General features: G+C 39.4%; 1 protein-coding gene across 11 annotated transcripts; it reads left to right on the forward strand.

The window, feature by feature from the left end:
- Positions 1–18,164: 18,164 nt before the first annotated feature.
- IGF1 (insulin like growth factor 1) lies at positions 18,165–119,966 on the forward strand. Of its 11 annotated transcripts, none has more exons than XM_045587587.1 (6): positions 18,165–18,382; positions 27,577–27,647; positions 53,334–53,490; positions 99,268–99,449; positions 100,935–100,986; positions 113,731–119,966. In XM_045587587.1, exons 3-6 carry the CDS (start codon positions 53,349–53,351, stop codon positions 113,754–113,756), a joined length of 402 nt encoding a protein of 133 aa, XP_045443543.1. In that variant the 5' UTR covers positions 18,165–18,382; positions 27,577–27,647; positions 53,334–53,348; the 3' UTR covers positions 113,757–119,966. The 11 variants fall into 11 exon arrangements, with proteins under 11 accessions (XP_045443543.1, XP_045443545.1, XP_045443544.1 ...); XM_045587588.1 differs by lacking the exon at positions 27,577–27,647 and adding an exon at positions 35,207–35,263 and having other exon boundaries at positions 18,166–18,382; XM_045587589.1 differs by lacking the exon at positions 27,577–27,647.
- Positions 119,967–144,179: the final 24,213 nt, after the last annotated feature.

The following is a 144,179-nucleotide window of genomic DNA, read 5'->3' on the forward strand; positions in this document are numbered from 1 at the left end:
AAATTATTGAAATTCTGCAGTTTTCACATTAAGTCGGGATAGCTGGTACTTCTTTTTAAAACAAAAATGGACTCTGAAAATACTGAACTTATATTCCCAAATGGAAACCCTGGAGCTGAGTGGTGGTGCCCCCTTCAGTTGTCCTCTGGTTTCCCACAGAACCCAAAGCCTCTAACTCCCTAAAATCCAGTTATGGCACTGATGTCAGGTATCACTGAAATTCTGATATCATTTCCTTACTGTAGAGTTAGAGGAAAATAACTACTTTATAGACTCATGTTTTGTGTAGGGAAATGAAATATAGACAAAAGGGCATTTTTTGCTTTAAGAAAAGTAGAAGTGAGGACATTTCCTTATGGGAATGAAAAATATTCCTAAATGTCTAATATGCTAATGACATATGCCTGGGTCTAAGAGTATAACTTAAGAGTAGGGTTGTCAGATAAAATATAGGACATGAGTTAAATTTTAATCTCAGATAAATAATGAGTTTTATTTTAGTGTATGTCCCAAATATTGCATGGGACATTCCTATGCTAAATCAATTAATCAATCAATCATGGTTTTTCTAAATTTAAATGTAATTGGGCATCCTGAGTTTGGAGAATTTTTGTTTGCTTATGTGTTTGTTAAATTTAGCCACCCTACTTTGGAAGCTATTAAAAAACAAATCTCTGTCCTCATTCATTTAAAAAATATATAAATGAGTTCATATTTTCTAAGAACATAACAATAGAGGAGAGTCTCTTGGTTATAGGTAAAAGTCTCTCCAATAAATCACAGGAGTAGAAAAAGAAATGGAGAAAAGAAAAAAGTGGAGAATCTGTAACTTAAAAGAAATTGAATCTCTCTTCTTAATCAATAACATATCAATCATTTGTAAACTTATGCAAACTTTGTTTGGTCCTATTTCTTGAATTCATTCATTCAACAAACAGGAATAAACTTGGCATGGGGACTCAAGTTTCCTCTGAGGAGTGACAAATGATGAATACATACTATTCAATATATAACACGGTTCTGTCTTTTTTTTTCTCCCTCAAATGTTTCTTCCAAGTTTGAAGAATGCCTCAGTGCTCAAAGGGTCTAGAATTCTCTGCTGACCTTTTCCTAGACTTTTCCTTCCCACCACAAAACAAATACAAACATAGTTCCTTGAGAAGACTCGTGTTGGCTCTTGGACAGGAGTGGGTTTGGATGGGTTGTGTGGTGTGAGCTGCAAAAGATGAGAAATGAGCATACTGGCGTGATCCCCTATTAGTGAGGAAAATTCTAAGAAACTGTTTCCAAAGCAAGGCAGTAAGAGGATTTCCCCCCCTCTATTAGACTTATATAACTTGTAAACTAACAGGCTGCCATTTTAGAATAGCTGGTATTGGCATGCTGTTATTGTGAAAATTACACGAAACTATTCTTTTTAGAAAAATATTACCTCAGGTTTTAGGTTAAAGCTTGATGCCAATGGGTTTACACAATTATCACCTTTTTTCTTAGAATTAAGGGCAAAAACCTCAAAACATGCCACAGCAGAAAAGCTATTTCTGTCACTGGCTAACAATTGAAGGACATCCATAAACCTTTGGAAATTAATACCATGATTATCTATATTTTACAAGTAAAGAAACTAAGACTCAAAAAGGATAAGTAACTTGGCCAAAGCCAGTCTTCTGTAGATGAGGATTGGGATAGAATTCCAAGGTCTTCACTCTTTCCTCTACTTAACTTTTTTGTGGTCTGTGATATCCACCATGTCTTTTGTTGTCCCCAACTAATAACCTACTGAATACTGGATAGAAAGTGGTGCCCTTTATTGAGGCATCTGGTGGCAAAGAGTGCAGAATTCTCTGGTTACCCACTTCAATGCTTTTCTTAAGGAGTCTTCCCATTCTCTCACTCAGTTCTCACCTCTTTCCAGCTTCATTTTCAGATGGCCATTCTTCATGTGGCAGCAAAATGGTTGCTGTCGGCCCTAAACCTACTGTGTCCTTACAGTGTCTGTCTCCAAGAGAAAGAGCAAACATCTTTATTGATAATGTCAATAAAAAAATCCAGTGGAGATTTCTGACTGGTTTGGCTTAGGTCAGCATCTCTGAATGGAATCAATTTCAGTCCCACATTGTCCAGTGGCAGTCACAAATAAGAAGCCTCAAACAACCATCATTTCATAATAGATATTCTCAAAGATATTCTTATTTCTCAATTAACTAGAATCTAAGAACAAGAAATTGTTCAATGTCACCTTTGGAAATTAAAGGAGAGATAGTGTATTCTTAAAACAAGACTAGGTTTAAGGACCCATCCCATGAAGAATAGCCTCACTGACTCAGCTCCAATGTCACCTTCTCAACTTTTCAAGGTCTCCTCAGTTTATCTTGATGTTTCTTCTTCATCTTTGCCACTCCTAAAGAGCACAGCATAGTAATTTGGGTGCATCAGGTACTCCAAAAAGATTGGCTGAATTGCCCTTGTGAATGCAGGAGGCAGTTGGGGGAAAGTGAAGAAGAGAGGACAGAATAATAGAATAGGAGAGGAGAGAGGCACTAGGAAGGGAAAGGAGAAAGAGAAAAGGAAGGAGAAAGGGAATACAATACCGTGTTCAGAGACTGTACCCAGTAGTCAAATATCCTGATGTTCAAATCCCACACTGCCATTATCTTGAGAAAATGGACAAGATTTTAAAGATTCTGTGCCTCAGTTTCATCATAGAATATAACAATACTTTTCTTACTGAAGTCTTAGAAAAATTCTAAGCAATTATAGTTGTAAAAATCTTTAGCTCAGTCAGTTCCTGGTACACAATATTCATTTAATGATAACTTCTAATGTTATCCTTACTTTATGCCCAATGTTACTGTATGGAGGTTGGAATATAGGGAAGGACAAAATGGGGCCTCCCAGAGCCTCAGATGGCTCTCAGAGGCCATGAACAGTTCCCTGAAGAGGTTCAAAATACGTTCTGGAAAAAAAAATCTGCAACCAAAAAACTCAGACCATTTCTATAACCCAATCCAAACCAAACCTTCTTGAAGGTCAAAACGTGTTCTGAGGTTTCATTCTACTATTTTTCACTTATACAGTCTTCGGCCCTGCCAGAGCTGAGCTAGGATTTGAGCTCAATGTAGCCAAATACCACAAGGGGGGTGGGTACAAAAGTCCTTTGCCCTGAATATATTTCCAACTCAACAGAGAACTAAGAGTCCTGGAAAGCTCCAGTCCTGAGACCCCAGAAGCCACCTCTTCAAGTATTTTCAGAGTGTCATCCTGTGGGCATTGGGTATGACCACAGCCCCCAACTTGTTCTGTTGCCTTCATGACCACAGATGCATAAAGGGGTGCTGGCAGTTTTTGAGTTCTGGCGACCCATCCACAAGCTTTGGTGAGAAAGGAAGGCTGCCAGAGAGGGATAAACTGACTGATTTTTCCAGAAAGTATCTTCCCTCCAATAAGGCTAATGTGAATGTAGTCATAGAGCTAAATCATGCCTGCTTTCTTTGTGGAAAAGAATTCCCCAGTATTTAGTACACTGCATGTCTACTAAGTTGCTTCTTGCAAAAATATAGAAAGAAGTATGGAAGATAAGATGCGATGTGTTCATTTAAGAAACCAAGTAAGACAATTGCTTATAGAGAGGGAGGGGACAGAAGAGGAATAGTAAGGGAGGGAGGGAAAGAAAAGAATGACAGAGAACAGAACACTAACATCTGTTGAGTTGAAATGAAATACAGTGTGTTGTCTTTTAACACTTAGTACTTTCTTTCTTTTTTTAAAATATATTTTATTGATTTTACACAGAAAGGAATTGAGAGGGATAGAGAGTTAGAAACGTTGATGAGAGAGAAACATCGACCAGCTGCCTCTTGCACACACCCCACTGGGGATGTGCCCGCAACCAAGGTACGTGCCCTTCACCGGAATCGAACCTGGGACCTTTCAGTCAGCAGACCGACGCTCTATCCACTGAGCCAAACCGGTTTAGGCAATACTTTGTACTTTCCAATGACTACCCCACAGATTTTGCTGTAAATGTAGAGAGTATTATAGAAAGAATGGGTTCTAGAAAACAGCCTTTCTACACTTAAGATTAAAGAAAGAAAAGATTACCTGAAATACAGGAATCTCTTACAAAGATGTGTAATAGCCATTGATTCTGCCAAAGCTTATATCACTGATAAAACTATGTGTATGAGTGTGCGAGTGTGTGTACGTGTGTGTGTGTGTGTGTGTGTGTGTGAGAGAGAGAGAGAGAGAGAGAGAGATAACATTTTTTTGAATTCTACTATTTATTGACAGTGATTTTGGGAAAGCTATTTAACCTCACTTTGCTCATCTGAAAAATGGACATAAACTAGAATCAACTAATAAAGATAAAAGGTGACCAGATACGTAATGAACATGGTGCCAGGGACATCATATCATTTAATAAATAACCGTAAGAGTAAAATTATTAACAATCTTGGTATATTGGGATAACACTCTACCATTTGAACTACCTGGCCAGGGCCCAATTCCAGCTCCAAACAATATGTGTACCTTCCTACTCCAACTTCTCTACTTGCTCTGAGCCAAATGTCTTTCCCACTAACAGAGAAGAAAGAGAAGACAAAAACTGCACACTCTTACCCTTTCCCATTTTCCTCTTTCTTCAACACCTATATACATATAGGCACACCCCTGACCAAGTGCGGTGATTTCAAGAAACATTTATTCCATGTCTGTGCTAAGTACTGGAATCAAAAGCATGAGGAAGGTCTCTAGTGATGCAGGATTAGGACAAGAGCATGCCAGTCATGGTCCATAGATGTGATTTGCAGAGTCACCTGAAAGGTTTGGATAAACACACATCAAAGGTATATGCTTCCCAAAATTAAAAGCAGGGTCTATAACAGAATAAGTTGTCCCCAAAGAAAGTATACACACACTTTGAATAAGTGTGTTGATTAAAACATATTTCATTTACAAAACTGAGCTATCAGCTATTAAAGTGTATATTCATTTTAGGGGGGGACACCCTATATTTGTACATTCATGTTTCTAGAAGCATTATGCACAATACCCAAGAGGGAGAAACGACTTAAGTGTACATTGATAGATGATGAATGAATAAACACAATGTAATACACACATGCACATATGTGTGTGTGTGGAATATTATTCAACCTTAAAAAGGAGGGAACTTCTGACAGATGCTACAGCATGGTTGAACTTGAAGACATTATGCTAAGTGAAATAAGCCAGTCACAAAAAGAAAATATTACATGATTCTAATTATATGAGGTACTTAGAGCCATCAAATGTATAGAGCTAGAGAATAGAATGGTTGGCTGCCAGGGGCTCAGAGTAGAAGGGATAGATTTTTTAATGTATACAGTGTCAATTTTCTAAGATGAAAATAGTTCTGGAGATTGGTTGTATAACAATATGAACATACTTATCATTCCTGGGCTGTACACCAAGAATGGTTGAGTGGTAATAATTTATGTTATGTGTACATTTTACCACTATTATGTTCCATAGAGACCTAGAGTAGTGCTTAGCAGATAATGATTTCTCCATGAATGTAATTTTCCTCCCATCATCCTATTTACCGAAGTGCTATTCCAATCTTCACTAATTCCAGATTCCTAGCCCTCTTCTCCTCTTTAGGCTAAATGACTTTTGCTAATACTTTTTAAGGACTTTTATAAAATTTCTCAATCTCCTATCCAACTCCCACAACTACAAATAGAGTCATTTGTCTAAATATTCTTGTCTTCTTCCCTTCTGTTTTAAAAGGAAAAATGTCTTTTAAGGCTAATCCTTCCACCTGTCCTTTGTTTTCCCTGCTTTTGTTCTACTGGGACACTTATAGCCATCAACCATGCCCCTCATCTTCCTACCCCTTAAACCTTTCTCCTCTGATTCCCTCATCTCAAAAAAGAAACACATTCTTTAAAAACAAAACAAAACAAAACAAAACAAAACAAAACAAAACAATGGAGCCAACAAAATGCCTCCTCTCCACCCTCCATCTCTGTGTGGTTCCTGCTCTAACTCTCTCCTTCTCTTCTCAGGCAAGTTCTTGGAAATCTAGGCCACCCCTTGCTGATTTCTTTTCCTCACCCACAGAAACCTGGCTTCCAGCCTCCTCTCTCCTCACTCTGTTGTTGTCAAGGTCATGTTGACCTCTGCAGTTACAGATCCAATGGAATCTCCACATGCCTAGCCCTATTAGACAGTGGTAATGAATGCACTTGGCACTCCTCCTTGAAACTTCCTCTTCCATTGAATCCATCCCTATTTCCAACCATCTCCCACATATATCTGCTCAGTTGTCCCATGATAATTTCAAAATCTCTGTCCAAACGGAACTCTTTGTCACTTCCTCCAAACTGAACTATCCTCTTTTATTTCTTATCCTTGATAAAGGCTCCTCCATTCATCTGCCTACCAAAACCAAAAACTTAAAAGTCATCCTCAGTGTTTCTTTCTTTCTTCTCCATATTCAATTGATATATGAATTGATATATAGATATTCCTTTAACAGTTTTGGGATTCATCTCAGTCATTTTTTTTTTTTTTTTACTATTGCTGCTTTTTTTTCTTCTTCAGAAAATTATAACACTCATGTAGCTTATTTCAATGGTCTCCTGAGTGGTGGAAACATCTTCAGTCACTTCTACTCCAAGGCATAACAATCTGCCTTGGAGTAGAAGGCAATATAGCACAGTGGTTAATCAACAGACAGCCTCTGTTGAAATTTAGGCTGAGCCCTTTCCCACCTGTATAATACTGAGCAAGTTGTCTTCTCTGTGCCTGTTTCCTCAATTGTAAAGTGGGGATGCTAACAAAGGTAAACTTCCTTTTAGAATTCTTGTGATAGAAAATGACTTTAAAGTACTTAGAATAGAGCCGGGCAAAGAGTAAATGTTCGTTAGCTATTAGTTATTAGTTATTGTTTTATTATTATTTACTACTAAAGGCCTGGTGTATGAATTTCTGCATGGATGGGGTCTGGCTGCCTGCCCTGATGAAGGCTGATCAGCATTGGGCTAATGTGTGGGAGGGGCTGTGGGAGGTTGGGGGCCAATCAGTGGCCCAATCGGGCCAGTTGGCCATTACAGTATGTGTTATAGTGACAGGTTTTTCCAGTCATTTCAGTCATTCCAGTCATTCCATTGTTGTGGTTGCTTGGCTTTTATATATATAGATTATTACACTTTAACTATTAGTTAAGTCACTACCTCATTTTTAAGTGAATTGATTCTACAACATGGCAGACAAGGTGGTTAGATTCCCTACATGCTCCTTCATTTCCATCTTTTATGGCTCACACTTCACACAAATTTTCACTCCAGTCTTATAGTCCAAACCATGTACTCTTAAATTCCTGGGACACTGTACATTATTTCCCCATGCCTGACATGCTCTAATGCTTCTTAAGCACCATAAAACTCCTATTTACCCTTCAAATCCCCTATGCTGTCTGTGAAATCAGGTTATTTTATACTACCTCCAATTAAAAAATTCACAGATTCCTATATATTACTTTTATAACTTGCAGATACTTACATGTAAATATACATACATAATGCTATATTGAATTTGTATACCTGCATGTCTATCACTCCTTCTAGAATGTAAGTTCTCAAAGATAGAAATTATTTTAGTTACCTCCAAGTAGACAGACCTGGCATATAATATGCCCTTATAATATTGACATTTTAATTCCTGTGTGTTTTATAATTTAAAAAATTACATTTGTAGCAGAATGTCTCCAGAGATGTTCATAATAAATTTCTTCCCTCACTGCATGTGTATGCTGCTTTGTCTGGAGAATTTTTCCTCTCCTCTTAAATTTAAGCTGTCTTTGTTTCTGCTTTAACCAAAAGGATGTGGTTCAAGTCACATTTTGAAACTTTCAAGCCTAGATCTTAAGAAAGCTAGCAGCTTCTGCTTTCCCCTTTTACAAACCAGCCCAACCACTCTGAGACCATAATGCTAAAGGGAACAAGGGACACCATCCAGGGAAAAACCCAACCATGCTTCAGAGCCAGTCTGCTCCCTCCTGTAGGTAAGTTAACCGACTGGCCTGGTTTCCCTGGACATTTCTTGATGTTAGCACTAAAAAGGCTCATATCCCAGGAATGCCCTCAGTCCTAGGAAAGCCAGGACAGTTCATGCCCCTGGCCCTGCATGCTACCACTCTTAATCTACTCTCCTGAATCTCTGTTACCCCCAGAGTTCTCTAGGTTGGAAAAAGACATTTATTACCTCCAAGATCAGTTTCCTCATAGTTCAAAGAATCATTCTCTCTTTTATTTCCCATCTCCAATCATGCCTAGCCACATGGTTCAGTAGAGCTTGCCAAAGGTTATACAATGAACCCAACTAATACAATGAAGACTATTCCAAAGTTATGTAACAAAAACTCCCTCTAATTATTCAATTCCCAGTGAAATGAAAGCCTGGAAGTTAAACCCCAAACGAAGTCCCTTTTTAAAGCTCAAAGTACAAAAAGTTAAATACATAAAATCAAAAATCCTCTCCTCTCCAGTTTCTGTCTCTGCTCAGTCTCAGCCAGATGGCATTTGGGTTCCTTCCACATCTCCTGCACCATCTTCCTCAAGAATGAACAAAGCTGCCGAAACCAGTTTGGCTCAGTGGATAGAGCATCGGCCTGCGGACTGAAAGGTCCCTGGTTCAATTCCGGTCAAAGGCATGTACCTTGGTTGTGGGCACATCCCAAGTTGGAGGTGTGCAAGAGGCAGCTGATCGATGTTTCTCATCGATGTTTCTAGCTCTCTATCCCTCTCTCTTCTCTGTAAAAAAAAAAAAAAATCAATAAAATATATTAACAACAACAAAAAAGAATGAACAAAACTCCTCTGCCTCCTAAGGTGCACAACTTCAGCTCCACAAGCAAATCTCAGATTTGCAGCTCCTCTTGCCTAGCACATGGTCTTCTCAGCATAGGTAACTTGGACCTACAATGTTGTTGCAAACCATGAACCATCACAGAAACATGGTGCAACATAGGGGTGGAGAGAAAAAAGAAATGGCTGAAGAAAGAACTTAAAAGGTAGTTTTTTCATCCAACTCAAGGAGAGATGGAAGGAATTCTAGCGGGGGACTTATCTTAGTTTGTGATTTCCAATTCCAATGTCCAGGTAAGAAGATTTCATTCATTTCCTGTTCTAGGGGTCCATCAAATACCTCCTTATATTAGGACTCATTTCTGTGAAATTCTGTTGCCTGTAGTCAGAGGATTTTGACTAAAACACCATTGCTAAGAAATTACTTATTAGGGAAAGGACTTTTTCTCCACCAAAGAGCTCATCCATTGGTTCCCTGAATTATCATCTTACACAGGTCAAAGAAGCTATAAATACAGCACTCATTAAGTACAAAGTGAAAATGAGCTCTGAGAATGTAATTGACTAGATAAGAAGCATGAACAGATTTTTTTTTTAAATTTTAATGATTAAATTGCATTTTTAATCATTTATCAACTTTTTAAAATATTAACACTGTGGGATCTATAACAGCATTTCTATTTTAGGGGGATGTTTCTACAGATATATATAATGGCATGATTTAAGATTTATGGAATTCCAGAATGCTCAGAAATATTTTCTGCTCAGAAATATAGCCCTTATTATGGTTCCCCAACTGCACACATGTGAAGTAGATAAATACACAACAAATGGATCGAAGGACATTAGATGTCTTTTCAAAATAAAATAAAGCCCTGGATGCTTTGAGATTGACACAGAAGAGAGATTCTCTATCTTTATGTGGGAGTAGGAGAGTTGGATCTTATAACCTGGATGCTTGTCCCTCAAATTTTCCATCCCCATGAACATCTCTCACTAAGAACAATTAGCACTATTGTGCAAGCCTAAGGAAGTGGACAGGGGTGCTTCTCTCCTGTTTCCCTTCCTGGTCCAAGTGTGGATACATGAGCCTTTTCTTAGTATGTACTACAGCTTGAGACCAAGCTGGAATGTTTAAACAAGACTTAGGAATGATAAAAGGAAAAAAATGCAGATGTAAGATGAAATCATCCCTATCCCTTTGTTCTAGGAGAAATTGTTTTAAACCATCTCCTATACCACTGCCATCACCAATTACCATAGCCTAGGGGAGCCAGGAAACTTGCCAGGACCCTACAGCCTCAGGTCATTTCTTCCTTGATTGTCTTCCAGACAATACACAGAAATCAGCATCTATTTCATTCCTAAAAGAGCATTGTGCACACATGTACACTCACACATACACACAAAACAGCACCACACAATCTAGGCTACCAAAGATTCTACATAGAAGCCCAGAAGAAACAATGATTTACAATATATCACCTACCAAGCAAGTGGAAAATCCCTTCTTGAACATTTGTTATCCCAAAGTCCCCTACCATATGGGGCCAGTAGGCATTTCTCTCATCTTTCTCTCTCTCTCTCTCTCTCTCTCTCTCTCATCATTATGCATTGCTATGCCTAGTCTTCTCCACTGATCTCCCATCTTTCCTCTTGTGGTTTGTCAACCCTTTGTTCCAAATGGAACCATAAGAAAAGTTCCTTCACTTGCCTTATGCATAACAGTTTGCCAACTATCCTCTGCTATTGAAACATACCCTTGGGATCTAAACCTCCAACCTTAGAAATGTGTCAAAGAAATTTTTCCACATAGGTACAGTGCATTTCTAAGAAAAAATCTGCTTAATAATACTTTATCTTTCTTTGTACAGAAATTAAACCCAGAGAATAATATAAAATTAGAGAATCCACTTTACTCATATTACTTGCCTTCAATGCCCCTAGATCTTATCCGGCCCAAACTTTAGACCTGCCTTAATGTGGTGGATGTCACTGCCATCCAGTTCTTTGAAATGTAGACCCAAAAGACCACACCCAGGACAGTTTTTTAGTATCTGGTTTTCTATCTGATGCTTCATCTATTATTCACTTGATTGACTCAGGAAAATTCTCCTTTTTGAGCAATCCATGCTTTTTCAAGTGGGCATAATTTTATCAGTAGATTACACATGGTCACTTGGTACTGACAGCATTAGGGCCAGCTTCACAGGCATGTGAACTGTGCAGTCACACAAGGCCTCACGCTTGATTTAATGGTCTGCAGTTACCATCTTAAAATTCTTGATTGTCATTGAACAGAGACTCTTCCTCACATTTTCATTTTTCACTGGGTCCCACATATTGTTTAGAAGGTTTTCACCAATATTTTTATAAGGTACACACAGAAAGAACAGAGGTTGGTCTTTTCTTTCTAATGGCCTAAGTAACAAAGGCAGAAATGATGAAAGAAATCATTACATACAAAGCTTCTTGATCAAAGGAGAAAATGGAATCCCAGAGATTCTACTTGGGAAGTTAGTTATCCCAAGATTCATTGGTGGGATCCCTACTTCTATACACAACTCCATGGGGCATCAACTCTTAGAGCTGCAGAAGTCACCATCTACCCTAGTTGCTATGGAAATAGTGGTCCCTACAGATGTGTTACACAGCGACTCAGAACTCCATCTCCAAACCAGCACTATCTCCCTCTCCTATCATCCTAGCTCCAGGGCACATCCCACCTTTCAAAGTTTTTGTTCTCTTTTCTGTGTCCACTTAGCAACATGCACTTGAGCAAGGAAAAGGCAGCATTGTTAGAGGGCAGATAGAGGAACAGGTACCCAGAGAACCAAGGATGATTCTAAAGGAAGGAAGAAACCAGAAGTTCATTAAGAAAAGGAGGCCCAGAGAACAACTTTTGTTATAAATTAAATTTCATAATGCTGGCAGGGAGATGAAAACATTAGAAAGGCAAAGCTGGAGTGGGTGGCTGACAGCTGTAGGCAGCTGGAGTGGAGAGAAAGAAAAGGGAGACCATGAATGCACAGCAGTGGGAAAAGGACTTGGAAATAATGAATATGAAACCTGACTGAGGAGCGAGGTGACACAATTAGGGACATACAATGGACCAATAACACAGTTACTTAGTGCTTTTATTCTCTGATAAAGGAGTTTTAATTTGCTACTAATAATCTTGATGTACTAACATGTGCTGCCTGAGGAATGGAACAAACTGTTCAAAACTCAAGGGCATTTGAGCCAAGTTTTGAGGATTCTCCAAATAGGGCATAACTGAGTCTACCTCTGGCAGGAGGTCTGATTGCCCCACCTCAGAGAATAATCCTCCTGTATCCATGTGTAGTCATTATTTGGCTCCTGTGGATGCCTCTGGTGTTTGGGAATTCTCTTTCTGTTGGGAGATTAAAAGAAAATTGTTTAAATTTACAAACTACAACCCAGATTAAAGCTCAGCCCCAGGGGGTAGTAGCAGATGGGAAATATGAATTTAGTGAAAAAGCATCTGAACATTTGGAGTAAATTTGAAAACAGAACCATCTGTTAAATAATCGGATCCAGTAGACTCCACACTTTGTACCACCAGCTGCTGTCAAGTAGGAGATTATGAAACCTTGTAATAAATGCTCCACTAAGCCTGTCTTCTTGTTTCCGGGTTAAATTGGGGCAGAGCCCAAGGCTGTGGGGATGAAATGCTTTTATATAAGCATGTTTTCCAGGTGTATGTCTTTATTTCAATCTGGTCATCCACTGTGGATGTAGAGGTTCCCTCAAGCTCGATGTGTGAGGCTGGAATAGAGGAATAAGAAGCAAGCTCTACAGCAGCTCTGTCCCTTATTTAGTGTAAATTCTGACTTCCTCTCTCATCTCCCCTGGTGTTTCTCCAGTCATCTTCCCTTCTCTGCTCTTCCATGGCCCAACATGGTGGGTTAATTTCTGAAATGACCTGGCAAGAGAAATAAGGGCCAGGATTGAAATGGATGTAAGGGTCAACATTTGGGGGGCTCTTTTCTTCTCTTCTGGCTTTACCCACAGAAATGAAGGGGGATTGTCAAGGCAGAAGGGTAGTCAATAATAATGCCTATGAAAAGACAAGAGGGAACATCCTTCCCATTTCTACCACAACTTTTCTTTCTTTGGTCCATGTCCAGCTCCCAAAACTCTTGTTCTGAGCAGGTATTGCTCACTGTGATGACTGAACTATTCTGGGTGTGGCAAAATAAAAGGTTTCTGTTTACTGCCACCTCACAAGAGAACTCAGACCTGTGAGAATCTGGAGCCAAGAGTTTGAGTCAAGACTGTCCTTATATCTGGCTAGCACCTGAGAGTCTTTTTCACCTGCTCTCTTTCTTCCATTACCTACATCTAACCTAGCAACAAGTTCTTTTGCTTCTGTCCTCCAAACTTTTCCCAAACTTCTTTCCATCCCTCTCCTTACCTCTGTCCTGGAAGCCTGCCTCCTACTGGTCTTAGTCTGCCAACTCTTGCTCTACCTCAATCCTACATCCAGCCAGCAAGCTTAACTCAAATGATGTTGTCCTCCTGCTTCCAATTCTCCAGTGGCTTCTATTGTACCTAAAATAAAGTTAAACTCCACCATGCCCTATATGATCCTGTGTACATGATATGATCACTTCAGCTTCACTTAACATCATTCTTCCCCCTACTCACAACACTGCAGCAATTCCAGTCTTCTCGTTTCTTAGATAGGGTAGATTGGGTCTCAACTAAGGGTCTTTGCACTGGTCATCTCTATGTTCAGAATCTTTTCCTTCTGGGTGTTCCCATAGCTTTCTCCCTCTTGCTCCCCTATGTTAAGTAACTGCCACTTCCTAGTCCCCAAATTAACTCTCTCCTCAGCACTTAGATTGCTTCCTTCACAATACTTAATACAATCTAAAAATAGGTAGCTTGTTTTATTGTTTGTTTACTTATTTATCACCTGTCTTTTCTCACCAGAATACAACCTCATTAAAGCCTGGGAATGTTTCTGAACTGTTCACTCCTGTGCCCTGGCCAGTGCTTGAACATGCTTGTGAAATGAATGAATAAAGACACTTAATACATTCTCTCTTTTAAAGACTCTCATATTCAGTGATTTCAGAGTATCCTTTGAAAATTCAGGCCTATAATTGCATTTGTTTATCAATGGTAATGATATGCATGGGTGATATACATATTATGTAGAATGATACACATACTTTGCAGAGCCCATTTCTCCCATTGCATGTAAGTATAATCACAGCAAACCCCTATGTTTGTGAAATGCCAAACGATTCCAAAGTACATCCTCACTACAACTTCCTTCATCTTTTTCACAGCAGCACTCTGAAGTCTTACCATTTCACCAGTGGGGAAATTGAAGCCTAGTGACACTAGATGACCTCCCACAATGGTTCAGAGATAGGTAGGGAGCTTCTGCACATGTGTTCTGATTTCCCACTCAGGCAGGCTGCCTTTCATGATCTCATCTGACGTTCAAAAACTTCCTGAGAGGACAGAAGGACAAGACAGTAATCCCTGTGACATTCCAGTGAAGCATTCACATGACACATGTGATGTCAACCCTGGCTGAAGAACCCGTTATGCACAGATCAAAATTGGAATCAGGATTACACAAGTAGCAGGGCAAGCTCTTCCAAGTTATTATGTGTGTGAAGCCCAGGCAAAATATGAATCCATGCTTTCTCCAGCACCACCTACCCCATGCCAAAGTCATAACCTTCAGATCTAGCTCATTCCTCTCTGTGTTACCACCACTCACCCACCTATCCACTAAGTCACCACGTAGGATGGATTCTCCCACCAACCCATCCTCATCTCCTCTTGCACCACTATTCATTCCTTAGTTGTGAGTCAGTCTGACCATATTAAAATCCCTGCTCTACACTTATTAAGTGGTATGTGGCCTTGGCAAGTTATCTCAGTTGTCTATGCTTCAGTTTCCTAATCTGTAAATAGAGGTAATAAGAACTGATATCACAGGAATATTATGAGGATAAAATTTTCTGGTATCTATAAAGAAATACTTGAAGTAACCGGCTTTGAGAAGTTAATTATTCCTTGATGCTAAACACACACACACATACACACACACACACACACACACACACACACACATTTAAAAAAATAATAAATTTTATTGATTCTTTACAGAGGAAAGGAGAGGGATAGAGAGTTAGAAACACTGATGAGAGAGAAACATCAATTTAGCTGCCTCTTGCACACTTCCTACTGGGATGTGCCCGCAACCAAGGTGCATGCCCTTGACTGGAATCGAACCTGGGATCCTTCAGTCCGCAGGCCAATGCTCTATCCACTTAGCCAAATTTATTAGGGCCACACACACACTTTTTAATGAATAAAAATTAAAGCTTCTCAGGGAAAGAAACAAAAATAGAGGATAGTTATAGACACATAAAGGGACCGTAACAATTAAAAGGTCACTCATTAATTTCAAAAAAGAGAACTTAAAAGGGGATTTCATTACATTTTGAAGGGAAGGGAAATGAGGAAAATTGATTGGGCTGTGGCATTGTGTGTGTGTTTGTGTGTGTTTTGAGAGGAAGGAAGGTGGATAAACTGTCAAGCCCAGCAAAACCTCATCCAACAATGGAGTAGCCCTGCTGACTAGCACTTTGATATCCTGTAAGTTTATAACTACAGGAAAGCGGCAATAAGTTGAAGTCCTTCCTTCTTTTCTTCCTTCCTTCCACAAATATTGATTGAGTTTCTGCTATACAGCCAGTACTATACTAAGCACTGTTAAAACAAAGATGATAAAATCTAGTCTTTGCACGCAGGAGATCCACATATCTGCTGAGAAGACAGATGTGTTAATAAGCAACCAGTCCCAAACATCGCAGCTACAAAAGGAAGTACAAACTACAGTGCATGGTGATGAATTTTATTTAGGGGTAGCTAGAGCACAGGATTTCAGTAAGGAAGGCTTCTCAGTGGGAGTGACAACTACCTTGGGCTTTGAAGGTTTCATGGGAGCATGCCATCAAATGAGGACAGGCATGAAGAACAAAGTAGGTGGGATAACAATATCAGATATCAAGCTATATTACAAAGCCACTGTTCTCAAAACTGCCTGGTACAAGCACAAAAAACAGACATATAGACCAATGGAACAGAACAGGGAAGCCAGAAATCCACCAAAGCTATTATGCTTAATTAATATTTGACAAAAGAGGTAAGAGCATACAATGGAGCTAAGCCAGTCTCCTCAATAAATGGTGCTGGAAAATTAGACAAATACATGCAAAAAAATGAAACTAGGCCATCAACTTATGTCATCCTCTAAACAATAAAGAATTTAAATTAAAAAAATATATGGACAGGCATGTCCAACAGCTCTACCATGTTTGTTTACACACTCATGAGGTCAGCCCTGACCAGATCTAGGAGGGAGACAAATGCCCTTTGACAGTTAAAACATGCAAAGAAAGCACACAAACGAAATGGCAGTACATTGGATATTAAGCAAGCAAAAAAATTTAAAAAATCAATTAATCAATCAATTAGAGTAGCAGAAAGTTAAGAGGATTCTCCAAACCTTTTGTTTTCCAAATGAGAAGGGGATTGATTAAGAGAAGGCATTAGAACCAATTCAGGGATTCTCCCTAAATCACTCTGCCCCTTTCGGACCACCTTATCTCTCCAGGCTCTGCAGTCAGCCCACATCTCTGCAGTAGAAGACAAGTGTACAGTCTCCAACAGCAGGGAGTTCAAGTTCAAGGCTTCCCTGCTTCCTTGCTGGGTGACTCTAGCCAAACTACCTGTATTCTGTGAATCCCAGTTTCCTCCTTGATAAAATGAGAGTGAGGACGTTACTGACCCACCTTGCAAGATTTCTGTGAGCAAAGCAGGTAGTAGTGTGTGTGAGGCCGCTCTTGCACTTCATAGGTGTTGTTTGAAAAAAAAAAAGAGAAAGAGAGAGAGAGAGAGAGAGAGAGCGAGAGAGAGAGAGAGAGAGAGAGAGAGAGAAATCAAATCTGTATTCACACTGCAAACCAGCAAGCAGGAGTGAAGGCCCCTGCTGCCACAGGAAGCTAACAAGCCCAGGCTCTTCCACTGAAAGATTTATCACCCAGAATGCCCCTCGGGAGGCGCTTGCCCAGTCCCTCAGCCCACGCATGCTCCTCACGCCCACGTGTACTACCGTGGCCAGGTGGTCAAGCTGCCCTGCCCTGAACGCATCTGCCCAGGATCACAGAGATGTCAGGGGAAGCCGCTCTGACTAGGTCGCAGGCGCAACCTGACATTGGAGTTTTCTCTCCCAGGCCAGGGAGGACACATGTGGAATGAATTAACGTGGCCACCTGAGGAAAGCAACTGCAAATGAATTTCAGTGGGCTGGCTCCCAGAAGGAGTGGGGAGAGCCTCGGCACCTCCAGGCTGCTCACACCCCCAAAGAGTGGACCCTCAACCAGCCCTCAGGCCTAGAGAGGTGGGGTTTGAACCCAGGCAGTCTGGCTCATGACTCAGGAACTAATGGTGCCACGAGAGATGGATAATAGTGAGCAAGACAGACACAGGACCTCATGGGGAGAGCAGCTTCATGCTTGCAGGTGAGGAATAGTGGGGAGCCAGGCCAGAGGGGAAATCAAAGCCCTACAGTTAGTTCATCCTGATAGTCCCGACAAAGTTAAGCTGGGAGACTGTGTACCTGTGTACTGTGGCTTTAAGTGCTCCGCTACACCTGGGAAGGATTCTTTTCCTCCCACCCTTGACTTCAGTTAAGTCTTTGTCCCCACAAGTGAAGCAGTTTGCTTCTTTGCAGCCACACGTTCCCCAGGGATAATAGAACTGAGTCCTGGATTTGCTGTTGCTTCTTCCCTGTCCCATCAGCCAAAGTGTCCCTTCTTCCATTGGCTGTCCTGACCTGGGGTCATTCTCCATGATGGCATTTCATGCCTGGACAGGTGACGCCCAGTTTGAAAAGTTCGGTCTGCCGGACAGATGTCACTGGGTGCTCACACCTGCCTGATGCAGGGCATCCTCTCCTCTTAAGGGACATAGCAAAGGGGCTAGTTAAGGAGAGAGGAGCATGCAAAGCAGGATGCCATGTACCTGAGAAGGTCCTTGAAGTGGAAAGTTCTCTCCTCCTTGGGAGAAATGTTTGTCTAAGACAGGCTTCAGGGGGGAGGTGGGAAAGTTAAAAGGAAAGTTAAATACAACCAGCACTGAAGTGGAGTCTTGGATAACCGTTATACATTCCAGTGTGGTTATTACCTCTACTCCCATCTGAGTTCCACAACCCTCTTCCCTGCCATAGCATGTTATAGCATTTTCCTGGCTCCAGCCAGAGCCCTCTGAAGGTGATGCTTTGAAGCGAGGCTGTCTTCGTGAGCTTGTCTCTGTGATGGATAGCTGCCATTATTCATCCTCCCCCAGGAGCCTGCACATCTGGGCACACCGAATCTGGTTGTGAGATCAGAATGGGAAAAGAAACTGCCAGCTAAGGGACATTGTGATAAGTGGAACACGAAAGCACCCGTTCTAAGGGGCAGCCATAGGGTGGGGTAAGTTCTCCCAGATACAATCTTCATAGGACCCCAGCGACTGTCAATGGTATATTTTCAGTCACATGGGGCTGTCTTTCTTCCTTTCCCCCCCCCCTTTTAATTGTTGAAAATACACATAACATGGCGTTTACCACTTGAACCTTTTTAAGTGAATAGTTCAATGGCATTAAGTACATTTACATTATTGTGAATCCATCACCACCATCCATCTCCAGAACTTCATCTTCTCAGACTGAAATTTCATACCCATTAAATACTAACTCTCTATTGCCCCTCCCCTCAGCCCCTGGAAATCACCATTCTAACTTCTGTCTCTATGAATTTGACTACTCTAGAATCATACAATATTTGGTCTGTTGTGTGTGTGGCTTATTTAATTTAACATGATGTCTTTAAGGTTTATCTATGATGTAATGTGAATCAGAATTTCCTTCCTTTGCAAGACTGGGTAACGTTTCATTTTGTTTATCCACATTTTGTTTATCCATTCATCTGATGACAGATACTTAGGTTGCTTCTTCCTTTTGACTATGAATATGAGTGTACAAATATCTCTTCAAGACCTTGATTTTAATTATTTTGGTTATATACCTAGAAGTGGGGTTATTGGATTATATGGCATTTCCCTTCCTCTCTCCCCTACCTTTACCCTCTACATATGTAGTCCCTGTGAACTATCCAGTATGTAGCTTTCCACAATATTCTCCATGCTTATGTGATCATATCAATAAATACACGTTCATATTGCATATGGAAAAGTAAAAGCCTTTATAAAAATGGGAAGTTATAGATGCTTTTCTGAATTTTGGCTTTGTCACTCAACTTTCCTCATGGAATTGCCTCCAAATCAATTGGCAAACTCTAAGTCAATCTCTATAATGGCTTACTCCATGGTTTGCCTGAGCTGTAATTTATTCAACCGCCCCCACTTGGTGAGCGTTTGGTTTTTCTGTGCTCATGTGGACTGAGTACCGACCATGGACTGTGATTCAGCTACTCAACACCTCCAGAGGTGCCTTTCTCACTCAAAATGAGATCTAGGGGCCTTACCATGGCCTGAACCATGAGGCCCTTTGATGATCCCTTTCCCTTTCCTTCCCCACCATCCTGTGCCTCACTCTGCTCCAGCCATACTGACCTTCTTGTTGCTCCTCAAACCTGCCCCTTCCCAGGCCTGACCCACTTCACACAGGCAGTTCTATGCTTTTCCCAGCAAACTTGTACCTGATATGTACCCTAAACCACTACCCCTCCTTTTGCTCTTCATCAATCACATTAGTCAGTTCTGTGTTCCCTGGGCACCTTGCCTTTGTCCTTAATTCGCCTTTCCTGCAGGTGTCCCCACCTCTGAGGTTCCCAAAATTGTAACCATCTCTCACCAGAAGCGATAAGGAGACTGAGACCAGTCGAAGTGGAAATCAAAATGTGTCCCACAGAAGGACCAGAAGTAGAGGACAGAGCCAGAAACTAAAAAAACAGTTGTTAGCCTCTCCACCTCTTTCTCTGTAAAATGGAGCTCTGGTCCTGGTTAGTCTAATGGCACCCATAGGGACCCTATTACCAATGTTTGAAACATTTTCTTAGCCACTCTGGTTCTTATGAGTAAAATAAAGATTATTGGACCAGATGCTCTGGAAGGTGTTTTTCAGCTGTAACACTTAGGATTTTACATTTCAATTCAGCCAAACTAACTGCTCCCACCCCCAAAGTCCTTTTCTCCATTTTTTTGCACATATAAAATGCTATCTTATGTTATCTAATGTAAACCCCTCCACCTCCTCCCTCTTCCTCACCTTCTCCCCTCGATGGCAGAATTTGCCACCTTTGATGCATTCATATTTCCCATGATCAGGAGAACCTCTCTTTTCCAAGTCTCATACTGCCATGTGGAGAGGCCTCCTAAATGATCACTCCTGGTCTCTCTAGGTGCCTCCAGTCATTTCTCCTTGGGGATAGATGACTAGCCTGATTGGTGTTTGGGAGAAGGAACACTGTATTGGTGCTCTGCCCTTTCTGAGTGGTTCTTTCTTGTGACCCTTCTGCAAAGGACACATTTGACCTTTCCTCTGCCATGATCTGGCCCTGTGGGAGAGGCTTGCCACTGCCAGTATCACTTAAGATTAAGTTTGGCTGAAAATGGCAGAAAACCCAAAATAACTGAAGTTTAAGTCAAATAGAAGTTTATCCTTTAAAAAATATATTTTATTGATTTTTAACAGAGAGAAAGGGAGAGAGATAGAGAGCTAGAAATGTCAATGAGAGAGAAACATCGACCAGCTGCCTCTTGCACACCCCCTACCGGGGATGTGCCCGCAACCAAGGTACATGCCTTTGACAGGAATCGAACCTGGGACCTTTCAGTCCGCAGGCCGACGCTCTACCACTGAGCCAAACCGGCTTTGGCGAAGTTTATCCTTTATAATATATAAATGTAATCAGCATTAAGCAGTTCAGACCAAGTTACTACTGAATTACCATGTTTGTTTTTTTACAAAAATTACAACTATTTTACATGTGTTATTTTACACATTAGATATATATATACATTAGACACCTATTTTATGTGAGATATTAGCAAAGCTGCCTCTCACTTTTGTTTAAGGGCACATGTTTGGGAGAGACAAAAAGCATTTGAATAAGTAAAAGTTCTCTTATTCACAGAATGATTAATTTCATGTCACACACAGACACTTCCTTTTTGACTCATACAGGCTTTGTAAGACATAATTATTGATTCTATTTTGGCATCGCTATTCACTGCCTTTTCCTTACCTCTCCGCATTAATAACCAGTTTTTCCTCTTTATTATTTAGTATCCAACCAAAGATAACTGCTCATGTATATTTCCAAAGCTTAAAAATATTGGATTCTTATCAACAGAAATTAAGCCTGCTGCTACAACTAGGCACTGAGCTAGATCAGGGGAGAGAATGGAATATAAGAGTGGGTCCTGCTGAAACCGGTTTGGCTCAGTGGTAGAGCATCGGTCTGCGGACTGAAAGGTCCCGGGTTCGATTCCGGTCAAGGGCATGTACTTTGGTTTGCGGGCACATCATCCCCGGTAGGGGGGTGCAAGAGGCAACTGGTTGATGTTTCTCTCTCATCGACGTTTCTAGCTCTCTATCTCTCTCCCTTTCTCTCTATAAAAAATCAATAAAATATATTTTTTTTTAAAAAGGGTGGGTCCTGCCCCAGTTCTCTCCTGCTGAAAATGTAAACATTTTATTCCATTGCTAGTGAGATCCCTTCCGGGAGAAGTTTGTATTTTAACACAAAATAATTACTATCACCGACTCTACAGATAACAAACTGCCTTCGGCTACACTGAGCTCACTGAAGTTGCAGCCTCAACAGAGGTCTCCATCTTTAACCACACTTAACAGACCAGGAAACTGAGGCTTGAGTCAAAAAAGCTAGCTCCCACATTACTTTAAATGTCAACATCAAAACTGTCTTTAAAAGTCCCACTCCATACATTTCTTAATTCTCGAAATCTTCCCTGAAGGTCAGAATAAAAATGTAAGGGGTGTTTTCAAAGAGAAGTGCCTGAATTTCCAGCCTCAGACTCATCTTGGGTGCCTGTCTAACAGGTACACTCCTGGGTCCCATCTCAGGCCCACTGAGTCAGAATGCCAGGAGGGTCCAGTCAAGTGGCAGGTGAACAACTCCTCCCCATTCCCCAGTTCTTCCTTAGCCCACTGTAGTTTTTGGTCTTACTGGCGGAGAAGATCTTCCACCAGGCATTAAAGGAAGGGTAGAACATTCCAGGCTGGGAGAAGTATACTGACCAAATATTGGAGTTGTGGACATTCATGACAAACTCAGAATCCACAGCAGACCAAAGTGACCCATTGCTTCAGTGTCTGGATGATGTCATAGAGTCATAGACTAAGCACTGAGTCAAAATTCTTGAAGGGAGGGTCTGAAATGCTTTCAGTGTCCTCCGTGCCACCTGAGACTCTGCACCACCTTTAGCCTCTTCAATCAGCAACAGCTGGAGGGTCAAAAGTCTGCCTCTTGAAACCAGGAACACTTCATTTAAATCCAGACACATTCTGCTGCTGGCTGCAAAGATCCACTTTCTTCTGGGAGTCCCCCCCCCCCCCACACTAAATTACAGTGAGGTCCTAGACAAACTGTGTATAGCATTAAACAGAATACGTACTGAACTAGAAGTCAGGGGACTCGGGTTCAAATCCTGTCTCAGCCATTGTACTCATCATATCTCTTTGCAGGTTACTGAGCTATCATAAGCTAACAGAGGGTTTTATTGTAAAGACACAGAGTTTCTCGTAGATTTCTAAAGACATATATTATTCTTCTTTACCTCTCCTGACACGTCTGTTTTCTTTCCTTTGCCAGAGTAGTTTTTTCTGCTGCCCTGTTTATGGGATAGAACATAGTTCCTACTCTTCTCCCAATAATAGCTGTAACACAAACTGTTCACTTACTGAGGTCAGGCATTATTCTAAGCTGTCTGTAAATATTACTTTATTTAATCATCACAAAAATTCCTTTGAATAGATATGTCATGATTACCCCTGTATACAGATAAAATAACTAAGACACCCAGAAGTTAAGTAACTTGCAAGGACACACAGCTTCTTTTGTCCTTAACTCCAGCCAAGCTGAACTAAGAGCCAGTAGATTTATGTCCTGCCTTGCATTCTTTCATGCCACATACAAAGGGTTATTGGCTGTCTCTCCATCTGTTTTCATATTTCCAAGTAGAACCAGATTGCCCTAGCATGACTGAGGCCAGTGCTCACAGCAGTGGTGGCCTTGAGAAGCCCCCGTGCTTCCTACACAGGTTCCCTCCATGCCTATTAACCCAACCAAGTTATTCTCCCCAAGTCCCTTCTAATCGTTGGGTCTTAGGTTCTTCTACCATACAATGAAAGCAATGATCCTGCTCAGAACATGTGCTATGAAACATAGGTTTCATGAGATGTTATGCACATAAAGAGTTGTGTGGGCCAATGGGAAATGCTCTTTACTTGATCCCCCTTCTCGGACACTCACAATGAATGCTCGTGTACTAAAGACTCTGAAAAGCCTGTTGGTGGAGATAACGGCTAACCATTAACACAGCATTTCCCAATTATATTTGACTATAGAAACTCTTTCCCATCCTCATTGTAAACATGGATCCTCCTGCTCTACAGTATCCATGGAAAAGTTCAAATTAAATCCAAAGTACACCATACTGGTCCTCACCTTCTGTCTCCTCTCAATAGCATATGACACTGCTGAGCAAGCCCTCCCTCTCAGCATGGCCCACCTCCCCCGCCATGGTTTAAAGAACACACCCCTCCCCCTGAGTCCTTCCTACTCCTCTGCTCCTCCCAAGACCTGTGGGTTTCTATCCTGTGTCAGTGTCCATCCCTCACAGTGAGCACTTTGATTATTACTACCCACAGGACCAATTACTATCTCCTTTGAACATCCTACGTGTAGCTCTTTCTGCTCACTTGACATTTCTACTTGGATAACTCATACTTTACTCTAAGAGGAGGGAAGGAAGACTACATTTTCACCAAATTAAAGAATAATTTGTGGGCCACTCCACATTTTCTGTTCCTCTTAGATATACCTCAGATATATTCAGAACATGACAAATGGCAGACAATTTATCTTACTAAGATGATGACAGATGCATTTGTGACCCCATCAACCTGGCCTTCTGTTTGTCTTTATTGCTTCAGTCCTGAACAGCTGCTCCTTTCCCTGCTCTTGACATGCTGGCCTTTCAGAACCATCTACCCACCACCACCACCATCATCATCACCCATCACAGCCCCAGCCGCTATAGTAACGTGCCATGACCATTAAGCACCATCTTTAGGACAAACTAGTCTAAATTGCTAGGTTTTGTCTTAAGGCAGCATTTGAATGATGTCAGCAATAGCTAGGATGACTGAGTGCTTGTGACAACCAACTCTTAGCACTTGACATTCCTCTCATTGAATCTTCACAGCCACTCCTAGATGCTGGCACTGTTATTAACCCTATTTTCCAGATGAGGTAACAGGCCACAGAAAGGTTAACTAATTTGCCAAGTCCACACAGCTGGTAGACGAAGCCCTTTTTTCTGGATCATAGAAAACGGCAGATGAAGTCCCCATGAGTTCGTTTGTTTTCATTAAATTGGTCTTTTCTAAAACTTTCCATTAAAAATAAGAGATACACAAGAAAATCTAACCAAACAGTGTGGAGAGTACCAAATAAAAACAGAAGTCTCCTTTGCCTGCCTGTCTCTTTCTGCAGCTCTCTGCCAGGGTAAAAGCTGCTGAAAGTTTCTGGAAGGTTTTTCTGCAGACATTTGCAGACATATGCAATAAAGCAATTCTTCCTTTTAAATAATAATTTCCTACCCATTTCAGAACAGCACTCTAGACACACACCATCCTTTGCCTTTTCCCTGTCTTGTCTGCCTCCTCTTGCCCCATGCCCACAGGTGGGGGGGGGGGGGGGGAGGCAGAAACTACCCTCTGCCAAGATCAGCACAGTGAAGTCATCTGAGCACAATGACCATCAGGATCACGGGATAAGAGGATGAAAGCTCAGTCACCAGCATCTCGTGATGAAAGGAAAAAAAAATTTTAAAAATCCTAAAAAGCAGAAGTTTCCTAAACAGTCTTCCGCAGCCCTGTTGGGCTGCTCTCCCTCACATCTGAGTTGTCACCCTAAGTCTGCAGACTCTGCCTAGTTGCTGAAATGTCAGGGTGAGCCCTAGCAGGACAGTTAAACTAACACCTGAGGTCACTGGGATGGAAAGATATTCCCAAGGGTCTGTGCTCACCTGGAGATCCCAAAGTGACAAGTGGCAGCAGTCCCAAGTGTGAGCTTGGGGTTCCACCCTTTGTTCTACTTTCACTACTGTCTGCTTGTGTTGTTGTTATTGTTGTTGAAGTTGAAGTTGAAGTTGAAAAGCTGCTCTCACAGAAAGGCTCTATGAAATAACCCTTCAAACAGGGCTTTCCTATGCATTCTCTTCTGAATGCTTGCTCTGTCGGAAAGGGGCACAGATTTCCCAGCCTCTAACCCAGGCTCACTCTCCTCTCCCTTGCATTTCTCAATAGCTTTGGCCTAAGTATTAGTGAGTAACAAACATGTACTCCTTTGAAAATCAAATGGAAATTGGGCAGTAGAAAGTGGACCCCTGTAAGGCCCAATCAATGCTGTTCAAGTCTGAGAAAGATATGCGGCTGAAGCTCAGGTCCATGGGGCAAGAGCTCCAAGCCCACACCTGGAGGATTCCATGACATTGGTGACTTGTGGTGACTTGACAGTGACTTTGAGAGGTGCCCTGCTTCCTCAGGAAGTCTTGACCAGCTGAATTAAAACAAAAATAAATCAAGCTGCTTCATTATTTTTACATGCCACGAACCTGTAATCCACCCTTTAGACTCTGTGATTCAGGACACTCCTTCCAGATAAGGTGTAAAATATGATTGAATTGTGTTTTAAACAAGCACTCTTTCTCTTTAGATGTTCATCACCTCCACCTTGAGGCAATTTGCCTCTATGGCCATAGTTCACCATCATACTGGGATGCCCAGTTTCATTTGCATTTCAAACAAAAACAGAATATTTTTAGTATAAGTCTATTCTAAGCAATATTTGTCCATATTTACCTGAAATTCAAACTGAACTGGGCACCTTGCATTTTATTTGCCATTTTTATGGCAGCCCTGCTCATCTCTGCCACTTACTCTGCTTGGCTTTCAAAAAAGAAAAAGATGGGCACTCTCAGCAGATGAGTGGATTAAAAAACTTTGGAATAGTGTGCTGCTGTAAAAAGGAAGGAACTCCTACCATTTTCAACAGCATGTATGGAGCTGGAGAACATTTTGCTAAGTGAAATAAGTCAGTCAGAGAAAGATAAATATCACATGCTCTCACTCATTTGTGGATTATAATGAACAACATATACCAATGAACAAAAATAGAGACAGAAGTATCAGTCAGATGCTCAAACCTCAGATGGAAGGCAAGGGAGGACAGGGCTAAGGGGGAGAGATCAACCAAAGGACTTGTATGCATGCATATAAGCTTAACCAGTGGATACAGACACCAGAGGGTGAGGGTATGAGTCAGGGGAATAGGGTGATAATGACACATTTGTAATACCTTAATCAATAAAGGGGGGAAGAATAAATGTTGACCTTACTCTCAAAATAAAAAAGAAAAAAGAAAAAAAAATGGGCACTCCCACCCCCTCCACTTAAAGCTTAGGATTGTGTATTCTATTTCTCCATAGAAGAGTTACCTGCAATGAAAGCTTAGAGCATTTGTTTTTGTCAGTCTGTTTGAAGTGACTGCCTGGTGAATATTCTCTCCAAATTCCAGGGGACAGGGGTAAGGGAAGAAAAATATGTGTAGTTGTTTACCCTCCACAGTTAACTAATTCAGAATAAGGATCCCATTTCTTTCTTGAATTGCTATGCAAGTCTCAACATATCAGAGTGAAACAGTTAAATACCAACAGCCACATACGGAAATTGCAATTGGCTGCTTATTATTTCTTGTTCATAGAAGAACCATATCTTATATTGTCAATTTGATTGAAAGCTTCAACTTCAAAATAAGAATCTTGTCCAAGGGGCTTTCATTTTCCCTTTGATAAACAGGCATAATCCACTTTTCTTTAATGTTATTCCAATGAGTGCTGTGTTACAATGGGGTTTTTGTCATGCCCCCAACACATTTTGAAACTGTTCTTATCTTTCCAGGCTCTTGCTAAAAGCCACCATAATATTCTCTTGGGCATAACTGTGCCCACTCTAGCACAGGCTCAAGAATAAAATTTATAGCCTTTGAAAGTTGCATCTCCTGAGTGGGAGGGAGAAAAGATAGCATATAAATTATTTCCCATAAAAGGCTTTATCAAATGATTGAAACCCAACATACTAGGCAACTAGTTCCAGATTCATTTTCAATCCATATTTTGTGAGCACCAGCTAGGTACTGGGTGGCTTACAGACCAGTGGTTCTTAACCTTGACTGTGTATTAGAATCACTCAGGGAGCTTTATAAAAGCATTGCTCTCTGGGGCCCACCTTCATATTCAGGCTCAATTGGTTTGGGGAAGGGGCTGAGCATTCATGTCTTTGAAAGCTCCCCAATGGTTCTAAGCTGGAGGCAGCAGTGAGGAACACTGATAGATACAATTTTATTTATTCTTCCAGCAGGAGGATGGTATATAACTAATGAGGAACTCTGCTCGATGTAAAGCAACCTTCATGACCTCCTCCTAAATGTGAGGCCTGTTTCATGCTCAGTTTCATACCCTGACAGCTCAAAATACCAGAGGGCTGCTGGGATGTCTTTCTTTTTAAATCGAGTCCTTTAAAAAAGAGTATAAATGCTCAGAGCATCTCAAAAAATGAAATTCTACATATCAAAAATGATAGATGTATTCAACTTAATATTATCAAGTATTCAATGTACCCTGAAGTGAAGGAACAGTATAATAAACCCCCATAGCCTATCATTCAACTTCAACAATTATATGCATTTTCCAAGCCCTGTTTCCTTTCTATCCTCCTGGGGTTTGGTTTAGTTTTACTTGGTCATTTTCTAGCAAACCTGGTCATCATATTATTCATGCTCCAACATGTATATCTAGCACCTGGGGACCTCTTTTTATTGTATAAAATAAAAATAACAGAAAATCTACTATCTTAACCTTTTCTAAGTGTGCAGTTTAGTGGCATTAATTACTTTCACATCGTTGTGTGACCATCATCATCATTGGTCTCTAGTCCTTTTTTCATCTTCCCAAGTGGAAATTCTGTCCTCATTAAATAATAACCCTTCCTTCCCCTCCTCCCAACCCCAGACAACCACCATTCTACTTACTGTCTCTGTGGATTTGACTACTCTAGCTGTATATGTGGGATCCTACAGTTCTTGTTTTTGTGTGTTGCCTTAATTCATGTAGCATCTCTTCTCCCACACAGGCTTCCTTTTCATCCATGTTGTAGCATGAAATACTTGAAGATGTTTTTCTATAAAATCCAATGGAATTTTATTGATATCACAGGATATTATTGTCTTTCCTTTAAGTGTCTCCTCATCTAAACCCTTGCATTGATTTTGTAAGGAAAACAGGTCGTTGTCCTAGAGTATTGCCCACATTAGATCTGGCTGGTTGAATTCTCACTCCCTGGAAAGCTTTCCATCCCATTATTTCCTGAAAGCTGATGTGTAGATTTAGAGTAGGGGTGTCGAACTCAATCAGAGAAGGGGCCAAAATCTAAAATCCAGCCTAAATCGCGGGCCGAATGGTTTACTGAACAGTCATAAACTGTCATTGTGATGGAAACGCAGCGGAGTGCAGTGATGACAGCGCGGTGCGGGCCACATTGCAAGGCCTGGCGGGACGGATTTGGCCCGCAGGCCTTGTGTTTGACACATGTGGTGTAGATGTTTGGTGCAGTGGGTCTGAGTCAGGTGGCATGCAGACTGCACTTTGAGAAAGGCTCTTATCCACTGAAGCTGGGTCAGAAATGGTAATACAGCTTCTGCTTAGTTATTTAGGGATGCTCATCCTTAGAATCAAGCCAGCGTGCTGGAGGAACCCAAACTTCTGTGTGGAAAGGTCCATGTGGAAATTGCCAGCCATGTATATGGGTCCTCTTAGAAGTGGATCTTCTAACCTCAAATTAGCTGCTACAGGTTACCCTAGGTAGAGCAAATATGAGCTTTCCCTGCTGAATCTTACCCAAATTGCAGATTTGTGTTATAAATAAACTGAGACCTGGTGCATGGATTTGTGCAATGGTGGGGTCCCTCAGCCTGGCCTGTGGAGATCACGTGGAAACCAACTCTGACATCTCCTGAGAAGTCCCAGATTGTGAAAGGTGTTTCTCGGGTGATGCACCCTAAAACTGTGCTTCCTCTGGTTCTGGGTGCATCACCTGAGAACTGCCGCTGCCAAGTGACCACAGCTCAGCAACTCCTGCATTGAGGGTCTGTCCCCTGATGGCCAGTGTGTGTCATAGGTACTGGTTGGTTGGCCAGTTTCTTAGGCTTAGATAGATAGATAGATAGATAGATAGCTATAGATAGCTATAGATATATATAGATATAGATAAAGATATAGATATATATAGATAGATATATATAGATATATATAGATATAGATAGATAGATAGATAGATAGATAGATATAGATATATATATAGATATATATAGATAGATATAGATAGATATATATAGATGATTGGTTTTTTTTAAGTTTGGGGGTGTATTGTCATATTACTGGAACACTTAGCAAATGTGATGCTCACATTTGAACACAAGCTTTCAATCTCCAGGGGCTATATATGGAGTTGCTATGGAACACTGCACTGCCCAGATTTTCCCCTTAGGGTCTAGAAGGCATACTCATTCAAATGCTAAAAATATTGCCCACCAACAGCTCTAAGCTCTCAGGCCTCTAAAGCAATTGCCTGTGGCTGAAAAGAACCACTTTGCCCAAGGTCATGACTCCCTTCAGGGCAACCTGCATCCAATATCTGGTTGATGCAAGGATATAAAAGCTCAGCCTTCTTACCCCAACTGGGGCCAATTCTGAAGGGCTATCCTAGCTTCAGAAGGCTTATGGGGTCAGCTAAGGCCTTGTTGCTACTATATTAACTTCTCTTTTTCCCCAATCCATTCTTTCACTTCCTCCATGGGTGCTGATCCTGAGAGACTATCCCCAAAGCCTTCTACATGGGCATCTCCATTTCAGAATAATTTGTTGGGGGGAACCCAACCTATAATAATCCAACTTAAGTTAAAATGAGATGACTACACAGGTGGTAAGCCAGAGGCATGCAAGCAGAGGCACTTGGTGGGAATAGGATAGAGGGAAGTTGATCTATATAAACAACTTCTATTGAATGCTTACTGCATGGGTTATAAAGATAAGAGACTGTCTTTACCTAAGAAAGTTTACCATCTAATAAAGGACATAGGTAAGGAAACATGAATTTCAATACAATGTAATAAGTACTACAATAGAGAGGGATTCTAAAAGGGCCATGAGAACCCACAGAGTCAGAAAAGGTATCCCTGAGCTTGGAAATATTGGAGAACATGAGCAGCATTTGGGGATTCACAGGCACGACTCAAAAATACAAAGAATGAGAAATGGTAAGTGATGTAGCTAGAAAAGATGGCATGGGCTGGACCATGAAAGGCTCTGAGTACTCTGATTAGTGATTGTATTTTACTTTATAGGAAAATATGGTTCCATTGAAGGAGTTCAGACTATCAGAGTTATACCCACATTTTGGAAAGATCACTATGGCCACACTTTGGAAAATGATTTTAAAAGTGACAAGACTGGAGAGAGGGAGACCCTTTAAGGTTCATTGTTGCAATGATCTCAATTATAATTTATGATCTATTATTATTATTATTATTATTATTATTATTATTCAATGGTGCCAATTAAGAGAAATGGGAATTCTGTACCTTCCCCTTCTCTCCAACTCCCTGGCAAAGACTGAACCATTTAGTCTGGGCATTCTATGCTAAATGTGGCTGCCTGTGTTGATAAAATTGAGCAATTAGCTGATTAATCCTCTCCATGGGGAGGCTGAGAAAGCAGAAGGAACAGCAGTAGTTTACCAGTTTCATAAGGACAAATGAGTTCCTCTCTCCCCCAGCACTATAGAAAAAGCACCAGTTCCTCAAAATGAAGATCTATATTAATTAGACCCTTCTGTGACATGCCACTGCCCAGCCAAGTGTTGAGACATTCTGACACCTGCTCAAGAGTGTCTTGACTACTTGAGAAACTTTCCTCAAGGAAGAGAACATTTCTGTTGGTGATGTATCAAGAGCATTTAGGCCAACTGCTGCCAGAACTTGTTGCTTGTGTTTGTCTTAAAATTATTCATCAGCTACCATTTCTCTGGTACCAGGAAAGCAGGGACCTATAAAAAATGCAACAGGGAATGAAGCCTGGAGGAGGTGATTTTCCTGATTGGTTTGGAATAGAATAATCTCAAATTAGTACATCTAAGAGCTCCAGAGGTTGGCTGGAATCATTAGCGATTAAATTCCCTTGGGATTAGAAGGTGGGAAAGGAGGTAGGGGAAGAAATTTCTATTTTGTTTTATTAAATACAATTTACACACACACAAACACACACACACACACACACACACACACACACGCAATTACTAATTAAAAATAGGATTTACATAAACATATTTTAAAATTAGGCAGGTCAACTGATTACAGCAACAAAAATATGTTTCCTCTCACCTTGTCTGCCTTTTTTTCTCATTCCCAATTTTCTTTATATATATATATATATATATATATATATATATATATATATATATATAGTAGCAAACTACTCGGAGCTTTATGTGTCTTTCTTTTTTAAACAATAACATATGTTAGACATCTTTCTGTAACAGTACAAATAGAATCTTACTTATTTAGCAGCCACATAAGATTTTGATATATGATTGTGCCATAATTTACTTAACAAGCATCCTGATAGATTTTGAGATTGTGTTCAAAATTATGCTACTATAAATAATTCTGCATAAATATCCTTGTGTGTATATGAGTGTTTGTACAAATATGTGCATTTATCAAGTGTGAAAATTTGTACAAGGATAATTTCTGCACAGAAGATATATACATTAGACTTTTTGAAAGATACTAACAAATAGGCCCTGGAGCTTTGCTCTTGACACTCCACCATATCCCTTCCTCAGTCATTCATGGCTTCCTAGAGCAAGCACCTGGCCCTTTTCACCTGAGGGATTCCTCTGGCTCTAAGAGCATGTTTTGTTCACTCAAGGGTAGGCGGAACATGGTGGGAAGTGAACACATCCGAGTACAGTACTCAGTCAATAATAAATAAGAGTTGATTTAAAAATGGCCCACTTTCTTCATCTTTCAGCAGGTGACAACTCTGACCATCAACAGTGGAATTCCACATCAATAGAATTGAGCCTGAGCTGTCCCCAATGTAACCATCTCATTAATGTACCCTTTTATTGTCTTCCTCCCCTTCCTTCCCTCACTTCCACATCCCTTACCAATACCCCAGGGATTATCTCCAAAATGAACTAGTTGCCCTCAAATCTTTGTCTCAGGGTTGACTTATGAGGAAGATCAATTAAAAGGTACCCTCCATCACAGCTGTAATTTTTTGCTCTTCCATCAGCAATGTCTGTTCCCATCCCAAACTCATGGTCAATTTTATGGTCTATTTATTCATTTATTCATTTGTTCATTCATTCACTAGATACTTGTTGAGAATTTTCTCTGTGTCAGACTACTTGCTGGCCCCTGGATTCAATACTGAACACAGGAGATCAAACAAACTAGCTCCATTACCTGTAATCCTCCTCCTTCAAGTTGATACCTACACTTCTAAAAAATCTAAATCCAATATTATTCCACAGTTGGACCAAAGCAATGAAAATGCACACCTTTGACTATAGCAATACATGAGTGGGAGATTACAATAATCTAATCGGCAGCAACTACACTGGTTATCAAACCCCTCCCAGGTTTGCTAAGGGATGGGGTTGAAGAGATCAGAGATGTCAGACCTTTGAAGAAGGTCAGGGGGACCCAGGACAGGAGATATTCTTCAGAGATTTGACATGTTGATCTAGACTAAGGTCTAGTTCAGGACAAAAAGAAACTGTACTCAGAAATATTTTCATAAGACTACAAATGGTCTACTTTCATGATTTATGGACATGTTTTTTGTTTTTCAGGCTGCCTGTTTTCATAGTAAAGACCTTTATTCCCGGAGCACTAATTAATGGAGGTATTATTGTTTTTAAAAGAACAAGAAGGAAATTCACTCCTATCCTGGATAAATTCCACAGTCTGCTTTCTCTGCTCCTCAACCAGGACTGCCAAGCTTTGCTGGGAAGAAGTCCCTCCATTCTATAATCACGAACTCCAACCACTGCAGGGCTCTTGATGTTTTGTATAAAACTTGTGATTGTCTCCCATTCTTCTCAGCAACTTTTTCAAACTTTCTTCTTTCTCTTTAAATGTCTTGTTCTCATATTAAACTCTTTAAATATGCCCAAATCTCTCCTATCTTTAAATAAAAAAGCTTTCTCCATCAATCTTTCTAACTGGCTCCCTCATTCATTTCTTTTGATAATTTAGCTCCTTGATAGAAGCATCTATTTGCACTGCCTCCACTTGTTCTCCCAATCATTCATACTTCCCTGCATTTTCTACTCACCACAACACAAATACTGGTTTTCTTTCCCACATTTTCAAACTAAAAAAAAAAAAAAAAATTAAATCTCACCTATTTTTTTTAAAAAAATTAAATCTCTCCTTATTCAAAATCTCTATAGCAGTTATTCTCAGAGGTGGTCCCTAAATTAGCAAAATATTTTCAAAATGCCTGTTTCTCACTTCACCTCAACTAATTGTCTCTAGAGAGTTAATGTGGAGGAACAAAGACTGCAGTTGCAACTTTTCCTCATCAAATCATAAAAATCAGATAAATACTAATATTTGAGGTCTTTTTAAATTACAGCTAGTAAGTATGACAGGAAGATCAATGTGATTATTTATGATTTAAATAAAATTTCAGAATCTGAAATTTGGGGGGGGGGTAGTTACTTTTTTTAGATTTGGTGCCCACGGTAGATTAATAACAGGGATGGTAAATTTTACTGTAAGTGATACTTTCTAGGCTCTGCAGTCATTCATGTTAGCTGGCTTATTTCTTAAGGCTTAGATAAATTTGGGAATACCCAGGTCAGTTTGAAACAGGTCACCTTGACCTTGGTTCAGTTTTCCAATCAAAGAGAGGCCATCAGAAAATGCTGTATGTTGATAACACAAAGTAGCTTTCAAATTGAAGAACTTTATAGGTTACTGATTTATGCTAAATATATACAAACATCTTTATACTAATAACATCTGCTCTATTAGCACATTTTGTTTGCTCAATTTCTGACGTAGGTATTGAAATTCCAATTTTATAAGTAGTTTCTCAGAGAATGAATAACTTGTCCAAGGTTGTTAAAGCAGTCAGTGATATAGTTGGGATTAAAATTTTAGTCTGTCTCAATTTGGGGTTGTAGCTAGGAAAGTTCAGAGAGAATGAATAACTTGCTTAAGACCATAAAAGTATTCAGAGATACTTCTGGGATTTAAACCCAGGTCTTGCCTCAACTTCTGTAACTCATTTTGGAAGACAGTTATTTATTCTTTCCCTCGTGATGCTTCTATTCCCCTACTTGGACCATTTTTAAGCTTAGCCCACCCACCCCAAAATCTGTTTCTAAACTTTCTTTTTTTAAAGTGTTGTCTCTCTTTTCAGAGGTACACAAATCTAGCAGAAATCTTTTTCACACACAGTGTGTTCAAGAAGCCAGTGTGTTTAAGAAGCCACGCTATTTATCATTTTTTTCTTACACAAAACATCACATTTGTGAACATATGTAACAAAAAAAAAAATGCATTTCTTCCTTCTTGTCTCTTGCCCAGTTGGGATCATTGTACCTCATCCAACATCAGTTCTTCCTTTCTCCATTTCAATGAGGTATCAAATGGGATGGCTTCTAAGGTCCCTTTTGATCTGAATATCCCATGCTTCTACCAATGCTGTTGTCTTGAAACATGGTATATCAAGTACTGGTAGCAGTTATATGTTTTTGTTGCCCCTCCATGCTTACCCTCAGTAAAAATATACAATAGTAACTCTTTTAAACGTTGGATTTGCATTTCTGTAGTTTCTTCTATGATATCAAGTAATAAAGTTTGATCATGAGGAGAGAAGATAGTAATGGTTTTCTGTATTTGCCATCCCAGATTCCAAGTACTCAGTGGTAAGGTGAATAGATGACACTGATTGGCTTCTGAAGATAGGTATATATTTATCAATTGTTCATGTTCTTCATCTAGATGTCTACAGATTGACTGTTTTAGAAACTATCTTTGCAATTTATCAGTTGAGCTTTGTCTACTTCACTTGCTGATTTACCATGATTTTTCTCAAATCAGTATCTACCTACATCTAACATAATTTTGGTATGGTTCTATGAGATAGATTAAATTATTCCTTGCCAATAGACCAAAATTATTATAGTTATAATTCAACTATGTAAGTAGCAGTATCTTATTTGCCAATGATTTGTGTCACAAAGAATCTACTTCAAGAAATCAGAGTTGCACAAAGAAATTGAGGCCTTGGGATATTAACACACTTGCTAGACTGTTGGCTAGGAAGTCACACTACAGTACACCAGTCCTTTACTTTTACACACACACACACCCTTTTTTTTTTTTTTTTTTTTACAAATTTTTTAAGAGGCCCTTTTCCCCCCTGTTGGAATCAGACATTTAGAAATATTTAGCAGTGATTTCCCCTGCTCCCCATTTAATTTAATATTTTTAAATTAAAACAAAACAATGCTTATAACAAAAGGAAAAAGTGAGATAGCAGCTCCATAGTGAAATAGAATGAAGATGAAAGGAGGGCCAGCTTACTTATGCGCTAATAAGACTGATGCAGGAGAAAGACCTAACTGAGAACACAGGAAAAATGAAAGAATTTCTGGAGTGAGATCCTTGAAAAGGCAAGGGAGGGTACAATTGGCCTAACTAGATTGGTCTCAACTATTAGCACAGACCTTTATGTCTGCTAATAATAAAGAAAAACGTATATGTGGTGATAAAAAACATGGTAGGAGGAGCTTGCAGAGTCTCTTACTAGCTAATCTTTGATGACATAGGAAGTAAGGTCTTCAACTAAGGATGGAGATGGTGGTATAGGTGGCAGAGAACTTGACAACAGAGAAGAGAAAATCTGAAGCAGCCATCTATAAGAAAAGGTGAATGAATAGACAAGGGAAATGAAGTATGATTGTCAGGCAAGGTCAAGGACCCATTCTTCCCTCTCTGCCCACATAGCAATGAACACATAATAATAATCAAACAATTTAAAAATTGATCATGTGTTCAATTTTTTACTTGATAGTTATAGCTTCTCTCTATTTTTGTGGGTTTACTGTCTCTTAAACAAGATAGCAAGCACCTTAAGGTAGCAGATCATGTCTTGTATTTCTTTGTGTCACTACGGTTCCTACCAAAGAAACTGGGAAGACAGCAGAGTTTTATGAATACTCACTACATTCAATTAGAACCATGATGCTACCTATCCAGAATCAGAAACTGACCTGGTATGTATGGCAGAGCTCACAAGCTTGACACACAAAGAGGATGTGGGTCAGGGTGGTTGACTTAGAGCTCCTTGGACTTTTTAGCTTGGAGATTTTGGCTTGGAAGTTGTGGTTAGAAGGGCACCAATGGAGATACAAATATCTACACTGGAGAGTTGTCTGTTCTGTGCAGACTTTACACTATCGAGGTCACGTTAGAAGACTTCATTATGCTCATAATAACGTTTCCAGGCAGGTGTGATGAAACCTTATCTGGTCCATGGCAAGTAGAGTAAAATTTTTATCTGAAGCATTTAGATGAGTCAACTGAGATTTATTCTTAATCCATTTGCTTGCTCATTTTTCAAGAACATTTGGGTATTTGTTTCCTACCTCTATGTTTTCAATTTATAGGAACTTCAATTTCAAATGAGAACATTTGATTCAGCTTTTAGTACTAAGATTTTCTTCTTCTTTTTTGCCAGCTAAGAGGTTGGAGGCAACTTGAGATTTTAGTGTTTTATTATTGCTTCTTTAGACCATGATGACTATAACAGGTCATTTTTACAAGTTCAATTTTTAAGAACTACTTCTAGATTTTTATATGTCTAATCTTATTTCAACTTTAAAGTATCTATCATCCTTCAAGTCTAGCCTATTCTCTTCCTACATTAAACATTTTTTTTTACTTTGCATCCATGTTGTTTAGTCCATAGTGAGTGTCCACAGCACATTTTCTCTTTGTGTTTCTAGGCCTCTTTTCAAAGTGGGTCAGTGCCACAATCAAGTCATCCCGATGCTGGGTATAAGGATACATGTAGAAAAAGACAGATTGTATTTCCAGTTCTTAGCATGTTGTATATTATGTTCAATGACTTCAATGACTATTTTATGGATGAAGGAATCAATAAATATATGAATACATGTCTACATATGCACATAAGTGCAGGCACACAAGGGAAGAAGGCACAAACAAAGCAATAGGAGAGATCACAAGGAAAAGTCATCTCTTCTAGCTGGTGCATGGAGAGGGGCTCAGAAGAGATGGCAGGAGGTTTGAGGAACTGGAAAATGTGCTGAAATCTTCAGCCGAAAGGGCTGGGGTTGAGGTGGAGGTGAAGCTACATTAGCAGAAGCTAAAGGTACAAACAGGGGAAAGCATGTCTAGAGTACACTTGGTAGTCCACTTTGACCAGAGGGGCAGATGAATTTATGTAAGATGAGGTACATTTGTTTGCAAAGATCAGTTCAGGCTGAATTGTAAGGGGCTTGGGTTTGATTGATTCCATAATAACATCAACGCAATGTTGGTGTGATTCAATACAGTACACTCCAGGATAAAGAACATTGTGAAGCAGTTATCTACAGTCTAAATGTCTAAGTACTTTTTAAAAAGTCTAATACATTCCAATGAGAAGACTCTAGAAATTGCTTTGAACTAAGTCCTTTTGGAGGATATTTTAAAATGTAAGCAACATACAAGTAAAAGCATTTTTTCTGATTATGGAGGACATTGAACCATCTGAGTTTCCAAAGGTCAGTTACTCAGGGATACAGTTGATCTGATCTATATTTGCATTTAGGCTCAGTGAAGGCTCAGTTTGACAGTAGAAATGAAGTTGAACTGGGAGAGACCTCAGTTCAAGGTCCTAAAGGATTGCCTTTGCTTGCTCTTTCTTTCTTCCCCGTGTTTTTTTTTTTTGTTTGTTTGTTTGTTTTTGTTTTTTTTACACATTTGTTTTGTTTTGCACACATACACTTACTTCATTGGAAATATGGGATTTAGCATTATAATTCCAAATATATTGGATTCCCAGTGTGTCTGCCTTCAAGGACTAAAATCAGACTTCCTGGGCAAGGAGAAAGCCTCCCTTCTGCTTTCAGTGTGCGATTGGGACATAATGAACATCTGGAATGTATACTCGGCTTCTTCACATTGTGACTGATAGACTTAATCCCATTGCATTCTTCCAAGACTATAAAAACTTGTTAACACGGTTACATCACACATTTTATCTGGTTTGCATAAGGCATGATTTTTGCCACATGATATTTATTTAAGAAAGTAAATAGCAGTCCCATTCAAAGTGATGCTGTACCTCAGGGCACTCACGTCAGTTCAGCCCTGGCACTTCTTGCCATTTTCTGGACTTAACCTAATTGCTAGTCACTGAGCTGTGTAAACGTATTTTCCAGGCAGCATAGTTCAGTCCTCCCAAGAGAAGAATGTTTCCTCTAGTTTGGGATGACCCCAGCTTCATTGTGTGTGGTTGCACTGCCCCAGTGGATGAGATGCACCTTCCAGTCATGTGTCTCAGAAGTGGCTTTCTGTTTACAAAGGATATCCCTCTTGTGTAGAATCAGACAGCCCTGAGTTTGGTGTACTTGGGACATGGTTGCCAATGGAATTTTTCAAAGGACTCAATGAAAATCCTGTGGAACTGTTATTTGTAAACTGCAGAAATGCAAATTTATCCCCACCAGTGCTAAATGCTAACAATTGCTACTGCCTGGTTATTCCTGACTACACGTAGCATCTGTTCTTGGTTCCTCTCTCCCACTGAAAATGTATTATTCCCCAGGAGTTTTGGGTTTTATGTTTTGTCTGTTTTATGTTTGGGTCTCAAGAGTTGGTTGGGTTTGGATCGCAAGAGTCCTTTGCCCCACTGAGACTGTCCACAGAGGCAACACATAGCAAATTGTCTGTGGTTTGATGACACTTGCTTTATCTGCAAAAGCCACAAAAATGAGTGGGTTGAGAAAGTCCAGATGTTGGAAGGCATGACCTAGATAGCCTCCTGGGAAAAACAGATGCCCTCACTCAGAAGCCCCAGCCTCTCTCCAAATTTTGCAAATGCTACAATTGCCTCTGGAAGTCTCTTGCTTTCCAAAGCAATGGAGTCAGTTTAACAACCTTGGCACCTGGCAGAGCCGCTAGCCAGTCCAGGATGTGGGATTGCTACCTTGATGGGAACCCAACTGGGAAGGAGCCTGCCAGTTGGATTGGCAGTGCTCTAGCCCCAGCAGGATCCAAATCTTAAGTCACCATTTTCCTTGGGAAGAATCAGGGATGTAAAGCCAGAGAGCAGTTGATTAAAGGGAATGAGTTCAGTTAGTATTCATTAGCCAGAGAAAGAGGGGAAAGAAAGGGGGGTAAAAAAGAACATAAAGGCTAACTGGGAACAAAAGCCAGAATTCTAGCCACTGAGCCCATAACCTGGGCAAACCATCCTACCTTAAATTGCAAAAAGTTCAGCAAGCTTTTAGGAACTGTCTCTAATACATCATGAGCCATTTGGAAATGGCCAGATAAGAAAAGCAATAGCTTTTTGAGAAGCCACAAGTGTCCTGTTGACAGGGATTTCCTAAGTTATACATCTCACAACAACCTATAGATGCTTCCCTAACCTTCGAAAGTATAAATGCCAGAGATTGAGTTTGCCCCAGCCTCTAGGACTCCAAGAAGTAGAGCATAAATTGTCATTAAGTGGGACATGTGTTTAGGCCCTTGTCTCATCAGAACAAAATTTGTTCAAATCAGAGTGGGATTCAGTAGATTGATGTTTGGCAGTGTAACTTGCTCTACTTCAGAGACCCATATCTAAAGCTCCAGAAAGACTACACCCCAAGTAACCTAACCTCTGATTGTACTATAACTAGATGAGTCCAAGTAGCTTCCTGTTTGAGGCAGGCTTTGCCTGAGCTTCTGGTTGGGACTCCAACTTCTGGAGAGTAATTGTCTATTGCTACAGCTTTGGTGGTTTGTTTTGTCTTATTAGAGGCAATCTAGTACAGTGAAAAATCTGTAGGCACTTGTTTTCTTCTCTATGTATTCTGAGAGTAGCTCAGGCTGGAAGTGGTAAGGATGAAGACCAGTAAGCATAATCTTTCATTGCTAGTTTTCCCTAAGATGCTCCAACAGGGCTATAACCAGACTATATGCTAAGAGTTTATCTCTAAACTTTTCAGACTGCCTATTTTGGAAATGACTATTACAATTATTTTAAACTCATATTTAGAATTAATTACTTCTTGATTGAGCACGAATGAAAGTATAGCATCATATTGTGCAGCATGGAGGGGGCACTTATACCACAAAATAATTTAAGAGAGCATCCATCTAATAAGAATTTGTAAACCTTAGAGTGTTGTATCAAGATTAACCTGAATTTGAAACCTGGCGCTGTCATTTACTACCTGTGGGACATTAGGCAAACCACTTAACTTTTTAGCTCAATTTTCTCTTTGTTCATTTTGAAAATATTTTTGAGAATCTGTTATATTCTATGAACTGAATGGAGCATTTTGAAATGAAAGTGGAAGAAGAATATTTCATTGAGGCAGGTGAGAATTAAGCAGGATAATGATCATAAAATGAAATAAAAGATTAAATATAATTGATACTCAAGAATGCTATTGGTTATGTCATTATTAATTAGCAAATATTAATTGAAAACATATTAGAAATGTAGCACTATGCTGGGACTAAGGATATACTGAACAATAACAATAACAAGAAACCAGGATGACCATCAGAAAGAGAGGAGGCCGCTGAGGAAGGGAATGTTTTGAATGGCAAGAGAAACTAAGCACAGATGTTTATGTGTATGATTGTGTGCATGTGTTTGAGTCATATGAATTATGAATGTGAGAGAGAGAGTGTGTGTGTGTGTGTGTGTGTGTGTGTGTTTGTGTGTGATGCACACTTATTGGTGGTAGGAAAATATAAAACACTTGATTTTCTTGTCATCAGTGAGCAGCATCTTGTAAACTATTAATGGTATAATTAAGGCAAGTGTCCTGTGACTTTTTTTTTTTTTGGGGGGGGGGGGGGAAAGATCAGAGAACAGTAAGTAGAAGAGCCAAAAGTTTAAGAAAAATGTATGGAAGGAAAACATTGGAAATATAACCTATTAACTTGACTTTTCTGCAACTGGGTAAAAACTATTATTATTGTTCAGTTTTAGTGAGTGTCCTTTATGAGAGCCACTGGTGTGTTAGTTAATTAATTGTGTCAACCTGGTTAGGCCATACTATCCAGATATTTGATAAAACATTCTAGATGTTTCTGTGAGAGTATTTTTTAGAAAAACATTAACATTCAAATCAGTAGACCTTGAGTGAAGCAGATTACTTTCTCCATAAAGTGGATTGACTTCATCCAATCAGTTGAAGGCTTTAATAGAAAAAGACTGGCCTCCCCAGAAGAAAAGGAAGTTTTGTCAGCAGTTGATTTTGGACTCAAGTTGTAACTTTTTCCTGAGACTTCAGCCTGCCCTTCAGATTTTGAACTTGCCAAGTCTCCTTAATAACATAAGTCAGTTTCTTAAAATAAATAGATAAATGATAGATCAGATAGATGATAGATAGATAGATAGATAGATAGATAGATAGATAGATAATTGACCCAGTTGGTTCTGTTTCTCTGGATAACCCTGATGGGTTTAAATACTTGTTTTGAGCCTTGAAAGAAGTTGAGGCCTCCACCAAGGTGTGAAAAGGAGAAAAGTGTGTTTTAGGTTCACCTGAATGCCTGCAAAGTATGCATGGCACACCTTTAGTCCATGCTCAAGGGTCTATGCTGGGTGGAGGATGAGGTACAGTCTCTATGGGTGTATGCTTACCAGATGGATCATTAACAAGGGCACCCCTAGATTCTGTATCTTCTCTTCAATTGATCACTCAAACTTCTGTTTGTGCAGGAAACACTACCAAGAAGTATGAAATGTTCCCAGCAGCTACTCTTAAGAATCAAAGCTGCCTGGTCAGCATGGCTAAGTCACAGTTTAATTCCCGGTCAGGGATATGCCCGGGTAGGCTGAATCTCCAGAATGGGACATGCAGGAAGCAGCTGATCAATGATTCTCTTTCATCATTGAAGTTTCTATCTCACGTTCTCTCTCTCCCTTTCTCTCTGAAATCAATAAAAATAAAAGCATCATCCAGATGTTTAGCTTGATTGAAGCTGACAGTGAATAAATCCAGTACCTACTGGTTACCCATTAAAAAAAAAAAGAATTGAAGCCAGAGTTTCTGTGCCCTGCTTTCAGAAAGCACAGGGAAAGCTCCTTAAGTGACCCACATGAAGAGTAAAGTGTCTAATGAACCAGGTTTTCTAGGAAGTTCAGAGTCCACCAGAAACAAGACCTTTTTGCCTGAACCCTTACATCAGAAAAATCCTTATCAAGAGTTACCTTTATTCCCCCATTAAAACCTACTTACCAAGGCATAAAGTCTATAATTAAATCTTTCAAAATGGAACCTCTGGCATGAGAATTGGGTGATCAATCTACACTGCAGTTCTTCTTACCCAGGACTGTAAGATGACCAGAGTCTCTTGTTGCGTATTTACCACAAGGCTCTAGGCCATTCCCAGAGTTAATCACAGATTCAGTTACATACGAAGCTTTGTACACAGGGGAATCATTAGGGAGTTAAGACTGGCTTCCAGCCTTGTAGCTATGTAAACTCTACTGATGGGAAGAGGAGAATACAGGGCTTCAACAGTGCAGGGGTCTGAGAGCGTGGCTACAGCGTCAGCTCCTATAATAGATTACCAAACACTGGAAACCTCATCCCTAAGTAACTTTGTCCATGCTGTTACCTCTGCCTGGAATAGCCTTTACTATTCCTGTCCATCTTGGAAGTAAACTCATGCCTCTATACTTAACTCAAATGTTATTCACTTTACCAAGCTTTTTTCAACATCTCCCAACTCTGAAAGGCTGGTGTGAAAAATGTGAGCCTACAGGATCTCTGAATTATCAAGAAATATAATTAATTTGTTTATGTGGTGGCATTTTTTGTGGCTTGGATCTTTGTTCCCTGCTTTTTCATTGTGGTATTTCCCCCTTTATGTATGACATATTATGCTGCAGTAATCACAAACACCTGACATTCAAACGCCAATCGTACACATTTCATCATAACTGTCAGCCACTTGTAATAGTACTTATTTACTTTAAACTATTTTTCTTACATTTTTAAGACTTGGATACATATATTTTCAAAACTTTAAAGTTTCTATTTCAAAACAGCATTACATGCCCTAAGTAGAATGTATTCTTAAAAACAAAAAACAGTACTGTTGAGTTCTGCATAAAATATTGCCTGTTAAGCCTTTGGGCTTAAGGTGTCTTTGTTTGGTTGGTTGGTAATTGGTTTGCTGTTGTCTAACAAGGAAGATTAGCAAGTGTTAGGCATGGAACCTAGGCTAGTACCTGAGAATATCTTCTTGGTAAATTCAGAACAGAAAGTTCATTAAAAATGGAACCACTTCCTCACGTATGTGGTTCTTAGATGGCTAGATGGCGTGTCTTTGACTACTTGAGTTTTAGCACACATAAATACTGATGTGGTGGAACATGTTGAACAGACAAGGGTTTAGGATCCATCCCTGGGCACCTACATTTGTTTCATTTTAAATAAGTCCCTTTTCTGTCTACCCTTGCTGGCCACTCCCTCACTTTTCTTATTTTTCCTTTTTAGGAATTGGTCATTTCACTCTCAGAGAGTTTATTTTTTTTATGTTAAATATTTTACTTTTATCATCATCATCAATTTTCCAGACTCTGATTCGATCAACACTGTGCTTTGAGCCCATACCAGGAGTTAAATGGGGGGAATCCTGCTGTGAAGAATACATCTGTGTCCTCGCGAAGTTGATGATCTGTCTTTCTCCCCTTAGCACTTTCCCTCTCTTTAAAACACAGCTTATTTATTTTAAAATGATTCATAAAACTAAAGATCAGTGAAATTTAAAATATATTTTAATCCAGAGCTTTTCAAAAAGCCCACTCTCCTAGAAAGGCCACATCAATGGTTAAGATTACAGTAGCAGTTTCCCCTCAGCCCACTAGAGGGCGCGCACATTTTTTTTATTCCAAAAGAAATCACTTCGTGGGTAACAGCCTGTAAAGTTCAAAGGTTGTGTCTCCTTTCCCCATTTTTCTACTCAACTTGGGACAATTATGGTGAATCCTCGGATCCTCTCACTCCACCAAGCCATCCTCGCCCCATGCAGTGATTCCTCATCTGCCTTTTCGACAAATTCTTTTGCTGCTCCCAATCCACAGCAGTTCTGCTTCTGCCTGCTTTCAGCATCTGCCCTTTTGACATTTTAGAAGAAATAAGATCCACGTTTGATGTTGAAAAGGACACATTGATTTCCTTAGTGAGAGGATTTTCCCTAGTTGTGGGGAAATGCTCCTGTAAGGATTTAAAGCAACTTCTTTGAGCTACATATGATCTTTCTGAGGAATAACAGAGCCCCTTCTGAGCAAGTCTTTGGAGCTGACATTAGTCCCTTTGTTTGTCAGCACGGTGTGTTTTCTGAGGTCCAGCCTTTTCCTCTGAGTTTTACATTCTGAATTGACAAGCTCATGATCCTAAACTTTGGAGAATATTCTTCCAGACCAACCCTCCCCACAAACCATGATCCAGGACACACATCCAATAGTTTCCCCAAGTTCTTTGCCTGGTGGGTGGCCCTAGAACCTTAGACCTCACCCTTTATTTGCTTCCAAAGTCCTCCTGCCTCCAAATATCCCTTCTGAGCTTTTCTTTGGAGTCAGCAAAAACATTAATAAAATAACTTGGAAATATGCCCTATTGCACATGGATATGAAATTACCTTTTGGGATCAGCTCCTCTGCAGTTGGCATGGAGAAGGCTGGCAAGATGGTTCGAATGGAGTGGGGACTGGGCCATGCTGATCCCTTTTCTGTGACTCCCACTCTCAGCCTGTGCTTTAAGAAGATGAACAGCTTTGTGTTTTTAAAGGGAGGCATCAGGAATCTTCTGAGGCAGCAGCTTACTGCAAATACGCTACTCAAGAGGTAGGCTTTAGGGTAGAGTGTGTATACCCCCTAAGCATTATACACCTAAAAGGTGAAACTTGAATCTGAATTTCTGGGAGTGTGAGTTCTCATGATGAGCACATTTGTGCCCTTAGCTATTTTGTTGGCATACAATTCCCATAGCTGCCAGCTTGTCCCAGGCAGGAGACTACACAGCCCTTCAGTCATTGTAGAGTGAGCCCATATGTTCTCTCCAGTGAAGCTCCAGGACCTGAACTCATCCTAGAGATTAGATTTACTCTCACCTCAGACTCTCTAGTAAGAGGTGCCTTCAATTGCTCAGCCATTAAAAAGTAGTCATGTGGCGTATTTATTACCCTTTCCCTTTCATGTTGGCTCTGGAATTAGCAGAGAATATGGCCATTTCTCTTGGAAATCGCTGCCCAGTTCTTTGGTTGGCTCATCCTACCCAGACATGTAGACCATTCCCCACACTGAAATATACAACAAACACTTTGGGAAATTGCTTTCCCTGTTGGAAACTGGGAGCTCATAGTGGAGTGTTTCCACAGCACAGCTGATGATAATTACGACTGATTAAAATTTCAGTTTTATTTGTGACATAAAAACTGGGACATAAATTAAAACTCAATTATCCTTTAAGGATAATTGGGGTTACAAAACCAAGAGACTGGGAGTCGGTAGGTGGATATCACAGGAGCGCAGTCTGGTGGAGTAGTATGTGTCCGCTCTCCCGAAGCAGCCTTTCACAGGCCATGGTTGCCCAGGGAACACCAGGGTATGTCAGTCCAGGTTCCAGCCTTGGAGAGATGCAGTGAGCCCGTAGGACAGTGGTTGGAAAATGGCGACTCGCGAGCCACATGTGGCTCTTTGGCTCCTTGAGTGTGGCTCTTCCACAAAATACCATGGCCTGGGTGAGTCTATTTTGAAGAAGTGGCATTAGAAGTTTAACTTTTAAAAAATTTGGCTCTCAAGAGAAATCTGTCATTGTACTTGTTGATATTTGGCTTTGTTGAACAATGAGTTTGCCGACCACTGCCCTAGGACATCCTGGGACAATTCAAATATGCTAGCCAAAACTGGTTTGGCTCAGTGGATAGAGCATCGGCCTGCGGACTGAAAGGTCCCAGGTTCGATTCCAGTCAAGGGCATGTACCTTAGTTGCGGGCACATCCCCGGTGGGGTGTGTGCAGGAGGCAGCTGATCAATGTTTCTAACTCTCTATCTCTCTAACTCTCCCTTTTTCTCTGTAAAAAAAAAAAAAAAATCAATAAAATATATTTTTTAAAAATAAATAAAATATGCTAAAGCTGCAATAAAATATGAAAGCCCTGGCCTTCATCTGAAAAGGTGCCTGGTGATGGAGCAAGGAGCTCAGAGACAAGACTCCAGCCAGTACCTGACGGCAATTTTTTCCTCCTGGAAGAGAGATACCACTCTTTGGTTATATGAACTCATCCTCAAAGTCTGAGAGGAGAACAGACTTTGTTTTCCCCAAAGGGGGTGATCTGCAAAAGCTGCAGAGAAAGAGAGACTTTGGGTACATTGAGTCATAAATGCATGAAGAGGATATCATTAAAGGAAGTATTGCCTTTTCCTTAAGGTACAGGAATTGCCCGCACATCTGCAGATGCCTACCTGGCCATCTCTTGATGATGCATAGTTGTATTCTCTTCAGGTCAAATCATATCCACTAAAACTTCCCAACCTTAACCCAAAGCCTCCCAGGATCCATCCTTCTCTCCATTCTGAACTTTCAACCAGGTTTCAGTTCCCCGTCTTTCTAGAGAATATTCACATCCCCCACAGTGTGCACTGTTCATATTTTTAAAAGAGAGGATACCCACCACATGACTGTGATGATCAAATTTCCTCTTTGTCTGTGCCACTCAGCCGAGAGCCCTGTGGTGCCTCGACCATGGTGCATGTAGTTGGGCACATAGTAGGCACTCACTATATGAGGCTGGCTTTGTGCACCATTAAAACGGCATTCAATTCAAATAATTTCTAACTTTTCTTCCTGGAAGGTGGACCTCGCCGCAAATTTTTAACTACACAGAAGAAGGATCAAACTGAACCCTCTTCTGAAACCAGCCAGGTTTGCACTGACACCTGCAAACAACTTTCTGTCCACAGGGCAGCATGACGTTCCAGACCACGGTTTCCAGCAGACCTTTGCTGTCAGCGGACAATCACAAGAGGGAAACGCAGGGTCCAGGTTATGCCCACCATCCCAGGAAGCCATGCCTGGCTGGCCATGTAGGGAAACTGGTATATCTTATCTGGACTTTCACAACTCTATTTCATAATCCACTTTCTTATCTACAACCACACAAAACCAGAAAGAAATTGGTACAGACCCTATTGACAAGCGATCAGAACTTTATTCTTAATGGCAAAGGCAATCGTTCATTATAAATAGCAAAACAGCTGGCTTAGGCCATATTGCCAGCCATCCAGTGGAGAGATTTGAATGACATCAAAACCTTTGAGAGGGCATTGCTAGCCAGCTGGTGTTATTTAGAACACACAAACACTGGAGAAAGAAAACGCACGCGCACAAACACACACACAGAGAGAGAGAGAGAGAGAGAGAGAGAGAGAGAGAGAGAGAGAGAGAGAGAGAGAGAGTTTAGAGTTATGCAGATAAATATGAACAATGGGAAAATAGCTTGCCCTTTCCCCTTGGGGGTGGGCGGGGGGGAGAGGGGGAATGATAGGTAGCCTAGTAGAAGAAGGAAGAAAAAAAGATTTTATTTTTTCAATTGGCTTTACAGCTCAGCAAAGTCTTTGCCCTGTCGCGGGCAAAAAGCATGAACCAGTGTGTCGTCTAAAGGGAGCCAATTGCACTGCTGCCTGCCCCTTTTCTAGGTTCTGGGAAATGAGATCATTTCTCTGGCTTGGCAAGTAGGACAAGGGGTCACCCCAGTGCCGTCTTCCAACTGAGTCCACCTTAGTCATTTCAGGGTTAAAATTGTAGGATTGCTTGGGGTATCTTGGCTTTGCTTTTTTATTTTGCGTTTGCTCTAGAATGTAAAATTGCTTGCCCACATACCCTCCTTTACTGATAAGGTGTATGAACAGATGTGTGTCTTCATGCCCAAGAGAAAGTTAATCAGAGGACAGATTCTCATCTCCTATAGTAGCATCAATATTTTTAATATCTGCTCACCCTGTCACCAACACACCTTCTTTTAAGAGAAGAAAAAAAAATGCTTCCGTGCTCTAGTTTTAAAATGCAAAGGTATGATGTTATTTGTCACCCTGCCCAAAAAAGTCCTTACTCGATAACTTTGCCAGAAGAGGGAGAGAGAGAGAAGGCAAATGTTCCCCCAGCTGTTTCCTGTCTACAGTGTCTGTGTTTTGTAGATAAATGTGAGGATTTTCTCTAAATCCCTCTTCTGTTTGCTAAATCTCACTGTCACTGCTAAATTCAGAGCAGATAGAGCCTGCGCAATGGAATAAAGTCCTCAAAATTGAAATGTGACATTGCTCTCAACATCTCCCATCTCTCTGGATTTCTTCTTGCCTCATTATTCCTGCTAACCAATTCATTTCCAGACTTTGCACTTCACAAGCAATGGGAAAAGTCAGCAGTCTTCCAACCAAATTATTTAAGTGCTGCTTTTGTGATTCCTTGAAGGTAAATATTTCTTACTCTTTGAAGCCATTGGGGGGATTTGCTTTCATGTGTGTGCTGTTTTGCTTCTGCCTAGAAATGTTATTCACTTTAGAATTTTCATTGTTTCGGAACTGGGAGTTATTTATAAATTGCTGAATGTGCAATTCTGTGGAATTTGAAAAGATAGCTCCGGGAGATAGATGTCTTTACACAGAGATATGTATGAGTAGAAATTATTGCCAGGTGTTTATACTAAATCCTTCACTTTGCAGGGGGTCCGTGGTGTCTTTAGAGAAGATTCCTTTAAATCCTGTCTATGGTTAAGGGCTATAGAGAGGGGATATGAACTTGGGATTTTTAAAAATTTTTTTTTGCAGGTGCAGATGTTTAATTTAAAAAAATTGTTATCCTGTGTGTGTGTGTGTGTGTGTGTGTGTGTAACCTGTCAGGATTTTTATTACATGGCATACCACATACAGAGGATTATATTTTAGATGATATTAAAGCTTTTAAATATGATCTTTGGAGCTAAGGTCCCGGAACTCTCTGCACTTCTGCCCAGAAGGTCCAAATTAGAGAGGAGTTTCATTTGCTCTTGAAAAAGAACTTGACAACTCTTGCTGACCTTGTGTACTCGCATAATTTAAACAAATGCATACTGTATATGGGAAGCAAAAACTTTCTAGTAACTGTTGGTCAAAGTTTTCTAGTTTAAAGAGGACTTTCTTGGGTGAAGTTTGGGCTTGTGGGGGTGTGTGCTGTAAAACTCTGATCTTACACTCAATGCTACAAAGTCTCTTTAGGTCAATTTGGCTGCCACCGTCCGAGCAGCGACTTCTCGTTTCCAATCACTGGCCCCAGTTCAAATTTCCCTTCTCAGCAAAATGATATCCTTCAAGACTTGTGTTTTTCCAATTTGCAAGCACTTTTAAGCTGCTGTCACTGGTTCCCCGATGAAATTGCCTGAGGTCTCAATTCATAAAATGTCCCTGCCCCTGAGTACAACATTCATTTGCTGCTTTCAAATACTCCACTGCTGGGATTTTTCTGAGTAAGTGGCTTAGGAGTTAAGGATCCATCCTTGTCCGGGCACCTGCTTCTGCTACCCTTGAGATGCCAAGACCCAGGCTGGCTACTTTGCTTTTAAAGAGAAATCAAGTCAACATGCATATATGCTATGTGGTCTGACAGCTGGGGGATTTGTCTCCCTCAAAGAGGCCGTTGAGTGTTATGTCTGCCTTAATTATGGAAAGCTGTCTCCAAATGAACTTTCCATGCTGTGTATGCTGAACTTTTCTAAAGCAGAGCTAGCAATAAGTTGTCCCTTTTTCCTGCATTGGGGGCAGGAAGTGGTTTGAGGGAGGTGAGTGGTCTTTCGGATGTAATTCAGGGAGTAAAGATGTCTTATCTGGAGGCAGAATTCACAAGGTGATAGATTGTACTCTGAGTCTCAAGACATTTTCCAAGTGTTTGAGTCAGAGGGAAGAGGGTAAGGGAGAGGGCTGGAGCCTGGGTCACTGGGTGGGGTACAATGGAAATGGGTATCTTGATTGAAGGGAAAAGATTGACTCAAATCCAAGTTGTATAATTTGCTCATTGTTTGAATGGACAAAAGGCAGTTTACCCAGACTCATAGCATACCTGCTTGGGTGTCCAAATGTAACTAGATGCTTTCACAAACCCCACCCACCAAGCAGCACATGCTTTTAAGTCCTCAGTTTTCTATTCACATCAGCCTCATAATACCCACTCTGACCTGCTGTAAAAGATCTGGAACACACAAAAATGGTTACACCTACAGTGAGTATTTTCTTATGACTATTGCCCTTGACTTCTGCTGGGCATTTTCATTGTAGCCCAGGCATCTGGAATCAATTAATATTCCATTGATTTAAGATAAAAAGAAAAGTCTTTTAAATTTTGGATTTGTGGGGGATTTTTTAGAGTGTTCTGAAATTTTTTTCTTCCTCTTTTTTTCTCTTCTTTTTCTGGTTCTTCCTTTTCTTTCTCTCTATCATATTTTTCCTCTCTCTCTCTCCATTTCTTTTGTGTTTGGAAGGAATTGATGAACATGTAAGGCCACTTGTTTCAAACTTTTAACTCCTAAATAGGTTAATTGTTTCCTGTTTTGGGGCACATAATGTGATAAATTCTTTGGTTCTTTGTGGGTGTACTGAACTGTTTGGTGAGCTAAAGGAGCATGCATTAAAGGTTCTGTCTTATCCTAGAACTGTACATGCTGACATTTATCTGACAATATAATTAAGCAAAAGAAAAAAAGCTGTAGAAAAATATTAAATTCTTAAATGCTAGAGATTTATATGTATTGCTGGGCTTAAATGTGTTATACCAGAAATAACTATTTAAAATATAGTTTTGAATTCTAACTGATGTTATCAATTCACTAAGGCTGTATGTTGATTACCTTTCCCCCCTGGATTGCATGACAACTGAAGAACTCAAAGGCATCTATATTTGCTACTGCTTGGCTTTGAGCATTATTGTGGAGAAATAAGATTGATAGCATAAGGATACATCTTAGAACTGACCCATGGTCAGAGTGTGGGTATATTCTGTAAGATCAATTACAAATAACTCTTTTGAAAGGGCACTGAAGTGCAGTTGGGTTGGTTTTGTTGAGGTTTCCACTGGAAATATTGAAGGGGAAGAGCCCCACCAATTATTTTATAACTAAGGAAAATGAGGATTGGTTGATGATTGATTCTAGCCGTCTCAGTGGTTTGGGCTTTGTGGGGTTGAGGGGTTTCCATAAGACTCCAATAGAGTCCTATGGAGAAAATGGAAGAAATGTTCAATTGTGTTGTGCTTTTACCTCCTCTTCTATTTATGATGGTTTGCAAATAGAAGGTGTTTTTTTGTATTCAACTGTTTAACCAGAGTCCAGGGTTTAAGCCTCCTCTCCCCCAATTTCTGAGCTGAAGGTTTGGCTACCAACATGGAAATCTTAATTGAAAGGATGGGGCACACTTTGCCACTGATATAGAAGCATTAAGTGGAGAGTGCATGGAGAGCAAGGAGTGGGGCAGAGAATCAATGACTTGAGTCTGTTTCTCCAAAAGTTATGGGGTTAAATGGACCTTCCCCTACCAGGAAGTTCCAAAGAGGCTCCTATTATCCTGATAATATCCAGGCTATCTCTGTGACCTTTAACGGGGTCATTCACTTAACCTCTTCTGATGACTCTTCCAATGCTGTTGGAAGTAGAATGCATCTAGGAACAGGGAAGCTGCTCGAGCAGGGAGCCTTCCTGGAAGAAACCACAGCTCTGTGCCACCAGTAGCAATGAGGAAACATTTAGTGATCACCTTAGCCTTGTTTCTTCTACTGAGAGTGAGGATGGAGCTGCGAGCCACAGGAATTACACCTCTGGCAGGGCTGCCATCTGGCTGGCTGTCATTGTGAAGTGAAGCCAACCAGGGGTTCTTCAATATATTTTGCTATAAAATGGATCCAGTGTCACCTAAGTCCCTCCAAGAGGTAAAGTCAGAATTCTTGGGTCTTAAAAAAAAAGGTTTTTGTAGGTTTTGAGCCTAGTGCCCTGTTCATGAACGGCATTCTCTACACACATGTTGATGTGATATTGAGCTTGACACAAAGGGATTTAGAATGCAGAAAGACTAGGGTCTACTTAGCAAGAGTCAATTTCATTACTAAATTCTCACATTTTTTCTTGTTTCTGTTTTTTTTATATTTCCACTGTGGTTGTGTTAACTTCTGTAGTTTATCCCCTAGGTAAGAAATAAGAAATCTCCCAGGTAAGAAATCTCTCTCTCTCTCTTTTCCTCTCTCCCTCCCTCCCTCAATCTTAAGTGACAAAAAAAAAAATCTCTATAATGCTATAGAGTATTTTTAAAAGTCCTTTTTTAGCCACAGTAAGTTCTTTTTAATCAGTAGCTACAGAAGGATGTTCTGGTTAATTTAATATTTTGGTCAATAATGAATGCATATGCCATCTATGGATGGCCTGCCTTTAGAGGATGTAAATTAATAAAAGATATTTGGCACCAAATCTGGACTGAGCACAATTTAACTTTTGATAATTCAAAAGGTTGAGGAACCCATAAAGAAGGGGTCCAGGGAGGACTTCTCCAAAGTTTCCTAGTAGCAAGGGGATTACACACAGGTCATTTGGTGTCCAGATGTGCTCACCCCAGGCCACCCTGTGGTCTGTTGTGTTGTGCACGCTTCTGTGCAGAGTGGTTCTGATTCATGACAGTAATGGAATGTAGGGGGGGTAGTCAGGGCACCAGTGTCCCCCCCAGTCCTCTTGCAAAAATCCAGGAGGAAACATGACCCTCCTTCTGTTTCCTCGGCAGGTAAAGGTGCCCATCATGTCATCCTCCCATCTCTTCTACCTGGCCCTGTGCTTGCTCACCTTCACCAGCTCTGCCACAGCTGCACCGGAGACACTCTGCGGGGCTGAGCTGGTGGACGCTCTTCAGTTCGTGTGTGGAGACAGGGGCTTTTATTTCAGTAAGTAGCCCTCCCTCTCTCAGCTCTGTGGATTTACAACCGCAGAGTGTGTGTGAATAACATAATGACTGCCGGTGGCTGGCAGCCACCCTCTCAGCCTGCGATTCCTCACCTTAAAGTAAGCCTAGTGTTTCAGTGGGGCCGTGGCAGGTTTTGTAGATTTCAGATGGAATTTTCCTCCTTAGCAGTTTGCCTTTTAACCATTTCCTGATGGGCACTCGGGCAACTATTATGCTCTTCCTCACCATTCCCACTCCCTTCAGTGAAGGGAGGGGACAGAATGACCCTCAGGGATTGAGGTTTTTGTTCTCCACACCCTTGTGTGCACATGGAAACATATAGAAACATGTGAACCTGTTTGAAGTGCCAAGTAATTTGGAGTAAAATAATAAGGTGGACTTGGGGGGAAAATTAAGAGAGCACATCCCATATGTCTCCATGCTATATGAAATCGCCAGGAACAGAGAGAAGCTGAACTTCCCTCAAAGGCACGTTTGCAAACGCACAGGCTCTCTTAAATGCGAACAGAAATGCCAGGTTCATTTGCCCTCTACACAAATTGATCTTGAGCTTTTATTTACTGCCTTCCTTTGGCGCAGCCTTTTTCTGAGGCTCTCCAGTGAGATCACCATCTGGAAAGGGGTTCCTGACAAGTGTGGGGTTACTTATTCCACACGGAGGTCTCAGGTGATTAAAAAGTCGACAGTCAATAAAAAGTAGATGGCCAAGTCAATGGTTGCAAACAATAAGCATAAACAAAAGTTGGTGCTGCCTGAGGAAACTCATCACTTAGAGAATCAGTGCCAGAAGATTGTACATTACAGAACAGTGAAATCTGATGCCAGATGTTCATTCTGTACAATTTTTTTTGGAATTTCGGAGCGTTCCAGAAAACTGATGCTCAGGTCCTCAGTGAGCATGAATCATTCTTAGAGCTTCATATCACTCAAGTGTAGACAGCTTACCTCAGTCACACACTAAGTTTTGAATAGCACCCGGGTTGACTCACACATTTCAAGTCTTTCTCATCTTCTTCCCAGGGAAGCTGGTGGGTGTGGGGAAGGTGTATAGGAGGAGCACTGGGATAGGAGTCCGTGTACAGGGTTCTGGGGTGGGTGGAGGGATGGAAAGGAAGAGGCTAAAAGGAGGACTGATTATCTGTACACATTGTGGATTTGGCAAGAAATAGAATTTAAACAACTAATGACAGAGAACAAGATGTGCTTTCTACTATTTGAAAGGGCAAAATCCCACTCTGTTTCCAGCCAATGATTTAATTGAGCTAATTTATCTATTTTTCTGACAATAAAGTGATTTTTGTCTAGCTCCTGATTGTAGTGCAGATGAATGAGTTCACCAGGTGGGTTCTTATCAAGTAGCAGGCTTGTTTTACAAAAGGCAAATGTGTCGCATCAACTTCCCTCAGCAATGGGTTGTCATTAATCTTTACTGTGCTGCTACTGGTCTACATGAAAAACGATTAAGTAGTCCTCACTTACTATGCCCAAGAGGATTTCTCTCGCCTTGATAATCCATTTGTGTAGTTTCCTTTGATCCAGTTCACCAGGTGATTACCAAGTCCACAAGTGCCTTCTGTTATGTACCAGGTTGAAGTGTCCTGTCAACGTGATATGCTCCAGGATTTCCATGCATAGTACATGGAAACTGGATCCTCCAGTGATGATGATGACGGTAAAAGTGAGAATGGAAAGAATGATTTCATTCCAAGTAACCCCATGGTACATATATATGTTCACATTGACACTTAAGAGTATTGAACAACTATGATTGTAACCAATTTCAATGCACTGAAAGGATTCTTTTATTACTACTATAATAATCAAGTTTAAGCAAATGCTTTGAAATTGAAAGGGGCACATTTATCTATGGCAACTCTTGATGTTTAAGAGTATGACTTTGAAAGGGAAGGTGTTTTATAAATTGTGTATTATTATGGTCAGTATTGTCATTGAGAGTCTATGTTACATAAGTTCTGTTTTATACAATTCTGTGGCTTATGTAAATCCTTTACCTGATGTAGACCCTCATGCACAAAAGTATTCTTATTAAATTTCTACTCAACTGAATAATCCTGTTTACCCAAGAGAAGTTAGCCCATTTAAATCCTTTAACTCAAAATATTGATGGGACATCTGCTCTGTGTAAGACCCTATTCCAGTCATCAATGAGACCTAGAAACAAATGAGAGAGAGTGACTTTGCCTTAAAAAAATTTACAGTCTAGTATCTAGTTGGGAGGTTTAAAAAATGCACATAAGTATTATCAAGTGTCATAAGAGAAAAACAACCATGAGAGATTAGATTATAGTCATTTATACTTTTCCTGAATATTTTGTCCCATTTTTGAAATCATCTAACCAGGATATACCCTCTCAATGGGCTTCTTGATGTGAAATGCTATATCTATTTACCATTAAATCCCAGTACCTCAGTCAATGCTTGGCTACTATAGTAGTGGTTCATATTTGTTGCATTGACAGGATTGAACTGAATTGAATCTAGTTGAATAAAATGGAATTACTTGTTTGAGATCTTAGTCTTCAACACCAATTAGGTGTATCAAGTACTTTGGACATTTCCCACCAGCTCATATTTATGCAGCTATTTGATAAAACTGTGTTACTTTTTTTTAAGTGAATGTAATATATACTAACAAACATATGGCTGCATTCTAGTTATCCTTCAAGCTACAATGATGGTCTATTTTGTGTCTGAGCCAATTATTCTTACAGGTATTAACTGTTGTCAACAAATTTTATTTAGTTTCCTGTTTGTCCCCTGAGATTTACTGTGTCTGGAAAAGTTAGCTCTAAGCATTTACAATCTTTGAAATCTTTTTAGAACAAATTTGTCATTTCCACCTCCATCCCCTGTCAATTGACTCTTACTATATTTTTACTCTTATTTTCAAAGTTTTATTGTGGCTGTGTCTTATCTTGTACTTTAAGCTGCTTACAAACCCATTTTGAAAGTATGGATTTTTTATTTTTTAGTAGTGGAAGGCAGTTTTTTTTATCTTAGTATGAAATTCAAACACCTGAAAATTCAAACTGCCTCCATATCTATCTTTTTGTTGGGCCAGAATGCTTAACGAGAAAAGAATTTTTTTCAACCTTATTAGAAACACAATTGAATACAATTTTCTGTCATACTAATTTTGTATAGATTGACCCAGTGTTGTGAATGAGCTCATATTTCTCTACAAGCCCCAGTCCCACTAGAGCAATGTGATAAACAACTGTCTAGATTATCTTTTTTTGTAAGCAACTTCCCAGCTAAATGAAACACTTCCTCTATAATTAATGCAGCTTCCCCAGACATTTTCTGAAATGAATATTCCAATGAAGAGCTAATTGCTGATTCTTCCCTATGCATCACAGTAAGAGAGTGTATCCGCCAGTCTTGTGTGCTCATAATCCTATGAGAAAAATGGTGGCTTCATAGAGGTGGCACGTTGAAAAACAACTAGTTGTTATCTTACCAGATGGATGGAGCTTTCACAGAGGGTGGTTTGTTATAACCTCGTTTTGTGTGGAACTGCAAGAGGAAAAGAGCTTCCAGTGAAATAGGAAACATTAAGTTTACTATAGATATAAGTTTTTGGGAGCCATTAACCATTTTAACATGTGCTTCAAGGGCTTGTGGAATTTCTCTCCTTGGAGAGACTTAGAAAAATATTGATGGACAACCAACCATCTTGGATGGTTTCAATTAAGAGCAGCTAAAAGAAAGTGAGTTTCTGGGGTCCTTTTTAGTTTTAAGAGTCTATAAACAACCCCTTAAATAAATCGTATATGCTTTACCTCAGCAGTCTGGGGAAAAAAAAAGAGAAGTAAATCAATTAGAAAAGTAAGTTGGTTACCCTTTCAAATCTTTCAGATTTATAGCTTTTATAAAATGTACTTCCAATGCATAGTTATTAAGAACAGATCTGAATAAACAAATGGCATTCTTTGTGTGTTGAAACATACTGTTTGTATAGAATTCAAGTCAAACTTTGCCATGAATTTCATTGTTATTGATTGAAAGAACCTTCCTCCATCTAGGTTATTATGATTAACTCAAGCTTCTTTCATTTGAAATGTGCTCAGAAAACTGCTCCCAGACCTGCCCCTCATAAGCTGTAAGACTTTGGCAAACACTTAAACTTCTTGGGCTGAAATGTCCTTGCCTATAAAACAAGGAGATTTTGTTAAAGTGAATGACCTCTTCTAACTTTAACAAACTCATAGTCTAGGTTGTAATTAAGAAAGATTTGGCACTACTCAAGAAAGGTGGACCTTGGGTTTCAGTAGTGACCAGAGAATCTTTCATCTCCTTTATATTCTTTAGATTCTGTTTGTTCCCTAAAATAGAAGATGATACCCACTTAAAGAAAGAGGGACCACTTCCTTTGTTTTGTTTTGTTTAAGTTGGTTTTCAACCTCTCAGAGAATATACACAGATCATCTGGTCAAAGGAACACATACCTCATGAAAGTAGATTGCCACTTTCTTTTGCTAGGAAGGACCAACAGACAGGTCTCATGTACATGTTCTCAGTCTCTTGGACATGATGGGGTCAAGTGAGGTCAGATTTTAGCTGCCCTTTATTAAATTAGAGGGGGGAAATAAGAATCTGGAGCTTTCTAAACCTTGACCAAAAGTTTTTCCCCAGCCTATTGATGCTGCCTTTCCAATTAAAGAAGAGATGGTAAATTTGGGTCATTCAAAGATATAGTCACCCAATTTACTTAGCATTGCTTGAGTGGGTCTGAGTTTATGCTGTGCCTTGGCATTTTTGGGCTTGGTACCTCTCAGACCACCAGCCATGCATTTGTATGACAGCTGGTCAAAGTTAGGAGGACAGTCATTGGCTATGGAAAAACTCTTTTCTTTGAAACTGACTGGCATATGTAGGGTTTGATCTTAATTCCCTGGCCTTGTCATTAGTGCCACTAAGCTAATAAGCCACAGATATTCTAAAAGAAAGACAATGTTTTTATATTGACCCTAAGTAGTTGCTACTACTCTTTAAATATATCTAGCGACATATTTAAGGACCAAAGAACCACTATGAAAGTGATGGTTTCTATGCAAAATTAGAAAATAATTTCCATTTTTATTCAATGCTTTCAAGACCATTTCATCCCTGATGGAAAATTATAAGAAGCAAAAGAGTTAAGGGTCCAACACCAGGTATATGGTCTCTTTTTCCAAGAATCCAGGGTTTGAACACCACCTCTGTAGCTTACTTGGGAATGACCCTGAACAAATTACTTAACCTCTTTGTTCCTCAATTTCCTCATCTATGAAATGGGACCTGCCTCATAGAACTGGTGTAAGGTTTTAAAAATTAATACATTAGAATATATTAACTTGGAATGTTTCCTGGCACATGGTAAACACCATACACATGATACTTATTTATTCTGTTCTAGGATTAGTTGCAGAGTCTGTTGCAAAGGCTGGGGTATCTAAACAGCCAATTTATTATTTTCCGGCGTATAAGACGAGGCTTTTTACTAGAACACAGTGTAGATTCGGGTAAAGAACATGTACACTGTGTTCTAGTAAAAAGCCTGCTCAGATTGGCCAGAGTCAGAGAGGTGGTATAAGACAACCCCCTAATTTTACCCCCTAAAACATAGGTTTAGGCCTATATTCGCTGTATAAGACTACCCCCCACTTCCGAGGCAACACCAGTTCTTTTTTTAATAGACTGCCTCTCTGTGTTCTAGTAAAAAGCCTGCTCAGATTGGCCAGAGTCAGAGAGGCAGTCTATTGAAAAAAGAACTGGTGTTGCCTCGGAAGTGGGGGGTAGTCTTATACAGCGAATATAGGCCTAAACCTATGTTTTAGGGGGTAAAATTAGGGGGTTGTCTTATACACAGGAAAATACGGTATGCACTTATTTTCTTTCCATAGGCACAGCTTCTAAAATCTGTTATTAGCAGAAACAGTTATATAGTAAGGTCACTAACAGAGAGTGTCTTACGCTTGACTACTATAGTTACTTTTTCAAAATTCTGTAATATCTCTCATCTTATCTATACCTCAGTCTTGGAAGGCAAGAATTGTTGCTTCATTGGATAAATGAGAAGTACAGACACTGAGATTTTATCATTTACCTCACTGGAATCAAAGCTAAGGTCTCTTGTCTCCAAAAGTCATGTTCATCTGGCCATTCACATTGTATAGAGGCCCAAAGTGTTGTAGCAAAGGGAGATGCTTCCAAAAGCCCATTCCTCTTTTGACAAATAAGGAACAGGAACCTCTGGGTGACTAGTTGACTTGGAACACTTTTTTGAAAGGAGGCATGAGGGATATACCCATGTAATTTCACCTTCTAGACAATTTTAGGATTTGACAGAATTTTCTCAAGGTGCATGAAAAAAGTCTTCTTTGATGAAAGGCTGCCATTGTTCAAGAACCTTCCCAGACTGGATTCTTGGACTCCATTCAGACAGAACACTATACTTCACGTATAGGTACCAGATTATGCAATATGATCTGGGGGAGTCCCTCCTCAGGCCAATTTCAAGTTTTCCTCTTCCTCTGCCAGCAACCTCAACTTTTCATTTCCTGCAATTATTAATTCTTTTGATTCTTCTCAAAGACCTATTGGAGAAGAGCTGATTATTTGGACTGAGGACCTTTCTCAGGGTGCCATGAGAGAGGGGGTATGGGAGAGTTGGTCTTGATAGTGTTCCTGGCAGAAAGAGACTTCCCCAATTTAACTATGACATGAGTAGCGGGAGCAGCCAAGTTGGATACAGGTATCACCCAACCAGTTGTTTGGGGACCATGATATTGGGATGTCTCATATCTTCAGTGGCTGGTAGGTTAGACATTTTGAATCCAAAGGAGAGTTTGGGTGTTCTTAAAATCCTCTGTGTCTTTGTAGACCTTGTCCAGACATCATACACCATTCCAGCATTCCTCGAGGCCTCAGAGGAGAGCCGACTTCCTCCCGCTACCAGCCTTTTTCTGATTTCACAGCTCATACAAAGAATCAGACACACTAAAAACAGGCACAAGATCTTCCAGGGAGATTTCTCATTGTTCTTGACAACAATAGATTTCAAAGCTTCTGTTCTTTTATGCAGCCAGGCATCTTTAACAACCGTGGTGGTAAAAAAAAAAAAAAATCGGTTTGCGCTGAGCTGCTGCCCTGGCCAAGTTCCATCTTACACCTCTGGGTGAGACATCAGCAGGCTCTGACATCATAAAGCATTACTTTCGGTTGCCTGGAAAGTTCAAATCCTCAGGCCTTATTAGCTGTTAGATGAAGGAGATGACAACCCAGCATTTTGTTTGTCTTAATCTATCTGCAAAATCATGTTTAAAACATAGCAAAAAGCTGTTATTTGACGTGCAGTTCCTTAACTGCAGTAAGCTGTATGCCTATTTAATGCATTGTTTAGTCTCACATTGGCTAAAGTCACTTAAAGAAGCACTTGGCAAGCTCTGGCTTTTCATTCTTGGCATAGCTGCCCCTCTTACTTTTTCACTGAACCCTGAATACCGAGAAATACCCTTCACTTACTTTGCATCTGGCATATTGCTTTATGTAATGGGCCAGAACTTTTGCACATGGCCCTATGCATCTGTCCTAGGGTAATTGATGGCTTTGCAATATTTGATCAGCAGCCGCATGGACACAAAGAGAAATTGTGCAACCAGAGGAAACCACACAGTCTTTTAAATTAAAATATTTTACATTAAACACTCAGCCATTCTGCAGGGATAAGAGTTTATGTGCTCCCCCCCAAAAAAAGTGCATGGTAAAGACCCTGGGAATACACCCAAGAACTTGATCATTGATTAAGTATATATCTCAATAATATCTCGCTCTTACAACTACCTCATTCTTCAAAGGAAGTAAACTGGAAAACTGCTACAAGCTTGAAAGCCCTTGAAAAATAATCTAGTCAAACACCAAGAATGAAACACAGAGAGAAATGACATATTCAGGGCACTGCTAACTAGTGGTAGAGGCAGAAGGAGATATTGGCATTTCTATTTTCTGATTCCAATGCAGTGTTCTGCCTTTAGTAGCAATGAACCCTGCCTATGTCAAAGTCATCTGATACAGTAAAATGATCAGAAGAGACCTCCACTCAAGTTCATCCAAATGAATATAAGTCTTGGTGGCTCTCTCATTCCAATAAACTCACCTAAGACTTCTGTTATCACTTTTGTTCTGTGCTATAGAAATTTGCACAACCTGAAGTGACTCCCTACCTGTTTCCTACACTGTGTTCAAAGCCCTCAGCTGTGCTTCCAGCCTTCCAAGTCCACTTCGGGTCATAACTTGGAGTGTTACTATATATTATAATTCTCTGGCTCTGATTATTCTCTCCAGTGTCAACTTGGGTAAAACTGCTTTGGAATGACTTAGCAAAGCTGTGCTCCTGGAAAATCTGAAACAATCTGACCAGTTGTTGGATCAGCTTTTTTTTTCTGGAGATTTCTCCGATGGCCCCAAGCCAAAAAAAAAAAAAAAAAAAAAAATTACACCTGATTTTTTATTTTTTATTTTTTTGCAGTCTTCAAAGCAAAAAAAAAAAAAAAAAAAAAAGAATCTCTTTGGACTTTCTTCTTTCATCCATGATCTTTGTGAGGCAGTAGAAAGGCTGTTGGAGGGGTCTTTTGAAACTTTGCAAATTTGTTAGTCACAGAGTCCGATCTGTGAGTATTGCTGGGAAGATGGTACCACCTCTGTGCCATTTACCCTGATGAAATGGGTCTTTCATCAGAGGGAAGTGATTAAGAAAGTCTGCCCTGAGCCAATTCACATGCAGCCAATTCCTGATTATCTTTGAAACTGGGGAAAGGAGCACCGAGAGTTAGAACTCTGGATTTAAAAGATTTGGGGACACTATTGATTTCAGCCCCCTCACTTCTTCCTCCCTGTCCCCAGCCTCAGCCTCTTTGTGAGACCAAATAGCAGGCTTTTAAATCCTACTTCATTTTCCAACTCCTCCATTCACCTCCCCCAGCAGTGTTGTGAGCAACAGAATTTCTCAACCTCAATATTATTGACATTTGAAGGCAGATCATTTCTGTTGGGGGAGGGAGTTGTCCTGTGCTTTTTGGAAATTTAGCACCATACTTGGCTTCTACCCTCTAGATGCCAGTTGTCCTCTCCTCCCAGTCAAGACAATAAAAAAAAAAAAATGCCTTCAGGCTTCAGACATTGCCACATGTCCCTGGGTCCACTGAGAACTACTGGACTAGAGAAGTCTCTGGAAATGAAGTAACTAGGGATATGAAAAGCCATGAGTGACTCAACAACAGAAAGGAATGATCCATCTCTGGTTCATTAGGAGACTGTGGGCCATTGCCCAGAGTAAGCAATGATAAGAGTGTAGTTTTGAAAGCTCTCCTCTGAAAAAAACAAAAAGCTCTTCCTATAGGCTAAGTAAAAGGTGCTTGACGGCCCTCCCTTTCGCCTTACAGCCATGAAACTCATTTAAGTTGGTAACAGGAGTAAAGGGAGACAGAAAGGGTACAGAGCAGAGCTATGTGCTTAGAAGTTTGTGACCATCTGGAACAAATTAAAGAGAAGCTAGTTATCTTTGTGACCTAAGTGTTTGTGGCCATTCTCTTCTTGGTCATAAAATCAACTCTCATTTCCTCATAAGTGAAGAAGCCTGGTTGAGAGACAGTGGCCACAATTTTTCTCTTCTCTTCTTGTGTTTTTCCTATCTCCGTATTGCCACAGTCATTTTATTGCCCATAAGCAGTCCCATCAGAAAGCAGAAAGAGAAGATCAAAATATTAACTTGGAAATCATAAGTTCCATGTTGGGCCTCACCCAGCTCCCATACTTAACAGCTTTATGACCTTGGGGAGGTCACTTAATATCCTTGGACCTTATATACCTCAATACTAAAATAGGTGTAAAAATATTGCACCTTGGACTGAACTATAGAAGGGTTTGGGAAATTAAAAGGACCATCCATATGTGTCCCTACTGATGGACTGAATCAAATATTTTGCCATGTTCCTCTAATCACCATCCATAAATTAATTTGGTGGTCTGGCTTCAACCATTAATAACATTGACCCATTAGCTCAATGGCTCTGCAATTATTGCAATCTAGAAAAGTTAATTTGGCAGTGTATCTTCTCAATTTTATTAATGAAAAAGAAAAGCATGTTGGTATTCTCCTATTCATGTATCACTTTGCATTTAGATGACCCAAGCGTTAATTAGTGGATCTTCAGAATGCTCACTCAGTATCACTGCTTATGTCCTCTTTGAAGGAGAAAAAGAGATGGGGCCTATCAGTTTTCCACACTGAGTGGGCTTGCTTAAGAAGTTTGTCTCCATGAGGTGGTTAGCTAGTCACTGAAGCATCATACACGTAGGCAAAAGATTTCTATTCTCCCATGTAAGCGCTCCGTGATTTCTGCTTAACCACAGAAAGCAGTGTTCAGCAGGAAAATGTACTCACTAATCAGAAAAGTATCTTTGCACTCTCAGGTTGCCCATCTAAACTGCTTCCTTATCACAGCCTGACTTAGATAAATTGAATTTTTTTGTTTAAGCATGGTTTTGATAAAATCAACATTGTGAGTTTTATCAGCACATGAACCAATGACTTTATCCCTGAAGCTTCACATCTAATGGTTTCCAAAGACACACATCTGGCATAACTAAGACACTTCTGAGCCACACAATCAAATACCAGTTACCACTGGTGGGAATTCTCATCCTTTCATTTTGAGCTCTTTCAGAAAAAGAAAGTAAGTTTTAAAAATTGTTTCTGACCTCCCTCGCATCCAGTGGTGGGCACTTAATAAAATTTCTTGACTTGATGTTGGAAAAGTTATTCCAAAAACTATTTTCATCTACCAGTCTCCAGAATATACCCCATGACTTTCCATTTGCTGCTGCCACCACTGTGGATCTGAGACTGAAGGTATAGATTTTAAGTCTATTTGATTTGAGTGTCAGCTCTTGAAACTCCTTCATGGTTGCCCCAGTGAAACTTCTAGATCAACAATAAGCTAATTCTAGTCAACAGGGAGTTTTCAAGGGCTACCATAGGAGGCCTCACAAATAGGTTCCACCAATGAAAATGGTTATGAAATCAGAGCCTCCACTCAATTCCTTCATCTGAGGCATTCATATGAAAAGAAATAGGGGTAGTGAATGGAAGATACTCAACAAATGGTACTACATTGCAGGCAAATAAGTCCCAAGGAAGGTATAACAGGTAGAGCACCTGCCCTCAGAGAACACTATGAAAATTGCTCTATTTGCCAAAGCATAATTGAAGAATTGGAGAGCTAGAAAGAACCATATAGAGTAATCTGGTCCAGTGTTCTCACTTCCCAGATGAAGGAAGCAACGTCCAGAAAAAAACATGATGTGCAATGAAGTCACAAAACATGCTGCTGGGAAAGCCAGGGCCACAATTCAGTCACCTCATTCTCAGTGAGATAGAATGCACAGTGGGTCACTTTCAACTGAACCTTGAAACTTACATGAAGGTAGTACTAGCAACCACAGAGTGACTGCTATATCACAGTCTCTGGTGTAATCCATCAGGGTAGTTTTTGAAAGCTCAAGCCCGTAACCATTTCTAAAAACTTTTTTTTTTTCCAATTTCTACCAATGGAATAACATCATCAAGTTCAAATCTGAGCAACCTGACTATAGGGCTATGGATTTTCATAGACCTTAGTAGTTTGATGGATTGGAAGTTTTATAAAAAAAAGTAATGAGCTAATATTTTTAGAGGTAATTTTAATTTGAAGTTATGTTAGCTTGGTTGACACGTTTATGCATTTTGTATTGCATATTAAGTCAGATGCTGCACAAAACAAAAGAAACTGTTGAAACATTACTTCTGTCTCCACATATTCCTGACTTGCTAATCTTCCATGAAGGTCTTCCATGAAGAAGCTTAAATTTTCCTACGTATTTTGAGTTTTATGTTTCTTTCCATTAAAGTTTCCAGCCGTTCATAGACATATTTAGCTTGGCAGAAGGTAGTGGTGACTCATAGAAAGAAGACATTTGAAAGCAAAGCTACTGAAAATAGATATAATTTCTTTTGGGGGGTAATTTGGGAGCAAGAGATTGATAATTTGTCTAATTTTCCCTGGTTTCATCAGCTGCCATACTGCCAAATATTTGTTCCATATGGATGCCTTGTTATTTCTAAAACATATAACACATTTCAGCTGCAATTACATATAATATAGTCAAAGGGTGAGACTAGTATTGGCTCATTTTCTCATTGTTTTTGGCTGGACACCCTTAATCAATGGGTATGAGTGAAAATACAGGATCATATTGAAGCCATTTTCAGCATGTTCCTTTCTGTAGATCCAGTTTTTTCACTGTGAGTTTGTCAAGCACAGCAAATGTTCCCCATTACAGGGAAGGTTATGTTTTTGGCAGAGTCTTGACTGCCAGTTAATTGCATTCATCTTATAACTCCATTCTCAGTTTGATGTAATGATGTTTTTTGCTCTCCATAGATATTTGAGGAGCCCTGGTCTAGGGAATCTCGGGAAATAACAGGTACCTGTTGATTGGTGACTTCACCCATTAAGAGAGAGAACACAAAATAGTCAGGGTTGAATTTTCATTGAAGACTTGGAAAATGTTGTTGGGGTCAAATGTGCTTGTGGTCATTAACAATATGTAAGCTGACTCAACTACATCAAGTCCCAATTCTCTCAAGTTGGTGGAGCCTGTCATCAGAAGAAATATAGAATTGCTCCAAGGATATCCCCATGGCCTGACCTTCTGTGAACTGAAAATCTGAACTCCTAATTGCTATGGCTGCAATTTCCAAACCCATCTCTGGGGCCAGAAACTATGATCCAGTCTTAAGATCTTGCCAGTTTTTTTTTTTTTTTTTCAATCGTTACGTTTTTATTTTTTTAAGAATAGCCTAGCAGGAGTTCTTAAAATTATTTTTTCTAATTGTACCAAGAGGACAAATGTGTGTTTTACTCATGTCAAATTGCTTCCTTTTCATGCCCAGCCAGGTTCTAATATTATTTCTTATGACTCTGAGTTGGTATAGTTTCATTAGGGTTGCTATTGGGATTTAAAAGAAATGGTTTTAAGCTAAGTCAAGGAGATTTCTGTCACCGAGTGGAAGTGGAAGGTTAAATTTGAAACTGTTTTTCAAAGAGACAGCTGACTCCTTAGGTGACAGCTTTCACTAGGCCTGTTCTGGAACTCAGCACGCTCCCCAGCCTGAGCCTGTTAATGAAGGTCAAGTTACCTTCAAGACAGGGCTTCAGAAAAACATTCTCCCACAGCAGGACAGGTAAGAGGGATAGAGGTCCAGTTGTAATTCTATTCTTAGAATGACTTAAAAAAAAAAAAAAAAAAAAAAAAAAAAAGGAAGGACTTTGAACTTGTGAATTAAGGAATCCTGAGTTTTCTCTGTGCTTTACTACTAAATAACTTGATAAATTTGGTGAGTGGTCCCATAGGTCTTAAAACCTGTGTCCATTGGAACAATTATATTCAGGTAAAATAAGACATTCCACTTCTTTTTATAATTTTCTAGGGGGAAATAAATACATCACAGGTATACTTTTTACTCTTTTCCACATATGTTTTCTTAAACTTAAATACCTGCCACTTCTTGATGGTATTCAGCTTTAGGATAAGGTGATATTGGACTTAGCTTGCAATTATATATTTAATTTGTTTGAATTTAATCTATAGCATTTTAATACAATAATATCCCTGACTCCTTAGCACTCTACCCATTGAAAGAATGTTAAGATAAAACCATTTTAGAACTAATGTTTATGTTTGTTGCATAGAAATCTCTAAAATCCTTTAAGAAATACAGATGGATATGTAGCTTATTGTATGTTCTTTTATTAGCATTCTTCTTTCATTACCTTTGCTTAGTGCTTTAGTACCATGTATGGAAGTAAAATTATAGCACTAACCAGTTTAATTATAGCATCACCAGCTAGGTACCTGCTCTGTGTTAAGCAATGCAAGGGAGGATGAAGACATGTCTTCACAGAGGTTTCATGACAGCAGGTGAGGACACATTAAACATCAATCATACAGCCCAAGCTTGAGTCAGACAGACATACTTACCCCTATATTATTCCAGTCCATGCCATTCACCGAGTGCCTCCAGTGAAAAAAATAAGTAAAGCATAACCTTATCTTCTTGGAGTTAATACTCCAGAACAGATGTCACAAAGTGAGGCCAGGCGTTACTCCCAGCCCACCTGAATCTAGACCACAAACATGTTTTGTTTGGTCCACTCAATATATTTTTTAAATCTTGGAATATAAAAAAAATCAAGAGATTTTAAATAGAAACAATATTAATAACTTCTCTTAAAAAATTGGGTGATCTAGCATTACTGGCCAGAATTCCTGAGTGGCAGGATTATGTGCTCCTCAAGCTCACCACAGTGCCTTCTAGGTTTGCTTTATTCATCTGTATACCCATCTGGTCTAAGCATAGATTAACTCATGCTAACCCTGTCCCAGATATACACGATCTTGCTGGATATTAACAATATACCTTTCTCTATTATTCAGTTCAACACTTATGAATTGCTTTTGTATATCACGCAGGCACTAGACTAGCCACTACTCTACTGTGTCATATGAACAAGACACAAAATTTATCTTTAAGGAATTTCATAGCTCTCCTCAAACAAGTGTACAGCTGAGATAGAATTTCAAAGACAATCAAGTCCTCATAGGGAGCGAAGAACCCAACTCTGGAAAACCAAAGATTCAATAATTTAGAGATGATCAAAAGCTTATTTCTTCAAGAGCAAGTGGAGTTTTTGTCCAATGACCTTGCAAAGCAGGAAAGGTCATGTTCCCAGCCAATGCAATGGACAAGTTACACAATCACTCGGGGTGGTTAGGATACTGGAGACCATCAAACCTCACTTTTCAAACACAGCGAGTTGTAGCATTGTGGTTTGTCTTGCACCAAAATCCAAAACAGCTGTAACAAGTTCACTAGATTACACGTGTTCCTCCTTCCATTCTCATCACTAATAAGTCCTCCTCATTACTCACTAAAACTATTGCAACAGCCTCCTCAGTAATTGCTCTGTGTTCAATACTGCTTGACACCAGCCATCCTTCCCATGAGATTAATCTTTCTAAAGCACAGTTCTAATCACTTTATCCCTTTTCTAAACAATTTCCAGTGACCATCCACAGCTAAGTAAATTGAATCCAAACTCCCCAATTTGATGTTAAGGCATTTATATAAGTCCTCTATCTAACTTTCCAATTGTATTTCTTCATGTTTCCCTTTAGCAAAATTCACCAAATGGCAGTATGTAACTCGTATCTAATCTGTAGAAGTATTTTGTTTGGCAAAAATAGGGTTTTTCTAAAACTTTGAATTACCTATAAATATTTTCTAAAGTATCCTCCCCTCTAGATTGACACATGCTTTCTGCTTTACTGAAATCCCCACCACTCTCTATTAACTTACTCTGGCCCACTTGACTTCTTTATATAATTTGCTAAGTTCTGACATGCATTTGAGTTTGTAAATGCCCCTTACATGGTCCAACAGCCAGCCTAGATGACTTACTACCATATGTTTTATTTTCCTGAACTTTCCTTCTGTTCTTCTTTCAAATGTCACCTTCTCTGTAAAATCTCCTACGAGGGGTCAACTTTCTTTCCTCTGAGTAGCAATTGTATTATTTTCACAACACTTATCTCCTATTCTATTTTGATTTTTTGGTGAGTGTTCATACTCTCTACCATCTGGTTGACTCTCAGCTCCTGGACGATGAGGACTGCTTTATTCATCTCTGTACTATCCCACAAATTCCCCATACACAGTACCATCAGTGTGTACATGGAATTAATTGCTGCCCATTTTTCTTAGGCTGTCCAGGCCTAGATTAGTTCTGTGTATCCACAAGAAGGCAAGACCTCATTTGAAATGCAGACATGACTGAGTCTGAAGGCCCCCCGGGGACTTTTAGGCATCTCAAGTAGGGAGTGAGAAATGCCCTTTCTTAAGGAAACTTCTGAGGGAATTTAGGCAAACAGAACATGATCCTTCTCCTTGGGAGCTGGCTGTGATCTTCTGATTAATTTACTATTGCATGTCTCACGAGGAACATCAGCAAACCCTTCCATATGTCAACAAGTATCAGAATAACAGGAGTCAGTTCATTCCTGGGGGCCCTGCTGAAATAGTGAGCTGAGCCAGGTGGAGCTCCAGTGCCCTGGAAAGAGTGAAACAGAAAGAGCTCTGCACACTGCATTCAAAAGTGTCCATTTCCCAAGGTACCAAATGCCTGGAAAAGAGCTCTCACTCCTGTGTGCCCTGGCAGAAGCACTACCAACAACTTACAAGGCTATGGAGTTAAAACTCAGTGGTTCCAAAATTTGGATGCAACTAAATGGATTTTGATTTAAAAAAAACACACACATAAAACAGTTGTTAAATATGGGCTAAAATGAATAAAGTCACTCTTCTAAAATGTAATTAAATTCAGGAGCATTTTATGGACTCCTTTGTACACAGGATATGAAGTGAGGAGACCTGAACACCCTAAAGCTTTGTGCGTTATAATCCGGGTGACTTTGAGCAATTTTCTTGCTTATAAAATGGGTACAACAGCCCTTCCCTGCACCCTTCATAGGTGTTAGCTGTTCTATTACCTTGGGATTTCCTGGTTGGAAGGTCTTAAAGAGAACCTGACAGGGAAGGTCTTAGAGATAAAGGATCCCATGAGTATCAAGTGAGATAATACCTATGGAGTCATCACAAAATTCTCAGGGAATCAACGTCAGCTACAGGTTTCTAGAGATAATTTGAGGTTGTTTGAATTGAAGGGCACTAGGGCAGGGTGCATTCTGAAGTTGCAAGTAGGTTAGCCAAGATGGCATTCATACATCTTCCTGCAGAGATCAGGGGACTGCCATTACTTTTGGGGTCAGGTATGTTTCCTGTGAAAGCAAAATTAAAGTTGCTATACATTGAGCAGTGCTTCCCTAGTACACCATCCTCAAGGAAGGATAAGAGGTTAATTAAATGCAGCTCTCGGGCAACAGAAATGATCAAGTCTGCCCCTAGAATACTGTTGCTTCAAAAGTAGGCGTTTGTTTCAGGGAAAGTCTCCCACAGAGAAACATGGAACACCAAAGAGAACTAAAAATAAAACTATAATTTATGTCAATTATAAATAAATGTATTCCCTCTTGATTAGATTAATGCTAGCTGAAAGTCTGTAGTTGAATAGAAATGAGGAAAAAAAAAACTCCTGACAAAATATTGTTATGGGTTAACCGCTAGAATTGACACCTTTTCCTCCATGAGGTGTTTTCTCTGATTTTGAGTTTAGAATTCAGTTTCTAGTCTTTGAAGTACATTTGTTCATACTTCATCAGGATTTGGAAAGCCTAGGTCCCAACACATAAAGAAATATATTGAACCATTTTAGAGATACAAAATTCTTAGAACTGTTGGACAGGTTTCTGTGCATTACCTCTCTCTTCCAAATGCCATTGCTCAACAGCCAGCTCCCATCTGAAGGCTGACCTCATGCTGTTGTGCAACTCACAGCCATCAAATGTCACTTTGCCATGGCACTGGCTGTGCATTCGACTACTAAGAAGCTGAGCAGCTTTAGGTTTTGAGTCAAAAGTTCTGAGCAGGCTCGTTCCAGTGAAACCTGAACCGTTGGTACTTCTAAAAAGTCAAGATACATTTGGATCTTGCAAATAGAGAATGTCAGAGCCAATATTTTCCCCTTTAATTAAAACTCAGGAATGGCACTGTGGGTGGCTGGCTGGGGCCAGGTTCTCCCTTCCTTTCCTACCCTTCCCCCATGCTCCCAGCTCAGATTCTCCAGGCTTAAGAGCTGAGTGGGAAAGAAGTCTGTTTAGTCCCAAACTTTCCTGCCAAGTACTGCATCAAGGTGGACCCTGACACAGTGAGATGTGGAAACATGGGCCTGAGATCCCCAATTTGTTCCCAGACTGATAGGTAAACACAAACTAGGAAAGGCTTCTTCCCACTCATCCTCCAGTTCCCAATCAAATATTTGAGGTTCTAGCCAACAGTCCAACTCTACATCCAATGTTGGCTACTGATTCAGTTGACCCCTTGGTGGGAAATCTCCCATCCACATTGGATCACACCTCTGGCTCAATTTATAAAACGATTTTCAAAGCAGCTTGTCCCAGATATTCTTGAAACCTTCATGAAGAGGTCTGAGTCCTGGCATATCACAAAGATGGCAATAGCCATTAAATCTGGTTAAGTGAAACCCTAGCACACACAGGTTATCTTGTTCCTTCTGTGTTGCTGTCATCTTTCAGTGAAATCTAGAAATAACAGAAGATATGACTCTTCCCCTCCCCCCCAGTGCATGCACTCCCCTCCAGGGAGAAGGAAGGGAAACTGTGACATTCCTCAGACCTTATGAATCACTCCAGAGGTTGGTAGTAGCCTGGGTTAATGGCAAGGTTCAGGAAGGCAGCTTCCAAAAATTTGCCATGATGCCTATTAAGTATAATAAGGTTACTCACTTTTGTCGGGAAGTCATCTGGTATTTAAGATAAGCTTTGAATAGATAGGATTTTGATAGATGGAGAGATTTTGGGTGGAGGGAAAAAAATGGAAAAGCAGAGAATGGAACACGTGGACATGTGCATGAGCCAGCCAGCCAGGTGTTTGGGTGCAATGCTAGTGGAGTGTAGTACATGATAAACCCAGAGCAGAGGTTACATTTGTATTAAAGAATAATAATAGCAGGCACTTTATGAGCTCTGATTACAGGCATGGTACTGTCTATATTAAGATTGATATGTATTAACTCTTTTTTTAATATATATTTTTATTGATTTTTTACAGAGCGGAAGAGAGAGGGATAGAGAGTTAGAAACATCGATGAGAGAGAGTCATCAATCAGCCGCCTCCTGCACACCCCCAACCAGGGATGTGCACGCAACCAATGTACATGCCCCTGACTGGAATCGAACTTGGGACCAACACTCTACCACTGAGCCAAACTGGTTTCGGCAATATGTATTAACTCTTAATCTTCATGACAAACCTATTAAGTGGGTGCAATCATTATCCTCACTTTACAAGTGAGGCCACATGGAAGTACATGATATGCATAAAGGCACAAAGCTTCTAAGTGAGACAAACCAGGGTTTTAACTCAAGCAGCTGAGTCTAGTGCCCATGGTCCCTGACCACCTACCTATTCAGCACAATGCCCAGAACAAGCCTTTATTTTGCCATCCTCTCTTCTCTAGCTACTGGGTAATATCTAATACCAAGCTTATATATTCTTTCTTTAGTGAAATTTCATCCATCTCCATCAGTAAGAATTTACAGACTTTTCTTTATTTGTATGTATAGCAGTGTTTCCAACCTTGTATGAGAGTTAAGTATGTGCTTATCTGCAAATTTCTTTGGACCAAATTGATATCACATTCTCTTTTACATCCTCAGATATTGGAACTGTACTTTGCACGTAGTAAGTGTTCAATGAGCATTGCCTGAATTGTATTGAGTAACAAAATCCACTCAATACAATTGAAGCCTGAGGAAATGTCCCCTAAATGGAGATGGATGAAATTTCACTAAAGAAAGAATATATAAGCTTGGTATTAGATATTACCCTTTTAAGACCTTCATTCCTGATTTTTAAAAGAAATTAAGAAATCTTGGACCCCACAGGAAATTTTCCCACTCTCAAAAACCTGCAACCCATAAAAAAAAGTTTATAAAAGCCCAGTGTAGATCATCCCAGGCCACAAACCAAGAACACCATTTCAGGTTTAGCCCTGCATGCCTGTGAAAGAATGCTAATGGTAGCAGTGCTTCTAAAGGCAAAGACACGGGTGAAGTATAGCACCAGGCACAGTGGGGTTCCAGGATTTCTAAAAAGCTTCCCTTTATTCTGATAAAATTCTCAGCTTCTTGACCCTCAAATACTACCTTCCTGCAGGAGACACAGAAACACCCAATTTATTTAAAGCCTCTCCCTTTCACATTGAAGTCACAAGTTTTCACAGCATGCAACGTGTTGCTAACCCAGCAGTTTCCAGACTGGGCTGCTCAGCAAGGCAGGTGCTGTTCGCTCTTTGGGGCCCATGCCCTCAAATTGCTTTGCTGTCTAAATATCTCTTAGAAAATCTCTAAGAAATATATGCTTTTAGAAAATCATCCCAAGCTCTCTTTATTTTACCCAACTCCTTTCTGGCCTGGAAGGTTCCTTTTGTCCCAGAGGTGAGGTTAGCCAGCAGGAAGAGAATGCCTTATCTTTTTTTTTTAAGTATACTTTTAATGTTGGACATTACTTATCTCCAAGCTCAGAAAGTCAATAACAATAATAAGCACAGGACTATCCCTTATAGAAAGATGTCAAATACTAAAAAAAAAAAAAAAAAAAGTAAAAAAGTAAATAAATAAAAATAAAAAATAAAAAATTGAAGGCCTATAATTATCTAATTAGCAAGACCAGTATTAGACAGATTGACCATTATCAAACCACAAAGTTGAGTTCTAAAATGTGACAAATGAATACATAGATATTTACTGAGCATTTATTACATGACAGGCTCTGTACCTTGTGCTGGCAGTATTGAGTTGAACCAAACTGACAGGGCTTCTGACTGAGGTGCTTAGATTTAGCCAGAAAGGTACAGATGGCTAAGAGAGAACAAGGAATGGTGGGACTTCATGCCCTGGGGGTATCTGGGAGAACTAAACAGTACATCCCCCAAGCTTTCTTTCCTTCCCAACCACTGGTATATGTTTCTCTTCAATCTCCCATCTTCTTATTTTCTTCTAATTATTTTCCTCTAGCATGCACTGCTGCATACCACCATTATAGCCGCTCATTTTAGACTCTTTGTGGCAAGAAAGCCTCACTCTTAGGTTCATTTGGAGCTCTCCATCTTTCCTCTTCTATCACAATCAACCAAGGGAGGCAACTTAAACTGTGTGACATGTTGGTTTCCATCTGAAGTCAGACTCATTGTACAGCTCTGTTTTCCTATACATATTAAGACTTCCCAGGTAAATTAGAGTCTTGGTTAAGACCCACAATTCCTGAGGTGTTAAGAAAAAGAAACCATTCAATATCTATGAGCCTATATCTTGGCTCCTTGATCTCAAGGTGCCAGCTTCCTGAAAATGTATTACCCACTTTGTGTACAAAAACAAAATAGAGAATGGTAGAACACATTAGATAGTTCTCAAATTACTTGTTTTCAAGTGTTCTTTGGAATGGAGAGCAATTGTTCACTAATCCTTGAAGACAAAGTCCATAAGGAAATCGCATATATTTATACAACTCCATGGACTAACTCAATTCCTTTCAAGGAGTCAGTTGGTCTACCAAGAAGAATTCTGGAAATGTATAAGCTACATTAGGTATGGGAAGAGAACTATTGATCTAGTTCCAGAGACTGAGACTCGGTTGATATGACATTAGAAAGTATATTTTGACATTTGCCAAAATCCTTTTCCTTGCTCTCCTCTGAAACTATCAGACTACCCCAAAAAAATAAGACAGTGTCTTATATTAATTTTTTCTCCCAAAGTTGCGCTAGGTCTTATTTTCAGGGGATGTCTTCTCTTTCCATGCGCTAGGTCTTATTTTTGGAGTATGTCTTATTTTCAGGGAAACACGGTAATTTTCTATGAGAAGATCATCTGAAGCCTCTTTCACGGCTGAAATTCTGTGATTCTATATTCCTAGAGCCCAAACCTTGCAAATAACACAAATTTAGAAAAATGACCCAAGATTCTTCTTCTGAAAATCTACCCAAGGAATTACGAGAGTCTTATTGGAATTGGAAAGAATCAATCAAAGCTATATGCATAGATAGAAGAATAGAATGTTGACAAAGAGCATGTAGGACTTGAAAACAACAAAATTAAAAATAGCAGAAAATTTGTTTAAGTACACCAAATTTGTTTGAAAGGAAAAAAAACACACACAACTGTGTTCTTTATCTACATTTGCCAACATAGAGTAATAACCATAATCTCCAAAATAGATGGTGCATAGCCTTGGCTTCCAAATCCGGGATGAAAGAAATTGAGAAATCCAGAAAAGCAGTGTTTTATCAGGTCTAATTTAGTCCTAGAGCTATCAGGAGTCCATTTGTCTCCAAGTGGAGCATTGCCTGGTGGCTGTGTTTCCATTCATGGCAGAAAACTGCTAGGGCCATCAGAGCAGGAGAGAGTTCACAAAGAAAGTCAGAAAGCAGTGCCAAAAGGCAAATACAGTTCCTGTCACAGCCAAAATAGTTCACTTAGCTCTTTATGTTACTCCCTTATTCTTTGTAATGGAGCAATTTCTATGCAAGTTGGGTAAAAATAAGATTTTTAGCTTTGAGCAGTAAATGAGTGAACTGGGCAAGAATAGCATAAAATTTAGTAAGAAAAAGAAAGAGTGATAAAGGAACAATATAAAAGCCCTGAAAAAGAGTGCTTCTCCTTTAAAGAAACTATTATGTAAAATTCCACACCTGAAAGTCAGATTTACTCTCTATGGATTTGCTCAGAAGCGTCCATCACTTTACTCAAACACTTGCAAGTATTCATCAGGGGACTTCACATTCGATATGGTTGAGCGCTTCCTTTTGGACACTCTCTTTGTCTCATCTTCATGGTAGAGATTAAAAGAACCCATGAGGTAGGAGGATATTGGAGGTCTCTGTGCCTACCCATGTTTGTGCTTCATTTCTGCCAAGTGATTATAATATGACAAGATTTAGGAAGTCCTGAGGGTAAGAGTTTCTGTCAAGAATAAAGGTAGAACTATGGAATTATAGTGTTGGAAAAGACCAAACTCACCAAACCTCTCTAATGAGAAGTAATGTCTACTTCAACATCCCAATCAAAGGCCTATGCTAAAATTTCCCCAGTGGTAGAACAACTCTACTGCCTCCCCTGTCCTGCAAACAGAAAACCATAGCAATGATGTTGGAGTAATCCATGTAATCGTCACCTTGCTCATGAGTGGAGAAAGCCCCTCAGTGATTCAGCAGGGTTCCTTCTCTAAACCTTCACTGTAGCTTGTACTTGCTAAGGTACTTAAATTCATTCTGCTTTGCATTATGGGTATTCATATGTTATCTCACACTCCTGCTGGGTGATAAACCCCTTTAAAGCCAGGGCTTTGCCAATCCAACAATTTTAACATCCTCCACTACACTTAAATATACCAGGTAAACAATAGTGTGTTAGTTTTTCTTTTTAAAATAACTTGTTTTTAAATTGATTTGCATTTAACTCTGCAGGAAGAATAGATTAAAAATGAATTTGTCACCATAAATTTAAATGTCCTTAGGTTTAATCCATAGAAAGTATGTCTGACAATAGTAGATAGTCAGTGGAGATTATTGAATGAATTTATGAGTGAATAAATCAGTGAATGGCTGCTCAGAGAGAGTGCTCCCTTTTCCCCTATAAAGCTGAGGCACTGTTGAGAGAATTTTGTATTCATATGACCCTAACTCTCCTGTTTCAGGCTAGTACTGCTGATTCAAAGGTATCATCATCACCATTAATTCAATACTGATGTAACCTGAACTTTTGCTCTGTGTAACCACGGATCTGGGTGAATTTCCTAGAAAAGAACAGCCCATGAACTGAACTGTTAAGTAGACAAAATAGAAATTGGGCCTTTTCCATATTGTTAAGAGCAAGGATGGCATTAACTTTGCTCTAGCCCTTCGAGTTTGGCCCCTATTCCCTGTAGCAGAACCTACAGAGACCAGACACAGAATTATAGACACCTCAAACTTGCCTATTTTATGCCTTTTCCTACTCCATTCATGCACCCTGGGAGATCAGTCTGTTGTTACCTTCCTTCCTAGCAGTTCTGTATAAATATATCTTAAACCAATGGAACAAAACTGTAATGAAGACATTTGAGGTACTAATGTTCAGTTAACTTTGTTCGTTCAGTAAGTGGTTATAATTAAGATATTGCAAGTAACAGAGTTCCAGGATTATTTTGGCTTAACTAACATAGAAGTTTATTTATTTCATGTAGAAGTCTCAAGATACATAGTTTAGGGTGGCTGAACTATCTGGTGAACAGCAGCTCTGTTCCACAAAATCCTCAAGAATCCAAGTTCCTTCTAGCTTTCTACTTTACTATTCTAATATCATGGCCATCATCTATATGGCCCAAGATAACTGGTGGAGCATCTTAGCATGACCATTACAGCCAGCAGGAGGATTTAAAACAACAAAGAATGCATGACAATCGTCTTTTAAGGAAGAATCCCAGAAGTTGTCATATGGCACCTTCACTTATATTCTATTAGCTAGAATTTGAGTAAATGGCCACATGTAGCTGCAAGGGATGCTAGGAAATAAAGTCAACTGAAAATTAGTGTTTCCATTATTACAGAAAGAGAAAGAATGGATTTTGGGTCAATGAGTAGGAATCCCTGCCAGCAAGACCATGCCAGAGCTCTTTAAGTCACATTACCTAGGAGTTCACCTGTGCACTACAAAATCAAAAGTTGATCCAGTGTCAGCCAGATCCTGATGCCAATCCAATCAGCATCACTTGATGAGATGCATGATTTCCAAACTATTTCTCATGCTATTAAAATCTGGAATAAAACCTCCTCCTTAGGTTCCTGGAGGATGATGCATAGTGCTTGGTGCATAGATGTTCAGACAATGTTTACTGTTATTATTATCATTCTGCCTGCATAGAAGGCTAGCCCTGCTCTAGGCTTTAGACCAACTTGGCCATAACAATATGAACAATGCTCCTGGTGGCTGTGTTTCTTGAGCAATTTTATACCCTATCCATTAGCCAGATGTGTTAGCATAATGAGTAGCTGCTCAAGAGAATGGCTTTATCCTTATTTGCCCTTTCCTTTCTGTTTTTTGTTTTGTTTTGTTTTGTTTTTTTTGGATGATGTTGAACAAGACAAAAGCAATTAATAAACTTCTCATCACTGTAAGAAATGACAAATAGTATCATCAAAGCTCAAAGAAGAGCCTAAAACAATGGAGGGGGGCATAGTGGGCTTTTTAGAATGCAAGTAGCATTCATTTTCATGTTGTTGTTTATGAGGCCAAGTATACTAATATGGAAACTTTGGAAAAGGGTAAAGAAAAATACACCTTTTTGGAATTAACTGTTATGTCATATCAGTAAATAAGTTAAGAAATGTACTGGGATTTAGTTTTTATTCTCATACTAAATTTCTCTGAGAAGATGCTCTAAGATACACTAAATTCAGCCCATTGGTTTTTGTGTAGGCAGGGATTTTCTTCTCAAATTGAGAAGCACTGAAATAGAATGATTTAGTGCTTGGACAGAGTTGAGTTTAAAATTTGGGCTTGGCCACTTAATAGGTGGATGATTTTGAGAGAAATTAATAAACTTTTCTAAGACTTAGTATTTTCAACTTTAAGATTAGAATAATAATGATACCCATCTCATAGGGTTGTTGTGAGAATTGAATAAGATAGTGTATATATAAACCAAATGTCCCCTGGTTTTTCAATCTCCTTGTATCACACTTTTATCAATAGTTACACAAAATGGCTTGTGAACCCTTTTCATATTCATTGGGAAGACCATGCCTTCCCCCAAAGCTCTGAAAATCTGGAGCACCACAATTCTCCCAGTCTGTTCACTCCAAAATTTGCTTGCCAACTATTTCCCACTCCTAGTTTATTACTCTAAATCCCTGAACCTAACATCCTCTACCACCTGTTCCCTTCCCTGTAGCCACTCTAAAAGATGAATCAAGGGTAGGAGGCAGGAGAGTCATGAGTACCTGGGATTTTGCAGGAGCAGTAGGAGACCAGAGAAGTCTTAAAGGGACTGAGTATCAACCAGTTACATCATGAATGATTTCCACAAGAACTCATTCCTTTAGCCTGCAACTGAGTTTTTTAGTCATTATTTTTGTAGCCAAAATTTTAAATCACAGAATCCTAACCTATTACAGTTGGAATGAGCCTTAAATAATGTTCCTGGTTCAAAAGGCTCACTTACATATGGGGAAATTGACCTGTGCAAAAGTATGGGTGTCCCAAACTTGCTCGCTCAGATTGAATAATGCTGCCAGGTATCCATAATCTACTAATAGAATTTCTATTATTATTTACTCATTTTTTCACCTGCTGTTCAGCAAATGAAGATATGTTTTTAGATATTCTGCCTGCATTAAAAATGTTCCTTCCAACTGAAGTACAAACACAGGTAGTGAGGACATAGTATAGAGAAGGCCTGGATTTCAGTTCCAGGTGGAAAGAACTGGCTGCATGACCTAGAAAGACTCATTCAAGATTTTAGGTTCCTCATTTAGCAGCAGGGAGATCCGTCTGAATAAGCTTTGAAGTGCCTCATAGCTCAGATGTTCCTTGCTTCTTGGCAGTGACAATGGTCTCCAACTGGATCCACATCTTCTAATCCCACACAAGATGGAGAGGAGGCCATCTCAGTGTTTGGAGAGGCCCATCAGGACAAGAGTTGGCCTCTCTCTGTGGGGGCTGGAGAAAGGAAGCAGCTGAAGCAACACTATCCATTTCCTTCCCATTCAGAAGAGAACAATCCAGCTCGTCCCAGGGGATGCTATCAGGATTTTGACAGTGTGGGGTCTGTCTTATGATGGGAATGGAGGATTACTGTAGACTAGGGGTGCTTAGCAGCCGTGAATCTGAACACAGAATCAAAGATGGAAGGAAAGCCAAGAGGCTCGTAGGTCCAGTCCCCTGCCTCTATCTAAGCCTTCCAAGGCAGATGGTTGTCATCCTCCATTTAAGAATCTCCAGGGCAGCTTCCCACAGTGCCCTGGGGTCTACACGTTTCCCCCTAATAATCAAGAAATTCTTCCTGATGTTTTAGTAGAAACACATTCAAAGTAGCAGGAGTCTGTTTACCCTTGTAGAGTCCTGGAGATGAAGTGGATACTCTGTGTAATAATAGCCCTGCTTATACCTGGCAGTGGTGCTTAAGTCACCTCCTAGCCTTTTCTTGTGGGGGCTTAATCTTCATTTTCCATCCAGTTCATATTTTTGTTGTTGTTGTTGTTGTTTTACTCTTATATGGATCCTTTCCAGCTTCCCCAAATGAGTCTTAAAATAGGAGGGTGAAATCTGAGTTCCCACTCTAATTAAAACCTCAGTGATGCCAAGACTTGTGGAGGGATTACTCCAGGCTTTCATTTCATAATTCCCAGCATTCACCTGCCTCATGTTACAATTTTGCTGTAGTACTTTCTTGCTCACTCAGGGCCCACAGCTATTTAGCTATAGAGCTTGTCTCTGCCAGTGGGAGCCCATTTTTGTCTATTTTAAACATCGTCCTGTTTTTAGCAGCCTCCCCAAATCTAAATTGTACAATGTCATTTTAGATTCGAATCCTATCTCCTAATGTTTGAAGATCTTTTTCTGCCTTAGTGCAATCTGAAAAATATTCTAGTCTGTTATTTCAATTATTGAGGAAGAAGCCTCAATGCATACCAATCATAGAAGGGCCTGAATATCACTCATTTTTCCCAAGACCCAAAGCACAGTTGGAACATGAAAAGCAATGCAGAGGCTCCACCCCCTCCATTCATTTATTCAACGAACATCTTTTCCAGCACAAATGATATAGGCACTGGGTATATATCCATTCAGTGTAATGTGCACATAATGTATGCAAAATGTCTTCATTAAGCATTTACTCTCTGCAGAGCTGTGGTGGGTGTTGGATTTAGAGCAGTGAGGAGGACTTCCTATCATGGATCTCACATTTGATACATGTTTTAAAGAAACGATGGAATTATAGACCTCAGGATGGTGGAAGAAACACAGGAAACAGGAGAAACCTCTCCAAAGAGGAGGTTCTCAGACCTTACAGCTTAGCAGGCAGGGTTCCATTTTTCCGAACCAATCCCCTTTAGCAAACCAACTTTCCTCTTGTCTCTCCTCTCAGACTCAAGTTTTGCTGGGATGCTAATGGCTGATAATGTGCTGCTCCTTAGTTAAATTATTTACACTTACAAAGGACTCTATCAATTCTTTAATCAAAAGATGTGATAAACAGAAGGAATTTCAGGATACGGTTTCTTTAGTTCCCCCAGAAAGTAAACAGACATTCCTGGAAAACAGGGACCCAAAGGCCATTAACTGGGGAGAGTGAACTCACTGACATCAAGCAGCTTTCTTCACTTAAATAGGCTGGTGAACTTTAAGACTTGCCAGTGAGAAAAGGTTTGCAGTTGATTCCTAAGCTTTTCAGATGGAATCTCTTAAAGAACACGCTTGATGAATGCTGGGTCACAGAGATACCTTGGGTCCTTTGAAGTCTTTTGATATTGGACTTGGCATTTGGAATATGATTCTAATCACAGCAGCCAGTGTGCAGGCCAGCCTGTGTGTTTCTGAAAGGAACAGACTAGCTTCTCTGGGAGTCTGGACCTGTACTTCACTGGTTTCCTCAAATCATGGACCCTTTTGAGAATCTTTTTTATTTCTTCAATTAAATTTATTGAAGTGACAGTGGTAAGATGACATAGGTTTCACCTATACAATGAATTCCATGATAAGTCATCTGTATATTGCATTGTATGCCCAGCACCCAAAGTCAAATCTTCCATCACCATTTATTTACCCCCCTTTACCCTTAACTAGCCCCCCACCCAAACCCTTTCCCTCTGGTAAGCATCATACTGTGGTATGTGTCTATGAGTTTTTGTTTATTGCTTGTTCACTTATTTCTTTCAGTTTTATATCGACGGATGAGTGAAATCATATGGGTCTTCTTTATTAAATTTATTGGAGTGATATTGATTAATACAATTACATAAGTTAACTTTTTCTGACTGATTCGTTTAGCATGATGTTCTCAAGGTCCATCCATGTTGTCAGAAATGGCAGTATTTCCTCTTAAGAATCTTTTGAGTGTCCAAATTTCCTCTTTCCAGGAAAATCCACAAACATCTATAACTGCACATTATGCAGAAGGTTCACAGGCCTCCTACCCAAACTCATCCATGGACTGGAGGGTTCCTAAGGACCCATTGGTGCTAAAGTCTAAGAAGTTTCTGTTCTCAGATCACGTTAACCTCTTGGTCCACATTTCTTATTAGCCTATGGGTCCTACCTCCTCCCAAACTTCCCGGAGCCTTGGTAGAGTGCCCCATACACAAGGTAGGGGGGCTGATAAGTGCCCCTGTGCCTGCTGCCACCTCATGCTGATTGCTGCCTGAGAAGTAGCCAGGGAGGATGGGGAGACCCTTTAAACACAGAAGTATCCACCACACTGGGGATACCCAGTTGGCTTCCCAATTAGCAAATGAGGTCATTGTCCCTCTGCTCTTTTCCAGAAATAGGTCTGAAAAGAAGGCGTGTGCTGGAATGACCTAGCAAAGCAACTGGAAGGAAGTGACTAGAAAGAATCATTAAAAACCCAACTCCTTCTTTCAAGGGAAATGGAAACAGGGACCTAGAGGAAAGCTATAATTGCCAAGCCAGCAGCAGCCCTGCTTCCCTTCCCGAGCTCCCAATGTGGAGTTCCTGCCTGCAGGGCACCATTTGATTCAAAGCAATGGGAGCCTCTCACAGTCTCAGGAGGGCTCAGAAAAGAAACAAAGAAGTAGGGCAGCCTTTGCCGTCTTCCTGCCACTCCTGCATGGAAGCAGTTGGCTTTATTAACTCTGCTTCCTCTGCAGCATTGACTCTGCCACGCACTGGAGAGATTTTGGTGATTATGGGTAGTCTGGGACAAATTATGATTTTTTGTTTGTTTGTTTTTGCAAAATTGAGTGTCCTTGGTTTATGTAACCACCTCAGTTCTATAGGCAATTGTCAGTGCTGTATTTCCTTTCTGTCTCCTTTGCCATGGGTTTTGAAGGATTCTTGAAAGGGTGTTTTGATGATGTGTTCCTGAGGGTGTGTCAAAAACCCACCTGACCTGTTCCACTCCACCTGGGAGGTTACATAAAAGGTGAAGGCACAGAAAAGGTCGAGTTGGGTTCTCAAAGAGTCTATCTTCTGAACAAAGTTTGACAATTGTGTAGACTGGCTTAAATAACCCACCTGCCAATTTTGAAAGCCTTAAAAATAGAGTGAACCTGGTACTTAGCAAAGGCAGCTTTCAATATCTTAGGACATCCCTGTGTTCTTAGCTCTGCTTTTGGCCAGAAAATTTGCTAAAGCTCTGATTCCCTTCCCTGTGACCTAGCTTGTTGTCCTCAGGTACTAGCTGGCAGTCAGGATGACACAGACTTATGCCAATAAAAAATGCAGGAAAGGGAAAAAAGTCAACATGTGTTTTTCATTTCAGTTTAGTTTCTTTGGAGGATTCTGGCTTTTATTTTCCTTCTTGCAGTGAAACTGATTCTGCTACTAGACACACATATGGATACCTTTATCAGGCAACTATCAAAAGAGATATGAAGCCTTTTATGGAGATTTTTTAAGTGTAAGAGGTCTTTCCCAGGACTGCAGTCCTCATTGGCCTGTTCCTAATGCTCTACTACTTAATCATATATTATACACACATGTCGGACATCCATATCACAGAGTCATTGGCACCATCTGAGAACTTGAAAATGCAGAGTCTTAGGTACCGCTCAGACCCATTGATACAGATACTCCGAGGGCGGGGCCCAGTAATGATGTTTTAACCAGTCCCATAGAGGGTACTAAGGCAGGCTCATGAGGAGCACTGTCTGCTTCAAGAGCCCCCAAAGATCAATGAACTTGAAATTCATCCTTGCTTGGAGGTCTGGAGGCAAGTACTAGTATGTGGGTGGAGAACTTTTACTATTTGTAATCAAAAGAACCTCTAGATTTGTAGGTCACTTAAATCCTGTTTTCCCATCTATAAAATGGAAATAATCCCATCTACCTCCAAAATGGGTTGTTGAAATGACTGAAGGACAGAATATGTCTGAAAATAATTTGTGAACTGCTTGGCACTCTCTGAAGTAAGCTCTGGGGAGGTGGGGGAGAAGCACTTTGTCCTCATCTGTAGTCTGAACCCTGAGTTCAGGCACATAATGGCTATTTCACTCACTGACTCTTTGATGAGTAACTGTAACTAATATTTGGTAAGTGTTTACTCATGCATTCATCACAAGTACTCTGCGAGATGGATTTGCATTCCCCTTTTCACATCAGAACTTTTAGGTTAAGTAACTTACCAACAGCCACATAATTAGAAATGGTAGAGCCAGGGAAACGTTCCAGAGCCTGCGCTCTAACCACTTAATCACACAGCTTCATGATTAATCTATTAATGGTCTGAGTGGTTGCTCTGTGACCCTAGTGGTTCCCAGTTCTTGTGTACCTTAACACAGCACAACCTGGTAGATGAATGATAGTGTTATCATACTATTTAATGAGAAAGGAAATTCTTTCCACTGTAAACATCTCTTTACATTGTGCTTCTGTGTACTGTTTGTGTTTTTGACTTTTCAATCCACTAGCCAGTGAGTATTAATGAAGTGCTGTGCTTCTACATACAGAAATATGAGACACAGTTTCTACCCCAAAGATGCTTCAAGTCAAATTGAGGAATTGGGTCAGTCATCGTGAAACAGAAAATAAAGGCTAGTAGATAGTTTAGTGCTAGTTTATGATGCACAAAGAAATCATTTTACACCTCCAGAGAAGTTAGTGGGAATAAGGTCCTTAGAAAAGAATTCCCATGGGGACCTAAAGTCAACTTCTCTTGATAAACTTGGACTTAATTGCTCTGGGCAGTTGTCATTGAATGGTTGAGTTCAGGAACTCCATACTACAGTTTCCTTTAGGTTATCATGGACCTCAGGGTTATAAAGGGGACAATGACCTGTTATCTCAATTTTTGTCTGTTTTGTTCACTTTAGATCCTCAGTATTAAGTAATTAAGAGCAGTTTCTAGAACATAGTAGGCGCTCAATAAACAGTAGGAATTGCATGACTTCTCAGCAGGGGAGAACTATGGCTGAAGGGGGACAGATGTAGTGAGGCCTATTTTGAGTTGGGTGAGGAGGCAGATTGACAGGGTATTACTCTTTGAAAGAAGATTGAGAGACAGTAAATTGGGTAGAAGCCTGGTGATCCAGAGAGGGTTCAGTAGGTGCACAGATGCAGAGCGTTTGATATTTTAACAGATTCCCCACTCCATACATGGTCTTGGCTCCTTGGGCTCCCCCTCTTCCCACTCTAGAAAAGAAAATCCACAGGTACTTTGTGATTTTGAAAGTTGAGAATCATGGTCTCTTGTCATCAATTTCATTTTCCTTGGTTTTTCTTCTACTTGGCAAACCTTTGGGTGCCAAGCCCAAGTTCTGGTTACACCCATGTTTCTTCCAGAGGAAACTTCACTAGTAATTGAAAACAGAGATTGGTTCTTTTATTCTCATTCATGGGATGCAGGTGAGATTCCTGTTTGTGCTCCACCTTGGCTGTCTCTTTTCTAGTCCTGGAGGAAAATCTGGATATAATTCTGGGCTTCGATCCTTTGGTCTTCTCTTCTGGTCCTTCTGTAAAACTGTGAGCTTTCATCAAAAATACTAAATGTACTAACTTTCTGAAAAAGAAATAGGATTGTCTGATGATACCCTTTGACTCAGTAACTCCACTCCTGGGATTTAATTCTTACAAATGATCTCAAAGAAGTAGAAAGTTATGTGCACAGAGACAATACAATGTCAGTTAGAATCCTGATAAAACTGGAAATAACCTAAATGTCTAACCATGGGAAAGCAGTTAAAGAAATAAATGATGGCAGATCTACTCAATAAAATATTCTGTAGCTTTTAAATTATAATTATGAAGAGTATGTAGCAATATGAAAAATGCTTGCAATACACTGTTAAGTGACAGAAACAATACTACATTAAATTTAGGCTAGGACTATAGCTATGTCAAAATGTGTGTATCTGAATGAGAACACACAAAAAAATAGAAAAATCAAGATAATACGATTTGTTGGGATGCCAACATTATGGGTCAAATGTCTATATTTCAATTTCTGATAAGGTTTTTATAACTTAGTGCAATTCAAGGAGATCAGAAACAAGCTCTTCTGGCTGCATGATGGAGCCAATTGCTCTTTCTGAAACTGCAAAGAGTCACAGTGTACTGGGTGAAAAGTGAGCATCCAACACCCAGCTTTGCCCTCAATGGCAGGATTACACAGACTTCTCTCTCTGGCAAAAGCCATGCATGACATTCTTTCTGGCACTCTCTGGAGCACTTAGGAGAAAACTCTTGCCTACTGCACATGCTCAGACCCTGGGCTTTGTGGGCTGACTCAGATGACCTCACTGTTATCTTCAGGGATATTAGCACTACGTACCTTTGAGAATCCCAGTAACAGTATCAACTTCAGACTTTTCCTTACCTGGGAAGTTCCCAACTTTCAAGATGTCCCCAACTTAAGATGAACTGGCTCTGCAACTTACTAGATATATGGTTTGGGTTAAGTTATTAACCTTGCTAAACCTCAGTTTCCTCATATGTAAGATGACTATAATAATAATACCTACTCCAGGTAGTTTCTGTAGGATGGAAATGAGATAAGACATGAAAAGTAATATTTGCTATAATATCTGAATAGAAAGTACTCAACAAAGGGAAGCTATTGGTAATGTATTATTGCAAGGCCCCCTGTTGTTCTAAATGTCAAATAAATAAGTTTAAATATAAAATGAACAGAAGAATGAAATGCCTCATTTCGATCTCAGAAGAAACTTGTATTTAATGGAAAAGTTTCCAATCTCATTTGATTATATCTTTGGGTCTTTCTGGCACTCTCTGGAACACCTGTGATAAAACTCTGTCTTATAGTTTTATATTTTCTTCTCTCTCATTAGCTAATCAGTATCCTCTAGGTTTGTATCTTCTCAAGTGTTCTTGCTGCAAGGAGTGTCATCTTACTATGTTAAAATCCTGTTAGGGAGCTTAATTATACTCCAACCAGGTAGCACGGTCTGCATAGAAACTGATATTTGAAGAAATGTGTAATTTCAGATAGAAGGCTAGGAGAAAGAGACACTCTTGGCGAGCCCACAGATGACCAACCCAGACAGAGGGGGAGAAGGCTTGGAAGCCAAAAGCTACAGACAAGGATGAGAGGAGAATTTCTTTTTTATTGAAAGGAAAGTGTTGAGACATCAACAGCTTAAAAAGATAAGTTCAGGGTGATTTGTGGCCCGTTGAGTGCCAGAAAGGGAAAAAAAAAAAAAAAAAAAAAAAGATGTGGCGAAAGAAGGCACAGATGTTCTGAAAAAATTTGAGGAATTTATAATGGTTCATAATCTGACTACAGAAAATGCCTACTGAGGGCAGATGTCAGGGGACGGTGGGAACATAGGTTTGATGAGAAGATACTAGAAGGCTAAGACTTCACAAGTGACCATGACCAAAGTCTCATCTTTGACCAGAAGCAAAGGAAGAGGAAGAAGAGGAGGACTAGACATTTCTTGAAAAGAAAAAAATCAATAAATTATCAAATCTTAGAAGTAGATTAAAATGTCTCTAAACCAATGGCCCCCTTTTTCTTCTTATTTTTTCTTTAAAAGTCCTTGCCAATTATTCCAATGCACAGTTCAGGAATGAGGATGTGTGTAGCTCTCTCTACACTCTCTTATCAGAACCTACTACACAGTCAAAATCTTCACTTCTCTCTGCCCATCCCTATTATGAAGCTGCTACAAGACCTTGATGGGTCATTTTTTTCTCATCAACATAATGGTTTACCTATGTAGTTTCTATTCAAATTTGCATCTAATTGATATTGTGGTGGAGACCATACCCATCTGGAGGCCCATGGATTTGATATTTTCCTTTCTCACAGGTGTGAGAGTCTTGCATTGGGGTTACAAGGAAGCAGGCACAGAAGGTCCTCAACTTACTATGGCTCGACTTAATGGTTTCTCAAATTTATGATGGTAAACTATACTTTGAATTATGAATTCCGTATTTTTTTCCCCTGTGTTAGTAATATGCAGTAAGATTCTCTCTCATGATGCTGGACAGCAGAGCCAGCCACAGCTCCTAGCCACCCACATGACTACAAAGGTAAACAATTGATACTATTCAGTGCAGTATTAAATGCATTTTCAACTTAAGATATTTTCAACTTATGATGGATTTATTGAAATATAATGCCATCGTCAGTCAAGGAGCATCTGTACTTACTGGGAGTCTGAGAGGAGAGGAGGCTGCCCTGATAAAAGACTGTTCATTAGAAGAGAGCACTTCGCCCGTGAGCTTGGGCCTTCACTTCCAACTGGTTAGGACAGAGCTAATGATGCCTAAATATTAGCATAAGCAGTCCCTCCATACAGACCTCCCAACACAGATCTGAGCCAAAGAGAGCAAACAGGAGGCAAGTGTTGAGGGAAATAAGATGCCCCACAAGTAGTATTCCTGGCCCATAGGACCCTCTCAGATCTGTGGCACATTAGGCCTTGCATTGCTTGTTCCTAATGAAGCTAACTCATTCTGCAAACATGCATATGTTTTATGATAAATTGAAAGTGACAACTGGGGCAAGTGTCCCCAGTTCTCAGAAAGGAAATTCACAGAAGTGAGTGATTAACTAGAAGGCAAGTGACCATTGCCTCAGAGTGGGGCCCCAGAGCAATGCGGTCATTCATAGCATGTTTGGATAGTAAGAAAACAATAAAATAGAATTTTATTTTTTTCAGACAATATCACAAACTAAAAATATTTTTATTTGTTTAATTTAGTGAAATAAATAAGAGAATCAGAGAATTTTATTGATTAATAATAATAATATTTGCTGAAAAGCACTTAATGAGGCTTGGAGATATAAGCACTATATTGGTCCCAGATGAAATAAAGATGAGAACAGGATTTAGCCTGGAGACAAGCTGCAATTGAACCAAAACCTCTCTTTCTTCTTATGCATAGTCACCTCTTTAGTTCAGAAAAATAATAGTTTTTGGGGTGGGGTGGAGGAGGGTGGTTAAAAGCTAACAGTCTCCAAGATTGCCAGATTACTAAGAAGCCTCTTAAATAGACTTTGAGTTTGATATCATGTTCAAAGCACTTAAAGTCTCTTGGTCATGTTAAGCAATCAAATATTAAGGGAAAAGTTATATCCTGAAATAATATAGTCACTTTCTAAATAAACCATTCAACCTTAGTCTGCATGCTTGCTTGATATTTTGATGAATAATACTAAAACTTGTTTGAGAACTCCTTGTACAGACTTTAAAATTTTGATAACCTTCAGTTCCTTCCAGTTTATTTTACAAAAAAAGGGGGGAGTAGCATTTGAAAAACCATGTTTATAATGGCCATCTTCTAATTTTGTCCTCTGGGCAGAAGTTGGGTACCAATGGCAGAGATGATGACCTGCCTAGAAGCCCATTCACTTCATTGGAGATAACACACAGTCATAGCTGAAAATTTCAAGGGAAAATATGCATCTGTCCTCCAGGAAGGAACTGAATGTTGTACAGAAGATTCAGATACCATTGACAGGCACCAAGGAAACCAGTGAGATAAAGTGTTGGCCTCACTGAGCGCTAGGAAGTTCAACATTCTGGTCAACAATAGTAATGCCCCTCCTAGAACTTGTCACTTACTCTCCTTTGAAGGTGCAGCTTTGGGGAGTGTGATGGTCAAAGGCCTGGCCCAGGAATTTCTAGAAAGAGTCTTCTCACACGCATTCTCATTTCAAAATACCCAAAATACCTTATTCCTCAAAGCCTTTAGGACCCTGGCTTTCAAAATGTAGTTTGATTCTTTCCACTGTTTTAAGTGCTTCAGCCAATGAATTTCATCCTTCTTATCCTCTTCCTAATTACACGTGTATCCTGTCCTGAGTGAGTTTGTACTATCCCCATTCCCCTTACTCCATTTTATCCCTTCCCCTTAACTCCATTTTACCTCCCATATTGGACATTTTCCCCCACCAAATTCAACACTGATCCTCAATTTCTTTAAATTCAGCCCACGAATCTTGTTTTTTACCTAAAATTAAACCCCACAAAGAAGAAACTCCTGGTTCTTTTATGGAACCTATGTTCTCTTTGTATCACCCTCATTTTAGGGAGAAATACTGAGATACCTTATATACTTTATTGATTAAAAAGTGGGTAGCATAGCCCAGCTGGTGTTGCTCAGTGATTGAGCATCAACCCATGAACCAAGAGGTCTCAGGTTCAATTCCTGATTAGGGCACATGCCCAGGTTTTGGTCTCAAACCCTGATGGAGGGCATGCTAGTGGCAACCGATCAATGTGTCTCTCTCATTGATATTTCTATCTCTCTACCCCGCTCCCTCTCTCTCTAAAATCAATTAAAAAAATATTTTTTTAAATATATTTTATTGATTTTGTACAGAGAGGAAGGGAGAGAGATAGAGAGTTAGAAACATCGATGAGAGAGAGTCATCAATCAGCTGCCTCTTGCACACCCCATACTGGGGATATGCCCGCAACCAAGGTACATGCCCTTGACCGGAATCAAACCTGGGACCCTTCAGTCCCCAAGCCGACGCTCTATCCATTGAGCCAAACCGGTCCTGGCAAAATATGTATATTTTTAAAGTAGGTAGCACAACCATCCAGATAATCCTTGATGTCAGATTGTTGGAAGAAGTTCTTGATCTTATTATCTAGTACTTTTTTTTTCTACATGAGAAGACAGCATCTCAGAGAGTTTGGGTGACTAGTGAATTCACATGAAGGATCTGGGGCTGGAACCCGCTGTTGCTGTCAGTACACCATATTGCCTTCTTGTCATTCTCTCTCTGCATATTGCTCTGTGCTAAGTGCTCTAGAAACAGTCCCCATGCCGAAAAACTGGCATGAAAGGGCATCACACAAAACCCAGTTGGCACTGAAGTGCACAGCATGCAGTTATTTATATCATGCAATGCCTTCCCTACCTTCTCCACCCTCCCTCTGCCTTCTCTCAAAGTGTAACTGACTCGTGCTGTTTCTGCTCTGTGGTAGTGCCAAGGACTGTTTTTGCCACTGTGGAGGCTGCCTTCGGACAGCTCACCCCCAGACACAGGCCTAGATGCCTCTCCTCAGGGGCCTCCATCTCCTGAATCTCTCCCTTCAGACATACCAGACGTTACCCATTAACTTGCCATCCTCAATGTGTCACACCCACCCCTGGGAAAATCTCCAAATGCACCCTAAACAAAACACAGAGGTCTGAGTGAGGAGACTGACAGGGAGCAGGGCCCTGGAGAACACAGGGCAGGTGCCAAGTTGCAAAGAAAAGAGAAATGATAGACTTTAGAATGAAACTACAAATAAAGAGAATGTGGCTTAATACCCCTTTGGCTAACTCATCCTTTTGTGGCACCAGAAAGAGGGGTGTTCCCCTCTATTCAGAAGGGCCTTCTGTTTTGCCTACAAGGCATCTCTTCCCATATCTGAAAGAGTAAACTAACAATAACAGTGTAAGTAGAGGAGATAATGCTGGTGGCATGGCTACAATCTCCAGCTTGGAGCCAGACTCATCTTACAATTTCCGTCACAGTCTCAAAAAAATAAATAAAAAAATGAGATAACCAAGGTCCATGTATGTGATTCCTCAACATCCCTTCTTATTCTTTCTCTTATGGTCTGTTTTCATTCCATTCTGGCATGAGTCCAAGTTGCAGTAGTGATTATGAGGGCCTGGTGATATTGTATACTCAGCAGCTGCTTATCCCCAAAGCATGATTGGCAGGAGACAGAGCCTTAGCTCCCAGTCACTCCAGGAAGGAAACTAGACTCTAATTCCTAGTCTACCATGAGCTGCCTGGTCACATAGCATAAGCTTTTGCCCAAGAGTTTATCAGTGAATAAAAAGAATGGTCAATGGCTGCCAATAGCAGGAGACTGAAGATACAGATGAAGGAAAGAAAAGAAATTTTTTTCAGCATGAAATGGAGAGAGCAGAGAAATACATAGGCTGGTTGAAAGTGATTGGGAAATCCCTCTGAACCTATATTTTGTCCATCCTATGGTCACAGCATTTTTTTAAATAAACAAATGGATGCTAATCCTGAAAAACCCAATTATTTTAGACAGTGGATTATTTGGAAGAAATAAAGGTAACAATAGGTCAAAGAGAAGCCTATGCAAACTTTGCCTTGTTTGACTTGTTTGAAGGATCCATTCTCATAAATTATCTATTTCACATTAAACTATTCAGGGCCGTCTATAGGGGGTGGGGAAAAGGTTTCCAGTTGTGAGTACCTGAAACACAGAGGTCATTTATTCCTGTGTTATTAATTATTGATTATTGTATTATTTATTTGTATTACAACTGCAAACCTACTTTTGCCCATCCTTATATAGATCATAAAAGAAATTATTCATTCATTTCAAAAGAAATAATTCATTCATTTTCATGGAGAACAAAACTCCTCTACCTAGAAAAGCCTTCTTTTTCAACCAAATTTTGGAAAGGGTGCATTTTTAGGAGAAAGAGAGGAAGAGAATGCCTGCTTAGCTAGCTGTGTTAGCCAACTCAACTTAATAATAATAATAATAATAATAATAATAATAGCTACATATATTTAGAGTTACTACATACCAGACATTGTAAAAAATACTTCATACACATTCTCATATAATCTTCACAATAGCCCTGGGAGTTAGTCTTGCTATGTCGATTTTACATAAAAGGACCGTGTCTTAGAAGATTTGGTGCCTTGTCCAAGGTGAACAGTGAATATGTGACAGAATCCAGGTCTGCCTGAGTCTCAAACCTGTGCTTTTAGTCATTCCACATATTGCCCCCTGCACTGGTATGACAGATGTCACAGGCAGGTCATACTCAAATCTTATCATATGTTCTAAATAATTAAAGACATCTAACCAGAAAGTGGTAGCTATCTTATAGACCAGACCCAATTGAAATAATTCAAACATAATAATGACCTTTTGGCACTTGATTATCTTTTACCTTAGACGTTGATAAACCAAACCATTCCCTTAAGACAACATTTCTGTCCAGCAAAGCATTTTTCTTGCCAAAGTGTAATTTTTTGTTGGCTATATCTATCTCCTTCAAGCCCTGGAAACAGACCTAAGTTAGGAAATTATGCTGTCCTGGCAAGAGGCTCATCCTCCAAGGCATTATATCAGGCTAACGTAATACATCATGTTGCTTCCCACTCTGTCGGCCCATTTCTCAAAGAGTCCTAAAATGGTCATGTTTCTCCTCTGAATCTCTAGTTCTATTGTCCCTAGGCCTTTTGCTGAAGCACCTCACCTTGGAGACAGAGGCAGACTGAAAAGCACTATTTTCACACCTGCCTTGAGTTGGAGCTTCCAAAAGAAAGGAGGGTTTAAAGAAAGGGGCAATGTCCTGAAGCTCTGCTTTGTTCCTTTTAGACCCAAACATATACAAACATTGATTGATTGGGCAATGGGAAGACTTTGGTCTTTTGGGGGTTATGAGCATTTAGTAGCTGTGAAACAGCTGCTGGGGGTGGTGGCAGGTTGAACAGGGTCATGGTTCCTAGAAAAGATGTCCTCCTCCTAATTGAGAAGTAGTGGAGCCAGCAAACACTGGCAATTAAAAATTAACAAAGGCCAAAGTGAAATCGATGCCTACATTTGATAGATTTTCAAGAAAAGCTTATGACATGCAGTTCATAGAAGAGAGAACATTTTCTGTGCTCACTTTTACAGATGTCAAAGGTCAGTCTTACTTGGAAAAACCTTTCTGCAGAAAAGCAGAAATGTACAGAGTTTGCTAGCACTGTATAAGGCAGGCAGTAAGTATAAACTTTAGAAAAACTTCTCCCAAACCAATTCTGATTTCACAGGGTTTGGCAATAGCTTTGATACTAGTGGTAAGTTGCTTGACTCCTGATATATGTTTGAATATGTGTGTGTACATACTCATGTTAATCTAAGTACATAATGAGTGGCTAGTTATGGCAGCAAAAGCTTCTTTTCTTATATTTACTAAGCACATGTTTTAATTCGAGTGTGATTTCTATAGAATTTTTTAAAAGGTGAAGTATTGACTTATCAAGGGGCTTTAAGTAAAAATGTGAATCCTATTTATCCAGAAAAAAATAACCATTCAAGTTAGTATTACATTTTGGGTCTGGATAATAGTCATATCACAATTTTCTTTCTATTAGGAATTCATGAAAAAAGTCCTGTTTTCCATAGGAAAGCCACAACATGTGTAAGAAATATTGAGAAGTGATTCTTATTTTACCAGAAATGAAAATAGCAATTGAAATGCTAAGATGGAGACAATTTTAATATTATTCACATTTTACCCAACTTTTCCATGCAAAATTATGTCAACTGAGCAAATTTTTATTAGATAAGGTAGTGTATGGAGCAATGCTGAGCTAAGAAACTAACCATACACAGTTATTATAAGTTATCATTTCTGGAAGTTATGAATACAGAGTTGGTGCAGGACACCTATCTTTCTGCCTTCTAAAGATTTTAACAGTAATATTTGGTCATGTAATCAAGCCTCCATTAATCAAAATTAAATGCAAATTATTTTTTAGAATAATCCCATTGTGTTTTCTGTTTTAATAACTGTGAATTTTCTAAAAATAGCCCTTGAAATCCAACCTGAATTGTCTTACTTCTTTTTTTCTGCTTTCAAATTAGGACCGAATTTAGAACCTCCTTTTGTTAGCAATTTCTAGAGAATAGTTTCGTTCCTCAGAATACAAAGATTAAGTCTATATCTTCAGAATTGTATATATCTCTATTTGGAAAATGTTCCCATTTCCATTTTGTGAATACTGATTCTTCAATTAGTGGCAAAATTAAATTAATTAAAGCATTCTCAATAAACAAGGGGGGTAGTTTCCAACTGCCTTCCCAGAAACCTGGAAGAAGCACAACCACATGTAGCACCAGTAGAGGTAGCACCATTTTTACCAGCGATGGGTAACTAGAGCTCTCTGCTCAAGAAGCGATGACCCCAGTGAACTCTCAGCACTAACCTTCTCCTTCAGGGATGGAGGGAAGCGAGGAGCTTGCAACCCAAACAAAATGTGAGACTCAGCTCATTGGTGTGGTTTTGATGATGCCACAATTCTGCCCCAAATCCTTGTAACTAGCAAGTTTGCCCTGACGATTATTGAATTACTCCACTAATCATGCATTATTTAAAGGGAAATGCTGTTATTACAGAAGCCATCTGTTTAACCATTGGAATTCTGTTTGTTGGCCAACTTTCAAGATATAGTAGTGCACTGTGTCTACACACATGATAAGACAAGTCAAGGCCTAGACTAAATGGCCAAATTTTATAAATGCCTATTCACTCCAATGACCAAGTGAGTGTGTAGACACTTCATGATGTCAGTAGGACAGAACTCTGGGGCTGTACCTACCTGCAAAAGGAATTATCCCAGTTACCTGTCTTTTGTTTTAGCATCAAGGGAAGGAGTTGGGAACCTTTTTTTCTGCCAAGGGCAGAAATATATGATAATATATATAGCATCATATGTGGGCCTTACAAAATTATCAACTTAAAAATGAGCCTCCTATATTTGGTCAAGCATTAAGTGTACTCACCCCTAATGCTGTGGCAGGGCCAGACCAAATGATTTTGAGGGCCTCCTGTGGCCCCCAGGCGAGACCTTCTCCACTCCTGAAGTAAAGAAAAAATGTTTTGAGCATCTTGGGGAAGCTCAAATGATTAATGGAAAATAAATTTTCATCTTCTGAGTTAGAAAGTATTCTGACCTCTTTCTTGAAGACAATATAAATGGCTTCCAACCATATTGAACATTTGGCCTGGATGGGTTTTCTTCTGCATTTCTTCACTTGTTACAGATTCTTTGGAATAGAAAGAAAAATAGCACCATGTACTGTGTTCAAACAGGAATACGGTCCTTGCATCTCTCAACAGGTGTTCATACCACCTTTACTGAACTACTTCCAGAAATAGGAAATTCATTACTTTTAAAAGAAGTTTGTTCTATCTTTAAACCTTTGAGTCCAAATTGTTAGAAAAATTTTCTCTTCTTTTAAGCCAATATATATTAAGCCCACTCGCCTACCAACTTGTGATTCCACCCACTGTAGCCAAATTGCATAGTGTCTGATGCTGAGTTTTTAAAGGAAAGGATAAAACAATTCACTCTATCACATTTAAAAATTAGTCATAATGACCAAAGCTACAATTTAGAGGTTATTAAAAAAAATTCCCCCAAATTGATACTGGAGCAAATTATGTTACTGCCTTTCTAGTAAACCACACTGTATCGGGTTTCTAATGTTAGCCTGTAGCAATAAGTGCCTTTATTTTGTTTCTGGGAAAAGAAGTAATATGAGGCATTTGAAGATAAAGGGCAAAACTTGGACCCTCAACTATGGCCTCTCAGTTGGCAAGAAATTATTTTTTATTAAATATCTTGATATAGAACCAGAAACCAAGCCTATAGGACACTTCAAAGGACTAATTAAACTTTAAAAGGCAATAGGTAAACACTGTTATATTCATATATCACCCAATGAAGGACAATCAGTCTATTGTAGACATTATGAATAGACAAAGAAAAACATCTTTCTAGGATTATGGTAGGATAACTGATAGCTGCATTTATAGCCAAATCCAAGTCTTTATACCACTATTTCAACATTTTTAAAAATATGGACATAAGGTACCTTCTTTATGAAACATTAAAGAAAAAGTCCTGCCAAAACCAGTTTGGCTCAGTGGATAGAGCGTTGGCCTGCGGACTGAAGGGTCCTGGGTTCGATTCTGGTCAAGGGCATGTACCTTGGCTATGGGCACATCCCCAGTGGGGGGTGTGCAGGAGGCAGTTGATCGATGATTCTCTCTCATCGATGTTTCTAACTCCCTATCTCTCTCTCTTCCTCTCTGTGAAAAATCAATAATATATATATATATATTTTTAAAAGTCCTAAATTTTTCTTTCCCTAAATTCATTGATCTGTGGACTAAAAAAAAGCATAGCTATTTTATAGACTAAGTCTTCTACACCAGCTGATTTGCTATGGTATGTGGAAACCCTGCTGAGGCTCCACAAGGAGCCCATAGAGTTTTGCCCATCCAAAGCAGCAAACCCACCTAGAGAGACCACAAACTAAACCTTCACTGAGTTACTACCCTCTGCTGTCCTAAGAATGATAATACTCTTGCCTTCTATAAGGAAGCATCTCCAGGCTCCTGTGCTACACCCCAGGAAAACATCTGAGTTCTCAGAGAACGCCACCAACAGTTGGCCCTTCAAGCTACAAGGCTGCCAGACTAATCTGGTGGTGGGCCATGACCCTGGGAGTTCAAAATATACATTGTGGATTTTGACTTTCAAAACTCCATCCTAAAGAACATTGTCATTATTATACAAAATTTTAATATGTAAAATATAATGCTGTCTCCTGTGTCAGAAGTTAAGATCAAATATATGTCAGATTGATTAATTGGATTCTTCTAGATCAATGGTTTATAAATTTTCCACCACCAAATCTGAATGTCAGTGAAGAAAACCAGCCCTCCCCGCGACCTCCCAAGGGAGTTAAGGGACAGGAGAGAAAGCTGAGACAGGGTCCCCCTGCCCTTGCCTGTCAGGGCACTTTTACTTTTGTCTGTTTTATATATTGGTGTATAAGCAAGATTCGATTTTAACAAAAGTTCTACTAGGACAAAAAGCTTACAAAGAATCCAGGTACATTTTAAGGTCCATGTAACCTTGTTTTGCCATTTCTTTTCATTCTAGAGCCAGGAAAAGTGTATTTAAATCAAAACAAAATGAAACCACACCAAAATCTACTTGCCAAGTAAAGACGTCTAATTGATTTGCAAATATCAAGAGAAATTTGACTCATGGTGTTCCCTTTGGGCAATCCAGGTCACAGGAAAGGTAGACGTTTAGTTCATTCTGTCTCTGTCTAATAACTATTCTTTAAGAAGACAGAATTGATTGTTCTGGTCTCTCTGAGGTGATTAGGAGAGGGAGCTCTATCACATCGGTATTGTCATCAGTTCCAAGTTCCAAGGTTTCTGGCTGCAGTCAACAGTAACCCTACTTCTTCACGAACCATGTAAGATTCTGGGAAGGGGTGCTCAGAGGAAGCAACCCAATATTTATTTAGGACCTACTATGTGTCTAGTGATACTCTAAATACTTTCCATGTATTATCTCATGTAATCCTTAAACAACCCTCACAAGAAAGATATCATGAACCTCACTTTACAAATGAGTAAACTGAGGCTCAGGAAGCTTCAATGACTTTTCCAGAGTTGATCTGGGTTAAACTCTTGATTCTACCATTTATTGCAGAATGGCCTATAGCAAGTCCTTCCCAACTCCCACTTTCAGCCTCTACACCAGGAAAGTAGGAGTCTTTTCTAGATTTAAAGTCTCACTGATGCTCTTACAGTGGAAGCAATTAAGCAAAAGAGCAAATATTTGAGCTATCCTGAACATAAAAACGAAGCAAATTTTCTAAAAAGGTTAAGGAAACTGAATACATTATCCTCTTTTAATTAATATCCCTAGCAGCCTCAGCCAATATATAAGGAAAGGTCAGGATTGGGTCATACAGGTTTTTTTTGGTTAAAGTTTGCTGAGAACATAAGGAGAACTAACACAAAGAATGTTGTGAATGAGTTAGTGTAAACGAGTGTGATACAGGTTCCTGGAGACATACTAGAATCCAGAAGGATCTATAGAGACAGGAATTGTTAGAGAAGCTTCAAAGAGAGGTTCACATACAAATGTGTGGGAAGACTAGGTGTGCGGAGAGGAGCGTCTTTAGAGTCTAGATGGAACCATGAATTTGGAAGATTCCACTCTAAAGCCAGGCCACTCTGCATTTTATTTGTACAGACAAGCCCTCAGGGTATGGCGCCAATAGTCGGAGGGCAATTCAGACAGGAATTGTGGACGAGTGCTGCTTCCGAAGCTGTGATCTGAGGAGACTGGAGATGTACTGCGCCCCACTCAAGCCTGCCAAGGCAGCCCGCTCCGTCCGTGCCCAGCGCCACACTGATGTACCCAAGGCTCAGAAGGTAAGCCAGCTGGAGTGGGATCCCTCCATCCTCAAGAGATCTGGGTCATATATGAGTGGGTGGGCCAAACAGTAATTATGTCCCCTTAGTGAACAAGAAACCAAGCCTATGGGACACTTTAAAGGACTAATTAAACTTTAAAAGGCAATAGGTAAACACTGTTATATTCATATATGGCCCAATGAAGAACAGTCAGTACTAAGGCTTAGTCTCTTGTTCTAGAGGTAAAAATAGCTCCATTCTCACTCTAGATATCCATCCCTTTGGTCACTTCGCATTGCAAATTCTCTTTTGCACTGCTCTGGGCAATCAGATAACAGAAAGTGGTGAAGAACTGTAATAGTTACCTCATCAGGTCTCTGTGAGAATTAACTTACTGCACATACAGTGCTTCCCATGTGTCTGCACAACACAGCTGTTAACATCTGTCACAATTGTAATTAAGAATAAAACCTGGAGACTTTTAGGTCCTGGTATTCTGCAAAAGTATAAAATAAAGCACAACTCTAAAATGGGAACTATTTGAAATTCACAACCATTGGCAAACATAATTAAAGAAAAACATTAAAAATATAAATTTGTTTAACTTGAAGAATACCTAGAAATTTCTAATGACCAAAATTTGCAGGTGTCTTTTTTAAAAGCTAGATTTTAAGCAAACCTTAGAGGTACTAGCTCTGCCATCAAAAGCATGTAAATCACCTGATGCACGTTTGTCACCTGATAAACTTTTGTTGCATGAATGAATGAATGAATGAATGAGTCAACAAGTTAATGTAAGTAATTAACATTTTAGTCATGAGGTAAAAAGAATGAGAACTAAAGAGAAGGTGAAGAATGAAGAAGAAAGAGAGGAAGGTTGAGTAAGGAAAGTGTTTCCTTGGGGAACTCTGTTGACAAAAGGAAAAATCAAACAAAACAAAATAAAAAAAATACCACCTGTGGTTTTAATCTTTGGATCCAAGACTAGCATAGTGCAGAATGCTCAAGATGAGAAACCAAGATGTTTACAATGACACCTTTGCTGCTTCCTGGTCATAAACTGCAGCCAAGTCTGGAGGACCATGGGGGCTGAGCAAAGATGTGACTCCAGGGAGCTACCTTGAGGGGTGGAAAGAGACCCAGCACCACTTGGTGTCCAGAGAACACAGCAGCCAATGGTCAGGGAGCAAGCACCACAGAAGTTACTTTTAGGTGAATGAGAAGGAAAGTTGTGCTGGGGATGGTAAAGGCAGGTTAATTCTCTTTCTTCCCAGGTGACCCAGTGCCTCTCAATTTCTAGTTGGGTAGAGTGTGGGGATATAAGATGAGTCCCAAAGTTCTAGAATGTTGGGGCTGGTGACTGAGGTTAGACACCTGTCCAACACCAGTGCTGTCTCCCGCATCCTATGGAGCCTAGGCATTCTGGGCTGACTCTAAGGCTGTCTTCGGGGACACCAAGGAGACCACCTGTTCTCAATGACATTATTTTTGTGATGTTTACAGTATCAGCCCCCATCTACCAACAAGAAAAAGAAGTCTCAAAGGAGAAAGAAAGGTGGGCCAAAGAAACACCCAGGAGGGAAACAGAAGGAGGGGATGGAAGCAAGTCAGCAAATGAAAGGAAAGAAGAAAGAGCAGAGGAAGGAGACTGGAGCTAGAAACTGAACACAGAAGCAAAAAGAAAAATGGAGGAGAAAAGCAGAGAGGGACAAAGACAATGAGAGAGAAGCAGACAGCAATACAGAAAAGTGAGAAATGCTATAGAGGAAATGAAGAACAGTAGCTTAGTGGAGCTAGCTAATACCTGTGATTGAAGGATTGAAGGATTCTGTTATAAAATGTGGCTATTAAATATGGAGAAAATGGAAACAAAGCAAGTAATTCCTAAGAAAGCCCAAAGAAAGACAGTGGCAAGAATGAAAAAAAGAAAAATTATTAAAGAGTCAAATAAGCCCCACTTCCTTCCCCTCCCCCCAAAAAAATTAAATAAAAGAATTAAGATTACAAAATCAAGGCTTTTATATGCATTTAAAAATTTTGTGTTAATCTATTATAGAAGAGTTACTCATGTCAAAATATATGTCCAGAGTTAAACATTAGCCTCAAATTCTCCACAAGTCTGAATTGTGTCATAGAAGTTCCCAGATTTCCTTTCCTGCAATAAACTTGGAGGCTGCATGTCTTAGTCAAGTCCAGGTTTGGGCCGAAGGGCATGCAATATTTGCCTAAAGGCGTGTGAGGCCTGTGAGGTAACCTATGAGAGGTCACTGAACCTTTTTTTGTTTTTCACTTGGGAATCAGACATAAAAGATGTATTAGTTTGCTGCATTAGGGCTGCCATAACAAATACCACAGACTAGGTGGCTTAAACAACAGAAAGTTTTGTCATGTACTTCTGGAGCCTGGAAGTCTAAGATCAAGATGTTGGCCAGGTTGGTTCCTTCTGAGAAATATTAGGGAAGGATCTCTTCCAGGATTTGTTCCATGGCTTGTGATTGGCCTTCTCCCTGTGCCTTCACATCATCTTCCCTCTATGCATATCTTTGTGCCCAAATTTCTCCCTCTTATAAGGACAATAGTCATATTGGATTAGGGCCCACTGTAATGACCTACTTTTAATTTAATTACCTGTATGTTGACTCCCCATCTCCAAATACAGTCACATTTTGAGGTACTGGAGGTTGGGATTTCAACATGTAAATTTTGGGTTTAAGTGACACTATCCAGCCCATATCAGGAGACTTCTGATATGTGACTATTGCCTTCTGATTCCATCTCCTAGAATACTCTCTGTTCCTCTGTTTCTCTCTCTTACTTTCTCTCCCAAACACACACATATACCCCTAGATTTTTACATCTGAAATCTTAGGTGTTTCAGCTCTATGGAAATTCTAGAACCATGTTATGAGCTGCAAAAGGCCTCAGAAATTATTTAGTTCAATCACTCCATTGTAAAGATAAGGATACTGAGATCCAGAAATGGGTAAAGATGTGCTTGGGTTCTAAGATGCCCTCCTTCTGGCCAGCAGAGAATAGCACATAGTCAACATGGACTAATAAGAATTCCAAAGGGCAAAGATGGGACAAAAGTGGCCACATGAAATCTCCCACTAATTTAATATTTTCCCACCAGAAGGAAGGAAGTAAATAAGAGCAGGGTTGCTGGATTTCCCTGAGGGTAAAGAAAAGCTCAGTAGAATCATAGAATGTAGGTCTTAGAGATCTTCTCCTTCACCTTTATTGATTTAAACAGTAGGTTAGCATCTTCACAGATAATAAAGCAAAAAGTCTCAAGATAATCCAAATGACTGATTATAAAAGTTGAGAGAGGGTAAGTGTACAGCCAAGCAAATAATGACCCTGGTTCACTGAAAATCCAGGCTATATAATATATGGATATGTCCAAGGCTCAATCTAGGAGGAAAAGGACCCACCAGAAGCATAGTAAAGCCAGAGATGGAAGCCAAGCCACTGGTGTTGTGGTTGCAAAGTGAATCCTGGGTTATCAGCACAGATGAAAGCCAGCCAAGTGCCTGAGCTCATGTGGCCAGCCACCTTATCCAGGAGATGCTGAGTACTCCTGCTAAGACATCATGCTCTGGGACCAGCCTCAGATACATCTACTGTGACTATCATCTGAAAGTAGCCAGCAAACACAGATGGCTCTTCAAGGGACCACAGTTGAGCAGAAGAATTAACAGTTTATGTCCTATGAAAAGGTTCCTTAGAGAATTATTTGTTCCTACTTTCATTGATGAGTGCATAAATGTCAACTATAAATCAAGACTTTGGATAAAGTATAATTACACCCAATGATGAACTTCATCCAAAAAGAAGACCAAGGACATCAAAAGGAAAAAAAAAAGCAATAGAATTTTCTAGTTAAAGAATATTTAACTCCCAGATTATGGGTTAAAACCCACTTCTTTTTGGAATGGGTTTTTATCAACTCTAAAGCAATTATCTTGAATGGCTAGATGTGACTGCAGAATAATATGAACTAAGTAAATAGGAAGAATCTGCTATTGTCTTTCCATCTCCCCCTTCTTAGTATCAATACTAAGCACCTAGTGATACATGGTATATAATGTATGGATGGATGGATTGGATGGATTGGATGGATTGGATGGATGAAATGGGTGATCTAGGTAGATGAATAGAGGTGGGAAGGCAGCTATAAAAATACATAGCACTGCTGAGGTAACATGATTCCTCTTGTCCTTGTGCAGGATAGTGAGGCAAGTTCAGAATAAAGAAAGAAAGAGCAAAGGAATTGTGCTCACATAAGTCTTGCATGTTTATAATTTCCTTGTCTAGCCACAACTGAAATCATTCAAGGACCTATTGCCAAAAGTGGCATCTGCCACCTTTAAAATCAAATGTACTTTATAGCAAATGTTATGTAACTAATAGTCACCTCAGTGTTTTCTTACAGTAGGTAGAGTAGTAGCCATCATTAAAAATTCTACTATTTCAACTGTTTCTGTTAGAGAAAATTGATAATTATGTGTAAAACTTATGGGAATATATAGAGAATCAGGATCTTGAAAAAAATTGTTGAAAAAAAATTTTATTGAGCATCTACAATGGGTAAATCTTTGTACTAGGCATGAAGGAGAATTATAGAGCTTGTAGAAGCAGTAAGATGTAGAGGGTTACAAGTAGAGAATGTGGAATCAGACTGCCTAACTTCAAATGCTGATTAGTTTACTAGTGGTATGACCTTGGACAAATGATGTAACTTATTTGTGCTTCAGTTTCTTTATCTGTCAGTTGGAATCTACTTGATTGAATTTATCTAATTGAATCTACAGTTGTTATGATTTGAGATTGTGTGATTGTGTCTGTGTGTCTGTGTGTACAAATATATATATGATAGTGAACAAGTTGGTGCCTGGTATATAGTAAGCACTATTAAATGTTTGTAAATGTTATTTTACTTCATTCTAAAAATCAGGATCTTGATTCTCTATATATTCCCATAAGTTTTACACATAATTACTGGTATATAGTAAGCACTATTAAATGTTTGTTAATGTTATTTTACTTCATTCTAAAAAATAGAACCATCTTGCCGAAACCAGTTTGGCTCAGTGAATAGAGCGTCAGCCTGCGGACTGGAAGGTCCCAGGTTCGATTCCAGTCAAGGGCATGTACCTTGGTTGCGGGCACATCCCCAGTGGGGGGTGTGCAAGAGGCAGCTGATGGATGTTTCTCTCTCATCGATGTTTCTAATTCTCTGTCCCTCTCTCTTTCTCTCTATAAAAAATCAATAAAATAGATTTAAAAAAATAAATTAAAAAATAAAAATAAAAAATAGAGCCATCTGAAAAAGAAATAGATATCCTCAAGTGAAGTAGGTTTTATATCCCCCAAACTTCAAGCTTAAGCAGCCAACACTCTCCAGTGATGTGAGAGTTGGTTTCAAGCACATAATGGGAAAAGAGAACTGAATGACCTAAGACCCCTTCCAACCAAAGAACCCAGTTCTACAAACAATTATATCTTCAAAAGAATCCCGGCTGTCCCATGTGAAACTTGCTTAACTTTTATTTTTAGGTCATAGGATGAACTTTCAGAAACCACCATTTTTCTCAACCAGATGAAATCAAATGCAATGTGTGTTTTCATTTCATGGTGTCTGAGGAAAATTTAATTGTAGCATGAACTCCAACTCTTACTAGTTTTAGGTCAAATTGCCAAAATAAATAGAAACGTGGGATATTTCCGAGCTCATAACGCTTCCGGGACATTTCAGTTTCTAGGGTTGCCGATTCAGTGCCTTTCACAAGTATTTGATCTTCTTTCAAATATCTCTTGAAAACAAACAAAACCTCATACAACTTCTAATGTGAGTGCTGTTAGGATGAAAGGGTGGAGAACGAGGCAGAGAAATGAGTTCCAGAGAGCCTTTCCCTTTCTTTCCCCCAACCCCCTAACCACCTCCCTCCCACCAACCATCAACAGGAAACAGTGTTTTCCTAAGTAATACATTTTGCAATTTCTCAAGTTCATTAGCATACATGGGATAGATGAGATTTATTCTCTTTACTTGCCTATAAGAAGGAAATAGGACTTTTTGTAATATTTAATAGATAACAGGGAGCTGACTTCTTTTTTTAATTTTCATTGAATTTATTGGGGTAATATTGGTTAATAAGATTATATGGGTTTCAGGGGTACAATTCTATCATACCTCATCTGTGTGTTGTGTTGTGTGTTCACCACCCAAGTCCATTTTCTTCCATCACCATTTATTTTTCCTTTACTCTCTTTTACCTCCCTCACTCCCTTTTCCCTCTGGTAATCCCCATACTGTTGTCTGTGTCTATGGAGTTGACTTCTAATCTAAGGGAAAAGTTAATAGTCTGAAGTTCAAATGGAAGGCTTTGGTAGAAATTGTTTTTAGATGAAGCAGGATTTTTTTATGAGCTTTTGAATATTCACTACAGAATTTCTCAGCTTGTATGCTCACCAGCTACTGATTCCTTTGAAAATCAGTGACAATATTTATCTATATATATTTAAATATATTTATCATAAACATTAATTTACTTGAGTAGGCACAGGTCATTGTCACTGTGGAGAAAAGGTGGCAATGGTTTATACTATCCTCCTTGGTTCCTCTAATGGGCAGTGCCAAAATTTCCATAGGAAGGTGGGATGTTATGAGCAAAATCTATGAAAAGCTGAGCATGATGGCAACTATTCTCTTGGGTAAAATAGTCCCAAGGTTCCCAATGAGAGGCTAAGAGATTTTTATATCAAACCCAAACTGGCCAAGGGAGCCAGGCTTTCAGGCTGGGATTCATATGCCAAACGTTTTTACAAAATTCTGTATAGTATATTATTATCATTTTATCACTATTGGATGCTCTGGTTTGTCTCTCAGGTAGATGTTTGTTTCTTCTTCGAAAGAACACTAGGAAGAAAGTAGCTTTTGAAATGCCTCTGGCATAATGCAACCATTCTGATTTTTTAAAACTCTGCATACACATGAATTGTTCTTGTGCCATTTTCTGTCTTGGAAAAGCACTGGCTGGCAGCAAGCGTATTTACTTTTATATGCCGAAGGCTCCCATCAACCTCAAATAGATGCAAATCACTTCCACTTGTCAGAGTGCTATTTTGTTCATCCTCAGAGTTCAGGAGAGCCTTCCAAACTTCCAAATTTTCTCTCAATTCAGTGAGGAGGAAAATTTAGAACACTCTATTCTTTTTGTGTTGTCATTTTTTCTTGAATTTCTTGGGATAATATTGGTTAAAAAAATAGATAGATTTCAGGTGTTCAAGTCTGTAATACATCATCTGTATATTGTATTTTATGTTCACCACCTCAATTCAAAGCTCTTTCTATCACTATCCCTTCTAGACCCTATTCTACCACCCCCGACTCCCTATGCCCTCTGGTAATCACCATGCTGTTGTCTGTGTCTATGTGTTTCATTTGTTTTGGGCTTAATCCCTTCACCTTTTCCACCTAGCTCCACAGCTGCCCTCCCCTCTGACAGCTGTCAGTCTGTAAAACACAGTTATGAATGTGCTGCCCAGGTTTGGCACACACACCCAGCATGAATAAAAGAGGGCAACACCCTTTCCTGCTAATCCTGTGAGCTCATTGCTATTGCATTGAAATGACAGCAAAGGTAACAAACTCTGGGCTTCCTCTCTCTCCAGCACATTGTAATAGAAGCATACTAATTTAAATATTCTAGTATAAATCATTTGTCAGATAAAATAATGGCATTTTGGAGGCTTATTAGAAAAAAAGGAATCAAATTGTTTTTAGGTAAAAAATGTTCTGAATCTTTAGCACGAATCAGTAAAGTTGTTACAATGTGGTGTTTCTTTTTTAAAAATAAGACAACATTTGAACCTTTCTGCAATTCCAAAGTCAGCTCCCTCTGGGAAAGATAGTGTGCTTCAACTTTTAAAAAAATTTTAAAATGTAACACAAACAAACAGCTAACTAAACAAGCTACCCATAAAAATCAACAGTCTAGCAGCCCTGGACCCCCATGTATTTTACATCCTTCAAGACTATTAAAGGCAGCAGAAATACCTCTGGTCAGTGAGTGAAAATGCTTGTTGGCATTTCTTTTCATTTTTTCCAGGCTTTTAGATCATTTTGTTATTGATTTCTTACATTATAGGCAGGGATATTTGAAATAGAGTTAGCCAGTATCCTTTGAAGAGTAAGACAGTGGCTAGGTTGGGATATTGTGGAATAATTATGGGACATATATGAGTTCCCTACTTTCTGGGGATTCCTAGGGATGTACCAGTTCCTAGAAAAAAAATAGCTATGTACCTGATATCCCAGCACTCAGGGAGGGTGCTACACAACCAATAGGTAGCTACTGTTTCTCCAGCTAGAGAAAGAGCAGCACCCTAGCAAGGGATGTACTTTAACAACTGAAACTACCAAAAAAGAGAAAAAATAAGGTAATCCTCGTAACAACAGCTGGTATTATTAGGCATATGCCCTGTGCTAAGGGCTATAGCAAACCACCCTTTGAAGGTTTCACCATTAAGCCTGTAGGGTAAATACTATAATTATTCCCACTGTACAGATTAGAACACTTGGGCTGAGTAAGGTTGCATATCTTGCCAAGGTCTTGCTCTAACAAGTGGCCAGACCAGAATCCAAAGTCAAGATGGATCCCAATGTGTTCACCATGCACTGCGCGCTCTCTCCTGCATATCTTTGTTGGTATTTCCCTTAGCACAGGAGGGGACTGTGTGCTCTTTATCCTTGTGCAGAGCACAGCAGGAAGTAGGCAACCTTGCTCCTGACTTAAATGAAGTCTCTTCCACCAGTTGTTAAGTCAATTTAAGAAGCACTTTCTAGTTTGTCACTTTGTTCAAAGCACCATGCAGGAGCAGATACAGAGGTGAAGGACCCATGTGATGGCCCTCGAGGAGCTTACTTTTTAGTGGAGAAGCAAACACAAACATAATTTACGCTTCAGTAAATCAATGACCTAACAAAGGTAGACCAGAGTGGACTCTTAACAGCACAGAAGCCAGAGCAGACTAATGTTCCTAACAAGTTCTCAGAATGAATCTAAACGGGCAGTCGGACATGATAGGCTCTCTTGCATACAACTATAGATATCTCTCTCTATGCCAAGTCAATGTGTGAGGGATATCACATGCCATCATAACAACATTATGAGGTGGTCACTCCTACTCTGCACTTTCATTTTAGGGAAGAGAAAACTGAGAAAGAGAAAACAGTGGTTGTCAATCAATGGTCACACAACTCCTGTGTGGGGCCTGGGATCCAAGCCACGTGTGTAAGCCTATGTCCTCTAAGAAACAGAGATGAGACTGGTTTAAATGAGCAAAGGTGTGATTAGGGAAATGTTTGTGTGAAAGGACATGGGAGAGACTTGGGGAAACCTAAGCAAGCCATAAGAAGAAGGAAATGCAAGTCTGATCCCAAGTGAAGGAGAGAGAGGGAGTAGGTTAGGTGGAAGCATCCTAGGTGGCTGTAATAGCCTAAGGAAAATCCTTGAGCCAAAGCTAGCCAATAAAGGAATGGATCTACCTTGATATATAGCTACCATACTCAGTCATGGAGGTTGAGGAAGGGGCTTACTCTAGGGGCCAACCCACTGTGACTGGAGAAGAGGATCATATTAGAAAAAAAGCAGCCATTGTTACAATAACCACATAGGAGATACGATGCAGTGGTTTCCAGGAAAAACAAAACAAAACAAAAAAAACAAGAGGCTGGGCTGACCAACACTACATCCAGTCTTCATACTTCTCAATTTTTGTTAAAGAAGCAGCCACTACATCAGGAACCTGAGTCTCTCAAAATGTGCACCTTGACCTCTGATTGTAAAAGGCACGTTTCAAAGTGCTGAGTAAATCACATGACACTCATTTTGCTTGGCTCCCAGGGAGGAAAGGCTGATCTCTCTCTCTCTCTCTCTCTCCTGAATTTGAACGTGTGATTTCCCGAAGTAAAGAGATACCAGACTTGATACTGAGACATCTAATTTATCCTCCACAATTTCACGTGTCTCCAGGTCAAGCCAGCAAAGTAGCTCGAGCTCATCCTTCTTAACAGGGGAAGAGCTGATGCCTGGATCATCTTTTCAATCATCCACTCCTCATTTTGTTATTATTGTTATTGCTTTTCCTATTTTTTCCCTTCTTAGGAGAAGGTCAATGCTGAGTTAGGACCTTATGCTATGTAACAGACAAATATTCCATGCTGGACAGAATTTTCCCAGCACTTTCACAGGGTGTGAGGCTTTTCTTGGACTTCACATCACGCAATGCTCAATTTGTTTGGAAAGGGTAGAGGTGGAAACAGTCTATTGAAAATATCACTGCCTCTTCCCTGAAATTTAAAAGAGCCTATTAATTATCCTTCATTTAGATTCTCTCTCTCTTGGGCAAAAAGTCTCATAAAGATAGGCAGGGAGAAAAGAAGGGTTTATAATACCCATGGGTTAGCTTTTGCTCACAGAATGCTGTGCTACTATCCTCTATCAACAACCATACAAATGGAGCTCAGCTCACACTTGTACTTGGAAGGGCATCCACCCCCTAAACCAGCATCTTCTACACCATCTGGGATCCTGGACAGCTCATGACTTGATCAAGGACAGTTATCTAAGAGAGATTTGGGCCTTGAGGCACCAGATATTGTTTGACCTCTGGGAAGGCAGTATGGCAAAGCAGCTAAATGGTGAGCTCCAGAATCAGAAGGAACTGGTACAAATGCCAGCAACAGGCACATCTTTACAGCAAGAAATCGCTTTTAGAAGCTTCATACTCCTTCAAGGTAAAATGGGCAAGACACTAGTACCCACTTCCAAAAGAACTAACAGAAATAAAACATATTTAATTAACATATGTAATACATATGGATTCAACTGATAGAATTATTATTCTTTTGTTAAACAAATAAACTGTTTTATTATTAGTCCTGGGTCTATCCATTTGTTCCTATGTAACCTCAAGCAATTTACTAAATCTTAGTGAGCCTCAAATTCTATATGAGACTGTTGTAAATGAAATTGTCTCAGGAGGTAGCATGAGATTATTGTATAAACTGTAAATGTTAATGAAGATTATTATTATTATTGCCATTGTTACTAGCTCTCAGTGACCTTCTTAATAAAAAATTTTATGTATAGATTTCCTATGAAGTCTTAGAAGCTAGGATGGGAACAGAGATATAATGGGAGAATATGAATGAGCCCTTCAAAGCATTTTCCCGGTTCATAAATATCTGTGCATGATCCCCAAAGTGTAATAATGTATATCGCAAATTAAGCCCTTCTTAAACGGATTCCCCAATGAGCAGGTCAATCTTTTCTTCAGAGAAATAAATTTCCTCAACCAACCCTTGTGAGCTAGAGAACCAACATTTTTTAAAAAATAATCTTACTTTCCCTAGTGTCAATAGGAAACAGTATTTACTTACTACTGTTTTCCTTTCAAAAATCTGTCTAGTTGCATACTAGGAACAGCTTCGGCTGGTTTGTTTGTCTTGGACAAGCTGTTGAAGTGAAAAGTTTTTGCTTGGCTGAATGTGGGACAGTTTCATAACCCTTCAAGAAGTGCACTGAAGGTGGATGCCAGTTTCAAAGGCTGCCTCAGACAGGCCTCCACTTGCTGCCCATTGTCAAGGGTGGCCAGCGAAATTAAATTAAGACAATGAACAAAGCAACAGATGCAACTGAGACCAAGTCCCTGAGTGCTTTTGTTTGGTCCCTGTCATTGTCTACAACAAAGAAGTCCCATGTGAGAGCCTGGGAAGAGAGCCAAATGCAAACCAAATGACATCCCAGCTGGTTTTGAGTGGCCGCCACTGAACATGTGTGTGCATGGGAACCACGCTCCTTGGAGCGGGGGAGGCTTCTCTCAAGTGAGTGTCTGCCTATGGCTTTGATGTGATGCCAACGCAGACCCGGAAGATATAGGAAGGATCCCTCTGTACAGACTTTACACCTCAGCTTTGAGACAAAAGGAAAAGAATCTCCCTGTCGGGAAAAGAACAACATCTGATGTGGTTAGCCAATCTAACCTCTGTTCTTTTTGCCACAGCCCTTACGAATTTGTGACACATGGAAGATACCTGACTTTCTCCTTCTACAAATCTGGGATTTAATTTGGCTTGAGAGGAAGATTAAAGATTAAACATCTCATGTGGCTTTCTTTTAATTTGTTATTATTTCATTCTCTAGCATTCTCCTAGTTTGGGTGTTTCCCACAGTTGTAAAATATTTTTTTCTAAGATGATAGAAAAAAAAGGTAAAACTCAAATCAGCATATTTTTAGGCCTCTTGGTTAATTTGGTCAGTAGTTTGATAGAGAAGTAGTAGTATTAATAATAGCTATCTAGAAATCCACATAGCTGATCAGCTGAGAATTGAACAAAAATGCAACAAGGAGTTTAGGATGACAGTGATCCTACACTGTGGCCCCATATGTCTTTCTGCCACTTCTCTGAAGAACTCCTTTAAGAAGGCAAAATGAGATGTATGATCAGAAATACAAATTTACTGGTAGTTCAACAGTAGATGCTTTTATTCAGCAAGAAATACATGTTAAGTGGACTGGATAAAAGGTCAATGATATTTGGGAGAAAGTGCCAGGATTTTAAACAGATGGCATTTTACACTGCCCTATACAGATGCCCAATTTTGTTCCACAGCTTTTTTTTCCCCCAGTGACCCCTGAGCTAGATATTTTAACAAACATTTTTTACACAATGATGCCATCCTCCTTCTATTCAGTCCCTACGGGATACTGACTATCAACTTACAAAGTGCTAACTGGCTTTTATGAAAGTCTTGGTGCTAACTCCAATGTCAGGTAGAGCTGAAAAGCATGTGTAAGAACAATTACCAAATCCCTCAGGGCCTTAGCTCAGGAATTGGTAGTTGATTCTGCCCCAGTGTCTCATCCTTTCCAGGTATCTAGTCTGGGTGAACACAAATGTCCCTTACATGATCTCTAAGCTCCTAACAATGATTGGGTGATCGGTCATTACCTTAGTCAGAAAAATGAATTTGGAGATTCCAGCCACCATGGAAAGAAAGAACTGTTGTTTTTTGTCCTGATGGAAACGTGTTCTTAAAAAAAAAAGTCTGTAGATCTTTAAACCCTATTTTATACCAATAATTATCCATTACATTCTCCTATAAGGGCTTCCTGGTTAGAGATGAAACCAAGATTAAAAAAGCATCTTATGTTTATGCATGCAAAGACCACTTCCTCCTAGATTTCATTTCACATCTTATTTGTCTAACTAAACTTTGCTATTTAAATACATTCAGAGATAAAATAATAACTATAAGAAAAGTATAATAACCTGATAGTCATTCACTCATTCATTTAATTCATCCTTCAGCTATGTAGTAAGCACCTGCAAAATCCTGGGTACTGTTCTAAACATGGAGCTGTAACAGTGAACTGACAAGTCCCTGCTATCATAGGGCTTCTGCCCTAAGCAAAACATAGAGGAAAACATGGCTTGTTGATGAGTGGATGGTAGCACCAAAGCCAGGAACCCTGGAATTTTAGTCTAGGAATGGCTACATCCTAGTAAAGATGAAAACATGATAATAAGAGTAAGATAAAATAATAATACTTATATAGCACTTGCCATGTGACAGACATATTATAGGTGCTTTTATGTACTAATTCTTTAATCCTTAATCCTACAAGGTAAAAATTATTATCCCAGTTTATGGATACAATTGAGACACAAGAAATTTTCGCTCCAAGAAGCTCACAGGGCTACAAAATGGAAGAGCTAGGATTTGAGCCAGGTTCAGTATGTCTGTGATTTTACAGAGTCTAAAACAATTAAAAATTTCCCCACCCTCTCATTCTAAATCTCTTTCTTCAAAGAGAAAAAAATGAAAAAGAAATATCTTTTCACAGAAATTAAAACAGAACAAAAATGCAATAAAACAATACAAAATAACCCCCAAATATTATTTTTTTCTCACTGAAAAAAAGATGCTACAGACCAGAAGATGAAACTTTCAGAACCTCCCTTCAATCAATGAATATGTGATATCAGCAGATGAATAGAAACACAATTTTGTGTGGTTATAAGGGGCACAGAGAAGTAGCTCGAATGGGGTTTAGCTACACTAAAAACTAAAGCCTACTTACTCAAATACGTCTTTCTCAGAAAAATCTAGGCCCAGTTCTCTCTTAGACTGACTGGTGAGTCTTAAGCTAGAAAAGATTGAAGTAGATGGGTAGGATATATAAAACTTCACCAAGTTTATGTCGCTTTTTCCTCCTTTGCTTTCAGGAAGTACATTTGAAGAACGCAAGTAGAGGGAATGCGGGCAATAGGAACTACAGAATGTAGGAAGACCTTCCTGAGGAATGAAGAATGAGATGCCATCACCAGGATCCTTTGCTTTGCATGAATTACCAGTTCAACACCAGAAGACCCACCAAAATATAAGTTTGATAACATTTCAAAAGATGGGCATTCCCCCAATGAAATACACAAGTAAACATTTCAAACATTGTCTTTAGGAGTGATTGTTAAAAGCTTTTGCACCTTGCAGAATAAGGTCCTGGCGTTGGTAGATTGCTGTTGATCCTTTATTACTGATGTTCTACAGAGAAAAAAATCTATCTATCTATCTATCTATCTACATATATCTTAGTCCCTGCCTCTCAAGAGCCACAAATGCATGGGTGTTGTCTAGATCCAGTTGCACTAAATTTGTCTCTGAATCTTGGCTGCTGGAGCCATTCATTCAGTAGTCTTGTCTAAGTGATTTATTTTTTTATTTGCATTTCTTTGTATGCAACACAGGCTGTTTTTTATTTTATTTTATTTTACAGTGTCTAATTACCTTGCTTGTCTATCTCTGCCCACCCTCCTCCATCACCGTTATATTTTCCAAATTTGGCCTCCTCCCTAACATCAGCAAGCAGTCAAGTAGCACACCAACATTTAACCCACAAGATTCTATCTGCAGCATTGGCACCAAATATAGGTTGGGTGCATTTGCTGTAGACACAAGGCTTTATTTTTCCATATCTTGCTAAGAAGAAAATGCAAACAGTTGCAACTTTGAGGCCAAATGTTCTTAGATGTACGTGTTAAGTCCAGAAAGTCTCAAGCTCTCAACAGTTCCTTCAAATGATGAGTTAGTGTGCGACCTAATTAGTAACTTCTCCTTGACTTTCTCCATATTGAGCACTATGTAAATTTCACATATCAACATTACAGGATATATCAAACAGTATGTAAAACTCTCTCTCTCTCTTTTTTTAGTACAATGGTGCTATTTTGTAGTTTGTGATATGAAAGAGGCTGGCCAAAATGGTAAAAGGTGAAAGCAAAACAAACAAATAAAAAAGGATGCCTGGAGCCAAAGAAGACACAGAGGGGAAGGGTCCTAGAAATCCAGCACCTCCGATGATGCCTTCCAAGAGAAATTGAAGACACAAAGGTCACTGATGAAAATTTGTTCAGCAAGTCCAGAGAGGAATAGAAAAAGCAGAAGGCTAGAAATGTAATAATCCTGGTTTCTTCTCACTGATTAAACAAACATCTGCCAACTCGGCCATTTACTCACCACTTTGTGACCTTGGGCAAGTCAATTCACCTCTCTGTGCCTCAGTTTCCTCATCTGCAAAATGGGGCAATATGCCATCTACCTACCTCACAGGGGTGGTATGAGGATTAAAAAGATAAAGCTCCAGATTTTTATCCTAAATTGCTACGAGGGTGCAAGGTCAGAGCCCTTGAGTTACTGGGATGCAAGGAATTCTATAAACAGCTCATTCAGAGCATAGCTAGAAAACTGATTAGTCAAATGCTCCTGACATGCCAATTTTTGTCAATGAAGCTATCTAATTAAGTATCCAACTAGCTAGTTGTTAAAAGCTAGCAAGCAGCTTGATCTCTTTTAAAACACTTTTCAAAATTAGAAACAATTAATTAACAACTTGATTTTAAATTCTGCACTTGGGTCCATAAATACAAAGTGAAAAAAGGGAAAGAAAAAGAAAATGAAGAGAAAAACAAAAAGATTTCTACCAGCAAATGGGTGATTACTCGATTTGTTAGCACTCACTGATTGTTCCAGGCAGTTTCTAGAAATCTAGTAATACTTCTTTTAATATTATGATATTCTACTCATTTTGAAAAGTTATTTCATTTTTAGGCAATCTAAAAAAAATGGCCCAAGATTTAAACTATTGAAATAATATCTTATAAAAAGTCACAGTTACTTTCTTTAATCAATTTTGCTTTTATTGTTGTTGCTGTTGTTAAAATGCATTTGACTAGAGTTGCTCATTTATAGGCAAAAGTTTTCTTCAGAACTAGAAACTTTCCCTCATGTCTGTTTAGAAGAATGGCCCCTATGAATGTGTGTTATTCATTCAACTAAATAATTGGTATTAAGAAAATCTAATGTTGAGAACAGGCCCATGGTGACCTAAAAAATGTTTCCAGCCTACATATCAACAATAAATCATCCACCATTTGGATCTTTTATCAGCCTTAAACCTTTTTGGTGAGAAGCAACCAGGTTTATTATTTCATGCACATTGTATCCTTTTTAGTTTTGGGAAATATATATATATATGGAAAACAAAAATGACATGTGTAGTTTTATCCCACTGGTTCACCTCAAGATCCAGTGGCCAGAACTAAAAAATAATAATAATTAATTAATTAAAGAAGACTTCCTGGATCTCAGAACATATGCAAAAAGAAAGCCTATTTAGTGGGTGCCCCTGCTCAACGAGCATTTTAACCCTCAGTGCCCAGTGCTATTTGAATTGAGCATCTCTGGTGTACTGAGTGGTATTCTAATCACTGTGGACAGATGTCAAAGGAACTACAAGTCATTTTTGTCCTTCATCTGTTTCCACACATATGGATTTTGTGGAGTGACGTGCTGAACTCCTCTTCCCAAAATGGCACTTCTAATTTTATTTCTTGTTCCTAGAATGCACCTTTTAAAACCACTGACTCCAGAAACATTTTACATGTATGCTCCTGCAGACCTAGCAAGATAGGGTAATTTTATGAGTATCTATGACTTAACTTGATTCACTTAGCAATTCTATTCACAGCCCAGATACCCCAGTAAGGAAAGCTTAAATAGACAAAAAGACACCATCTTTCTTAACTTTTTCCAACACATGGTCCTCTCCAACTACATCATAAATCAACAAATTAAAAAGTAACTAGTTGTTATACTAACTCAGTATCTTATTTGCAAATGAATTAAAACTAGAAGACAACTTGATGTAAACTTCAAAAAGTTAGTTGACCCACATACACTACAGCAGAATGTCCCAGGGTTGACAGAGAGGGAGCACCTAACATTTCACAACTCAAAACTTCATAAGCTTTGCTTTAAATTTTAAAATGAGAAATTTCAGGATGTTTATGAAAGAGCCATGCCTACTGGTAGGAATTACCATTCAATGTATATTCTTTCCAATTTAAATGACAATATAGAATACCTAAGTCAAATTTCTACTCCAGCTCCCTCACATAGGAGAACAGCACTATTTGAACATTTTAAGATGAGGAGGCTCCTCTGAAAAAGCTAATGAATCTTTCTATCAGAATCCACTCTTCTAGACCTAAACAACAAAAAAAAAAACACCTCTCCCAACACCTCTCCCCCCGAGAGCCCAATGGAATACTTAAAAAAAAAAAAAAAATAGTAATAATAACTTCCTGGAAAAATAAAAAAATAAAAAAGCCTGGCCACCTTGAGAATCCTTCCCCTCCTGGGAATGCCAATGTTCGTGTAGATGGAAACATCTTGTGCACTGTGGCTCCAGGATTTCCATTACTAGCTCATGCACTAGTGGGATTCAAGAGGATGTGGCATAATTTTGCTTTCCCATTTATTGTTTGGCCAGCTATGCCAACATGGTGCTATTGTTTCTTTAAGAAAGTACTTGACTAAAAAAATAAGTAAATAAAAAATAAAAAAAGGGGAAAAAAAGAAAAAAGCATGGACATATTTTTTTAAAGCGTAAAAACAGTTCTTTAGCTAGGTGGCTTCATAAGGCAGCACTAGGTCTAGTCATCACCACCTTTCAACTTCTTATCACTCACAAGTAGCAGGCTGTTCACCGAATTGTGAGTGTGGTGGTGTGGGGCAGAGGATGGAAAATGTTTAGAATCCCAAGGTTCCATTATTTTGTTGGCTCTCAGCAAAACTAGCACTATGTTACCCAATCTGAACACCTGGATCAAGAGCATGAAATATAAATGGGGCAAAAAAATCCACACAAAAAACAACTTTACAGGAAAATGGCAGAACTAAAAAGATGGTTAAGTTACTTATTGATTTTTTTTTTGGGGGGGGGGGAGAGTGCTCTCTGCTCTTAAAATAGATATTCAGCAAGTAGAGAAAAATACAAAGAGAGAAAAATGCATACATTCACCTTCTAAAAATAACGTCTGCCCCATTTCCCTTGAGTAAATTTTTAGTATTGGCTGGTTTATAGAAAACATTCTCCCTTCATCTAAACATCTCAGAGAGCAATAGCTCCCATGAGAAGCAATCACTAATCTCATTGGGAAGTGTTGGAAAGTATTCTTTGAGTTAGGGTTATCTATTGATAACGATAGAGGAGAAATTGGGAAAAATCATTGAAAGAGATGGCTAACAATCTGTGAAGACTTTTTAAAAGAACTTTATATAGGCTTTATGAATATCTTAATGTTCAAAATGACTTGGTTCTTTCTTCTTCTTTTATATTGGAATAAGGGGTGATAAGTTAAACCCACATAGACTTTAAAGTTATAGGCTGGAAATGTACATACATTTGACTTGTCAAAACTCTAATCAGACTATCTAAAATGTTTTTTGCTATTTTTAACCTTAAAAGATTGTGTTAATATTCGAGACACATTCTGTTAGCTCTCTTCATTGGGAAGAGCATTCCCACTCAAATCACCTGGGTTTTCCCAGCAATGTGTTCAAAAGATAAATCTGACTTACACATCATTGTGCATCATTTATTTTAAATTTTTAAATAGAAGAATTGTGATTCTTTATGCCCCTCTCCCGCAATCATCAGAAAGTCCAGAAATTGAGGAGGCAAAAACAAGAAGAAACATTTTGTTGGTTTTTTGTTATTGGTTTGTTTGTTTTCAATGCTAGTGCTTAATCCTATAATACATATTTGCTTATCTATATTTTAATACTCTAAAAAAAGCTTTCCTGTTAGGTATTAGAAACTGATGCATAAATATCTTTTTTTTAATGATTTCTATTAAAAAAAAAAAAGGAGATGAGAAGACTGTCTGAAGCTTTGAGTGCATATGGTACAAGATAAAGATATCAATTTAAAGAACTAAGTCCTATCTGTAACAATGCTTTGCTTTAAGAAACTTCTTCCTAGATAAGACAGAGGCGCAGGGAATTTTGGAAACTGTCTTTATTCCTCCCAGTCCTTATTCATTTAGTATCTGTCTCAAAAATATAGAGAGGGCCTAGAATTAAAAATACCTCTTTAAAAACATAAGTTTTACATCTTACCTCTTAATTTGACCTTCAACATGGTCCCTTTTTTCCCCCATTCTTCAGCTATCATTGATAAGGTCTTTTGAGGGGAGAAAAAAAGAACATTTTTTAAATTTAAAAAACTAGAACACAAAAGCCCAAATATCACTTCCCAGTTGAAATATGAGTTAATATGGAGGACACAGAATTCCTCCTACTTAACCCACAGAATCCTTTTCAAAATGACCTTTCACAATCCTTAGAATCTGCCCTCTTTTTTTAATTGCCCAGGCCAACAGAATCTGAAAAATAAATATTACTTATTTTCTTTTGCCCAAAATACGCTGATGTAAAAGTAAGAAAACTGAAAACAGAACTCTAAAATCCCTTTCAAGCTCCCCACTGGCCCTACTCACTCACCCTCACTCACTGATAATAATTCCTTACTCTGATTTCTTTTGGATATTTATCTTGTACCTGCTGCTATACACACTGCAGGAGGGACTCTGAAACCTCAAGCATCTCCTCACATCTCTCCTCTGTGTCTGTGTATCATTAACATGTCTATTCAGTACTTTCAAAAACTTTCAAACATCATGCAGCTCAGATTCAGTTTACATAAGGGCCCCAAATACCATGTCTATCTCTTTTTGCTAAGAGGGTTAATAAACTCTGAGAAATGGGATTACATCATGGGTTTTGCTTCATATGTTTTTATCACACTCACAGGCCAAGTGTGATAAATAAACTTATAGACACTGAATTAATTTTTCCAGCTACTTTGGAAGCAGAAAATGGGGTTCAATGACTTGGTCATTCATTTCATCTGTCTTTGTGCACAAGCATAGTTTTCATTAAGTGAACTCTGATTGTATTTGAAATTATTATTCATTTATGGCAGAGGAATATCAATCCTAATGACTTCTAAAATGTAACTAACTAGTCATTATCTTACATTTACTGTTTAATAAGCATATTTTGAAAATGTATGGCTAGAGCGTCATAATAAAGTGATATATCTTTCTTTAGTAATCACATTCAAATTGGTCTTGTTTGATTAATTTGTTCTTTTTTTGGACAATGTTGATGTAACGTGTCATCCCTGAAGAATTCTATTGTTGCCTAGCATTTTTATTAATCAAGTTCATTGCAACAAATAAACATGAAAACTTACCCAGGAAACTCATCATATACCACAATGGAGATATCACATAGAATTTACAGTTTATATTTAAAAACAAATACGTTTCCAAAAACTTGTATAAACTATGTGAGATGAATACATTGTAAAATATCCTCATGGATAATAAAGCAGGTTTAAGTAACTGATCTTATTCACATAACCCAACAGAGAGTTAAAATCAATGACTTAAAGCATTTGGGAAAAGATTTCCTATCACATATGGTACATGTAATATACAAGTAGCATTTAATGTGCTCCCATATCAAGATATTTTATAAGAATGTGATCTCTCAGCATTGAGTTTTTGTTTTAATAAATCTAATTCTTTACTGAATAGGTACTGTGAATATCAAACTCATAGCACATTTGTGGAAGACAATGTGGAAAGATTAGCCATTTCTCTATTGTTTAAACACATTTCATTTTTTTAAAAAATATATATATATTTATTGATTTGAGAGAGGAAGGAAGAGGGAGATAGAAACATCAGTGATGAGAGAGAATCACCTATCAGCTGCCTCCTGCAAGCGTCCCGCTGGGGATTGAGCCCACAATCCAAGCATGTGCCCTAACTTGGAATTGAACTTTGACCTGGTGGTTCATAGGTCAACGTTCAACCATGAGCCACACCTACTGGGTTACTTTTCCTTTTCTTTAACTCTCTGTGAGCTGTTTGGAAAGTTAGCTAAATATAAAATAAAGGCTCAGGAGCTTTAAGCTTGATTTTAGGAAATTAACAATAATATTGAAGTTTCCTTTCTTATTTTCCCTTGCGTTGCTCACTGTCACTTCCCAACTTCACTCCATCAAAGTTTCCAGGGCTTTCCCTTGGACTAACATTCTCAGCATCTCCTCATCTCCTCATCCTCTCTGTGCTCAGCATCTTGAGTCCCGTGGCCACGAGCTTCCAACTGCATTGCTGCTAAGAGAAATTTCAAAAATTTCTACAAGATTCTACATGCCATGTAATATAATTCCTCCTTTAGTCCCCACAAATTTTCAGTAAAGTTCACAAAAATCGTTTTCTAAACATTCCATTAAGGAATTTCTGGCTGCTCATTTGCCTCCTGTCATTTAGTAAGACCTCTTCCTCCCTTCCCAGGAATTCTTTCCTATACAGTCCTTCATCCTCTCTACTAGAAAGAACTTTCAAGATTGTATCACCTTCTTAGTCAGAGCAACCTATCCCCATCACAGCTTTGCCTGGGGTAGAGGTGGGGGCAGGGCCCTGTTCATCTTTTATTACTGAATTTGGTGGAAAGGTGTCTTTTCCTAAACAAAAGAGGAATTCTGTCCCTAAGAGGAATTCTGTCTTCCTTCAATGTCATCTAGGTGAAAACATGGCCTCTTTTTAAAATAATCTCCTTCCACTAAGACCTGGATGAGTTATAATTGTCACTATACCTCAGTAATAATGATGGTTAATTGTTGCCAAGCATGTACTGTGGGTTAGTCACTATGCCATGTGGTTTACCTACATTATCTCTTTAGTCCTTATAGAAATTCTATGAGTCAGGCACTATAATTTTATAGACAAGGAAATGGGGGCTTGAAGACATAACTTACTGAAGGTCACAAACAGGCAAGGCAGGCTTGAATCCAGGTCTGGGGACCTTACAACCTGCGTTTTTACTCTGTCATCACCCACTCATGCTCTAATCCAGACATAAGGACTATTTTCTATACCAATGTCATACATTCTTGTTTAATTTGTTTCACACACTACAGGCAGATTTATAGCCAATTGCACCTTTGAGTGATGTTATTTTTGAATATGACATCCTTAAGATAAGTAAGCATTTCTGCCCAATATTCATGCTTCTACCTGGGTTTTCAATCTTACCCACTGCCCATCTGGCACCCTGTTCACATTGCAATGTTGGTCACAGTCCCTCCCACCATGTACGGTATATGGCATCCAATGGTAAACCAACCTCAGACACCACAGTGAGAAAGGATATGCCTTAGGCCATCATACAGCCCAGAAATAAACCATTCCCACAGAAAACTAAAAGCTATTCATAAAGAATCTTGCCAAAAGCTCTGACAACTACCCACCCATGGTTTTCTTGACAGCTTATCAAAGGCAGTGTGGTCTCAAGGAACGTGGCTGAATCAGAGCTCCCAGAGACAAAACTATGGACTCACAGAGTGAAGTTCATGACACCCACATTCCTACATCCCTGCCCTTCAATAAGGCCTCAGGCATCCCACTCCAGGGTTCCCAATGGGTCCGGGCCTATTCCTAAATAGCATTTTGGAAAGGTGCGGGTACATTTGGGGTTGTCACTCATAGGAATTGAGGAGGGCATTCTTGGGATTTTAGACATTTCATGTAGATGAGAAACCTATTTATAATAATCTAAGCCTAAAATATATTTTCAATTTATTGATTAAGTCAAAGTATTTTTGCATGATTTTAATGTAAGCTGGATTTTCCGGAAATGGAATGCCCATGTTAAATCAAGGGGAGGGTGGTGCTTTATTTCATTTGGAACTTTACCGAGTGTTGTCCACTGTCTTTAAAAAAAACATCATGGATACCACTCCACCTGGGTACCTGTGTCAGTCTGCTGGTAGCTGTCACAGCCAGAATTCACCACATAGGTGGAAACATCTGGCCACTTCATTTCACTCTCAAATATAGTTATGCCTGAGAGGATCTGTCTTGTAATGCATGTTACTTTATTATAAATAGGGTTTTTTTTATTTAGTTCTTTCTGATATTACAACATAGGCATCATTTTGATTTTTGTTTGAATTGTATAGGTCAACATTACCTATGAATTTCACTTTGGAACATTAAAGGGTATATCATAAAATAATTGTTATAAAAAAGAGTTTTGGGTCTGATAGGCCTGAACCACTGGGCTATCTAGACACACCAACTATGATCCTCTCTGGGTCATAATGGCAGGCAGCTGGCAGAGTTTTTGCCCTCTACACTTATCTAAAAGTGTAAAGTTGAGCTAAATGCTGATGTTTTTCTCACCTTGTTTATGAATAGAGAATAAACCTCTATGGGATCCAATAAAGGATAACGGTTATGGTTAATACAACATCTGGTTTCTAAATGTTCTTTCCTTCACCCTGTGATGGGACGAGAGGATTTTTGAAAAGAATAAAGCAATCGCTAAAAACAAAAACAGATGTAACTTGGCTTGGAGACAATTGCAACAGTACATTAGCAGTAAAATTCGACCTTGGATTTCAAGAGAGGTAGGAAATGGGGCCTGGAAGAGAGGTTTCTCTTTTTAATAGTTGCTACCAAGAAAGCAGGAGATTAAGTAATTGTCCTATACTTTCCTAACGCTACTTGGTTTCTTCGACTCAGAGGCTCCTGCTTAGCCTCCAACCTCCTCCAGAAGGAATAGTGGGGTGAATCTCTCTCCAAATGGAAAGGGGCAGGAAGGAAGGCAGTCACAGTCTCCCTTCATGGCGACCTCTCTATATGAGTGCTCTGTCTGACTCCAACATTTCACCTCGCAGACATGGAGCTCTCCTTCCCAGTCCTAAATCTCTCAAACATGAGAGAGGGAGAGAGAAAGTGATTGTTTCTCTAGAGAGAGAGAGAAAAAAAAAACAGTGATGGGATGGATACCCAGGATGGTTGTGTCCCCTTATTTGGCCTAGAGCTTCTAATTCAGCCACCCTCCCAAAATCTAAATACTCAAAGATAGAATTACCCAAAGACCAAATTTCTCTCTGTATTTCTTTTGACTCTCCACTTTAAAAGTCATTTGGAGCTCTGGCCAGTGTAGCCCAGGAGTTAGAGTATGGCCCTGTGCTCTGAAGGGTCTCAGGGTTCTAGTCCCGTCAAGGGCACATATCTGGGTTGCAGGTTCCCCACCCTGTTGGGGCATTTGTGGGAGGCAACCAATTAATGTGGGTCTCTCACATTGATGTTTCTCTCTCCTTTCTCCCCTTCACTTCTTCCTTCCACTCTCTCTAAAATCAATGGGGGAAAACTATCCTCCAGTGAGAATTAACAAAAATAAATAAATATCATTTAGAAATGGAAATATTCCCATCCCACCACACAGCCTAATAAATTATCTCAGACTGTTAATATTGTTTCTAGACCCACTGCTATAGTAAAAGGCATGGTGAGATCATTCCATCCATAATTTGCTGGAATGTACCAGTTGTTTATCTATTTGCTCTCATATCTATTTACAAACATTTCCCTCATTGCTCTGTTTCATAAGGGACTACATTCCCCAGCCCCTGTGTTCTCTGCCTCCTGGAGAGGTGTGGCTAATAGAAGGCACTAATGAAGATGAGGGCAGGTGGAAGGAGATGGCTAGGGTATTTCCATCCTGTTCTCTCTCTGCCCCAAGTAGCATCTTTGGCAATAACTGCAATTCCTCCCTCCATGATCCCTGCCTGCCCCCATAAGCACCCAGTCCCCCCATCCATCCAGAAGGTTTTTCTCAAAACACCACCTCCTTTCTTGCATCTCTCTATGTCCTAGGGATGTTAGTGACTTTCATAAGCTGTTCATCATTGGGTTGGCTCCCCTCTCTTGTCTACTCATCCTTTCCTTCACCTGTATTAAATACCCTGTTTAAAATACCTAGAATGGTCTCTGCTCCCTGCCTGGACCCTAACTAATAGCCACAGGAATGACATAATGGCAAACAGCATGAGTACTGGAGTCAAGCGGATGTGGTTCTGACACTTCGGGATGCGTGCTCTGAAAAAATCAATCAACCTCCGTGAGGCTCAGTGTCCCCTTTTGCAAAATGGTACTAATAACATCATCCACCTCATATTGGTATTTGAAGATAAAGCATTATCATGCAATAGTTCTTAAGTTCTACATTTCTCAAAATAGTGACATATCCAACAAATAAAAAGTAGAAATTGCAAGAAAATGATATGAGGTGGCAAAAGCTTTATTTGGCTAAAGTATGGATGTTTAAAAACAAAAAAACAAACAAACAAAAACAATTATCACCATTATGTCATTGGGAGGGAATTATTCATAACATAACTGTATCTCAAAATAAATGGCAGTTTCTTAAATGTAGTAAGCTCACTTTCTGAAAATTGATCCAATTGGCTGAATCTATTATTTTCACCTTTTTAGTTTCTCTACCAATAGTGGAAAATCCAGTCCAGCTCCAGTCTGCTCATCAGCTCTTGTTCAGTGTGATTACTGACACTTGTATGATTTTTTATTAACACTACTTCTATTGTTACTATTAGGAAAGTGAGCATTAACTAAGGATCTAAGATACACCCACTGTAGCATTTCCTCCCCTGGCTTTGTCACACCCTGATCTATTATTATAGTACACTCTGATTCACAGCCCCACTTTTCTGACACTGACCAAGCAACTACCTTTTCCTTTAACTGGACCTTGACTTAGCAAAAGCAGGTAGGAAGTACTGTTTGAACCTAAAAGATCTTGTACCACAAAGTAAGTGTAAAATTTCAAATTTTTACTGTGTCCCTACCATCCCAGGCTAGCAGGCAGAGCTACAAATTTTCTATATAATAATTTTTAACTACATATATGATACTTTCAGGCTGTCTCCCCTATAATACCAAAATAATTACTCTTGTCAATATTATCAATTTGAGGAAACAATGCAAATACTAGTAAATCAGTTGCTTGTCACAACCTAAACTACCAGTATTTTTCAACCAGTTTTACTGAATGTATCAGCATATAACTTTAGTTAATCTGCCTTTTACTTTTAGTCATATTTGTTCCACACCATATTCTTTCCAGTCATCATTGTTATGTGTAACAATCTATTAAATGATAAGTGATGGTCCTCAGCCTTTTAAATTTTCCATTATGTCAAATAGTAGAAATATCCCTGATGTGGCAAGTACCAAGTTTCTGGAAAAAAGTAAACCTATTTTATTTTTTTCTAAAATATATATTTATTGATTTTAGAAAGGAACATGAAGAGAAAGAAATATCAATGATGAGAAAGAATCATTTATTGGCGAGCCCACAATCCAGGCAAATGCCCTGACCTGAGCCAGACCCGCTATGCTGAACCTATTTTCAAATCTTTCTTGAGCTGATTTATTTTGAATCTTTCTATATGTACATAACATTCTTCCAAATCCTCTTTGGGGTCCCTCCTGTAGGATAAGAGTATATAGTCAACAGGAGAAGCAATTTGAAAAGTTCTAAGATTAGCCAAAACCTGGTTGGCTCAGTGGTAGAGCGTCGGTCTGCGGACTGAAGGGTCCCAGGTTCGATTCCGGTCAGGGGAATGTTCCTTGGTTGCGGGCACATCCCCAGTGGGGGTGTGCAAGAGACAGCTGGTCAATGTTTCTCTCTCATTGACATTTCTAGCTCTCTATCTCTCTCCCTTCCTCTCTGTAAAAAAATCAATAAAATATATATTTTTTAAATAAGTTCTAAGATTGGTTTTTGAAAATATAGTATTCTCAGAAACAGACTACAGATGCTATCCCAAAAAATGCTGCTAACTTCATACTTGTGTAGGAGATGCCTTCCATGGGTTTGTCCATGGTCTTTTCTATGGACACTATTATTCTTTTAAACACAATACAGTTTTCTGTATCCCCATATGACCATTTTGCAAGAATTCTGAGTCTAGACTCGTATTTCCCAATAAAGTATGCTGCAAGTTACAGCAGCCTGATAAGGAAAATATCTCAGTAAAAGGCTTGCTGAGAGTCTTCTGGGCACATTCATGCTCTCCGAAATTTATTTGTACAATATTAGTAAGTCAGTTCTCAAAGTTAAATTAATACTATTTCAACACTTACCAGAAGACAGTGGCATTGAGAACTACACACTCCAGGGTCACCATATTCCTTTTCACCAGAAAAGCAAATGAATGTGGGAAAACAGATGGTGAGTGGCCAGGCGCATGATGGTTCCATTTGCATTTGGTCAGGATACTGTCTCTGAAAATGTGACCTCTGCCCTATGAGCTGCTAGAGGAAGGTAGACAGAGCTCCTTGAAGAAACAACCCAGACAAACTCACTTCTTCCAATAGTTCTAATGGATTGCACACAACTACTCACACTTTTCACCAGACCCCCTTGGGATCAACACAACATTGTTTAGAGACAAGCAGAGAGGATTAAGAGTGAAGTCTGTGAACCGCAGAACACAAGCTTCTTCTCCCTGAAACTAACTCACCCTTCTGGGGCTCAAACCCATGACCTTGGGCTCGTAAGCACTCAACTCCAAACACACTCCAAACAAACACAGGTTTGAAGCCAGAGGAGGTTCAAACCACATGTAAGAATGTAATCAATAGAACCACAGGGAAAACACAAAAATAAACACTTTCTATATAGGCTGAAAGAACAGAAGATTTAGAAAGAGCCTACATTCTCTGAATCCCTTAGTCATCTTAAGGCTTATTGGAAATTCCCAGTTGTATATCTTCTACCACTTTAACTTTGACCCATTTTCCCCTCTTGGCCCCCACCTCTGAAAGGAATTTACCATTTGATCTTTCAGTCTATGGCACCATCACTCGTCAACTAAGTTCAGAACTTTGGAGTTGCCCTTCACATCACATTTGGCCACCCAGTAAATATTTATTCCAAAACAAAGTCCTTTGAGGCCTCTATTCAAACATCTTTCATATCTCTCTTCCTGCCTACCCCCCAAAGTATCGCTATAGCTCAGATCTCATCACCTTCTGGGGAATTGCACGAATGACTTCCCAGCCTTCCTCTCTCCAGTCCATTCTGTATACCCTTCTTAAAATTAGCAAACCTTCCCAGAAACTGCAGTGTCTGCTCAGTGGCTATTGTTCCAACCTGAAATCTTACATTTTCCCAATATCTGTTACAATTAAACTATTCGTGTGCATCCCTACCTTTGCATAAGCCCTTTCTTTTCAGATATCCAAAGACTAGCCACCATTTAAAACATAACCCATATCAAATTCTCTTCCCAGGGTACTTCAAGCACTGTAAGTCTTTCTCTATTTTGAACCCCTAGATCCCACATTAGCAACACCATTCATTAGGAATCTCTACTAGTCTGTCATTAGTTAATCTTTCCTCTATGCAGCCCTTGCCTATCAATCATATTATAAATTCTCTGAAAGGAGGGATTTGGCTTTTATCACACAGGAATTTATTCAAACCTAATGTGTGAGAAATGTTATGCTGGGAATACAGTAAAACAACAACAACAACAATACAGACTTATATTAGAGTATGAGGGAACAGACAATAAACAAATAGATGAACAAGGGGCTTGCACATAGTAGAGAAAAGAGGAGGGCCGTGGGAGAAAGCATGAATTGAGTTACTGCTATTCATTTGCCACCGCCTTTCTTGGGCCAGGCAATCTAATGGGGAACTCACACCTTTGCAAAATGAATTATTACTCTGCTCTGTATTAGGTTCCCGTCTCCTCTAGCATTCTCTCTCTTACAAATTTCATCCTGTCATCCAGCTGCTTTTTCCATGCAGATGATGCCAGACTGATATCTCTCTTGTGAAATTTAGTGATTATAATCCACCACCTGCCAATCACCTCCAACCTAGAATTACACTTTCCAATACAGCAGCCAATGGACATTTGAAATATGGCTGTCCCAAATTTGGCTGTGCGTTAGATGAAAAATACATACTGGCTTTCAAAGACTTGGAATGAAAGGAAACATTATATAATTAATACATGTTGAAATAATATTTTGGCATTAAGTAAAATATATTAAAATTAATTTCACAATTTACAATAGCTAGGATTTGGAAATAGCGTAAATGCCCATCAGCGGATGAGTGAATTGAAAAGCTTTGGTGCATCTACACAATAAAATACTACACTGATATAAAAAAGAAAGAACTGTTACCATTCACAGCAATATGGATGGACCTGGAGAGCATTATGCTAAGTGAAATAAGCCAGTTGAAAAAAGATAAATATCACATGATCTCACTCATTTGTGGAATATAATGAACAACATAAACTGATGAACAAAAATAGACCCAGACAGAGAAGCACCAAACAGACTGTCAAACTTCAGTGGGAAGGCAGGGGTAGTGGGGATGATAGATCAACCAAAGGACTTGTATGCATGCATATAATCATAACCAATAGACACAGACACTAGGAGGGTGAGAGTATGTATTAGGGGTTGGGTGTGGATGGGGGGGAGGTCAATGGAGGGAAAAAGAGACATGTGCAATACTATATGCAGTACTTTATACAATTAAAAAAAGGAAATCAAAGCCATAAAGAAAAATGGGTGAAGTCAATGTGCTATGACTGATGTTAGTATCTGCTGATTCCATATTAAATTTGGCTTTGAGCTTCCTGATTGAGCAAAAAAAAGTCAAGGCAAAAAAAAAATTTTTAATTTCATCTGCTTCTTTTTACTTTATTGAATGTGACTACTAGAAAAAATTGTAATGATACATGGCTAATATTGTGGCTGTCATATTTCTATTGAACAGTGCTGACCTAGGAGATCCATCAGCAGTTCAACAGATACTGAGCACTTACTGTCTACCTGGCATGATTCTACTTGATGCCTACATTGTAGTCCTGCCAGTATTTCAACTTGGTGAAATTAAACTGTGTCCTTTCCCTCTTCCAACGCTACTCTACATCTTGGCTTTACTGTATCTGTCTACTCTTCTCCAACTTTCCAGAATTAGAAAGTCAGATATCTTTATATTTCTTCACAGTTCATTTTTTGCCAAGTGTTGTGCAGTTTTCTCTGTAGGTTTGTATCTATTTTCTCCCTTCCGTGATTCTCACATCACTGTTCTTGACCTCTCAAAGGACAGTTTAGTATAGCAGTCTCCAACCTTTCAGACTTCACGGACCACCAATGGTCCAACGACCACCAGTTGGCGACTGCTGGTGTAGTCCATGTGTCCCCATTCCTGTCTAACCTATGTGCTTCTGCTGTATATCAGTCTTCCTAACCATCACACTAATACCCCTGTTTCCCTGAAAATAAGAAAGTGTCTTATATTAATGTTTTCTCCCAAAGTTGAGCTAGGTCTTATTTTCAGGGGATGTCTTATCTTTCCATGCGCTAGGTCTTATTTTCGGAGGATGTCTTATTTTCAGGAAAACACGGTACATACCAGAACCAAAGAATGGTGTGATCAAAGGGACACTAGGAATCCTTACAAAATAATGAATAGATAAGACCTGTTGAAGGAGTACTGCCTTTTGCCACAGACCTCATATGCATCATATATATATATATATATATATATATATATATATATATATATATATATATATATATATATATAAAAGCCTAAGCGACCAAATGACAGAATGACCCATCGCTATGATATGCACTGACCACCAGAGGGCAGACACTCAATGCAGGAGCTGCCCCTGGTGGTCAGTGTCCTCCCACAGCGGAAGCACTGCTCAGCTGACCTACAGGTGCCAGATGCAGGGCTCATGGCTGGTCGCCACAGCTGGGACAGTGCAGTGGAGCCGCAGCAAGCCTGCAGAGTGGCGGTGGTGGTGATGGCAGGCACAGCGGGGCAGGAATGAGCAGGCATGGCAGGAGGCATTGGACTGCTGGTTTCCAACCAATCCCCACCAAGGGACCCCACTGGTACATGAATCCGTGCACCGAGTCTCTAGTCACATATAATCATCCCAACAACATCATGAGGGAGATAGTATTACACCCATTTTGCAGATGGGGATACCAACGTCTAGGGCAGTGGTTCTCAACCTTCCTAATACCATGGCCCTTTAATATATAGTTCATGTTGTGGTGACCCCCAACCATAAAATTATTTTCATTGCTACTTCATAACTGTAATTTTGCTACTGTTAATAAATCATAATGTAAATACCTGTGTTTTCCGACCCACAGGATGAGAACCACTAGCAGGGTCACCTAAGACCATCAGACAACACATATTTACATTATGAGTCATAACAGTAGCAAAATTACAGTTATGAAGTAGCAACAAAAATAACTTTATGGTTGGGGTCACCACAACATGAAGAACTGAATTAAATGGTCACAGCATTAGGAAGGTTGAGAACTACTGGTCTAGGGAGACAAACATGCCCCAAGCACAACTCTAGTGGTGAGCCCAGGTCTATCTGATCTCTGAGGCCTGACTCTTAATTTCTATTTTACATTATCAGTGTAAATGGGGAAAGTCTGCTCCTTAAGACTTGCCATTTTTTTTAAATCAGGAAATGATACTACTATTCACTCAATGGCTCCGGTAAAATACCTGAGTTCTTGATGTCTCCCTTTCTGTCACACTCCAAATTAAATTAATCTGTAAACTCCATCAATTCTCTGTTACAAATTGTATCCCAAATCCAACTTCCCACTATCTTCAGACATACATCCCTATCATAAGCTTACCTGCAATTCTGATTTGGTCCCTTACTACTATAGTGGATTGAATTGTACCTGCCCCTCAAAGAGATATGTTCAATTCCTAACCCCCCACAATTCCAATGACAGTGACCAAATTTGGAAATGGTCATGGAAGATGTGATGAGTTAAGGACCCACAATGAAATCATCCTGAATCTAGGGTGGGCCCTATGTCCAATGAGTGGTATCATTATAGGAGAAAAAGGAGGGAGATTTAGACATAGAAACAGACACAAATGAGAGCAGGCCACACGCAGACAGAGGAAGGCAGGGACTGAAGATATGCTGCCACAAACCAAAGAACTCCAAGAGCCACCAGGGGGAGTGTGCCACCAGCAGCTTGACCTTGGACTTCTGGCCTCCTGCGAGAGGATGCAACTTCCATTGCTTTAAGCCACCTAATTTGTAGTAATTTGCTCTGGCATCCCTAATGCATTAAAAAACTCCTCCATGGTCTATTCTTAACATAGCAACCAGTTGTCCATTCAACTGGAAACCAGATCAAGGCACTCCCTGCTCACAATCCTCCCTCCTCTACAATTCCTCATCACACTTGGAATAATATTCAAAGTCCTGCCATTGCCTTCCAGGCAGGATGTGAACTTGTTTGCGCTGCTCTCAGATTTTCCCCTCTTAAGTCCACTCTCTCTGCTCCAGACCCTCTGGCCTTTTTCTGTTTCTCAAAAGCAAACGTGTATACTCCTACCTCATAAACACTGCACTTCTTGTTTTTTGTCTGGAAGGCTCTTCCCCCAGTTAGTCCCATGTATTTTCCTCAATTTATGCAAGTTTCTTCTGAGAAGGAAGATAGGCCATCCCTGGCCACCCTAAAAACTTTAAATAGCATATTCTTATCCTGCCCCATACTACTTGTTGTTGTGCTCATGGATTGGTTTGTCAGTTGATCTCATGGATGCATTCCCAGCATCTACAACAGACTCTAATATATAATAGGCCCTCAATAAAAAAATTTAAAAAAAAAACTAAAAATGGAACTCCCATTTGACCCAGTGATCCCACTTCTAGGAATATATCCCAAGAAACTAGAAACATGAATCAGATAGGATATATGCACCCTATGTTCATAGCAGTACAATTCACCATAGCTAAGATTTGGAAACAGCCTGAGTGCCCATCAGCAGATGAGTGGATTAAAAAACTGTGGTACATCTACACAATGGAATACTATGCTGCATTAAAAAGGGGAGTTCCTACAATTTGTAATAACATAGGTGGAGATGGAGAGCATTATGCTAAGTGAAATAAGCCAGGCAGAGAAAGATAAATATCACATGATCTCACTCATTTGTGGAATATAATGAACAGCATAGACTGATGAACAAGAACAGATCCAGAGATTGAGAAATGTCGATCAGAATGTCAAACCTCAGGGAAGGTGGGGATGGGTGGGAGTAAAGGGGAGAGATCAACCAAGGAACTTGTGTGCATGCATATGAGCCTAATCAATGGATACAGACAACAGGGGGGTGGGGCATAAGTGGGAGGTGAGGGGGTAATGGAGAAATAAGGACACATATGTAAATAATAATAATAATAAAAATGATTCACAGAATGCATGAAAAATGAATTGAGTCAGAGCCTGAGAAAAATTTGATAGGATTGTGTGGTGGGCCAAGGATTCTATGTCAGGGTAACAAAAACAAACAATAGTAGCAGCAAACATTTCTTGAGGGATTTCTGTGTGCCAAGCGTTGCATGAAGAGCTTTACATATTTTATCTCAATTAATCTTCAAAATGACTCTATTAGGTATCTAAATAATATAACCAGGGCTATTTTAAAACAGAGTCAGAGCTGCCATTTCTAAGAAACTGCATTTACAAATCTTATGCCTCAATCCTTTGGAATGCTAAAGCAGGGCAAAGTAACCTTTGGACTGGGCTTAAAGCAACATTGTATGCCAAAGAACTGTTTGCAAGGGGAACAAGAGAGCAGATATTATGACTACCCACTGATGACTACCAGACTAATGACTACCAGACTGAAAGTTTAAAACATTTTTTAGAATTAGTGTCAATGTTAGCTATATGCACCTATAGAAATGTCTTTCTTCTAATGGTATGATCGCTCCCCTACTCTTTTTCATAAACACCCCATGCCTCTGGCTTCTAATTGGAACACTATTTGGGTTTCTGCCTCAATCAGTGCTTCCAGAATAGCTATTCTTTTTTTTTTTTTCTCAAATAAATAGTTTTTGTCTCTCACTTTGTCCTTTTATTTTTAGATTAACATAGGTACTCATGATTACCTGTTGAGCAAACAGTTTAGAAAGATTAAGTAGCTTTAATATACATAATAGAAAAAAAAGTTTGTAGAATCTATACATAATTCTTATAAACCAATATCAAAATACAAATCACCCAGTAGAAAAGTAGGCAAAGATATAAACAGAGAACCTATGAAAATGAACAAGCAAAATGACTGATAGTCATATGCAAAAAGTGCACCCTCTCATTTATAATCAGAAAATTAATAAAAATTAAGCCACAATGAACATCCATTGGATGTTAAATACACTCACACATATGTGATGCCAATATTACCATTTGTCTCTGTGAGTCTAGGTTGAATGTGTTACAGAAAAAGATCAAAGTCTTTGTTAAATAACATTAAGTTTTACTTTCTTTCAACCTTCAATAAACTCCTTACAGTCAATCAAAATTGTACATTCCATCTGGCATTTATTTTTTTGAGATCAAAGAATTATTTGGGGAATGAATATTGTTTGGTGTTGCTTCATTAAAACTATTCTGGAGGCTTCCCTATTACTTAAATGAGTAGCATTCATTTTGTGAACTGAGAGATAATAAATATGTATAAAAGATTTCTCTTTGATTTCTCTCTCCTTCTTTCCTGTAGCCACATGTAAGGTGTATTTTGGTCTTTCCAGAGATTGGAAAGAAGCATGCCCATGCCCCCACCTAACAGAGAAACTAATCTGAGGAAGTGAAATAGAACTTCCATTTCTGAATCAATAAATTATCCTCAGAGACAACTGCTTGAGTCTAAAGTACAAACGGCCATTTATGTGTAAAAATTGATGTTTGTAGAATTGATAATGCATAGATGACAGCTGAGCCCAAGGTGGGGTGAGGAGATGCTACAGTAGGTAGTAGTCTATGAGATTGGACAAGAACTTTGCACCTCCTGGGGTGAAGAGCTGCCAGGGAGAAGAAACACCCCAAGCCAAGGAAGAGTTGTAGAAGAGGGAAACTTAAAGAAGAATTGTGCCTACCCCTCAAAGAGATATGAAGAAGAATATGGAAACTTGGAAGGAGCCACATATAAATAAAACGTCATTTACTCTTTCCTGATCACAACACACTTTGATGAGGGGATTTGGCAGGGAAGGGCCCCTGGTTGAAATAAAGATATTCTCTCAACCAAAGAAGCCAGAGGAGATTATGCAGCCGAATCAACTGTGCCGGCCTTCCCTAATTTACCAGCTGTTTCCTTTCTGTTGAGTGGAAATAGAGAAATTAAACCTTCTAAACTCAATAGGAAAATAATCCCTTCAGACTCTAGAGAGCATGATCAGGTTCTTACAAGGGAAACTATTCAGTGGTGACCGAGGAAGGCATCTCCAGAATACAAATTTGAGGGCCCAGACATGGGATGCTCATCAGCCGTTCTAATGGCATTTGCAGGGCTATTTTTATGCTTAATCAAATGAGCCTCAGACAGCTTTTGAATATGGAAAGGGTGATATGCAAATGTGTGTGCCAATTTCTGGTTATGCACTTTGCTTAAAAATTGACTTGGACTAGGCTGAAATATTGGCCAGAGGGTTTTCTTGTTGAGAACACAGTAAAATATGTGGGTGTCTTCTCCAAGCCAAGCTGGGGAAGGTGTCACTTCACTTTGCCTCTGGGGGTTGTAAAAGGTCAGCTAGGTGACAAAGTGACAAATTCTCATTACACGATTTAACAAGATTTTATAGATTACGTGTTGAAGTAGGCAATTTCCATGACTGTTTCCTGGATGGGGAACACATTGAAATCTTCTATGAAAAGGATAATAAATGGTCCAAAACATAAAAATTGAATTACCCCATTTGCAAGTGCTTTATAAATACAAAAGTGTAATCAATATAATTTATGACTAACAGAGCCATAAGAAAGCAATCTCACTTGAAATGCTTGTTTCACAAGTGAGGAGAAGCTATCAGACTTAGTTCATAATTAGACACCGAAGGTTTGACTGGATTTATGATATAACAGTGCCAACTTAATACTGCTGAGAACCCTGCTTAGGTTTTTCCATATGTGTGTGGAAATAAGGCCAGGGCACCCCGAATTACATCCCAGGAATGGATATTTCTCTCAAAGTCCTTGTCTTTCTATGTTCCCCAAAATATCCTGGTTTCTAGGAAATACCTAGTGGAATAAAGCAAAAAGGGGAAGGGAGACCCCAGAGAAAACCTTCCTAAAACTACTAATTCGTCTGAAGAGAAAAAAATCATTTTTTCCTTGGCTAAAGTAATTTGGTTTGGCTTTCCACATGACCCAAATTCACCAGATAATTACCAGTTCTCTGTTTCTCTTCGTGCCTTTTTGGTCTGGCCTTTGAATCCTGAGTGTACCCACAGTCCAAGGGATTAACTGAAAATTTCCCCTGACATTATTAAAGCCATATACCATGCATTTCATGGCCTTCTTGCTGCAGGACCCCGCATTGCCAGGACAAGAGATTGCCCTAGGCCCGAGGTCGGCAAACTGTGGCTCGCCAACCACATGCGGCTCTTTGGCCCCTTGAGTGTGGCTCTTCCACAAAATACCCCGGCCTGGGTGAGTCTATTTTGAAGAAGTGGCATTAGAAGAAGTTTAAGTTTAAAAAATTTGGCTCTCAAAAGAAATTTCAATCGTTGTACTATTGATATTTTGCTCTGTTGACTAATGAGTTTGCCGACCACTGCCCTAGTTCCCCCAGATCAGATAAAGGAGTTAATAGAATGGACTAGTTGGGGTTACAAACTGAATAAAGGCAGGGATGTTTCTGCCTTATATGTCATTTTATCCTCAGAACCTTGTATAGTGCCTGGCAGACTTATAGAAGGGGCTCAATAAATATTCCTTCAAAGCATATACAAATGAATGAACAGAAAAAATGACCTGAATTACCCCAGAAAGTTGAGGTAGTAAAAATGTAACTTCTCTCTTAGTTGTAAAATAAAAACTGTCAGAAGGGAAGGCTGAGAAGGACAGGTGGGTGGGAAGAGATCAACCAATGAACTTGTATGCATAACCCATGGTCACAGAAAATAGGGTGGTGAAGGCCTGGGGTGTGGTTGGGGGTGGACTAGAAGAGATCAGTGGGGGATAAAATAGGATATATGTAATAATTTTCAACATTAAAGAGTTTGAAAAATAAAAATTAATAAAAATAAACCATAGTTCAATCTAAAAAAAAAAACTGTCAGAGTTTGTCAAGTCTGTAACACACACACACACACACACACACACACACACACACACACCTGCCAAGGTATGTCTGAAAATGGACAGTAAGAACAATTGTAACAATTGTTGAATTCCACTATGTAGAAGGCATTGTTCTAAGTCCTTCATGCATATTAATTCATTTAGTTACTGTAAACCTATGTGGCAGATACTGTGGCTGTGCCACCTGGCAGACACGAAAGCAAGAGTTTCATAAACTTTCTCCAAGTTTCCCAGCTCATAAGGGGAGAGAAGCAGGATATAAGACAGTCAGCCTGGCTCCAGAGATCACACTCTCAATCACCATGCTCTATTAAAACTCCTAAAATTAAAATCAAACCTAAGTAATGAAGAGAGTTGTTGCATAAGCAGTAAGAATGCTAGGGGCTTTCCCTCCATGTCTCCATTCACCTTCTGTGTCTGTGTTTCATGGCATTTATTAGTTGGTCTTTGGTCATTAAAAAAGTGAAATATCAAAATAAATAGCTCATAAGGAACTTAGCAAAATCTTGGGACATTGCTAGGTATCCCTTTTGGACAGAATCCATGGGTGACATGTAGGCAGCTAGTTACAGAAGGTTCTCAATGAAAAAGCCTGAGAGAAACAGCTAACACAGCCCTCTCCTACATGGCAGTGCATAGTGTTCAGGGTACAATGTCCCTCTGTGCTCACCAGCCCCCTCCATGGGTCTCCTCTGGTCTGTCCTACTCATCCCAACCCTCAGCCCACTACTTATCTCCCTCTTATAATCAGGTGACCACCACCTGTGAACCCAAAGAGGGAACACCATAATCTATTTTTTCCCCTGTTCTATTTGACACATAATTTTATGTCATCAATTCTACAGCCAGCTTTTTAAAGAACCTTCCTCCTTAGATTCTCAAGGGCTCTTTCCTCTCACACCAAAACCTGGCTGTTACAAACCAGAAGCTTCATATTTGAATCCATGCTTCTGTGGTGGGCTGAAAGAACCTATGCCATTAGTTTCTTCCCTTTTGCTTTCTGTTCTAATATTCCTCACACTCCTCAGAGAAATACAAGTGCCTCTGGCCAAACAGGGAAGCAGTGCTGGAACAAAAAAAGAAAGTAGATTTAATAGATGAAAACCAAAGCCCTCCTTTTAGGTCAGTCAACTACAGGCTGCTCAGTTAAGAAATCACTGAAGTTTAATAATTCCCTCACTGAAGTGACTTTGTTCCATTTTGTTTTATTTTGTTTTGCCTTCTCTCTATACATTCAGAAGCAGTTTGTGGACACAGTCCCCTTTGCTCTAGAGTGGAAAGGGCTGCGGGCCTTAGATTTTGTCCTAAGTCTGCCATTAACCAGTTAACTGCCACGCTTACAAAACGGAAACCATCCACACATGCCATGATGTTTTGAATTTAATTGCATGTACAGATGCTCATGGCATACGAAGGGTTAACATACTGAACAACTTGGGCAGGCTCTCCCCTGCCCCAGGTGCTGTGTCCCAGTTGCACGATGTATGGAACAATCGTTTTGGCCACTGTTCATGAGGCAGTTCCTGGGGGCCAGGCCTCTCTGGGAAGGTGTGAATGTATTGCCTCTCTTGACTTCCCAAGAAGCAAGAGCAAAGCAAGTATTTTCATCTGCATTTTACAGATAAGGCAGGCTTATCATCTGGGAACAGATGATAAATCCAGGATTCAAATCTAGGTTTTCTGGACTCTGAAACCCTTTGCCACTCTACAACTATAGAATTTAGACTAGGGGTGTGTGTGTGTGTGTGTGTGTTTGTGTGTGTGTGTGTGTGTGTGTGTGTGTGTGTGTGTGTGTCTGAAATACATCAATGCACAATCCTGAAAAAGGAATGTTCACTAGTCAGTCACCCTAGTAAAGGAACAGAGCCATAGGAACATCCTTGCCCAAGAAGCAAATGTGAGGGAAAAGGACATTCCCTTTGCTTGACTGATCTGGGTTGATTACATCATTCGGAGATTTCTCTCTGTGGAGGCTAGACTAGAATTGCAACATCTTGAAAAAGGATGAGGAAGAGACCACAAGCATTCTGGCAAAATTCTAGTTAGCAGTGGCCTCTCATGCTGATTTATTCTGCTGAAATGATAAAGATCCCAGGCAGGCTCTCCAAGCAGGAAACTCCAGGGCCTAGGGAAGGAGTCTCATTGGGTGATGGACAATGAACCATATGCAGACTCTTGCATCCCTGACACAGCAAAAACACACTGTTCACTCGGGACAACAAAATTGTTTTCCCACTGTATGAGTGGCAGAGAGATGACGCATTCTGTGACAGGAACTGCAACAGGTGGGGGAAAAACAAGGGTCACTTCCAAGAGGTCTGTTAAAACTTTCCCTTTTCAAAGTCTGAGGAAATAATAACGTGGCTGCCCAAGTGAAAATGTATCTGTTGCTGTGCGTTTGGTGTGCACCTTGTGTATCCACTCAGAAGTCTCAATTAAAATCGCAGCTGAGATTTGCGCATTGGATTCAGACATTCTCCCATGGCATGGCAAAGAAACAAAGGAAGGTAACCTCATTCGTTGTTACACCTGCAACTGGGATGAATGGTGGTTGATGTCAGATGCACTCATATTGTATCTGAAGTAATAATAACGCCTTTCACTTGCAGAGAGTTATACAGTTTAGGAAATCCTTTTATTTGATGCCATTCACACATTTGCTAAAATTAAATATGGTGCCTCCCTCACAAAAAAAATGATACAAAAAGATACTTATTTAAAAATTAGCTTCTACAACATGTAGATGAATAAACGTTTCTGAGCTTCTAAATATATTTTATACACGGTCATAGCACCCAAGATTTCCCATTTCCCATTAGACAATTTTTCCCCCATCAGAACAACAGTCACACACACACACACACACACACACACATATACACACACACACACAGAACATATTTCCTGTTTTTAGTTGGATTGTCAAGCATTTTTTTGCTGGTTGATTTATTGGAGTCCCTTGTACATTCTTGATATGAGTTCTTTATCAGGTATATGATTGTGACTATCTTTCATTTGCTAATTGAGTCTCTGACTCATGTACCATTTGTCAAATTTTAGAATTAGAAAAATTGCTAGTGATTCTCCTGCCCAGCCTTTTCATTCACAAATGAGGAAAATAGGTCAGGTAACTAAGGACCACGTAATTACTTAGTGGTAAAATTAATATTAGAACCCAAGTCTTCTGACTTTCTCTCCTGGACTGTAGCTAATATTTTCTACTGGTGATTTTTAACGTGTGGTTGTCACACAATATAATATGGTCATATCATTCATATATAGCAATTAAAAAGAACCTACTGACATATGAAACAACATGGATAAAGCTCAGACATAATGTTGAGTAAAAATGTCAGACATAATAGAATATATACTGCATTATTCCCTTCATACAAAGTTCAAAACTAGGCAAAATCAGCTTATGGTGATGTAAAATAGACCTCTATTCCTTGGGGAGGGGGCGTTGAGGCCAGAAAAGGACATAACAGAGCTCTCTCTATATCTTGGGAGATAGTTGCATGGATGAAGACTATATAAAGATTTATCAAGCTGTACATTTAAGATTTATGTATTTTACTGTATGCAAATTATATTTGTATCAGTGGAAACCAAAGGAGAAAAACAGCAAAGGCTTAACTATTTCTCATTAACTGGACAGATGTTGAGCAAAAGAGAATAACACTGGCCTTCAAATGATTTTTAATCTGAATTATTCTTTTTGGCTGACTTTTACTATTACACAAGCCACAAAGTTGCCAAATCTCTACTTCTTTGAATAATCTGGCTATGCCTTGAGCAAGCTGTGGATTGAGCTAATTGACCTTTAAAGCCACATCTGGGTCCCAATTTCTGAGATTTTTTAAAAAGAGATGCCAAAATATATATAATCTCTGAGTGGGAAGGAACACCAGAAGTGGTCTGGTTCTCATCTGTTATTTTTGTAGGAGGAAAGAGTGAATTTAGAGAATGGAAATGACTTCTCCAAGGCTGTCTGAGTAGTAATTCAGTGCAGCTCTGTAGACTTCATCTCAATTCAGTTCAACAAATAACTCTTGAGTACTTGCTGTGTGCCAGGCACTGAGTCAGAAACTAGGTTGGGTTCCCAGGTTCCATAAAAACACAGGGAAGGCACCATTTTGTTGTTTTGTGGTGGAGCAATGAGCTCATTTCCTACATCCAAGTGTAAGAACACCAGAAGACAAAGCCAGAAGACTTAGAAAAGAAGTAAGACAAAAGTCAAAGTACCAAAGTAATTCAGCTATTATGTCCTTTCCTGCACTCAACCACTGAATCATCAAAGTCTCTCCTTGTCCCAGGGTATTGGTTCTGGGACTCCCTATCATGATAATGGCAAGTCATAATTCTAGAATCTACTGCATGAAAACTCTGATCACATGGCCTAAAATTATGTGAACCTGAAATTTTTGTAAAGTTCTACCTCCTTTCTGGTGAAACTTGTATTTCTAAGAAAATAACTTTTCTTCTCCAGTTGCATTAGCAAACATGAGGAATTAATTAATGTAGGCTTCTTACAAAGTGATTGTAGAAATCAAGCATGATAAATGTAAAGTTTACCACTCAAAGCATGAAAAGCACAAAAATTCAATACAGGGGCAACAGCATAGACACAGGCTCAGAGAGAAAGTCAGAAGACAAGGGTCTGAACTAAGATACCTAGGAATAACCTTAACTAAGGACATAAAAGACTTATTCTTGGAAAACTACAGGAAATTGAAGAGGGAAAAAAGGGATAGAGGAAGACATAAACAAATAGAAGAATATACCATGTTCATGGATTGGTAGAATCAACATCCTTAAAATGTCCATACTATCCAAAGCAACATACAGATTCAATACAGTCCCATTAAAATATCAATGGCATATTTCAAAGATCTAGAACAAACTCTCCAAAAGTTCATCTGGAATTAAAAAAAAGACCCCGAATACCCACAGCAATCCTGAGGAAGAAGAACAAAGTTGGAGGGATCATAATACCAGATGCAAGCTATATTACCAATCCACAGTTCTCAAAACTGCCTGGTACTGGCACAAGAACAGACATATAGACCAATGGAACAGAACAAAGAACCCAGAAATTGATCCAAGCCATTATGCTTAATATTTGACAAAGGAGGCAAGAGCTTACAATGGAGTCAAGACAGTCTCTTCAATAAATGGTGCTGGGAAATGTGGTCAGATACATGTCAAAAAAATGAAACTAGATCACCAACTTATACCATACACAAAAACAAACTCGGAATGGCTAAAGGACTTGAATGTAAGACAGGAAACCATAAAAATCCTACAAGACTCCATTGGCAGCAAAATAGCAGAAATATTTCATAGTGATATCTTTATAAACACAATTCCTAAGGCAATGGAGACTAAGAAGAAAATAAACAAATGGGACTACATCAAAATAAAAAGCTTCTGTACAGCAAAAGAAATTATTTAAAAAAAAAAAAAACCAAGAAAACATGGGAGAACATATTCGCCAATGATAATTCTGATAAGGGTTTAATCTCAAAAATTTACAGAGAACGCATACAATTTAACAAAAGAAAGATAAATGATCCAATAAAAAAATGGGCAAAGGATCTAAATAAACACTTTTTAAAAGAGGATATTCAGAAGGCCAAGAAACATATGGAAACATCCTCAAAGTCACAAATCATTCAAGAGATACAAATCAGAACAACAATGAGGTACCATCTCATGCCTGTCAGAATGGCTATCATCAACAAATCAACAAATGTTAAGTGCTGGTGAGGATATGGAGAAAAAAGAATCCTCTTGTACTGTTGGTGAGATTGCAGCCACTGTGGAAGTCAGTATGGAGTTTCCTCAAAAAGTTAAAAATGGAACTCCCATTTGACCCAGTAACCCCATTTCTAGGACTATATCCCAAGAAACCAGAAACACCAATAAGAAAGTTCATAGCAACACAATTTACCATAGCTAAGATTTGGAAACAGCCTAAGTTCCCATCAGGAGATGAGTGGATTAAAAAACTTTGGTACATCTACACAATGGAATACTATGCTGCTATAGAAAAGAAGAAACTTTTACCATTTGCAACAACATGGATGGAACTGCAGAGCATAATGCTAAGAGAAATAATCCAGTCATAGAAGGATAAATATCACATGATCTCATTCATATGTGGGATATAATGATCAACATAATTTGATGAACAAGAATAGATCCAGAGCCAAATGGTAGTGGAGGGGGGAGGTTAGAGAGCATCCAAAGGACTTTTATGCCTGCATATTAGCATAACCAATGGACACTGGGGCATTGGGGGCTTGCCTGGTGTGGAAATGACTTGGGGCGGAGGGGTGTCAATTGGGGAAAAAGGAGACATGTAAAACTTTAGACAATAAAAAAAAATTTTTAAAGAAGACATGAGTCTGTCCTATTCTAGTAGTAACAAGGTGTGATTTTTCTCCTTTCTGGGCAGTCACTTATCTCTTAATTTCTATTTCTTCACTTACAAAATGGTTGTACCAAAGAATTGCCCACACCTTTCTCAGCTCTAAGATTAAACAAAGGCTGTGACTCAGGGTCATTAAATAACTTGAGTCTGGTGGACTTTGCTGGTTGTTCATGGAAACACTCTGGATGGTAAGGATGCAGATCATTAAAGAAGAGGAGAAGGAATGCAGAAGATAGAAGAGGTAAAGAAGAGAAAAATCTAGAAGAGGGAGAGACTTCAGAGAGGCCTGCATGATCAGATGCTAGACACGGTCTACAGATGGCTCCTGTACTGGACTTCTGATTTTCTTTTCCTTTGTTCTGTACCAATAAAAAATCTCATTCTATTTTTTTTTAATATCTATGTTAACTATTTTTTATATATTTTATTGATTTTTACAGAGAGGAAGGGAGAGAGATAGAGAGTCAGAAACATCGATGAGAGAGGAACATCGACCAGCCACCTCCTGCACATCCCCCACAGGGGATGTGCCCGCAGCCAGCGTACATGCCCTTGACCAGAATTGAACCCTGGGACCTTTCAGTCCGCAGACCGACTCTCTACCACTGAGCCAAACCGGTTTCGGCTCTCATTCTATCTTGATCAAATTAACCCACCATGGTTCCAGGATCTGGGGTAGTTTTCCTGTACTTTCACCCTCACTTTCTACCTCTCCCTCTTCTATAATATGCTATTGTGGTCCATCCCAAAAGATCTCCTCTGTGCTCCAAAGGCATAATAATCTACACAGCACATTTCTTTCTATTCATGAATCTCAGTGACT

Source organism: Pipistrellus kuhlii, unplaced genomic scaffold, assembly GCF_014108245.1.
Source record: "Pipistrellus kuhlii isolate mPipKuh1 unplaced genomic scaffold, mPipKuh1.p scaffold_m20_p_3, whole genome shotgun sequence".
In the NCBI taxonomy this organism is placed as follows: domain Eukaryota; kingdom Metazoa; phylum Chordata; class Mammalia; order Chiroptera; family Vespertilionidae; genus Pipistrellus; species Pipistrellus kuhlii.

What these genes read in the sequence shown, in the direction of transcription:
- IGF1 (XM_036456473.2), top strand. Translation starts at nt 48,955, where the DNA reads ATGGGAAAAGTCAGCAGTCTTCCAACCAAATTATTTAAGTGCTGCTTT. An exon ending in GCTTTTGTGATTCCTTGAAG is followed by an intron (nt 49,018 to 53,333) that starts GTAAATATTTCT and finishes TTTCCTCGGCAG; the next exon opens with GTAAAGGTGCCCATCATGTC. An exon ending in ATGTACCCAAGGCTCAGAAG is followed by an intron (nt 99,450 to 100,934) that starts GTAAGCCAGCTG and finishes TGATGTTTACAG; the next exon opens with TATCAGCCCCCATCTACCAA.